General features: G+C 43.8%; 1 protein-coding gene across 1 annotated transcript; it reads left to right on the top strand.

The window, feature by feature from the left end:
* Nucleotides 1-18,995: 18,995 nt before the first annotated feature.
* Nucleotides 18,996-118,152, top strand: LOC122924277 (lipopolysaccharide-binding protein-like). Its single transcript, XM_044275221.1, has 15 exons — nucleotides 18,996-19,098; nucleotides 19,190-19,298; nucleotides 19,373-19,501; nucleotides 20,741-20,896; nucleotides 21,166-21,229; nucleotides 29,259-29,319; nucleotides 50,463-50,554; nucleotides 56,155-56,331; nucleotides 69,160-69,213; nucleotides 76,663-76,830; nucleotides 84,871-84,941; nucleotides 97,964-98,006; nucleotides 98,823-98,886; nucleotides 98,978-99,054; nucleotides 118,058-118,152. The coding sequence occupies exons 1-15, from the start codon at nucleotides 18,999-19,001 to the stop codon at nucleotides 118,136-118,138; spliced, it is 1,446 nt and encodes a 481-aa protein (XP_044131156.1). The 5' UTR covers nucleotides 18,996-18,998; the 3' UTR covers nucleotides 118,139-118,152.
* The last annotated feature ends 10,682 nt before the right edge of the window (nucleotides 118,153-128,834 follow it).

Raw genomic sequence — 128,834 nt, 5'->3', positions numbered from 1 at the left:
GCTGAAACGTCAAGACTGGGCCAAGAAATATCTCAAGACTGATTTTTCTAAGGTTTTATGGACTGATGAAATGAGAGTGAGTCTTGATGGGCCAGATGGATGGGCCCGTGGCTGGATTGGTAAAGGGCAGAGAGCTCCAGTCCGACTCAGACGCCAGCAAGGTGGAGGTGAAGTACTGGTTTGGGCTGGTATCATCAAAGATGAGCTTGTGGGGCCTTTTCGGGTTGAGGATGGAGTCAAGCTCAACTCCCAGTCCTACTGCCAGTTTCTGGAAGACACCTTCTTCAAGCAGTGGTACAGGAAGAAGTCTGCATCCTTCAAGAAAAACATGATTTTCATGCAGGACAATGCTCCATCACACGTGTCCAAGTACTCCACAGCGTGGCTGGCAAGAAAGGGTATAAAAGAAGAAAATCTAATGACATGGCCTCCTTGTTCACCTGATCTGAACCCCATCGAGAACCTGTGGTCCATCATCAAATGTGAGATTTACAAGGAGGGAAAACAGTACACCTCTCTGAACAGTGTCTGGGAGGCTGTGGTTGCTGCTGCACGCAATGTTGATGGTGAACAGATCAAAACACTGACAGAATCCATGGATGGCAGGCTTTTGAGTGTCCTTGCAAAGAAAGGTGGCTATATTGGTCACTGATTTGTTTTTGTTTTGTTTTTGAATGTCAGAAATGTATATTTGTGAATGTTGAGATGTTATATTGGTTTCACTGGTAAAAATAAATAATTGAAATGGGTATATATTTGTTTTTTGTTAAGTTGCCTAATAACTATGCACAGTAATAGTCACCTGCACACACAGATATCCCCCTAAAATAGCTAAAACTAAAAACAAACTAAAAACTACTTCCAAAAATATTCAGCTTTGATATTAATGAGTTTTTGGGGTTCATTGAGAACATGGTTGTTGTTCAATAATAAAATTAATCCTCAAAAATACAACTTGCCTAATAATTCTGCACTCCCTGTATATAGTCTATCTGCAGTCTCTGGAACGTGGCCTGGGGGTGTGCCTTATTGGAGTCTTCACCACTTGACCGGGATTGTTCAATGCACAGACTTTACATCCTTGTACAAACCGAGCGGCTACAATAGAAAATTCTGGCGCAATCCACCCTGCTTTAACCACAATTACCATGGAACCTTTTGATAGGTGAGTGGGCCCGTGGGCCTCCTGAGCCATAGCTGGGTATAGAGGGCGTGGTAGACAAATGTTGTCCTTGTTTCTCCAAATTCCATGTTTATCAGGTTTGGCCCCTTGTTTTGCCCAAAGTTCTTTTTCCTCATGAAGGGCTTGTTCGAGCATTCTTTGAAATGTACTTACTGAAATGTACTCAGTCTCAAGGTTCTCACCGGTGTGCAATCAGCATTTAGTGGCTGGAGATCAGCTTGTTTGGCTGCCTTGTGTGCTCGATCATTGCCTTTTGCTTCCACCGTGGTACATCTTATATGAGCCTTTACCTTAATAATAGCAACCTCCTCTGGTAATAACAGAGAGTTCATAAGTCCAAGTACAGAGTCTTTATTTATAATTTGCTAGCCTGCTTATGTTAGAAAGTTTCTAGCCTGCCATGTGGGTCTATAGTCATGTTCAATACCAAAAGCATACCTTGAGTCCGTGTAGATGTTCACCCTCTTCACCTTGGCCAATTTACACGCCTCAGTGAGTGCCTTCAGGTTCGCCTCTTGCGCTGACATGTGAGGTTGGAGTGGTTCAGCTATCCCTACCTTATGCTGTGTGACCACTGCATATCCAGTGTGGAACCGGCCGTCCTCTCCCATGAACCTGCTTCCATCTAAAAAATATTCAACATCAGGATTATCAAGGGGGTTTTCATGTACATGAATAAATCCTCACGTTTCTTGGGGGTCATGTTCCATCATGTCATTTAGGAGGCTGCCTGTACCTTCCATGCCCCCTTCCCCCATTTCTGAATCTGTGATTGGTAACAAAGTAGCAGGATTCAGAGTAGTACATCTTTTGAAAGAAATGTTAGCGGCATGAGGAGTGCACATTGGAGTCTGAGTTGTCTGGCCATAGAAATATGCTTAGTTTGAACCTGTGTTAATAAGCCCTGTATGTCATGAGGTGTTTGTACAGTCACCGGGTAGTCTAACACAATTTTAGAGGCTTTTTCTATCATTGCCTGCACTGCCGCTACCGCCCTGACACAGGAGGGGGCGTCTCTGGAGACTGGATCTAATCTGGCTGAAAAGTACGCCACTGGCCGCTGGTGGTCACCATGTTTTTGAGTCAGTACAGCCATTTTGTGACCCTGAACAAAACAACTGTTCTTCCACAAATACTGCTCTTCTCTTGGGACTTAGGCACAGGGTAATTTTTAAAATGATAGGCAGAGTAAGAGGCAGGCTGTTCCGCAGGGGTGTTAGGGGTCGGCCAGGTGCACCAGGCCATAGCCTAAGTGGGAAGTTGGAGAAGGCACGTGTGATTACTTCAAAGGACGCACCAGAGTTGGTTGAGTGGCTAATTCAGCCTTCCGGTTCTGCACCCTCCTCATCCTCTGTATCTGCACCCTTCTCACTCTTAGCTGTGTGCACCCCCAAAGACACCACCACCACCATAGCCCGTCCACTCGAGTCAGAGGAATTATTTTCCCATTCATTTCCAGACCTTAGTGATGCGCAGTCATTCTTGACATCAGACGAGGAAGAGGAGGTAGCAATGGCTGCCACCCAGCGGTCTGACGACAGTACCCAGATCAGCCCGAGGAGGGAGGTCACTGCTGTTTCTGCCTACTCCGAGATCTCAAATGTCAGTGGTGGTGAAGGTGACGATGATGACGTGTCGATGGACGTCACGTGGATACCCACAAGAGAGGAAGAGTTCAGAGGGAGAGACAGAGCAGCAGAGAGGAAGGAGGCACATGAGGCAAAAAGCAGACTGCAAATGTTTCTGGAGCGAGCCATCCAACATGCACCGTCACATCTGGCGCTCCCAGGACGCCGGCACATGGCTCCGCAGTGTGGGCTTTTGTAATGTGTCAGCTGCTGACAATAGTGTTGCCATCTGCAGCTTGTGCTGTCAATGTATAAGTCACGGTAAGCCCAACACTCACCTAGGGACGACCGCCTTAAGAAGGCACCTGGCCTCCTATCACTGAGCCCAGTGGGAGCAATGCTGTCAGAACCCACAAAGCCACACTCCTGGCGCCCCACGTCCTGCCTCTTCTCCTTCTCCTTGCTTCTCCAATTTGTCCTCCACTCCACCTGCCGTTGTCGCGTTCATCTGGCAGAAGGCAGGCTTCGGTGGTGACGCCGGATAACCCTCTTGCCCAACGGCTGACCGCTGGCTTGTCGGAACTGCTAGCCCGCCAACTACTGCCATATAAACTGGTGGACTCGGAGGCCTTTAGAAAATTTGTGGCAATTGGCACACCTCAATGGAAGGTCCCCAGAAAGGAAATATTTCTCCCAAAAGGGCATCCCAGAGCTATATGGCCACGTACAGCGGCAAGTGAATATATCTCTGGCACACAGTGTCAGTGCCAAGATTCATCTGACTACAGACACGTGGTCTAGCAAACACGGGCATGGAAGGTACATAACTTTTACTGCCCACTGGTCGAACCTTCTGACGGCTGTCAAGCATGTAACCCGTGGCTTCCATGTGGATTTGGTGTTACCGCCACAGATTGCATGCAGACCTGCTTCTTCTTTTCCTCCTCATACTCCATCCTTCGTCTCCTCCTTGGCTGACTCCTCCTTTTCCACTGCTACCGCCTCTTCCGCTGCGCCTCCCAAGCTCCCCAGAACCTCTTTGACTTGCCAGGTGAGACATTGCCATGCTGTGCTGCGGCTGTTGTGCCTGGAAGCCAAGAGCCACACCGGTCCTGCACTGCTTTCAGCGGTCACAGGCCGATCAGTGGCTAACCCCGCTCAATTTGACAGTTGGTAAAGTGGTGTGCGACAACGGTGTCAATCTGCTGAGCGTGCTGAAACAGGGCAAAATGACACACATGCCGTGCATGGCACACGTCATGAACTTAGTCGTGCAACGATTCGTTGCCAAATTCCCTGGGGTCCAGGATGTCTTGCGGCAGGCCAGGAAAATCTCTGGCCATTTTAAAAGATCTTACACGGCTATGGCTCGCCTTGCTGACGTTCAGTGGCGACACCACCTGCCCATCAGACGTCTGATTTGTGACAGCCTGATGCGCTGGAACTCCACCTTGTATATGCTTGATAGGCTGCTCCAGCAGCAACATGCCCTTAACAGCTACCTGTACAAACTCTGCAGCAGGACAGGTTCTGGAAGATTGGTTTCTTTTTACCGCGCCAGTGGCTGCTCATGCGCGACGCATTCAGACTTCTGCGGCCATTTGATGAGATGACCAAACTGTGTTGGTCACTTCGGATATGAGATCAATCTTGCAGCCAACCCATCGACAGCCACCCTCCGGATCCAGCCTCAGGGAATGCCTAGACTGACAGGTGTACAACTACATCGGGTTAACGGCCGGTGTGGACGCTCTGAGAAGTGCGACCAGAGCTGGCACAATTTGCCATGGAACCCTTGGCTTGCCCCTCGTCGAGTGTCCTGTCCGAAAGGATGTTCAGCGCTGCAAGGGGGATCATGACCGTTAAGCGCACTCGCCTAGCTCACGACAGTGTGGACTACCTCACATTTCTAAAAATTAATGAGGCATGGATCTCGGAGGAATTCAACACCTGTGATGACCACGTGTAATTAAATTTCCTCATGCCAGCCCACACATATTTGCCACCACCCAGAACAAAGAATGGTCCTTGTCTTATGTATATACAGCAGCATAAAAGACCTTTTCTGTCAGGTGAATGCCTAATTTTTGGGGCCTTTACTGGCCTACAGTAAAATGTTTATCAAGTGACCGCCTAATGTACCACCAGCCACATCATCATAAGTTCTTTTCTGTCAGGTAACTGCCTAATTTTTGGGGCCTATACTGGCCTACTGTAACATTTTTAGCCAGTGACCGCCTAATGTTCCTCCAACCACATAATCACAAGTTCTTTTCTGTCAGGTGAATGCCTAATTTTTTGGGCATGTACTCCCGTGGCCTAAAATAAAAAATTTCTAGGCTCCAGCAGGGCACATTTTTGAGAGTTTCACTTTAAGACGCATAAAAATGGCCCCTGATTAAAATACATATTTTTTGTGGGAATTTCTACCAATGATCCCCCTCTGGTATGTCACTGTCCATGTTGTGGGACTATTTGTGCACTTCTAGTAAGTATTTCGTGGCTGCAAATATGACCTTAATGGTTTTTCAGGTTTGCCTGCCATTAAAGTCAATGGGGCCCGCCCCGAACGCGCGGTTTGCGAACAGTTGATCATGAGCGCACGTTTCCGAACCATCCTGGCCGATGTTCGTCCATCACTATCGGGGAGTTCTGAGCTTCCTGAGGCAGGGCGGTCCAAGTATACTGGTTACCCTTAAATGTAAAGGCAAACAGATACTGACAGTCTTTGTGCAGCGGGACACTAAGGAAAGCATTTGCCAGGTCTATCACTGTGAAACACGTAGTTGTGGATGGAACTTGTGACAATAAGGTATGTGGGTTTGGCACTATTGGAGTTTGTAATGCTTTCATCTTGTTAACTTCTCTAAGATCATGAACCATCTTGTAACTGACAGGCTGTCTCTTAACTGGTTTCTTCTTTTTTGGGAACAGCAGGGAATTAGTGGGAGGAATTTGAATTTGACTGGCCACTACAATCACCTGGGCATGACTGAGGGAGTACTGCTTCACTTAAAGGGGCTGACATCCTGGCTTAAAGAGGACTTTTCATGCGATTTTATTAAGGGAGATAAATACATGTACTTGCGGGGTACCCCCCGCTGATGCTGCCACCCTGCTTGATTTTTAAAAATATGCCACCTATGCCCCACCGGATTTCTCCTGCTCAGTATGCTAATACTGAGCATCGGAGCATTGAGGAGGAGACTGAGTCTTTCTCTATGGACGTATCCTTCTCCCCAGGGAGAAAGACTCAATCTACCTTGCACAACTTCTCCTCTCCATCCCTCAGTTTCAACCTCACGAGCTACTTTTATCCATATATCAACCACATATTCACATTAATGATCCTTTATCCAACCACAATGTGTTCTTTTGAAGCTTTCCCAGACTAGCTTCTTTGGAGCCTTCTCCCTAAATCAGGGTGCCACCGTACTAGTACTCCTAGGGTTAAGATTTCCATACTTCATCCCTGCCTTCTCTAATCCGTGCAGCTTATCCCTCCCCTCCTTCTTCTACCCCCTGATCTGGCTCTTGGTCTGCCTCATCTTTCTGTTGTTCCCCTCCCTGTCCCCTTAGTTCTCCTCCCTGTCTTTTTACAGCCATGAATTAGGGAACCAGGTCCAGGGTTTCTGGTTTAGGGGCCGCACCCACGGGTTGCGGAGGGTGACACCATGGACGGTACATAATTGGAGCCATCCGGATTAAGAACCGGGTATAACTGGGTGGGTGGAATCACCAGGGGCGGAAGAGGAGTGTCTTTTCAGCGGGCCGTGTTGGCGTTAATGTTGCTACCCTGTCACGGCCTATGGTGTGTTTTGTGACACTTTTCTTCACTTGGTTGCCCGTGGCAACGTGTGGTATTGTGTGCATGTGGTGGCAGTGTCTCAGCCCTATGGCTGATCCCCAGGACATGGTTGCCATGCATGCCGTTGCCCGCGGCAACAGGTGAAGTGTATGTTTATGTGTGTACTTCCCCTTTAAGTGGCCGTCTTCCCTTGCCTTGTGTTGGAAGGGTTAATTTCCTTCTGTGTGTGTGAACACTGGGTGTGTCTGTTGGGTGTGGCTACTTGGGCCTATAAAGCCTCAGTGAATATCACCAGTCTGAGGGGTACTTCAGCAATGGCTAGCTGTAGCAGCCTCCTGTGTTATTCCATCTGCCAGTGGGGGCCACCCTTGTGGTCATAAGTTCACGTATGATGTTTAGAAGATGTTTGTTTGGTCTTTATTTATTGCAGAATATGGTTTCCTGGGTTCCCGTGTGATGTCTGGTGTGTGCGGTGTCCTTTGTGTTGTTGTGGACAGCAGCACTTAAACGTGGGTTCCAGGTTGTGTGTCTGTGGCAGGTAAGTGTGGAACTAGTCTCACTTGCCATATGTCTGTTCATGCTCCCCTTTCTATGTAGCTTGGCCAGTGAGACTCCTGTTCCTCCGTGTCTAGAAGGAACAGGTCGTCTTACCCTGCTCCTAGTCCAGGGCCACCCTGAGGGCTAGCAGGAATATCAGGTTCCGGAGTAGGAGACAGGGTCAGAATTAGGGATGTGTAGGAGGTGACCTGCTCCCTGATTCCTGTCCTGGCCTGGCATTGACCATCTGCCTTCTGATACCGCACGGCTGAGGGTTTTCCCCATCCTCAGCCATGACATACCCCCACTGATGGGCGGGGAGCCCCACATGCAAATCAAGTCTCTCTTACATCAGCGTTTTGTTGCCCACATTGTCTACAAATCCATCCGGCCGGCCCAACGCCATTGTAGGGTGGTGGTTGCCCTTCTCCTTTCTTATGCACGTATATCTTCAACTTCTCATAATCTCCTTTTGATCTACCATCTGCTGACCATTGGCACATCGTACGGTACCAAGCTTGTGTGGCTCCTAACAATCCTTTATCTCTCAAAATCCCTGGTTTAACTTTCCTCCATAATTCTGGTTCCAAATTGCCGCCTTTATTACAACTTACTATCTCCATCAGTTTCTTACAATTTTTAACAAATTTATAACACCAGCAAATGTTAAAAAGTATAAATCTGAAGGTGTCGGCCCTTTAAAGAGTAATGAGGGGGAAGTCGCAGAGAGCGATGAGGAGAAAGCAAAGCTGTTAAATATTTTTTTCTCCAATGTATTCACTGAGGAAAATAAATTGTCAGATGACATGCAGAATGCAAAAATAAATTCCCCATTAAAAGTGTCCTGTCTGACCCAGGAAGAAGTACATCAGCGACTTGAAAAGATTAAAATAGACAAATCGCCAGGACCGGATGACATACACCCCCGTATCCTAAAGGAATTAAGTAATGTCATAGCCAGACCCTTATTTCTGATATTTGCAGACTCTATACTGACAGGGAATGTCCCACAGGATTGGCGCATGGCATATGTGGTGCCAATATTCAAAAAGGGGCCAAAAACAGACCCTGGAAACTATAGGCCGGTAAGTTTAACATCTGTTGTGGGTAAACTGTTTGAAGGTTTTCTGAGAGATGCTATATTAGAGCATCTCAACAGAAATAAGCAAATAACGCCATATCAGCATGGCTTCATGAGGGATCGGTCATGTCAGACTAATTTAATCAGTTTCTATGAGGAGGTAAGTTCTAGACTTGATAGCGGCGAATCAATGGATGTTGTATATCTGGACTTCTCCAAAGCATTTGACACTATACCACATAAAAGGTTAGTATATAAAATGAGAATGCTCGGACTGGGAGAAAACATCTGTATGTGGGTATGTAACTGGCTGAGTGATAGAAATCAGAGGGTGGTTATTAACGGTACACACTCAGATTGGGTCACTGTCACTAGTGGGGTACCTCAGGGGTCAGTATTGGGCCCTATTCTCTTCAATATATTTATTAATGATCTTGTAGAAGGCTTGCATAGTAAAGTATCAATTTTCGCAGATGACACTAAACTGTGTAAAGTAATTTACACTGATGAGGACAGTATACTACTACAGAGGGATCTGGATAGACTGGAGGCTTGGGCAGATAAGTGGCAGATGGGGTTTAACACTGATAAATGTAAAGTTATGCACATGGGAAGGAAAAATGCAAGTCAACCGTACATACTAAATGGTAAAACATTCGGTAACACTGACATGGAAAAGGATCTAGGAATTTTAATAAACAGCAAACTAAGCTGCAAAAAACAGTGTCAGGCAGCTGCTGCCAAGGCCAACGAGATAATGGGTTGCATCAGAAAGGGCATAGATTCCCGTGATAAGAACATAGTCCTACCACTTTACAAATCGCTAGTCAGACCGCACATGGAGTACTGTGTACAGTTCTGGGCTCCTGTAAACGAGGCAGACAAAGCAGAGCTGGAGAAGGTCCAGAGGAGGGCAACTAAAGTAATAACTGGAATGGGGGAACTACAGTACCCTGAAAGATTATCAAAATTAGGGTTATTCACTTTAGAAAAAAGATGACTGAGGGGAGATCTAATTAATATGTATAAATATATCAAGGGTCAGTACAGAGATCTATCCCATCAGCTATTTAGCCCCAGGACTGTGACTGTGATGAGGGGACATCCTCTGCGTCTGGAGGAAAGAAGGTTTGTACACAAACATAGAAAAGGATTCTTTACGGTAAGAGCAGTGAGAATATGGAACTCTCTGCCTGAGGAGGTGGTGATGGTGAGTACAATAAAGGAATTCAAGAGGGCCATGGACGTATTTCTGGAGCTTAATAATATTACAGGCTATAGCTACTAGAGAGGGGTCTTCCTCTGGATCAACTTGCGGGATAACAGGCCGAACTGGATGGACAAATGTCTTTTTTCGGCCTTATGTACTATGTTACTATGTTACTATGTACTATGTAAATGAGGCAATATGGACAATCACAATACATTAGTAAGAGCCTTGTATTAACTTTCTCTACATTATAAATGCCATTTACTGAAGTGAGACAACCCCTTTAAGATCTCGATGGGAGATACAAAATTATCCTATTATCAAAACGTATAATTGATGTGGAATTATTTTGGATTTTGGAATTATTCCAGAAAAACATATTGTAATTACTGAGCTGAAAAATAAGAGTATAGAAAAAAGTGAAGGAACAAATGGAGATCTATTTATGATGTCTAATCCTTCATAAACTACACATTTCCATACTGTTAAGCAACAGATGGGAGAAAAACATTTGCAAAAAAATTAGTTTTTATTGATACCGATTTTGGGCAATGTTGACAAAACATGGCATGTATGAAAAGCCTGTACCAAATGTTGTGGTATAGTGCTCCGTAGCTTTTACAATTCTCACTATCCATGTGTAATGGTGGATGGTAACGCTAACTCTTGAGTCACATGCAATTAACAGATCTATAGGGCGCTCATACACTGTGCCGCCCAGCCACAAGATCTGCATGTGGTTTACCATGATGTCACGGGGCGCCGACAGCGGGTTCCCCCCATTCACAGCCGTCAGCGCTCTGCGGTTCATACAGAGCAAGGACGTGCGCTACGCCCTCGTCTCCACAGCAACGAGGGACGGGGAGGATCTGGTCGCGCGTGTTCCCTTGGCGCAGTCAGCGTCCTTCGTGTCCATGGCAACTGCGGTAAGCCTGAGCGTCGAGCTGATCACACAGTGCTCGGCTGGATTCAGGAGAATGAGTCATGTGACGCTGGCCACGTCACATGACTCCTCTTCTCCACTATTTAACAGGCAGCCTACTGGCCACAGGTGGTTGCCTGTGAATTCAGTCTCTTCCTGAACTTGTTCTGTGTAACATGCGGATAGATTCCTGGCTCCGTTCCCGACTTCGTCCCCGGATGCGCCCTGCATTTATTGGCTTCTCCTGGTTTGACCGTTGGCGTGGACTTGACTTCTCTTTGATTATCCTTTTGTACTTTAGCAACATCCTGGTTCTGACTCAGCTTGCTGACATATCTGTTGTTTGTCTTGTATGTCCCTCCGCACTTACCCAGGCTAGGGAATGTCGTCCAGTTGTACCTCGTTGCCTAGGACGAGTGGTGCAAGTAGGCAGAGACAGGGGTGTGGGTGGAGACAGTGGTCACAACCCTCTACCCCTCTTTGTGACACATGAATTGCCGGGCCAGTACAAGTGCATCCCAGCAATTAGCAATACTGTGCATGGGGACCCCGCCACCAGACTGCAGTGTGCACTGGCCCCCTCTCTAAAGATCTGAACAATACAATAAACAGTATGTTAGGTGCACATATATCTCACTGAACAGTCTGTAGAAATTATATTCAGTTGCCGACTACAACCACAGCAGTCTTAGGCCTTAATTAGACATCAGTGAGTCATGGACATGTTCTGTCTGTGTTCTCCACCAACAGCACATGTACCCATTGATTTTAATGTGTTTATTCCAACATCCGTGAATTACCACTATCCAGGGTTACACCACGAAGGAGAGCAGAGAGCAGTAAATGGCGGATCTGCAGAGTGGCAACACCATCTGCAGCAGGAGAGGTACACTTATATATTTTTTTTCATCTCTTATCTGAGGTCTGAAGGCTGATGGGGTTCTGATCAGAGGTCTGCTGTGAGTCTGACCTGAGGCTCATAGGGGTTTGTTCTGAGGCTCATGGGGGTCTGATCTGAGACGTAAGGGGGCTGGTTTGTGGTCTGATCTAAGGTCTGATGGAGCTTGGGGGTCTGATTTGGGGATTTTATCTGAGGTCTGATAAAGAATGGGGGTCTGATTAGGATTGGGGGTTTGATCCTGTAAATCTTAGTTGCGTCTTATAATCCTGTGCTTCTTATAGTTCAAGAAATACTGTATTTATGTTAATCGCTGGGACACATGTATTACTAATATTAGAAGACTTTCTTTCATCTAACAGTCTTAGAGTAGAAAGTTTTCCAAGCAGCAAAGGGCCTACAACTTGTAGCAATATTCTTAAAGGGAACCTGTCATCAACTTTATGCTGACCTCACTGAGGGCAGCATAAAATAGTGACCGAAATGCCAATTTCAGCAGTGTGTCACTCATGAGCTAAAAGTTAGAGGCTGCAGAGAATCAGCATCATAATCATTGCAGCCCAGGCCTTGAAAAGAGTCAAATCTACTTGAGAAGAGTTATGGTTATTCATAATCTCCTGCTCTCTCACCCATCTGCTGATGATTGGCAGTTCTCTCCTAGAGAGTAAGGGAGAAAACTAGGTAGAAGACTGTCAGACATCAGCAGGTGGGCAGGAGAGCAGGAATTCATGAATAATCATGACTCTTCCCAGGTGTCCATGACTCTTTTCCAGGCCCAGTCTGCAATGATTGTGATGTTAGTTCTCGCCAACCACTTACATTTAACTTTTAAATGACAGACCGCTGAAATCAACTCACCTGTCTCTTCTTTATGCTACCGTTAGTATGGGCAGCATAAAGTTGAAGACAGTTTTCCTTTAATGCTAAGTGCAGTACTTATATATGATACTACAATATATTATCATAGGATTATAGTAGACTCTACTCTTTTATCATTGATACTTTCCATATAAACTAGTATTTTAGGAGACTGTGTTAGCCGTTTGCAACTAGGCTCCAGATCATTAATATTTTGAACTACTTATATATTTAATTAAGTATAGCAGTTTCTATACAGATCTAGGACTGGTGGAGTTAGGATGATGATCTGTAGTTTCAGAACTTTTCCCTGGATATCCAAATATGATCTTCTTCATCAAATATTTCTAATTTCAGTGTATTGGGATCTAAAAATAGTTGTGTTTATCCTGAATAGAATTCCCTAAAATAAAGGTTTAACAGATCTTTTCTGTTCCTCACAATTATTCCAGGATGTTCTGTCTAGTCAGAACTTTCTATGTGAGATATTGTCCTTAGACCCACCACTTTGATAGCAACCTTACCTTTTCTCTCTTAACAACTACTATGAGAATTTAGAATATGAAGAATTGTTTTGGTTTTAATAAATCAATTACATCCATCCTGGTGTAGTAATCTGTAAGGGTGAAGTTGAGAGGGGCCTTTTAAACCTATCTATTTCCTGTCCCAAGAAGGTCAAAGGGGACCATCCGCCAATGGTGCTGCCATGTGGGACTTGTGGAAATCAAATTACCGGTAAGTCTAAGTCCTTTTTATTGTGGCACAATCCTTTTAAGATAAAGTCCACAAATGAGATGTGACAATTTGCATAGCACCTTTCAGTTACATGTGCCACATGTTGATATCCTGTACCCCATATTGTTTATTATTCAAGGTCAATAAACCAATCAAAAGTCAACAGTTGACGTACAGTAAATAGATAGGTACTAACAATAATGAGGGATATAGCTAACATCATTAAAACCCAGTCATGCCGTCTATGAACACTCTCACGTGTATTTAGAAGATACTTAAGGGCATCACAAGTCAAGTTTAATGGACCCGTGCCTTTATTATGTTCTGACAGAAGACAACACCCATTCTAAGTATCCTGTTTTTCCTATGAGTCACCAGGAATTTATAAAGAATTCCAGGCCTGCATTTAACATGATTATATCACATCTTCTGACGGCTCAAACACTTGTCACAATGTAAAATAAAAACAGATACTATCAGCCATTTCAGCAAGGTTTTTAAGGGTTAGAACAGATTAGGAAAAGGTCTGTTTTTCCCAGAAACAGTGTCACCCTTGTTAGACTATATATGGTACTGCAGGTACCAGACACATCTCATGCACACAAGTGGTGCTGTATCATAGGAAAACACAGATCCTTTTTTCTAAGTTTTGACAACCCCTTTATGTTTCAAACTTTTTATTGAAAAGAAATAGCATGAAGCATATATTATTGTAATGAAAGAGAACAGATAACAAAAAATACATAACCCTTCAACAGGGGTAGAGTAAGGCTAGTTTCACATCTGTGGCAGAGTTACTGCCGGAACAGCCTGCCGCAGTTCTCCAGATCCAGCATTACCAGGTACAGTACTGCCGCCTTACCGCTGTACTTTGGCAGAGTTACTGCCGGAACAGCCTGCCGCAGTTCTCCGGATCCAGCATTACCAGGTACAGTACTGCCGCCTTACCGCTGTACTTTATTGACTATAATGGGGTCTGGCTGAGATCTGTACGCTACTCGGCAAATATGCCAGGAAGCATCTGAGCAAAAAACCACTACACATAACATTTCTTGTGCGGCTGATTCCCTGCATTCTGTGCCGGAGAAGTCGGACAGAGAACACAGCTGCACATGTAAAACTAACTTAAAATGGGCAATACTAAGTGAAACAACATAATGGAAGTGTATCCATGTGCTAGCAAAAGAGTAAAGACTTTAACATTGTCTCTGTGGAAAAGAAAAAGAAGAAAAGGGTAAAAGAAAAAAGGGGAGTGTTCCCTTAACATCCATGCCAGCTGCCACCTCTCTTCTTCCATTTTACTTTCCGTTCTGTTATTTGGCAGTCCATGCCCATGCTTTCTTCTCCCTTAAAGAGCTATCATCCCTGCACCTATGTTTTCATGGCTCCCTTAGGGTGTATTAGGCATCTTCCCCTGTGGAAAAGTGCCTGACCAAAAGTTCCTAGTTGGCTAGTTTCCTGCTAAGGTGCACCACTTCTGTTTTGCCTATACGTGTGCTGACCTCTGTATGTCACTGTGTTTGACCTCTTGCTACATGGTATGACCTCTGCCTATTCCTTATAGTCTCTGTATTTGGTTTAGCCTGAACCCTCAGTGCTTCGAATCAGTGTCTCTTGACACCCTTGGGTCAGCAGTGTACTGAACAGAGACTGTTAAAAGAGTTAGTGGCCTGGTGGTTCCCCAGGCCTTGTATATGGGTTAAAGGGTGAAGACCAGAGAGGCCACTTGCATAACTCCCTTAGGAGTATCCCCAGATTCCGTAAGCGCAGCAGATTCACATACCCTACTGTAATATTCTCTACCATTCTATATTTGAAATCAGCCAAGGCTCAGGTGAAATTAATTTCCAGCTGACTATGTTGGAGCAGAAAGTATTCCTATATTTGCACTGACCTCTGTCTGTCTCTGCATTTGACTTCTTGCTACCTGATCTGATCTCTGCCTGTTACTCATACTAACCCTCTGCTGCCTGTTCTTACCCTTGGACTGACTTTGGATTGCCTGAACTCTGCCTGGCCTAACTTTGGCTTGTCCCTGTCTACGGTGCTTTGCATCAGTGTCTCTTGACCCCTGTGGGTCAGAAAAGGGTTCATGATTGATGACATAGCACCATGACTGAGCTCATGGTGGAGAGCTCCATTGGCACTTATCTTATATGCCACATCCTTGTCAATGCTCTGTGACTGGTTCAAATGAATAGGCATGTGCTGAAACTGAGTTGCCACTCTGGAGAAAGTGCATTGACAAAGGTGGTGCTTTATTTGATTCCTTCATTTTTGTGTGATCTGTTATGGTAGTCCCAGAAGTCAGACACATGCTGCAAACTTCTGCTCTTCACCAAGTCAATTATCTATGATACTTATTCTTGTTATTTATATTAGTAAGTCTTGAAAAGCTGGTATCAGACACTTTATCTTAGTTGCCCACCTCCTATACATAAGCTCACAGAGCCATGGTCAACTCTGTTCTCTACTGTGCATAACTTTTAAGACTTTTAAAGGTTGTAGCAAATAAGAAAACCTGTTCTAGAAACCTTTTAGAAAAATATGGGGCTGTTTATTAAAAGGCAAGGTAGGAAAAGTTAATGCCTCCAGGGACACATATAGAAGACTTTTAACACTATTAAGATTACTAGATGGGGGGAAACAACAATAATATATAATGATACATGTTTTATATATTTATGTTTTGTATGTTTAGTGGCCCTTTAAGGCTACATTTACCAAGTGGGCAATAATCCATGTGTATCAGGTTTAGGCAAAGCATAGCAGGTTTTTCCCTTTGTACACATTCACATATCTCATTGTTCCTTCCTTGATGATAAAAACTCCTTTTAAAATCTCCTTTCAGTTTAATCTCCATGAGAACGTATTTCCGTAAAAAACGAACTGAGTTTCAGTATAAAAGAGAGGGGTGAATCATGCACCTGTCATTGTACAGCATTAAGAGGGCTGAGCAGAGGTGAGTTGTAAAGTAGTACTCAATTCAGTAGCTTGCAGGGGCGGCAATGCAAGCAAACCATTGTCTATTTTAAGTATATTGTGCTAGGTTAGAATCATGTGTGGCTGACAATTACCATTGTTACAATAGACTGGGTATTTACTTTACTTTATACATATAATTGTCAAGTTGGATAGCCATACATGCACCTGCTGGGTCCTCTAAAGTGAGAGGTGAGCTTATTAGCCTGCTACCCTGTTTCTAATAGATTTTATGAATGCAGAATTCCCTAATAAAGCATATCATCTGGGCAAGCTGAACCACTCACCATGCTGCCGTTGCCTGGTGGCTGGGTCCTGCCTGGTCTTTCTTTGTCCAGAAGCAGGCCTGGCCACTTTATTCCTGTGTTCCCCATGGAGGCCGCAGCCTGCGCCTGGTTGCTAGGCCTCTTCCCTTGTTCAGTTGGGCGTGCGAAGACCAATCCTCACTAGCCAGTGGCTGGACACCAGAGGCAAAACTAAGCATTACATGATGCCCATTGTATCAATGGGCTGCTAGTGTACCATGTGAACACGATAGGTCCTGCAGTATTTCATGTAATAGTATGTAGAAAGAGAAAGAGAATGCCTGACTAGTGCCATAGTGGTTGCAAAACTAAATTAGATGAATTGAAGGGGGTAGTCCTATATTGTGCAGAATTCATTAAAGGGGTTCTGCAGTTTGTTTAAACTGATGATCTATCCTCTGAATAGATCATTAGCATCTGATTGGCGGAGGTCCGACACCCGGGACCCCCGCCAATCAGCTGTTTGAGAAATCAATGGCGCTCCAGGAGAGCTGCGGCCTTCTCACTGTTTACCGCGGGCCCAGTGACGTCACGGCTAGTATCAATGGCCTGGACGGGACTAAGCTCTGTTCACTTGAATAAAGCTTAGCCCCGCCCAGGTCAGTGATACTAGTCGTGACGTCACTGGGCCAGCGGTAAACAGTGAGAAGGCCGCGGTGGTGCCGGGTTTCGGACCCCCGCCGATCAGATGCTGATGATCTATCCAGAGAATAGATCATCATTTTAAACAAACTGCAGGTATAATATTTTATGAGTTGTAACAATTTCCATAAGTCTGTAATTTAATGAGGGTGTAATGTGGTGGGACTGACTGAGGATGTTATAGGAAGTGAAGTGGACCGCAGACTATTGGCTGTCTGTTAACTGTAATTAGCTTTTTACACCAAAAAATGCACAGCTTCACCATAAATCACATTTTCAAACTTTTTGCAGCATACGTATCAAAATTTAATATAAAAACCCTTAGCAGATATAACAAAAACCTACATTGCTCCTATAGTTGCTAACCTCATGTACATCTTCCCCATGCTTTTATTTTTTTTCAATTTGGACTCTCTTGACTCTTTCGCCATATAAACAAATCACTCTGGTTGATTTCCATCCTGTATGTAGCACTTCCTGTTCCTAAATCCAATCAAGCCCATGATGCATTCTCCTTTCTTTGCTTCAGCATCGTCTTTAACAATGGCAAGCTATTTTATAGCTCCTGCCATCCAGCTAGTTAGACACTTCCCTTTCACTGCCCCTGTATGGACATGACATTATAAGAAATAAGAAAGAGCTGCATGGACATGGTCATGTAACCACAGCCCAGGACAGAAGATAGGAGAGTAGAAAGGTACAATAAAAAAAAATACAAAATTACACAGACCTTTGCATTTTGATGCAAACTGGAACAACGCTTTAAACAGTCAAATAGGGATAATACTGTTAATGATGATGTTGGTGACTACTGACACAAAAGAAACAACAAACATAACATTTAAATTAACCATCTTGTTTCTTTGGAAAACTACAGTACAATGTTCAAACACATCCAAGTGCCAACACCCTTTTGGAGATAGGAAACAATATATGCCACTGACAATTAAAAAGTATTGTGCCAGCTAGAGAATATTATAGTGTATATTTCCTTATGATTCCAAGTAGGAAACCTAAAAAGGGGGGACTATGTTGTGATACTAGAAGGGAAAGAATCTAATAAAAGTAAATAAAAAGCATAAAAAGGCACCGTGTTTCACAGGGGGTCTCCTTCTTCATAATAGGTAAGACTACTTTCACATCTGCACTTTGTATTTACATTCTTCTGCCCCGTTATAGGAGCAGAACGAAAATAATGAAAGTGACAAATTCGGCACATAGCTGAAGCAAACCGAGCCTACACACCCCATTTACTATAATGGAATCCGTTAGGTTTCCGGTCAGGAGAAGGTTTTTGTAGTGGAGAGAAAAGTCCTGCATGCAAGCGGAAACCTAACGGAGAAGAACGGGCAGAGTGCTGGTTGCAGAGTGCGATTGCATTTTGTGTTTTTGCGTTTGTATCTGTATTTTGCCATAGCAATCTGCACCTGCTAGGGGTTGTGGGGGCTGAATCCCCCATATTTTTTCTTTGTAGTATATATTGGAGGCGTGGCGATCTCCAAGCAGTCATGCACACCTGACCAGTTAGTATGGCTATTATATGGCTTTAATATGGCTATTGAGCTGGCACATATGACTGTAGTTGTCCACTATGTAATGCAGGCTTTCAGATTTGTCTATCCTGACCACCTCGCAAAGACTTGAAATATGGTGGCGGGGGTCTTAATTCGTTATCCCCTACCTTGCAGCAGTGTCTGTAAAGCTTATTGTAGCTGCTCACGCTTTTGTCTGGAACACCGTAGCTTGATGGGTTTTAGCAGCCCTTTGCCATTTCTGTTCCTCTGGAGCAGTTTCCTCACAGTGGAGATGGATTTCTGGTCTCAAGGCCCTAAAGAGAGGGAGCTGATGGACATGCTCTCTCTCTCTCCTCATGAATCTAGCTAGATCTCACCACTTCGGTCAAAGGCAGTGGGGATGGGTCTAGTGGCTCCATTCCCAGTGTCAGTCATATGATATCTGCTGGTGTAACAGTACATGACATGAGTAAAATATTACCATAGCATTATAAACCAATTTGCTAATACTCTATAGATAGATAGATAATCACATTTTTAAATATACATAAGGGACATTCAAGTAAATTATTAAGCAGCCTGTCAGCTACCTAGAATGTCCACGTAAAGAATCGGTTAACCAACAGCAAGGGGTAGAACTCCAGTTCATATGCTGCTAAAGTGCCATAAGCTCCATCATATGGATGCATGAAACAAAAAGCGGTTAGGAAGAATTCCTCAACATATTTACATATAACTTTATTTTCAGAATGAGAATGAACCCAGTGTGGCTGGTCTGGTGGAGTGGTCTCTTTTTGTGTGGAAACTGTAGTCCTGGTGTTGTTATGCGGGTCACTCAGAAATGGTTGGACTACAGTAAGTAACCTCACACATACAGTAAAACAGTTGTCCTGTTTGTAGAAGTGATCCGTGACCATAGCTTAATATTGAAATACTGTGTACCTAGTTTTATCAGAAGGAAAAGAAGTTTTTCGACACATGCTTCAACATGACCATCTTCCAGATATTATTGGGTCTACACATGTGTTTGGCTACGTTGACTATTCAATTACAGGGTAAGGAATAACAAGATAAAGGGCAGCTACTCACAATCTGCATGGTATCAAATTGTTATCCTTTTATCCCATAGAATAACTGTTGAAGAATTTGACACTTCCCATATTGAGGTTCTCCCAACACCGCCAACAGACGTTCATTTAAATGTTGAAGGTGCAATGGCCAAGGTGTTTGGCCAGTGGAGGGTGAAACACTGGTTAATGTAAGTATGGAAAACTATTTTCTAAAGGACTGTAGGTGCAGGGCTAATGTTAATTAATCTTAAATCAAATTAAATCATTTTAAAATGAGTACTGTATATCTATCTTAGTGAGAACTTGCATTTTCATGAAATTACCATTATGGAGCATCTTAGGCTGCTTTCACTTCTGCACAAGCTATTTCCATTCTTCTGCTCCGTTATAGGAGCAGAAGAATGAAAATAACGAAAGTGCCAGATAGAGCACATAACTGACATGAACATAACTGACATTGACTACAATGGGATCCTTTCGGTTTCCATTCGGGTGAACGTTTTTATAGCAAAGAAAAATGTAATTTACGCTAACAAATCTGTGACGGAAGCCTCAAACGGAGCACCCTTATCTGTAGTATTTACTGTATGCTGTTCCTCCTTGAAATGTATGAATGGACAACTGGTTTTTACTATTGACCGTGTTATGAATATGATGAGTCCCAACACTACATTATATCTTCTTTTGAACTGATCAGAGTGCCTACTAATCATACACCCAAAGTATGTGGCATACTATGCAAAATAAGCAGAGATGATATGTCACCTCACATACATAAAACACCAAATATATGAAACCACACATGTTCAAATTCATCTTTTATTTGATCATAGTTAAAAGCTCACAATAAGAAAAAAAAACTTTCAAAAATGGGCAGTATGGGCTCACAATTCAGCCACAAACACCTTCTGGGAAAATAGGTCAGTATGAAATCCACAAAGGCAAATGGAAATGCTACTGTAGATATGAGAGTATCACCACCATCACCCCAGTTTATTCTAGCCCCAAGTAGTCAATACAGCACTGATTGTTAAAAAACATAAAATATCAGAATTGAAGTATCTGCTGTTTCAGACTATCACCAGGCTAGCAGAACACATGTGCATTGTTAAAGGGTAAATACTTGGGGGTAGGAAAGAATACAAATAAACATTGTTGCAGTAAAGGTATGGAGGATACAGACCGGGTAACCCAGGAGATAACCAATATTGTGGACCCTTGGAGTTGGTGCTGGAATTACATTCTGGGCCTTTGACTAGCAATTTGTACAATGTATGTGTGCCCACAAATTAAGCTTTAATATTACATCATACAGATTGATGGCAGGTTCTCTTTAAAATTTTGTGCATACACACTGTACAATAAGTAATTTTTTTACGATCCTCACGTCTTAAAGTTTGTATTCTGTTTGTGTACTCTTATAACAGAAATGACAATGGCAATTTTTCTCTCCGGGTCTCTGGAGTAACATTAAAAGCTCAGTTTACTACTTTGAAAGACTCAGCATCTCGTCCATCTGTGTCTCTTTCTTCCTGCAATTCTGAAGTGAAAAACGCTAAAGTGCACCTGTCTGGAGGAGCCAGGTAGAAAACCAATTATATAGTATTTGAATTTGTCTTCTTAATGTCTCCTGTTCCAAGGAAATGTAAAACTCATATTTCCCATAAGCGGATTTACAAAGATGTATCTAGAAATGCTCCTAAAAACACAAGACGTCATCGGATTAAAATGCATTAATAGAAAACCTGTTGAACAAGGATGAGCTGTCTGCATCCAAAATCTTTCTTACTCAGTTTTATATAAATATCTGATTTAATGTTGATGTTATTTAACCTGTTCTTACATCTTACAGTTGGTTGTACAATCTCTTTACTGGTTATCTGGAAAGGCCCATCAGAGATAACCTGAATAACAAGGTAATATGCACACAATACCTTACAATTAATGGCTTATAGAGACTTCACAAGATAAGAATAATGAATAAAAGCTATTCTGTAAGCTTAGCATAAAAACTAGAAGCATCCAGGGATATCATTAGACAACTTTGTGTCTTAACTTGGCAGCAGGGAGCTATGCCCTGCTGGAACTTTACAAATACTTTTTGTTGTAAACAGGAAAACTTATTGTATTTATTTTCATTGTATTCTCATGCAGAGGTATAACACTCATGCTAGTTACTGCCACACTAGCATAATGGTTACATTCACTTGTTGAGGTACTGTGCCTTGCAAAAGTATTCACCCCCTTGACATTTTTTTCGTATTTTGATTCAATGTTTTGTTAATCTGAATTTTATGTCATGGATCAGAACACAATAGTCTAAGTTGGTGAAGTGAAATGAGAAAAATATATAAATAAAACTATTGTTTAGAAATAGAAAACAGAAAATTGGCATGTGCGTATGTATTCACCGCCTTTGTTAGGCAGCCCATAAAAAACTCTGATGCAACCAATTACCTTCAGAAGTCACATAATTAGTGAAATGATGTCCGTCTGTGTGCAATCTAAGTGTCACATGATCTGTCATTACATATACACACCTTTTTTGAAAGGCCCTAGAGGCTGCAACACCTAAGCAAGAGACATCACTAACTAAACACTGCCATGAAGACCAAGAAACTCTCCAAACAAGTAAGGGACAATGTTGTTGAGAAGTACAAGTCAGGGTTAGGTTATAAAAAAATATCCAAATCTTTGATGATCCCCAGGAGCACCATCAAATCTATCATAACCAAATGGAAAGAACATGGCACAACAGCAAACCTGCCAAGAGACTTCCGCCCACAAAAACTCACGGACCGTGCAAGGAGGGCATTAATCAGAGAGGCAGCACAGAGACCTAAGGTAACCCTGGAAGAGCTGCAGAGTTCCACAGCAGAGACTGGAGTATCTGTACATAGGACGACAATAAGCCGTACACTCCATAGAGTTGGGCTTTATGGCAGAGTGGCCAGAAGAAAGCCATTACTTTTAGCTAAAAACAAAAAGGCACATTGTGAGTTTGCGAAAAGGCATGTGGGAGACTCCCAAAATGTATGGAGGAAGGTGCTCTGGTCTGATGAGACTAAAATTGAACCTTTCGGCCATCAAAGAAAAAGCTATGTCTGGCGCAAGCCCAACACATCACATCACCCAAAGAACACCATCCCCACAGTGAAACATGGTGGTAGCAGTATCATGCTGTGGGGATGTTTTTCAGCAGCCGGGACTGGGAAACTGGTCAGAGTTGAGGCAAAGATGGATGGTGCTAAATACAGGGATATTCTTGAGCAAAACCTGTACCACTCTGTGCGTGATTTGAGGCTAGGACGGAGGTTCACCTTCCAGCAGGACAATGACCCCAAACACACTGCTAAAGCAACACTTGAGTGGTTTAAGGGGAAACATGTAAATGTGTTGGAACGGCCTAGTTCAGGCATGCTGATGCTGGAATGGCCTCCAGCTGTTGCAAAACTGCCACTCCCAACATGCCTGAATAGCCTACAGCTATCAGCCTACAGCATGGCATTGTGGGAGTTGTAGTTTTACAACAGCTGGAGGGCCGCAGGTTGAGCATGCCTGGCTTAGTTAAAGCCCAGATCTCAATGCAATAGAAAAGCTGTGGTCAGACTTAAAGATTGCTGTTCACAAGCGCAAACCATCCAACTTGAAGATGCTGGAGCAGTTTTGCAAATAGGAATGAGCAGAAATCCTAGTGGTAAGATGTGGCAAGCTCATAGAGAGTTATCCAAAGCGACTTGGAGCTGTGATTGCCGCAAAAGGTGGCTCTACAAAGTATTGACTTTAGTGGGGTGAATAGTTATGCACATTTACTTTTTCTGTTATTTTGTCCTATTTGTTGTTTGCTTCACAATAAAAAAAAAACAAAAAAAAAAAACCATCTTTAAAGTTGTGCGCATGTTCTGTAAATTAAATGATGCAAATCCTCAAACAATCCATGTTAATTCCAGGTTGTGAGGCACCAAAAAACAAAACATGTCAAAGGGGTGAATGCTTTTGCAAGGCACTATACAATAAGCTTGGTGGTTTCTGTTATATTTGGGGGCAATACTCCTAAATAGGAGATTAGTAGAATGTTTGCAGTAATTTAAACAGATTCTTGCTTGGCCTTGGAGGACTATCTAACACATCACAAATCTCTCAAGGCTGAGGTCCTCCAGGGTCCAAGTAAATGCTGCCATTCATTTAAGGGGGCCTATACCCTACAGCAGCATTCCTCACTCAGGTGTTATTTGCAAGGCACCAGCCTCTTGTTTGTCAGTGCCCCAACTCTTACAAGGGTCTCTGTAGCCACTAGACTGCTACCTATCACACCAGACCAACTGACAGTTGCATTGACATGGTGTACCACTTTATTTAATTTGGAATAGCTAAACACAAGCTTGAGAGTAACTTCCCTATTTATAGCCCTTTTGCTCTGGGTTTTAGGTGCTGCCATTCTCCAGTTGCAGGAAGAGGGTCATTACAGACACTGGTTGTATTACAGTGAGTCACTCATGTGGCTTCCTTACAACAGTCTTTTAAAATGAACATTCTTTAAAGCTCTCTCAATCTCAAGTGACCATTCTGAGGGCTTCCAACTCCACATGGTGTTATCTCTTACTCCAACCTTTTGTCACGGATGATGTTGCAGATAGCTGGAAGTTATGAATAAACGTCCGAATGGCTTGATCCCAAACTAAGGAGCATATAGGTGACCCCTATAAAACCCCAAGAGCTCACCCTGACTGCTAAGCACATACAAGGGTCTCAAAGGTAGACGATTGCATGCCCATGTACCTAAGACTGTGTCACACCTGAAAACCCTATAATAGTGAGGGGACCCGACCACCGGCTCCCTGCACTTCATATGGAGGGGATCAGGGTCACCTAGAATCAAGCCAGCAAGGAAACACAATACATGAAATTACTTATCTGAACATGCAGCAGCAGAAGCCTCCAGCAGTGAACACTTCAATCCTGGAAGTAGTATAAACCGCAAAGTGAGGCAGTATGGGAGGGAATATAAAGGAAAGAGGATTAGTCTAAATAGGTGCCACCTGGGAGAAGGAAATGAGATGAGAAAATGAAACCAAAACAAAGAACATCATGCAAGAGGTAGAGAAGGACGTCTGTCAGACCTTCTCGCAGAACTGGCGGTGACGCCTTTCTAACGCTTTACTAACACTGTTGTCTCTCAGACATCTCAGGGACCTTATCATACTATACATAAAAGCCCCCGACGTCAATAACTGCTTGTCCTCAGCGCACTAACCTGGCATTGTCAATTGGAATTCAGGTCTGCTCGCCACACAATATTAGAGTAGGTCTCTCTCATGCCATGTGCAGCGACCGGGCCACACATGAGTGTGAGTTGCCCGATGGGTGCATTAGTCATACTCACGGTTTTCTGGAACTCCCTGGGCCAGCATAAAGTGACGGGAAGGGTGCACAGGTTCTTCCCTTAGGGGCTCATTACGGTTCTAGGGTTCTCTTGCCTGATGGTTGTTGAGGTACCCTTGATGACGTTTTACAGTGCAGGGCAGGGTCCCTGTTGTCGTGATGCCAGTGTCACGGCTGGTGTCATGGTCTGCTGTAGTGGACCATGACACTTTTGCCATGCATGCTTGTTGCCGGTGACAACATGTTTTGACACTTCCTCTTTAAGTTTGGTTCTCTTCCCATTTCTGGTGTGTATGGGGTTATGATGTGAGCTAGGTGGAGCTGGGTGTGGCCTCATGGCTCTTATGTGCTGAACTGTGAGCCTGTCTGTGTTTAGTTTGCGTTCAGTTTCTTGAGGAGCTTGTGCTATTCTATCTGCCCAGTCCTTGAGGGCCACCTTATGGGACATCGATGTCTCCAGAGATGTCTTCCTTATGTCTCCTCCATTTTCCCTACCTTACCTGTTATGTTTGGTGTGGATATATTTTCTGGGGTTGTTGTACGTCTAGTTTTTGTTCCGTGTCTGGTCAGTGTTTGGTGTATTCTGTCCGGCATGAATGCTAGATGTTCCCCTGCTTGCCTGTACCTCCGGAAGGGGGTTCCTGGGGTTCCCTGGAGGGGGAACCAAATGTCAGTGCGCAGCTCTGCCGGGGGCCACCATGCATCCTGTCCGCATGGGGGTCCAGGCAGTTACTGGTGTGCTGGATTCTTGTATGAGTTGTTTGTGCTGTGTCTTGTTAGGTGTTAGGGTTCAAGTACTGTTTCATGGGGTCCAGCCATTGTTGTTGCTGCGGCAGGTAAGTGCTTTTTGTACTTGGCTCTTACATGCGGATCCAGTAGCTGTGCACTGTCTGCCATTCCTAGTTGCTAAGTCTGTGTGAGACTGAATCATCCGTGTCATGGATGAACCGGTCGTCTCTTTGCCCAGACCTTACTACCAGGGATCATCAAGGCTAGTGAGCCCTCCTACCATCTGGGTTCGCTCATGCGGTTAGGAGGTCAGGGATAGGATGAGGGTGGCAATAGGAGGTGACCTGCTCCCTTATCCTGGCTTCCATGCCTAGTGGCTTTCTTAATATCTGACATTGTATGGTGGGGGGGTTTCCCCCACTGCCCACCGTGACAGCCAGCACCTTGAGGTGCAAATGTAAGATAGAAAAAATGAGTCCAAGCTAACAGCAAATGATTCTTTATCAGGGCTTCAGGTGCAGACAAATTAGGACAGATCTTAGGCTACTTTCACACTAGCGTTTTAGTTTTCCAGTATTGAGATTCGTCATAGGGTCTCATTGACGGAAAAAAAAATGCTTCAGTTTTGTCCCCATTCATTGTCAATGGGGAGAAAACTGAACTGAACAGAATGGAATGCTGCAAGATGCATTCTGTTCCATTTAGTTGCGTTCCCTATACCGGAGAGCAAACCGCAACATGTAGTTTGCTTTCCGTCCTGGGATGCGGAGTAAGATGTATCCGGCATGACCCCCAATGCAAGTCAATAGGGACAGGTCCAATTTCTCTGCCACAATAGAAAATGGATCTGTCCTCCATTGACTTTCAATGCAGTTCATGACGGATCTGTCTTGGCAATGTTAAAGATAATACAACCGGATCCGTTCATAACGGATGCAGATGGTTGTATTATTAGTAACGGAAGATTTTTTCTGAACTCTGCCAGATTCAGCAAAAATGCTAGTGTGAAAGTAGCCTTACTTGTTATGGACCAGCTGATGTTACACAGAAATGCAATCTCATCAGATGGTACAGTTCTCATAGCTGCACAGATAACCATAGGCCAAACCGGTGTCTCTTTAGCTGTTTTAAGCTATCTTCCTTATCCTGCACTTTACTAACTGATTTGTACACACAAGCAGGGGTGCACCACCAATTAGTCCTAGTTCTTGTAGCCTATCAGAGGCCGGGGTCACCACATTGCTGACAGCAGAATGGAGTTTAGTATTTGAGTTTATTATTTTTATTTGGCAGCATGCTGTTGGGCCACAGAGGGGGGAATTCATTATTTTGTAGCTAGGAGAAACACTATGGGGACATTGGGGTCTCTAAAAAGGAGCATTTTTGTACTGGCACACATTGTAAGGGAGAATTATTTTGCTGACAAACATTATAAGGGGTAATTTTTTTTTGTACTGGTACACTTAATAGGGGTGATAATTACTACTGGGTGCACTATGGGGGCATTATTACTGCTGGGGCAAAATTAAAGACATTATTACTAGACATGAGTGAATTTCCACTTATGAAATTCATTCACACTTTGTTTGGTGGTAAAAGGTGAATTGCATTATGGATTCCGTTACCATGGACCATAACGCAATTCTATGACGGAATGCATAACGGAATGCCTACACTGATTGCTAGGGTGTTAGCTTCACATCTTTGAGCTTGCTCTAACACTGCAAATTCTCCCTCTGACTGGATTGGCTTAGACTCAGACCTACACTAATTTTACTGAACTGCTCACTGACTCTGCACTGTGCTGACTTACTCCTCTACACAGTGAATGGTGACACATGACATGGTGACAATATTATTTTGCACTTTGCAGTATACGTGACTTCTAGGAGCAGGATGCTGCATGTTTCTCTCATTGCGCAATTACAGGCACCAAGTTATTCCAGAGTCTGCTCACTGGGGACTATTAGCTTTGACTTTAACAGATTTTTTTTGTGGTCACTCAACACACACTTAGTATGGGTATGGGTTCTCCAAAAGTATAATAAGTACTAACACGCCCCAAAACTAAAGTCCTGTACATTGCACGTAATAAAGTTCACAAAACAGTCTTGTATTCAACAGCTCGCTAGTCTAATGGCTGCTGTGCTCTTGCAACATGCCTTCCACCTCTTCAGTTGCATGTCACAGGTGCTGCACAGAAGTTTACTTCTTGGGCTCCACCAATATCAATTTTTTTTTAGCAGTTTCCACTGGGACTTTCCTTTTGTCATGTAATTTCTTTGGCAAACTCTCCATACCCCCAGCTTAGTTGCTGTGTCCTTTCCAGGCACTGTTTGCTTAAAGGGGTTATGCAGGTGATCAGGAGCGACGCCGGTGCTGGGGAGCGGGCTAAGAATAACCTATAGGAGGGGTCCAGGCACTAGGGGGGGTTATTTATAGGGGTTGGGTAACCTCTTTAAAGAGTTTTATATGGACTTATATGGTGTTACAGCGCCATCTGGTGGCAACCACTTCAAGCAAAATTGCAATACCCAGGATTGTTTACAAACATAATCAACAGAGAACACAATTTAAATTCCTATTACAACTGGGCCATAGTACGTAAAAATTAAAATCCCATTTTTTTTTTTTTACTTAAGACAATTATCAATTTTAATAGGGTCAATGTGTATATTTCCAGGATGCCTTGTTGTTATCCTATTATAAACAGTCATAGGTTTTAATTGTGATACTTAAGAGGTTTCCGAGTTCAAAATATGAATGTCCTATCCTCAGGAGAGGCCATCAATATGAGATTGTCGGGGTCTCACTCAAAGCACCTACCCTCCCTACCTAGTAGTGTCAGTGCAATGAATTGCAGCTTCCTTCCATTCACTTGCACTTGGTCTCAATATTGTTTACCTCCATGTCATCTACTTAGTAGTGCACTTGAATGGGACAAAGAAGCAATACCCTGCCCTGCAATGAAGAACCCACAGCAAATACAAGAACACCTCGGTCCCTTCAAACAGCTGATCTACAGGGACACTGAGAATTGGACATTCACCAGGTAGGCCTCTTGCACACGAACGTATTTGCATTCCGTTTCCATTCCATTATTTTTGCGTACCGTTTACAGAACCATTCTTTTCAATGGGTCCGCAAAAGAAAAGGAGGTTACTCCGTGTGCATTCCGTTTCCGTATTTCCGTTCCGCAAAAAAATAGAACATGTCCTATTATTGTCTGCATTGCGGACAAGGATAGTACTGTTCTATTAGGAGCCAGCTGTTCCATTCCGCAAAATACTGAATCCACGCGGATGTCATCCGTATTTTTTGCGGATCCGTTTTTTTGCGGACCGCAAATTACATACGGTCGTGTGCAAGAAGGCCTTATATCGGTGGCCTATTCGGAGGATAGGCCATGAATATTCGGAACCTTAAAAATCCCTTGAATATTGCAATTAAAACCTATGAATTTTCGCAATGGGATAACAAGCCTAGACATATGTATCCCCACAGTAGGGCTTGCCTGCTTTGTTATTCCATTGTCATAGGTTTAATTGTGATATTAAAGGTTATGTTTCAATGGGAATCCCTCCCTGACTCTTATGATATATTGTGGTAAAACTAAATATTCATTGTAAGGCCTGTTCCACACTGCCCTTATGAGTTCAGGCAGGCTGTTCTTGCAGTTCAGTGGGGCCTGTGGGTATTCTGGTAACAACTTGCAATGCTTTATCCAGATAGCTCCCACAGCCTGTTCTCTGCCAGAACTAATAATGGCAGTGTGAAACGGGCCTAAGGTGGTCTGTGCTTAATACTAACTATGCTTGTTGGTACGTTTCTCAGCTCTGTCCAAGAGTGAATGAAGCAATTAAAATTCTTCAGAAGGAGTTGGCCACATTTCAAGGTTAGTTTTAAAGACCCTATGACTTGTTAAATTAATCAGCTACATTTTTATATGTGATACCACTAAAATATGCCTATATTAGGTGTTTTTCTGTTGCAGACTGCGGCGCAAAGGTTATTTGCGCTAAAATCTGCGACTTTACCCTGCTCACTCCAAGTCTAAAAAAGTGGACGTGTCATGGGCAGGGAAGGGGATGGGCCGGCATTCATCATTTTCTACGCCTGTTTTAGGTGTAGAAAATGGTCTAAATGTAAGACAACATGGAAGCTGGCTTACATTTAGGCCCCTTTCACACGGGCAAGATTTCCGCACGGGTGCAATGCGTGAGGTGAACGCATTGCACCTGCACTGAATCCGGATTTCTATGGGGCTGTGCAGATGAGCGGTGATTTTCACCGAAGTGATTTTTCATAGAAGTGAATGGGGCTGTGTGAAAATCGCAAGCATCCGTAAGCAAGTGCGGATGCGGTGCAATTTTCACACATGGTTGCTAGGAGACGATCGGGATGGAGACCCGATCATTATTATTTTCCCTTATAACATGGTTATAAGGGAAAATAATAGCACTCTTAATACAGAATGCGAAGTACAATAGGGCTGGAGGGGTTAAAAAATAAATTAAAATAATTTAACTCACCCTAATCCACTTGTTCGCGCAGCCCGGCTTCTCTTCTGTCTTCATCTTTGCTGTGCACAGGAAAAGGACCTGTGGTGACGTCACTGCACTCATCACATGGTCCGTCACATGATCCATCGCCATGGTAAAAAAGATCATGATGGACCATGTGATGAGCGCAGTGACGTCATTAAAGGTTCTATACCTCAAAGAAGAGGAATGCGCGAACAAGTGGATTAAGGTGAGTTAAATTATTATTTATTTTTTTAACCCCTCCAGCCCTATTGTACTATGCATTCTGTATTAAGAATGCTATTATTTTCCCTTATAACCATGTTATAAGGGAAAATAATACAATCTACACAACACCTAACTCAAACCCGAACTTCTGTGAACATGCCGACTTTTCTCACGCGAGTGCAAAACTCATTTTCCCACATTCACCCGCATCTTATCCAGGCCAAAAACATGGTGCCTGTGTGAAAGAGGCCTTAGACTGGCGCTGGATGCGCCGAACTTATGTAGAGGCACTCTGACCAGAGAGCGAAGGGTATGATAAGTCACTCACACACAACATTGATCAGTGCAGTGCTCTTCTGTGGGCATCTTTATCCAGGCATATCAAGAGAACAATAAGTTATACTGTTATCCCAATTCTAAAAGTACTATTATAATGGGGACTACACTTCAGATAACATATTCCCCTGCCTATTTATATAGGAGTTGTATCTGTCTGTGCCAAGTGTTACAGAATCACAATATTATGTATGTATTTTTCAATGGCATAGTATTGATAAATTTAAAATGAAAAAAAAAAAAAGAGCCCAAAATACTAAAAATATGTTTTTGACCTGTATGAATACTGAGTTTAAAAAATACCCCTTTTTGCTGGAAGTGTCCCTTTAAGAGACTGCACACATTGACTAATAACAACAGTATTCTGTATAACCCAGATTATATTTTGCTGCAGAACAAAGAGCATCACTTATTTTGTAGGAGATGAGTGAATTTTTGGCCATTCGATTCAGGCAAATTTCTCAAAATGGCATCAGCCATTTTTCATATCAGAAGACAGGAAAGATAAAGAGAGATGATCACATGCTCCCAGGCAGCGTGTGTGTACATATATACTGGTAGGCATTTGCTGCAAAAAGTTTTGATTTTTTTTTTTTAAGATAAAAAATCTTACAGTACAATTTATTTCTTAAGAGGCTGTTTGCTACCGCCAGCAGTCATGCGTTAACCCATAGCCATATATGTCGCTGTCACATTAAGATTACTAATGCTGGTTTGATGTGTGAGCTAGCTTGAAATTAGCTGCATACAGTCCTAGAAGACACCACAATGTCATCCAGTGGCGTGCTCAGGGTGTTTGGCACCTGGGGCGGGTCATTTCTGTGGCACCCCACCCCCAATACTTGACCACATACCTCTTACATCCAGGGACATCTCCTGTCATGTATACCTTCTCTTTCCTCTTCTCCTCTGTTAGACCACCATGACAAATTCTTTCAGCCACATCTCGTCTCTACAGAGTTTGTTACACAGACACGTTAGATTTCTCAATTTTTCCATCAACCTCCCCATCCTGGTGTCCCCACAGTGTCATCCTGCTGCCACCCCCAATACTGTGCCCGTTGTACCCCCCAATGCCCCAGGTACTATACTGCGAAAAAGAATAGTGGCCCCGGTATACATGATTGTGGTCATTTATCAAACTGGTGTAAACTCTAAAAGAGCTGTGAAATGAAACGTGGAATCTGATTGGTTGCTATGGGCAGCTAAGCCAGTTCTACTTTACACCAGTTTGATAAATTACCCCAAATGTCCCTATAGTGTCTACATCAGCTATAATGTCCCCTAGAGTGCCTCCAGTAATAATAACACCCTATATTGTGCTCTAGGCAATAATCCATGTATAGTGTTCCCAGAAATAATAGAATTGCCCCTACAGTGCCTCCCCAATAGCAATGCCCCTCATGCAGTAATTTCCCCCACACTGCCCCCATACAGTAATTTCCCCCACACTGCCCCATACAGTAATTTCCCCCACACTGCCCCCATACAGTAATTTCCCCCACACTGCCCCCATACAGTAATTTCCCCCACACTGCCCCATATAGTAATTTCCCCCACACTGTCCCATACAGTAATTTCCCCCACACTGCCCCATATAGTAATTTGCCCCATACTGTCCCCATATAGTAATTTGCCCCACACTGCCCCCATACAGTAGTTTCCCTCACACTGCCCCACACAGTAATTTCCCCCACACTGCCCCATATAGTAATTTCCCCCAGACTACCTCCACACAGTAATTGCCCCCACACTGCCCCCATACAGTATTGTCCCCCACACTGCCCCTATACAGTATTGTCCCCCACACTGCCCCCGCACAGTAATAGCCCCCACACTGCCCCCATACAGTAGTATCCCCCACTTTGCCCCTACATAGTAATTGCCCCCACACTGCCCCCCACATTGCTCCATATAGTAATTTGCCCCAACATAGTAATCCCTCCCATAATTGTTGCCCCACATAATAATCCCTCCGATAATTATTTGCCCCCACACAGTATCCCACCATAATATTTTCCCCCACATGTCCTCCTGTGTCCCCCAAAGTTGGCACATAAAAAAAGAAAAAAAAAAGTTAAATATACTTACCTATGTCCAGGCGCTTTCTCGCAGAGGAAAGCGTGCACACTTCACTGTGCTGTTGCGTCCCGGCACAGGCCCGCACGCCGGGATTTCACTACTGCATAGGCCTCAGGCCTACTAGGCGTGAAGCCTATGGTGGTGATCGGCGGTGGGGAAGGCAGGGAACTATGTGCTCCCGTGCCCCGCCCCAGTATGGAGGCGTCAGTGCTCCAGCAATGACCGCTTCCATCTGTATTGATGGAAGCGCTCATTGCTTCTGGACCTGTCACCCCCGTGAGAGCCGGCCCCTGGGGCGGATCACCCCCCACCCCCCCTCCCCCCCGGGCACGCCACTGATGTCATCCACAACTTTTCAGGGCAATTAGAGCACTTTTGATTCTTGTCAGATTTTTTCTGAAACAAATTGAATTGTTCAACCAGTTTGTCCAAAATGAATCCAAATTGAATTTCAAGAAATTTGCTCATCACTACCCACTAATAATTGTATTGTATTCTGTATTCACAAGGCTCTTTACTGTCTGTCTTTGGCCCAATTGTGTATTCTCACAGTGGCTTGTTGAACAGGCCACTCAGCAGGCTTCTGGACAGCCTGTCTCACGCTATCAACTCAGGTCTGACGTACAGCCCACACCAACCCAGTAAAATCTGTCTTTCCCCAGCTCACTGGCATTACGTCATGGAGCCTACACTTGGGTTTTGATACCCAGCACCGCTGGCTTCTTAGGCCTCTTAGTCACTGGTTTCAGCAGACCAGCTTGTCTCATGGAGGCAATGCTTAGACCTTGTTAGACTACACTGCTTAAGCTCTCTGTCTTTTGCCTGTGTACAGCCTGTCTGCTCATCTCACTTGCAGCATATCCTTTCAGTACCAAAAGTTTTCACTCCACAATCTCTTCTTCTAGCACCAATTTTTCCTTATTATCAATTCTCCTACTCACTCTTCTGAGTGTACTGAACCATTGCTTGGCACCACAATACTTGCCAGCATATCAGGGTCAGGTTCAGCATAACTTCCAATTCCCCAATTACCATGTACAACAACTGCCCTTAGATCAGTGCTCTTATTATGCAATTCATCCTGCAAAGTACATGTAATGAGCTCCTGGTGAGTTGTTGCTCCCTGTGGATTGGAAATATAGTTTGAAGAATCAGGCCTGAAGTAAATGTATAACAGTAGTATTGGGACTTGGTGGTGGTTGTCTGAGCCATTGACCCTCACTCTGCAGCAGAGTCTGTAAAGCTGTATTTTGCTGATCCCTCTGCTGTCTGATCACTCTGCTGTCTCGTCTCTCAAGTGTTTTTCTTGAGGCTGGGTTACGTTGTCTTCACAGGATAAGAATACCTGGTTCCTGAGTTTCCCTCACAGGGGAATAAGATATGGTACTGGGGAGTGGGAACTCTGACATGTGCTTCCTCACTCCCCCACTATCCAAACAGGAACTCTCTTCTCCTTTCTGTGTCTCATAGAAACATAGAATGTGTCGGCAGATAAGAACCATTTGGCCCATCTAGTCTGCCCAATATATCTGAATCCTATGAATAGTCCCTGGCCCTATCTTATATGAAGGATAGCCTTATGCCTATCCCATGCATGCTTAAACTCCTTCACTGTATTTGCAGCTACCACTTCTGCAGGAAGGCTATTCCATGCATCCACTACTCTCTCAGTAAAGTAATACTTCCTTATATTACTTTTAAACCTTTGCCCCTCTAATTTAAAACTGTGTCCTCTTGTGGTAGTTTTTTTTCTTTTAAATATGCTCTCCTCCTTTACCGAGTTGATTCCCTTTATGTATTTAAAAGTTTCTATCATATCCCCTCTGTCTCTTCTTTCTTCCAAGCTATACATATTAAGGTCTTTTAACCTTTCCTGGTAAGTTTTATCCTGCAATCCATGTACTAGTTTAGTAGCTCTTCTCTGAACTCTCTCTAGAGTATCTATATCCTTCTGGAGATATGGCCTCCAGTACTGCGCACAATACTCCAAGTGAGGTCTCACCAGTGTTCTGTACAGCGGCATAAGCACTTCACTCTTTCTACTGCTTATACCTCTCCCTATACATCCAAGCATTCTGCTGGCATTTCGTGCTGCTCTATTACATTGTCTTCCCACCTTTAAGTCTTCTGAAATAATTACTCCTAAATCCCTTTCCTCAGATACTGAGGTCAGGACTGTGTCAAATATTCTATATTCTGCCCTTGGGTTTTTACGCCCCAGGTGCATTATCTTGCACTTATCCACATTAAATTTCAGTTGCCAGAGTTCTGACCATTCTTCTAGTTTTCCTAAATCCTTTTCCATTTGGCGTTTCCCTCCAGGAACATCAACCCTGTTACATATCTTTGTGTCATCAGCAAAAAGACAAACCTTACCATCGAGGCCTTTTGCAATATCACTTATGAAGATATTAAACAAAATTGGTCCCAGTACAGATCCCTGTGGAACCCCACTGGTAACATGACCTTGTTTTGAATGTTCTCCATTGACTACAACCCTCTGTTGTCTGTCACTCAGCCACTGCCTAATCCACTCAACAATATGGGAGTCCATGCTCAATGACTGCAGTTTATTGATAAGTCTTCTATGTGGGACAGTGTCAAAAGCCTTACTAAAATCTAGATATGCGATGTCTACTGCACCTCCACCGTCTATTATTTTAGTCACCCAGTCAAAAAAATCTATAAGATTTGTTTGACATGATCTCCCTGAAGTAAACCCATGTTGTTTTTCATCTTGCAATCCATGGGATTTTAGATGTTCCACAATCCTATCCTTTAATAGGGTTTCCATTAATTTGCCTACTATTGATGTCAGACTCACTGGTCTATAGTTGCTCGATTCCTCCCTACTACCTTTCTTGTGAATGGGCACGACATTTGCCAATTTCCAATCTTCCGGGACGACTCCTGTTACTAATGATTGGTTAAATAAATCTGTTAACGGTTTTGCCAGCTCACCACTAAGCTCTTTTAATAATTTTGGGTGTATCTCATCAGGCCCCTGTGACTTATTTGTCTTCACTTTAGACAGCAAACTTAGAACATCTTCCTCTGTAAAGACACATGCATCAAACGATTTATTAGTCATCCTTTCTAGTGGAGGTCCTTCTCCTTCTTTTTCTTTTGTAAAAACTGAACATGAAGTATTCATTAAGGCAGTCGGCTAGCCCTTTATTCTCTTCTACATACCTTCCGTCCTTTGTTTTTAATTTAGTTATTCCTTGTTTTAATTTCCTTTTTTCATTTATATATCTGAAGAATGTCTTATCCCCTTTTTTCATAGACTGAGCTAGTTTTTCTTCTGCCTGCGCTTTAGAAGTTCTTATAACTTGCTTGGCCTCTTTCTGCCTAATCTTGTAGATTTCCTTATCTTCATTGCTCTGGTTTTTTTTATAATTACAAAATGCTAGCTTTTTATTTTTAATGATTTGGGCCACTTCTGCTGAGTACCACAGTGGTCTCTTCCTTTTTTTGCTTTTACTGACAAGTCTAATGCAATTTTCTGTTGCCTTCAATAATGCACCTTTTAAGTAGTCCCATTTCTCCTGGACTCCATGTAATCCGTTCCAGTCTGATAAGGACTCATTTATGACTAATTTCATTTTTGAAAAGTCTGTTTTTCTAAAATCTAAAACTTTTGTTTTTGTGTGGTGGGACTCTTTCACAGTTCTTATATTAAACCACACTGACTGGTGATCACTAGATCCCAAGGTTTCGCCTACAATGACATCATATACCGAATCCCCATTTGTGAATACCAAATCCAAAATGGCCTCCCTCCGGGTTGGCTCCTCAACCATTTGTTGTAGGGATAACCCCAGTAGGGAATTTAGAATATCTGTACTCCTGGTAGAACTTGCTATTTTGGTTTTCCAGTTTATATCTGGAAGATTGAAATCTCCCATAATGATAACTTCTCCTTTCATTGTCATTTTAGCTATTTCTTCAACTAGTAGATCATCTAGTTCTTTAACTTGACCAGGTGGTCTATATATCACACCTACACGAGTTACTGCATGATTAGCAAACTGCAACGTAACCCAAACTGACTCTATGTTGGCCTCACCAACTTGTATTAGGTTAGATTTAATGCTATCTTTCACATACAGGGCCACTCCTCCTCCTTTCTTGCCTTCTCTGTCTCTTCTGTATAAAGAGTACCCTGGTATGGTTATGTCCCAGTCATTTCTTTCATTAAACCATGTCTCCGTAACAGCCACTAAATCTACATTCTCAGATGCCATTATTGACCCAAGTTCATTGATTTTTTTACCTAAACTGCGAGCATTTGTAGACAGGACTCTGAGCTTATCATTTCTTAACCTCTGTGCTTCTGACCTGTTCTGGCATTGTTTCGGGGGGCAATTGGACTCTTTTATTTTCACTCTTTTGCCCCCCCCCCCCTTCCTAGTTTAAATACTCTTTCGCAAATTCTTGGAGTTGTTCACTAAGTACATTTGTTCCTTTGAGAGAAAGATGCAAACCATCTTTTTTGTACAGTTCCTTTCTATTCCAAGTAGAGCTATCATGAGAAACAAAGCCAAATCCTTGCTCTTGACACCATTTACCAAGCCATATGTTGAACTCCTTTATGCGCCTCTGCCTATCATTCTGAACATTATGCACAGGCAGAACTTCAGAAAATGAAATGGTGGATGCAAAATCCTGTACGTCATTACCAAGTGTGATAAAAGATTTTTTCACCTCTGACACTTCATTGCAAGCCAGGTCATTTGTCCCTAGATGGACAAGAACATCCACGTCCCCTTCCTGCTTTGCTTGCTTAACAATATTAATAATACGTCTTCTATCTCTTCTAGCAGTAGCCCCAGGGAGACATCTCACAAAACCATTTTCTTTAAGCTCCACACTTCTTATGATTGAATCTCCCAGCAACAGCTGCTTTCTTTGAGACTTCACTTTGTCTTTTTTGTCCGTGGCTGCAGTCTTATTAGTCTCATTAGGCTGAAATCCCCCCTGGCAGGTAGTAGGACCAACCCACTCGCCAAACATTGCCAATCATTACCTCTTCTGCTGGAATAAATGGCATAGCATCACATTACATAACATAACATTAAACAGTTATAGACACCCCTAAGTCCAGGGTACTGCATACAGACCATATGATTTCTTTTGTGAATGTTTTCCACTACAGTAGGATTTCTTGACCATTATGTGCTAGACATTTCATTTTATCCCCAGGTTATCTTTCCCTCACATCTTAATTTAGATATTCAATTTTGAGGTGGGTCACAGGTTTTTGTCGAGGGTGGGGTAGCATGTCACAATGTGTAACCATTCCATAGCCTTCTAATTTCTTAAACAAGCAGGAACATGTTATCTGGCGTGACTGAAATCACGCCAAGAACATCATGGGGAGAAAACCTTTAGTACAGAACCTATTCTGGAATGCATTGTATTTGATGACTCACTGTGCAGAAGACAATACTCAGTTTAAGTGTTACTTTTAACTGACTACATGGAGATAGAAATTATTTCCCACCCATAGAACAGGTGAGTTTTGTTTATCTTGAAATATCAATACAGCAATGCTTCTGCTGTATTAGATAAATGTGGGAACCTTTAGCTACAGACCTAACTCATACGCATATCTGAATTGTCACCAGATGCTCCATCACTTGAGTACAAGGGGTTTTCCAAGGGTTTGACTCCTCCCAGGACCCCTTCCCTTTAGCCCTCTGAAGAGAAAGTAGTGCTCCGGTGAGTGCTGCAGCCTCTTCCTCGACCCATGACATCATATCCATCTGTCAAATGGCCTTTGATTAAATGACTTATACAAAGTATACAAAGTATAACGCTGTACAGGGTATAGTATGAAAAGACTGCAGCACTCATGGGAGCACAGCAGCCCCTTTAACAGCATATTAGCAGGGGTGTTGGAAGTTGGACCTCCACCAATTAAATATTATCTAACGAACAAGTCGTTAGTATTGAATTCTCTGAAAAAACTGTTTAATATTACAGAACTGCTTCCACTGCCACATTTTACAGAGGTATTAAGAAAGAACAAGAAAGTCACATCAGTCTAATGCCTATTCTTGGAGAACCAATTTTTCTTGGAGAGCAGCTGCTGGACTTCCCACAATCCAGTCTTGTCCTCCTGCACCACTTCCTATAGTCCATGCTTAAGTTGGATGGTCTCCTACACTCCAAGGCACTAGAACTCCCATAAAAATATTGCCTCCTTCAACCCCTTGTTATAAGATTACTACAGAGGCAACCACAGTATCATGTTAGTTCACATCTCTCCTCCTTAATCTTAGTAACAAATCAATCTGGCCAGAATAGGTCCAATAGCCTAACCCACTGTATGACTATATGCCATATACTGTAAGGCTACTTTCACACTAGCGTTTTGGCTTTCCGTTTGTGAGATCCGTTCAGGGCTCTCACAAGTAGTCTAAAATGGATCAGTTTTGCCTTAATGCATTCTGAATGGAAAAGGATCCGCTCAGAATGCATCAGTTTGCTTCCTTTCAGTCACCATTCCACTCCGCCTGACGAAGCGGAGCCAAATGGATCCGTCCTGGCACACAATGTAAGTCAATGGGGACGGATCAATTTTCTCTGACACAATCTGGTGCAATAGAAAACTGATCCATCCCCCATTGACTTTCAGTGGTGTTCAAGATGGATTCGTCATGGCTATAGAAGACATAATACAACCGGATCCGTTCATGATGGATGTATGCAGTTGTATTATTGCAATGGAAGCGGTTTTTTGCAGATCCATGACGAATCCGCAAGAAACGCTAGTGTGAAAGTTGCCTAACTCACTGAGGTTCATTATTCATCACTTTGCCAAGCACTAGAGGTTGAGATCACAGTCACATGATATACAGCGCTCTTGATAGTACAACAGCCTGTAGATTTCTTTCAACTTTCACATCTCCTGCAGCATAACTCAGGGCGGGCCAATAACAACAGTTACCGTCATTGCCAAATGCCGCCATTGCCATAAGTCCCTGTAAGCAAAAGGACCTCACACTTTGTCTATATAAATAAGTTGGAACCCATAACAGTGCATATAATCACATACCCTACCAGAATATATCAATCAACATCACGCGGCACCAATCCTCATCAAAAAGGTGTCTGAATGTTGCACTGGCACTGCATCATGCTTCTAGTTACAAGGCTGGCGTTACTCCCATAGAAATGAATGGAGCATGCTGGGAATTGTAGTTTTACAACAGCTGGAGTGCCGAAGGTTGCTGACCCCTGCCCTTGATGTTATTCAACGTCAAAGCAGCATTCTATCACCAGGGCATCCAGTTCCAAATCAATACTAACATTTAATCAATCAGGAATGCTAACATGCCAGCAACACTACAATTAACAGGTCGCCAAATCGGCAGTTACACCATCACCCAAGTAACAATGCCAGTACACATACGTAGTATACTTACAGTCTCACACTTACTGATATCTTTATATCTATAGAGGAAAAATTAGATCCGCCTTGAAGCTGAATCTCCTCGCGCTTTGTGATAATGAATCAATGTTTCCTAAAATGGCGAAAAAAAATACATACTCACCTCATCCATTTTCGCACAAAGCGGTCGCTGCAGATATGGGAGGGAACATCACACTGACAACAGGAGGGAAGGGAAGAGCCTCTAGGCCTCAATGCTAAGGAAAAGGGAAAGGGTCACCTCCTAAATAACCCTACTTTTTGCCCTGTCTCCTATCCGTATGGACACACTCCGAAGGTAGGAATGCCATACACCGTAACCTCAGACCCTGGAGACCCTAAGGAACCCTATAGATAAAGGCTGAGCTTGAGGTGACCTGCTTCTTCCCAGTTGCAGGAACCAGTGTCTCCCTGAGGCCTAGTAGCAACATACACGGGGAGGGACAACAAGACACAAAGGAGCAAGACACTTAACCTCTGAAGAGATGGATGAGCACGGATTCCAGGGAGGACAACACAACAGCTCTTCCAAAATCCAAATGAATCTATCAACCGCATAGCCAGAAGAGTGAGGTCAGACTATATAGGGGAGGTGTGATGACCACTAAGCTACACCTGAAACAAGAGGTGTGGTCATGAGCAATAATAACTGAAGCAAGTAACCAAAGAGGCTGTTAGATTCCTTCACGTGTAGCCAGTCTCTTTGCTCTCCTGACCTCTGTCACAGGAGGGACTGTGACAGTACCGCCCTTCTGCGGGTGACCTCCGTGCACCAAGGACCAACCTTATCAGGATGAGCTCTGTGAAAGGCTTTCAATAGACGATTAGCATTCACATCGGTCGCTGGAACCCACATCCTCTCCTCCGGTCCGTAACCTCTCCAGTGAATGAGATACTGGAGGGATCTACGGAGAACTCAGGAGTCCACCATTCTGCTGATCTGAAATTCTAAATTACACTCCACCATGACAGGAGCGGGAGGTAAGGAGGACGGCTCAACAGGTTTCTTCAACAATGACTTATGAAATACATTATGAATTTTCGAAGCCTGAGGAAGTTCAAGGCGGAATGCTACAGGGTTAATAATGGCAGTGATTTTATATGGACCAATAAATCTTGGGCCCAACGTCCAAGAAGGTACTTTAAGCTTAATGTTTCTTGTGGACAGCCACACAGAATCACCCACTCTCAAGTCCGGACCATTCATGTGTCCGCTGTCAACCACACATTTATACCTGTTGCCCATCTTTTTCAGGTTATTTTGAATTTTCCACCAAATAGAAGACAAAGAAGAGGAAAATCTTTCCTCCTCAGAAATACCGGAAGACTGAGAACCAGAAAATGTGCCAAACTGTGGATGGAACCCATATGCCCCAAAAAATTTTGACTTATCAGTCGACTCCTGTCTACGGTTATTAATGACAAAAATGAAGACCACTCCTTCTGGTTCTTTGAAACAAAACATCTCAGGTAAGTCTCCAGATTCTGATTAGTGCGCTCATTCTGTCTGTTTGACTGCGGATGAAAAGCTGAAGAAAAGGGCAACTGTACCTCCAGTCAAGCACAGAACGCCTTTCAGAATCTGGAAACAAACTGAGTCCCCCGATCTGACACTGCATCAGAGGGAATGCCATGTAGTTTCACAATGTTATTGACAAACACTTGTGCCAGAGTTTTGGCATTAGGTAGAGCAAGTAATGCTATAAAGTGCACCATCTTACTAAAACAATAAACTACCACCAGAATCACGGTTTTTGCACAAGAATTCGGTAAATCTGTGATAAAATCCATGGACAAACTAGTCCAAGGTCTGGACGGGATGGGCAACAGAAGAAGAGAGTCGGAAGGCCGAGTATGTGCCACCTTAGCACGTGCACAGGTACTACAGGCTGACACATAGTCCTCAACACATTTACGCAACCCCGGCTAACAAAATCTACAAGAGATGAGATCAACAGTGGATTTACTCCCAGGGTGTTCAGCAAGCACTGTACAGTGATGTTCCTTAAATACCTTGTGACGTAATTCAGAAGGAACAAACAACTTCCCAGGAGGGCACGAGTCTGGTGCATCTTCCTGGGCTTCTAACACCTTTGCCTCAAGGTCAGGATTTAGGGCGGATATAACCATCCCTTCAGACAAAATAGGACTAGGATCTTTAGAATTCCCCCAGGAAAGCTGCGTGACAAAGCATCCACCTTGACGTTCTTAACCGCAGCGCGGTAGGTGATGATGAAATTAAATATGGTAAAAAATTGTGTTGAGCGCGAATATTCAAATTGCAAATGTAATCACAAATTTTGCCAGAGAATTCGCTAATATTTAGAATATAGTGCTGTATATTCGTATTCATGAATAGTGTTGATCGCGAATATTCTAATCACGAATTTATGGCAAATATCGGCACTTAGCGACATCCCTAGCAACCAATAGGAAAGTTGCCTACCCCTTAGTGTTAATCACGAACATTTTAATCGCGATTTTTTAACCCGAATATATTACATTGCCGATTTTTGCAATCAAGTAAATAGTGACTGGAGATCACAAATTCTCGAATTTGTGAATTTATGGTGAATATTTGGCCAAAAATTCTCGAAATATCGCAAATTCGAATATTGCCTATGCCACTCATCACTAGTGAAAAAAAAATGACCATCTGGCCTGCCTTGGGTTCAGTCACTTAGCCGACTCCAGGTAAGCCAGATTTTTGTGATTAGTAATTACTGTGATAGGATGAATTGCTTCCAACCAATGACGCCATTCCTCAAAAGCCAACTTAATGCCCAGCAACTCTCTATTACCCACATCATAATTTCTTTCAGCAGCCAAGAGTTTTTTAGAGAAGAAAGCACATGGGCGCCATTTACCAGGTGAAGGACCCTGTGAGAAGACTGCTCCTACCCCCACCTTGGATGCGTCAACTACTACAATGAATGGCTGTGAAATGTCCGGTTGCACAAATATAGGGTCCGAAGCAACACATTCCTTTACCGCTAAAAAGGCTTGTAATGCCGCAGCAGACCAGACAGCGATATCAGAACCCTTTCTAGTCATGTCAGTTGAAGGTTTAACCACAGTCGAATAATTTGAGATGAATTTACGGTAGTGGTTGGTGAACCCCAAAAACCGCATAAGCGCTTTCATATTTTCAGGTCAATCCCAGTCCAACACAGCACGGACCTTCTCGGGATCCATACGAAAACCTGAAGATGAGAGTAAGTAACCTAGGAATTGCACCTCCTGAACAGCAAATACACACTTTTCCATCTTAGCATACAACTTATTCTCTCTTAGGATCTGTAACACCTGTTTCACGTGATCCTGATGAGTCTCCATGTCAGGAGAATAAATTAGTATGTCGTCCGAATATACAACAACAAACTTCCCCACCAGATGATGAAAGATGTCATTAACAAAGTGTTGAAAAACTGCAGGAGCATTGGTTAACCCAAAAGGCATGACCAGATTCTCAAAATGACCCTCAGGGGTATTAAAAGCCATCCCCCTCCTTGATCCTTACCAAATTATATGCCCCGCATAGATCCAATTTAGAGAACACTTTGGCACCAATAATCTGATTAAACAAATCTGGAATAAAAGGAAGGGGATAGAGATCATGGACAGTAATACGGTTGAGCTCACAGAAGTCCAGACATGGTCTAAGAGTACCATCCTTTTTTTTTTGCAAAGAAAAACCCAGCAGCAACTAGGGATTTGAATGGTCTGATATATCCCTTCTCCAAACTCTCGGTGAGCATTCTTGCATGGCCTTTCTTTCAGGTTCCAAAAGATTATATAACCGAGATTTGGGCAGTTTAGCTCCAGGAATAAGATTGATGGGACAATCATACTCCCGATGCGGAGGTAACTCCTGGCTACCACTTTCAGAAAATACATCAGAAAATTCGATGATCGGGTTATATTTGCTTAACCATGGTAAGCCCAAAACCACCGGAGCAGGCAGATCCTCTAAGACAAAATATGAAATGGCTTCCTGATGAAAATCACCCACTCTTAAATGGATGTCATTCACCACCTGTGACAAGCATTTCTGGGTAAGAGGTGCTGAATGAATTGCAAAGACAGAAATACTTTTCTCTAATTCACTAGTAGTCAACCCATGAATACGAATGAACTGTTCATCAGTCAGGTTAACCCCTGCCCAACTGTTGATTAAATACCTCAATTTCCACAGTTTTGGACTCTAGCGCCACCTCGGCAGACAAGAGAAATTGGGTACTACCAGTAAATGACAAAAGTACGTTTTCTTGCTCCCCACCCACACCACCAATAGTAATTTGTGGATTAAACTTTTTTTTTGTTTTCACCTTGACGCTGAATGTATGGACAAATATTCACAAAATGTCCTTCTTTCCACAACAAAAACAGACTCACTTAATATGACCAACTCTCTTGCCAGCAGTTCTAGGAGTAGCTCCCCCTAGCTGCATAGGCTCGTCGCAAGGTGTAACCACAGGTGACTTCCTACAATAAGTGTCAAAGGAAGCTGCCACATTATTAGACAGTACAGCCTGAGGGTAGAGATAGCCTTGCGGTTTGCCCGGCAGTCGTTTCGCGCCAAACTTTGCTTGTTCGTGGTTCGCCGAACAGGCGGACATATGGCGATGTCCGCCGGCGCCATATTCTTTTACATTGTGAAGAACTTTGACCCATGACACATCCATCAAGTGGTATAGGACAGCAAATTGAGAGACACCCAAAAAAGTGAAAAAAGTTGGCTACAGTAAAATTGTTATTCACTGAACGCATAATGTACAGTACCTCGAGCCACATGATCACAATTTCTTTTATGTCAGGTGAATGCCTCATTTTTCTAGGCATATTTTAGAGAACAGGGCACATTTCAGAGAATTTCCCTTTAAGATGCATAAAAATGTCCCCTGATTTTTTTTCTCCCAGGCTGTGAGCTGTGCACTGCGATTGGCCAGCGCTGCAGCCTAGGAGAAGGAGACACCCACAGGACAAGGGAAGACCCGCCTACTATAACTTAAGGAGCAAAGGTACCGGATCCTATAACGGGAGAACAGAGCGGCGCCCGGGGATAATAGTAAGTGCAGTGAGATCCCCGGGCGCCGCTCTATATGGCAGCATACTCAGTTCGCATAGTTTATACAAGTGAAAGGTCCTCTTTAAAGTATAATTTACATGACTCCCTGAACCGAACAAAATTGTCACTACGCCCGTAAAATCTGTCCGGGAGAGCCGTTCAGAGCAGGCCTGGTACCCACCAATGGAACCAGCCGCCTGTGGTCTCTGGATCTGCAAGAAGGTCAGCTACTGTACCTCCAAAGACAGACCCTGCACCACCTTGATTGAAGATAACGCCCGAAATCTAGCATGCGGTGATGTATGGCGTTTCGTGTGGTGTCTTCAAACAAGGTGGCTGCGGCAGCCTCTACGCCAGGCATGGCCAACCTGTGGCTCTCCAGCTGTTGTAAAACTACAATTCCCACCATGCCCTGCTGTAGGCTGATAGCTGTTGGCAGTCCGGGCATGCTGGGAGTTGTAGTTTTGCAACATCTGGAGAGCCTCAGGTTGGCCATCCCTGCTCTACGCGATCAAAGGAATAAGGTGAGTATTTATTATTTTTTACCAGATTAACCCCTGAAAGCCCTCAATGTTAATCTCAGATGCCGCGATCAGAGATGAACGCGACATCTAATGGTCCAATGACCGGGGCAGCGCGATCGCTCTTCACCGTCATTGTGCTCATTACATACAAAGAAATGCTCTTCGTGACAAAGTAATTCATCACAAAGCAAATTTCTTTGTGAAGTTCGGCAAAGTAGTCGGATCGAATTTTTGATAACTTCGTTCAACACTAATTGATATTATTAAATATTCTGCATTAGAAAAGAAGTGTCACTTCCAACTGAGCTATTGTTATTCATCACCCAATATCTACAGTAGTTATAACAAACAATCTACCATCAACCATACCAGGAGGTGAACCATCTTTCCATACTTACAAGTTCCAGTGCCAAGGTTCAACAACGCAAAAAAAAAACTAAACAAAAATCACTGAAATAAAAAGTAATACATTATAATCCAAATGTAATCCCTTAGGAGCTAGTGTGTCCAATTTCCTAATCCATGACAGATCCTTCTTCTTCAACAATGTCTGTCAATCCCCCCATTATGGAGGTACGCAATCTACCTTTGGGCATTTATATTGCAGCGTACTGTGTCCTGCTTCTACAAAAAGGTACTGGTTTATTGATTTCTTTCTCATCCGAATCGCCAATTTATGTTGCCTTTCCCACAGTCAGTCTTATTAACAATGATGTGTGATGTACGAATGTACATACTGTATGTATCTGTGTGTATGTGACCTTTTATACATACAAGTCAAAATAATACTGTACTATACTGTATAATGCTAAAGTTTACATAGCACCAACATACTCATACATACAGCGCTTTACTATTGGGGTAGACACAAGCAAAATGACAAATGATCGAAACAAACAAACAATGAGATAAAGGTAGAGTTCCTTGCTCATGATAGCATGCAATCAAGATACAACAGGGGTAGTGACCTAATGGGTACATGGAGCTAATTTTGTTCAGAGGAGTAAAGCTACCTGAACCCGTCACCCAGCCACACAATACACAATAGGGTGTGTTTACTCATTTTCTGCATTCTGTTGTGATAGTATCACAATCTTTTTTGCATTTATTAGGTACTTTCAGCTCTGATGTTGCAATAGTGTGTTTGCATTTATAGACAGCACTTTTATGAGGTCACAATAGTGTTAAAGGCTTTGTTTTATTGTGATAATGTCACATTAGTATGTGTTCATTTTACTGTTGCTATCTATTGTGATGATATTATAATGTGTACATTTATAGGGTGTATTCTACTACAATGCACTCACAATAATGTGTGTTTATTAGAGATGAGCAAACTTCTTGAAATTTGTTTCATGTCCCATTCGTCAAAAAACAAAAAAAATAATGAATTCAATTTCTGTATGAATCGATTCTACATGAATCAAATATGTTACAGTTGGCCTGAAAATTGGTATATGACACTCTGAGGTCTCCTAGGCCTCAGATTTGTAAAAAATCTTTTCATTATGTTTTTTTTTTCTTTACAATTTTTAACTCTCCTCCTCCCCCATTTTAAGGTCTTAACCTTAATGACAGCAATAGCAAACAATGTCAGAATTACACTGACATACATAGCCATGGGTAAACACATTGTAGACAGTGTTAACAAATGGGAGGCTCACTTATTAAGACCGGTCTTAATAAGCCCTTTAGCTGGTGGTGGATCCACCAAAGTTATGTAGAGGCGTCGGTGTATCCACCGCCACTCTAAATGGAAGACAGCTTCCTTACTGGCTTAAATCTAGACCATTTTCTATGCCTAAAACAGGTGTAGAAAATGATGAATGAAACAGGCCTCATAGCAGGGTGGATAAAAATCTATGATTTTCTTTTAAAAATCAAAAAAATCAGATTTTTTTTAATTTAAATCAGATTTTTTTTATATAAAATGCTTTTTGAGGAAAATATATTACCATCTAAAGGTTATTCCATCATGAAATAAAGATTCGTTTTTTAATTATGTAGAATAAGGCTGTACGTGGACTCCCATATTGTTGAATGGATTAGGCAGTGGCTGAGGGACAGACAACAAAGGGTTGTAGTCAATGGAGTATATTCAGACCATGGTCCTGTTACCAGTGGGGTACCTCAGGGATCTGTTCTGGGACCCATATTGTTTAACCATTTCAACCCCCCTAGCTGAAACCCCCTTAATGACCAGGCCACTTTTTACACTTCTGCACTACACTACTTTCACCGTTTATTGCTCGGTCATGCAACTTACCACCCAAATGAATTTTACCTCCTTTTCTTCTCACTAATAGAGCTTTCATTTGGTGGTATTTCATTGCTGCTGACATTTTTACTTTTTTTTTGTTATTAATCGAAATTTAACAATTTTTTTGCTAAAAAATGACATTTTTCACTTTCAGTTGTAAAATTTTGCAAAAAAACTACATCAATTTTGCTTAATTTATTGTTCTACATGTCTTTGATAAAAAAAAATGTTTGGGTAAGAAAATAAATGGTTTGGGTAAAAGTTATAGCGTTTAAAAACTATGGTACAAAAATGTGAATTTCCGCTTTTTGAAACAGCTCTGACTTTCTGAGCACCTGTCATGTTTCCTGAGGCTCTACAAAGCCCAGACAGTACAAACACCCCACAAATGACCCCATTTCGGAAAGTAGACACCCTAAGGTATTCACTGATGGGCATAGTGAGTTCATAGAACTTTTTATTTTTTGTCACAAGTTTCCGCTAACTTGGGACAAAAATTTCAATCTTTTATGGACTCAATATGCCCCTCACGGAATACCTTGGGGTGTCTTCTTTCCGAAATGGGGTCACATGTGGGGTATTTATACTGCCCCGGCATTTTAGGGGCCCGAAAGCGTGAGAAGGAGTCTGGAATATAAATGTCTAAAAAATTTTACGCATTTGGATTCCGTGAGGGTTATGGTGAGTTCATGTGAGATTTTATTTTTTGACACAAGTTAGTGGAATATGAGACTTTGTAAGAAAAATAAAATAAAAATAAAATATCTATTTCCGCTAACTTGTGCCAAAAACAATGTCTGAATGGAGGCTTACAGGGGGGGTGATCAATGACAGGGGGGTGATCAGGGAGTCTATATAGGTGATCACCCCCCTGTCATTGATCACCCCCCTGTAAGGCTCCATTCAGACGTCCGTATGTGTTTTGCGGATCCGATCCATGTATCCGTGGATCCATAAAAAACATACGGACGTCTGAATGGAGCCTTACAGGGGGGTGATCAATGACAGGGCGGTGATCAATGACAGGGGGGTGATCAGGGAATCTATATGGGTGATCACCCCCCTGTCATTGATCACCCCCTGTAAGGCTCCATTCAGACGTCCGTATGTGTTTTGCGGATCCGATCCATGTATTCGTGGATCCGTAAAAAACATACAGACATCTGAATGGAGCCTTACAGGGGGGTAATCATTGACAGGGGGTGATCAATGACAGGTGGATGATCAGGGAATCTATATGGGTGATCGCCCGTCTGTCATTGATCACCGCCTTGTAAGGCTCCATTCAGACGTCCGTATGTGTTTTGCGGATCCGATCCATGTATCCGTGGATCCGTAAAAAACATACGGACGTCTGAATGGAGCCTTACAGGGGGGTGATCAATGACAGGGGGGTGATCAATGACAGGGGGGTGATCAGGGAATCTATATGGGTGATCACCCCCCTGTCATTGATCACTTCCCTGTAAGGCTCCATTCAGACGTCCGTATGTGTTTTGCGGATCTGATCCATGTATCCGTGGATCTGTAAAAATCATACGGACGTCTGAATGGAGCCTTACAGGGGGGTGATCAATGACAGCCTTACAGATTCCCTGATCACCCCCCTGTCATTGATCACCCCCCTGTCATTGATTTGGCAAAGACAACTTTTCCCATTTTTTTATACAAAGTTGGCATTTGACCAAGATATTTCTCTCACCCAGCATGGGTATATGTAAAATGACACCCCAAAACATATTCCCCAACTTCTCCTGAGTACGGCGATACCAGATGTGTGACACTTTTTTGCAGCCTAGGTGGGCAAAGGGGCCCACATTCCAAAGAGCACCTTTAGGATTTCACAGACCATTTTTTACAGATTTTGATTTCAAAGTACTTCTCACACATTTGGGCCCCTAAATTGCCAGGGCAGTATAACTACGTGCCACAAGTGACCCAATTTTAGAAAGAAGACACCCCAAGGTATTCCGTGAGGGGCATGGCGAGTTCCTAGAATTTTTTATTTTTTGTCACAAGTTAGTGGAATATGAGACTTTGTAAGAAAAAAAAAACAAACATAATTTTCCGCTAACTTGTGACAAAAAATAAAAAATTCTAGGAACTTGCCATGCCCCTCAAGGAATACCTTGGGATGTCTTCTTTCCAAAATGGGGTCACTTGTGGGGTAATTATACTGCCAACCAATCAGATACTGATTACCTATCCTCAGAATAGGTCATCAGTTTCAAAATCTTGGAAAACCTCTTTAAGTGAACATATTTTCTTAATAAAGTATAATACAAAAACATACTCACTCACAATAAAATATTAAATGACAGCTACACATTCATCTGTTAGACATAATATAATTAAAGGTATTCATCCAAAGGCCTCATTTTTACTGCAATATTGCAGCATTTAAAGGATCACACTAGTGGCCTGATGAAACATGGAGATCAAAATCAGTTGCCATCACTATAATCATTGGAGAAGTTTAAAGCTGTGTGGCTGTCCTGTCTCATAAGATTTGATGCAAAATACTGGTGCACAGTAAGCCATCTAATAGGGGATCTATAAACAAATTCTTTGTTTTGCAGTTACTGCAGATCTTGATGTTAATCATGAAATTGACTATTCTCTCATAAATCCTCCACGAGTGCAAAAAACATATATTGAGCTGGATCTAAAGGTAAGGAGTCACATTTTAAAGACAGTAACATTATATGTATATGCTGAGTTTTCAAACCAAGTAATATTATTAGAAATGGCTTCCAAAGGTACCGGCTTGGCTGTAATCCTAAATTATGTCTTAAAGGCTGAACATTGACTTAGTGTCAAACAATTTCAGACAGCACTCCAATTTTTATAATGCTTAATTGGTTTTTATTGGCCGGACATGGTGTTACACAAAACAACGTTTTGGGCACATAGGATGCCCTTCGTCAGGCTGATGTACAAAAACGAAAAAGTAGGTACATGTAAATATACGATAATTGAAGAAACATGATTAACAGCAGTTTACATGATTAGTAGAAAACATATCGATGTGACGGATCAAATCATGGATCCACGGAATACATCGATGTGGATTAATGGATTTTACCGGTAGGTATTTATCCGTATTTCATCGGTATGTATTTATCAATAAATGTCATCAGTAATTTAAATTTTTATCAATGATTCCATCAATAATTCCATCAATAATTTTATCCATAATGTCATCAATAATTTCATCAATAATTCTCATCAGTTAATCTCATCAATACCTCTATCACATAATACATCTAGTTGACAGAGTAAAGAGCGACCACCAGGGGGCACTGTGGTGCTGAAACATAATTTACAAAACAATAGTGGAGGGACAGAGCTTTGCACCTCAACTATGGTTTTGTAAATTATGTTTCAGCACCACAGTGCCCCCTGGTGGTCGCTCTTTACTCTGTCAGCTAGATGTATTATGTGATAGAGGTATTGATGAGATTTATTGATGAAATTATTGATCAAATCATTTATGAAATTATTGATGAAATTATGGATGGAATCATTGATAAAAATAACAATTATTGATGACATTTATTGATAAATACATACCGATGAAATACGGATAAATACCTACCGGTGAAATCCATTAATCCATCTATGTATTCCGTGGATCCATAATTTGATCCGTTACATCGATATGTTTTCTACCAATCATGTAAACTGTTGTTAATCATGTTTCTTCAATTATCATATATTTACATGTACCTACTTTTCGTTTTTGCACATCAGCCTGACGAAGGGCATCCTATGTGCCCGAAACGTTGCTTTGTGTACCACAGCCCAAAAAAAAACAATTAGGCCCCATGCACACGGCCGTGTTTCACAGCCGTGTGCGGGCCGTGGAACCGCGGCCTGGATCCCTCCTGAGAGCAGGAGCGCACGGCGTCACTGATTGCTATGACGCCGTGCGCTCCCTGCTGCCGCCGCAATACAGTAATACACTGGTATGATCTATACAAGTGTATTACTGTACTGTGCCGGCAGCAGGGAGCGCACGGCGTCATAGCAACCAGTGACGCCGTGCGCTCCTGCTCTCAGGAGGGATCCAGGCCGCGGTTCCACGGCCCGCACACGGCTGTGAAACACGGCCGTGTGCATGGGGCCTTAAGCATTATAAAAATTGGAGTGCTGTCTGAAATAGTTTGACACAAATTGAGTTCCAGGAGGTGGAGCCAGAAACAAACCCCTGACGAGCACCCACACCAGCCAGATTTGACAGAGTGCTGTGATCACCTAGGATTTTCGTATGAACATTGACTTAGGGTGCTGCCACACATTCAGGCATTTTGATGCAGTTTTTGAAGCCAAAATCAGGTGTGGATCATAACGGGGAAGAAAGTATCAACCCTTAGAGGACCCGGTGATTTTCCAATTTTGCGTTTTCATTTTTTCTTCCTGCCTTCTCAGTAGCTATAACTTTTTTTTTTCTATTCACATAGCCATAGGAGGGATCATTTTCTGCAGGACAACTTGTACTTTCTGACACTGCCATTTAATATTCCATATGATGTAGTGGGAAGCTGCAAAGAAAATTCCAAATGGGGTGATAGTGGTAAAAAACAAAAAACAATTCAACCACTGTTGGGGTTTTGCATTTACAGCACTCTCTTCGCAGTAAAACTGACCTGTTACCTTAAATCTTCAAGTCATTATGATTACAGCAATATCACATTTGTATACAGTAGTTTTTATTATGTTATAATGCTGAAAAAAACCGAGAAAAGATTAAAAATTTTTGTATTGCCACATTATAACCTCTAGACCTTTTTTATATTTAAAGGGGTTGTCCAGCCATTTATATTGATGACCTACCATCAGGATAGGTCATCAATTTCTGATCGTCAGGGGTCCGTCACCCCTGTCGATAAGCTGTTTGAAAAAGAGAGAGCACTCCATGCGAACGCTGCTTCCTGTTCATTAAAGGGAGTCTGTCACCTCCATATGGCCATATACAGTGCTTACATGGCTATGTAGCGCACCTATACAGGATTGTAACGGTACCTTTGTCTTTGTCTTTAGACTTGCACCAGCAGGAAAAACAAAGTTTAATTCATATACAAATGAGCACTCGCAAGTGCCCAGGGGCGGCGTTCAGTGTGTAGGTGCCCTTCCTTCTTTTCACTTTACTCCTCCCCAGCCTCTTCCTTTGCCCGCCCTCCAAGTCTCTTGCCTCATCGATAGGGCAAAGGCAGAGACTGGGGAGGAGTAAAGTGAAAAGAAGGCAGAGCAGCCTGGGCACCTACACACTGAACGCCGCCCCTGGGCACTTGCGAGTGCTCATTTGCATATGAATTAAACTTCATTTTTCCTGCTTGTGCAAGTCTATAGAAAAGAACAAAGGTACCGTTAGAATCTCATATAGGTGTGCTACAGAGCCATGTAAGCACTGGATATGGCCATATGGAGGTGACAGTCTCCCTTTAAGCTGTACTTCATCTCGGAAGTGGAGTGTAAGATAAGTACTTGCTCCATTACAGTGAATAGAGCGAGTGCTTGTAATTACACTACAGTGGCGCTCAGCAAGAGACGGTACATTGTGTAATTACAAGCAAACAGCTGTCGACAGACACCCGGCACCCCCTCCGATCAGATATTGATAACCTATACTGACGATAAGTCAACAATATAAATGGCCAGACAACCCATCTAAATCTATGGAGCTGTGTCGAGGTTTATTTGTAGTTTTTGTACTTTTCATTGATAGCATTTTGGGGTGTGTAAGATCATTTTTTATTCAATTTTTGGGGGGAGGTCAAGTGATGAAAAAAATGACAAATTGGCTATTATGAATTTTTTTCCCCTTATGCCCTTCGCTGTTTTATAATAGAGCAGTTTTCAGATGCGGCAATGTCTATGATGTTTTTATTTTTATATTAGGGAAAGGGGGGTAATTTGAACTTTCAGATTTTTTATATTGTTAAAAGCTTTTTTTTATTTTTTATTTAGCCTAGGTGACTATAACTAGATTGCAAATTGCATTCTGTGATGGATATTTATCCATCACAGAACACAGCATTCAGTCACCTGCCACCCGCAGGCCTGTATTGGAATATACCAGTAATAGGCATCGGAGCCTCAAGCAGGCTCCAGACTATCACAGAAACATAACAACTTCCTCGATCTCAGCCTGGGGAGGCTGTTACAGGCAAGGGAGCATGGGGGCCTGCATTTTCACTGCTCAGATGTTGTGATCACACTGAGGGGTTAAATGATTGTGATTGGCTTTCTGGCTGATCGCAGACATTAGCCCAGGGCCTCTGTTGTTTCAAGCAGCAGAAATGTGGCGGACATGGCGCCCGCTGCTCTTGCGAATGGGCACCATCCTTAACACCTTGATGACCTCCACAGAAGTCATCACTTTAAAGGACATATGTCAGCAGATTTGTACCTATGAAAATGTCTGCCTGTGCGCTTGGCAGCTGAAGGCACCTGTGTTGGTGCCATGTTCATATGTGCCCGCATTGCTGAGGAAAATTAAGTTATAATACATGAAAATGAGCCTTTAGGAGCAACAGATCATTCCATTTCCTGCTATCACACTGCCCTCTACGGGCAAGAAAGCAAATTACCATATGTGTTAATCACTAGTACTTCATGCCAGAGTAATGCACATGGCATTGCTTGGATGAAGAAAATTAGTGCTGATGGTAGTAGCTCACACCAATAAGCTGATGTCATTGCATTAATACAAATTTCTATCTCCTAAACTTTAATTTGAAAATATATTTTGTAAAAATAGAATGAAAAAAAAAACCATCCAATATTCTCTCTTTAAGGCCTCTTGCACACGAACGTGTGCGCCCCGTGGTCGTGCTGTGGCCCTCAAAATGCAGGCAACAATGCACGAGCACAGTCCGCGGGGCAGCCGCAGCGGATCGCGGACCCATTCACTTTAGAGGGTCCGCTATCCGTCCATTCCGCAAAAAGATAGGACATGTTCTATCTTTTTGCGGAACGGAAGTATGGGACGAAACCCCACGTAATCATTCTGTAGTGCTTCCGTAGGGTTCCGCTCCGTGCTTCCATTCCGCACCATTTCGCATCTGCGGATTCACTTCAATGGGTCCGCACGAAACGGCACCCACGGAACGGCACCAGTGTATTGCGGATCCGCAAATGCGGTCAGGATTAAGGCAGCGGGGCGCACGCGTTCGTGTGCATGAGGCCTTAAGGGAATCTGTCACCAGTTTTCTGAGGGTAGCATTAACTGCTGATAGAGACCTTGATTGATACACATGGTCATTTACTTTTCATTTAGCCCAGTAGTATTTTAAAAACTCAACTGAGTAGCTCCAGTGCCACATAAAAGCTGGAGTCCTGGTATTCATAAGCTGCGACCCCAGCCGATAATTGACAGCTTTATTCCTATACCCCTGAGCACAGTAATCAACATCTGATCAGTGGCGATCTGACACCCGGCATTCCCACTGATCAGATATTTGAAGTGATCGCGGTGCCCCATTGAACAATGCAGCCTGCTCACAGGATGCCAATGACCGCGCAGTACATTGTACAATGGCTGTGCTTGGTATTGAGCTCAGGCCCGTTCTCTTGAATGGAACTGAGCCGTGGCCAAGCCATGTGACCGAAGAACATGACGTCACTGGTCTGGGAGGAGGTTTCAGCGCCCACCGGCCTCTTCAAATAGCTGATCGGTGGGGTTGCCGGGAGTTGGACCCCCACTGATCAGACACTGATCAATAAGAAATTCTCGGAAAATCCCTTTAAGGCTGTGTCAATGTGTTGGCAATGTGTGCAATATGTTTTTTTGTTGTGGTTTTGCAATTGAAATAAAAAAATAAAAAAATCACACCCTGCCTGTGATCCAGCCATGACATATGTACTGAGCCTAAAGGAATTGTACAGTATTTGAAAAGCATAGCTTTTTTCCCTAAAACATTGCCTCTCCTCTCTACGGGTTGTTTGTGGTATTGCAGCCCAGCTCTATTCAAATTAATGGGGCTGATCTACGATACCAGGAAAAACCTACGTCCATGAATAAAAAAATATGACTGTGGTTACAATTTGGTCTTCCTGCCTATATTTTCACATGATGTAATCAGATGTGCATTTTCACATACCCTGTGCAGAATGCTCCAGAGCCTATTGACATGATGCCAGAAAAATCATCTTAGCCTGAGTTCCCATATATACTGTATGACTGTCCTTGATAGATGAACCGATCCCATCGTTTTCATACAATCTGATTTGCTGCCATTGAAGTTAATTATTTTATTTTATCCACAGGGAACTATACACCATTCTGGAACACAGGAGCAGCAAGAAGCTTATGTTCCCTCCATTATCCTACCTGACACCATTCAGTCAATGATTTTGGTAGGATTGCCTGAGCATTTTTTCAACACTTTAGGAAAAACATATTTCATGTCAGATATTCTAATGCTGACACTTACCGAGGAGCAGGTAAGAACAGAATATATATAATATATAAATATAGTACCTAGTGAATGTCTCCCATTTTAATTAAGTGGTTGTCCGGGCTATAGATATCAACGACCTATTCACAGGATAAGTCATCAGTATGAGATCAGTCGGTGTGTGTCCAATATCCAACACCCCTACCAATCAGCTGTCTGGCAGTCACGGCGCCCAGGAGCGGACTGGGAACTTAAAGAGGCCCTGGAAAACAACCTAAAGTGGCCCCATGTTGTAGGTGGGCTCAAATTAACTGAAGGCGGGGCAACATAAGTAGGCAAGGACAACAGAAGTATGTGAGGCCAGCAATACTGTAGTGCAGAAAATACCACAGAGCAGCACAAAATACTGCCTCCCCACTGCAGTATTCAACTGTATTGCCGTCTTTGCGGTCCAAGCCAGGTATATAAGTACCTGATAATCCTGGCATTAATTATTGATGAGAGTATCATATTGTTTAGTACCTGGCTGGTGGCCATGAACAGGGCTCTCTGGACATCAGTACACAGGGAAATTTCTCTGTAGGGGCTATGGCCAGTCAGCCCATGGCTGCTTCAGACATTATACAGAAACAGGTATAATGTATATAAGGATGAGGGGGCACACTCATAAGAAAAACACTTATAGGATGATGTAAACTAGATTTAATAGACAATAAAAGCAAACCCCTAAAATACACATAAAACATACATCAAAAATTATGATAAATTTTGGATATGCGATATGCAGCAATCAAATGCAATAGATGGAAACAGAATAACGCCAATGTCCCACTGGTAGATATAACAATTGCTGTCGTGTTGTTAGTACACGATATGGTGGTAATGTGACCTATAGTATTCCATTTGGGAATTTGTGGCGTCAAACTTGTTGATAATAAGTGTCCCTCACTATAGATGTAGCACTCTAGCCCCTTTGGGGTGATGTTATAGAGCCCGCACCGTGCTATGTCTCAGGACAATGTTCCAACTGGAGATTAGGTATCTCAGCGTTAAAGTCCTGTGCCTTTGAATACGTATGGCACTCCGTTCACTTAAGATGTTAATAGTGACCCGGATCAGATGTCAAAGTCCAGTGTATAGGTTATACAGAGATGCGTGTATACCCTCCAAGTTACTTACTGGTTCTTCGCCGCTGTGTCTTTCTATTCTTACCCCTTCTTGCTGCGTAACTGCAGCGCTGATCTCCCAGGTAGCCGTACACGGCCGTGGCGTCCCACGTGACCTGGTCTCTGGGGTTCTGGGTAGACGCTTGTATGTGACGTCACTAGTATGCGGCAGTAACTTTGGTAATGGAGGTCAATCACTTTCATTTTAAGATCACTGATGTTTTTCGATCTTTGTTGGTGTCCAGCTTCTTTTGTATGTTGTTAGGAATCCACGCTCACTCTGATATGCCAGACGCGTTTCAAGGTATTACACCTCTTCCTCAGTGGCCACCGAGTGAGTGGATTCTCACTCCTTATATATCCTATTGTTCCACCCACCAATTAGTTGTGCCTATTCTAATACATGGGGTGGATTTGATCGCCGTTTTTCTTCCATAAAATAAATGACATTCACTGTTACAAATATAATAAAAATATAAATAACAATATTCCCATATATCTTAAAACATGCTCGAGATGATCTGTAGGTAACCTATATGGTCAGGACTTAATTTTTACCAAAACGGCATTGGAACCGCATCAATGTGAATTATGTCACATGCGGTTTTTGCATTTTTGTATCTAGCAAGATCCAATAGATCCTATCTAGGTCAATAAACTCAAAAACGCATATATTTATATAATTATTTAATGCGTTTTTGTGTTTCTTTGCTCTTGTTTCCTTGATGTACTCATTTTTGAAGGGTAGTCACTAGGGAAGGCTGTCTGGTGGGGAGGGGGGACCGCAGCCGCCATAATTGGCAAAACCGCGGTGTCCCATCCCCACCAAACAGCCCCCCCCCACTCACAGGAATCCGAATACTTCCATCTCCGCATTCAGCCCCTTTGGGACGATGGTATCATATTCAAAAATTCTGCGGGATTCCTGTCTCGACATGTGTGCAATGTGGTTTCCTCCCCTCCACATTTTTTTGACCCTTTCTATAGCTGTAAATTTGAGGCTGGTTGGGTCACAATTGTGCTGGATCTTGAAATGTTTCGACAGGGAATGTGTTTCTAGACCCTTCTTTATATTTGCCACATGTTCAGCTACCCTTTTTTTGAGTGTCCTTTTTGTTCTCCCTATGTATTGCTTCCTACATCCACATTCCAGCAGGTATATCACATCTGTGGAATCGCAGGTCAGAACTTCTTGTATTTCTATACTGAAAGAATTTACTGTAGATGTTACCCTAGTTGTTTTCTTAGGGAAGCTGGTGATTTTGCAATTAGTGCATCTTCCACATTTAAAGAATCCATTGATTGTCAACCAGTTCTTTCTTTGATTTTGTTGTTGTTGATTATCCATTTTAATTTTTACAGTTGGGGCTACTTTACCTGCTAAGTTATTGGCCCTTGTGTAGGTTATTTTTGGTGCATCACTTAATAGTGGGCCAATTAATTTATCATTTAGTAGGTGTTCCCAATGTTTTCGGATGCTTCTTTCTATCATTTTATATTGGGAACTAAATGGAAGAATGATTCGTATTTTTTCATCCTGTGGTTGTGATGGGCCTACCTCAAAGAAACTTTTCCGTTCCATCTTTTTTACTTTCTCTAGTGCTTTCTCTATAGTCTGGATTGAGTAGTCTCTTTCTACAAATTGTTGTTTCAAGCCAGCGGCCTCTTCATCAAATTTGCTATCCATCGTGCAGTTTCGCTTCAGTCTGCGAAACTGACTGGTTGGTATATTCATCAGCCATCGTGGAAGATGGCAACTAGCAAATCTGATGAAGCTATTTTTGGCCACTGGCTTGAAAAAGGTATTGCATTGTAGCTGATTGTCTTTGATCCATATTTCCAAATCCAGAAATTCAACTTTCTCTTTACTAGTAGTTGGACTGAATATTAGATTGTTGTCATTTTTATTTATATCACTGAGAAAGGAGTTGAGGGATTCAGTTGTATTGCACCAGATGAACAGGATATCATCAATGTATCGCCGCCACAGCACCAGATCTGTCCCCAGCCTGGGCAGAATGACCTCCCTCTCCCACTGAGCCAAAAAAAGATTGGCATAGCTGGGGGCGAATCTGGTGCCCATGGCGGTACCGGTACACTGTAGGTAGAACTCCTGCTCAAATGCAAAGTAATTGTGAGTAAGGATGTATCTTACTCCATCCAGTAGGAACCCTAATTGTTCCACAGAGAGTTCTCCTCCTGCCAGCTGCTCATGTAGTGCTTGAATCCCCCTAGTGTGTTCAATGACTGTATAGAGAGATCCAACATCGAGTGTCCCCAAGATCCACCCATCTGTCCAAGTGACTTCTTCCAACGTTTTGATGATGTCTGTGGTGTCACGAATATAGGATGGCACTTTTTTGACATAAGGTTGAAGCCATTGATCTATGTACTTGGACAGATTACATGATATAGATTGAATGCCCGACACAATCGGGCGGCCTGGCGGTGTTTCCAGGCTTTTGTGGACCTTGGGGACACAATAAAACATCGGAACCCTCCTCTCAGTGTCCAGAATAAACTTGGATTCCTGGTCAGAAAGGAAATCAGCTTCTACCCCCCTTACACAGTAATTTTTGAGAATATTATAATATTCTTGTGTTGGGTCTCCTTTTAGTTTTTGATAGGTATTGCTAGATCTTAATTGTCTATAGCACTCTTCTATGTAGTCTACTTTGTTTAGTATTACTACAGCCCCACCTTTATCTGCGGGCCTAATGACAATATCATTTGCTTCCTGTAGGGATTTAATGGCTTTCATTTCTTCTTTGTTTAGATTTGAATTTATCCTGCGACTTTTTATTCTTCTTATATCTCGTTCCACATTATTCTTGAACGTAGCCATTTCGTTGCTGATCTCCTGCCTGGGATATTTCTTTGATCTCATCTTAAGATCTGTATGTGGGTATTTCTTTGTACTGCTACCCATATCTGTCTCTCTATTGATTGGGTTTTTAAGGAAGTATTTTTTAAGACATAGACGTCTAATAAATTTTTCAACACCTATGTATGTGGCAAATTTATCCATAGGGTTAGTGGGAGCGAATTTTAGACCTTTATTGAGAAGTAGCACTTGGGTTTCCGTAAGTGTAGTGTCACTAATATTTATTATGTTGGTAATTGGCATTTTTATCTCTTTTGTTTTCGTCTTTTGTGCATGTCGTCCCCTCCGTACTCTTCGTTGTGATTGTATTTTTGTGACCTGTTCAGTGTTGGTGTGTATTGATGTGCTGTGTCTTGGTGATATCTGTGTTCCTGTCTGTGTGTTTGATAATATCCTCTGTTTTGTGTATGTTCCCTCGGACGATCCCTCAAATTGTAATCGTGAGCATAGTTTTGTGTTGTATGTGTGTGTTTCTTTGTTTCTTGTCTTGTTGGAGTGGGAGTCCGTATCTTCCGTATTCGTGCATTGTGGTGTGGGGGTGTAAAATCTAAAAAATGTGGTGTTGCCAGTGTCTCATATCTGTTTGTAGTTTTAACATTCTCTATTTGTACCTGTGTGTTAGTGTGTTCACCTTCCCTATGTCTGTGAACTTCTGTGGTTCCTTTCTTTTCTATATAGTGTAATTTTTTAGATTTTTTACTTATTATATCTCTTTCTAATGTGTCTAAGTTCTTACAGATTCTCTCGTGCCACCTCTGAGCCTCCTCACTATCTGGAAACATTTCCATTTCCTTTTTTATGGTATCTATTTGTCCTGACATTTCTTCTGTCATTTTTGTCCTTCTTTTAATAACCATATGAACAAGGGCTTCTGATTGGATTTTGAGGAACCCATCCCATTCTTTTTTAAAGTCGTCATTCACCAAATCAGATGCGGGTATTTTGGTGAGTGTTAGGCCCCTCGGGATGAAGCCCTTGTCTAAATATTGCGTCAATGATCTAATTTCCCACTTATTGCGCAATTGGCGTTGTAGAATCCTCTCAAGAGCTTTAAAAGTATCATCCATTGATCTCGTTGTTTGTATTGATGCCTCACCCTCCATATTGAAGGTGAATGCATCAATTTTTTTATACTTGGTATCTAAGTGTTCCCAAATGTCCATCTCAAATTAAGAGGAGCTCAACTGTTGAGGGTATTGAAATAAATACAGTAAAAAGAGTACAGCGGCTCACTATTAATTTGTATGGAAAGGTGCTCACCCTCAGGTCCTACCCTCAGGACCAAAGAAAGTGGTATAATGTATATAGGGATGAGGGGGCACACTCATAAGAAAAAAACTTATAGGATGATGTAAACTAGATTTAATAGACAATAAAAGCAAACCCCTAAAATACACATAAAACATACATAAAAAATTATGATACATTTTGGATATGCGATATGCAGCAATCAAATGCAATAGATGGCAACAGAATAACGCCAATGTCCCACTGGTAGATATAACAATTGCTGTCGTGTTGTTAGTACACGATATGGTGGTAATGTGACCTATAGTATTCCATTTGGGAATTTGTGGCGTCAAACTTGTTGATAATAAGTGTCCCTCACTATAGATGTAGCACTCTAGCCCCTTTGGGGTGATGTTATAGAGCCCGCACCGTGCTATGTCTCAGGACAATGTTCCAACTGGAGATTAGGTATCTCAGCGTTAAAGTCCTGTGCCTTTGAATACGTATGGCACTCCGTTCACTTAAGATGTTAATAGTGACCCGGATCAGATGTCAAAGTCCAGTGTATAGGTTATACAGAGATGCGTGTATACCCTCCAAGTTACTTACTGGTTCTTCGCCGCTGTGTCTTTTTATTCTTACCCCTTCTTGCTGCGTAACTGCAGCGCTGATCTCCCAGGTAGCCGTACACGGCCGTGGCGTCCCACGTGACCTGGTCTCTGGGGTTCCGGGTAGACGCTTGTATGTGACGTCACTAGTATGCGGCAGTCACTTTGGTAATGGAGGTCAATCACTTTCGTTTTAAGATCACTGATGTTTTTCGATCTTTGTTGGTGTCCAGCTTCTTTTATATGTTGTTAGGAATCCACGCTCACTCTGATATGCCAGACGCGTTTCAAGGTATTACACCTCTTCCTCAGTGGCCACCGAGTGAGTGGATTCTCACTCCTTATATATCCTATTGTTCCACCCACCAATTAGTTGTGCCTATTCTAATACATGGGGTGGATTTGATCGCCGTTTTTCTTCCATAAAATAAATGACATTCACAGTTACAAATATAATAAAAATATAAATAACAATATTCCCATATATCTTAAAACATGCTCGAGATGATCTGTAGGTAACCTATATGGTCAGGACTTAATTTTTACCAAAACGGCATTGGAACCGCATCAATGTGAATTATGTCACATGCGGTTTTTGCATTTTTGTATCTAGCAAGATCCAATAGATCCTATCTAGGTCAATAAACTCAAAAACGCATATATTTATATTATTATTTAATGCGTTTTTGTGTTTCTTTGCTCTTGTTTCCTTGATGTACTTTTGTTTCTCTTATACAGAAACAAAAAATATAAATAAATTGAGGATGCTCACCATCTTATTGGAGCCTAGCTGACTGGCCACCCCCAGTTCCCAAAAGTGACCAAATGTCTAAAAAATGGCTGGCTCACAATATTCTGCAAGTATTTTTACTCACACATATAAATAAAAAACATTTAATCACACAATATACACATAAATCATAAATCCCCAATTAAAATAAATTAATAAGTTAACAGAACTGGTGTCACCGCCAGTTCTGTAAGAAGATCTGGCAGACGTTTTTCTCTACCTCTTGTATGATGTTCTTTGTTTTGGTTTCACTTTCTCATCTCCTTTCCTTCTACCAGGTGTCACTTATTTCGACTAATCGTCTTCCTTTATAATCCCTCCCATACTGCCTCACTTTGCTGTTCACTGCTGGAGGCTGCTTCTGCTGTTTGTACAGATAAGTCTTTTACTTTATTGTGTTTCCTTGCTGGCTTGATTCTAGGTGACCCTGACTCCGTCCGTATTTAGTGCAGGGAGGCGGTGGTCGTGTCCCCTCACTATTATGGGATTTTCAGGTGTCACACAGTATTAGGTACGCGGGCATGCAATCGTCTACCATACAGACCCTTGCATGTGCAGAGCAGTCAAGGAGAGCTCTTAGGGTTTTATAGGGCTCACCTATAAGCTCCTTAGTTTGGAATCAAGCCAGTCGCTTGTTTATTTATATGTTCCAGCTATCTGCTAACTTCATCCATGACATTATAAACCGCCATAACCGTCTTAAGCATGGATCCGGTTTCAGCCTTGATTGACCGCATGCAAGGTCTTTCGCTGGAGGTAGCAGATCTCAGTAAAACTGTGTCTCAGTTTCAGGTGACCGGTTCTGCTGGCGTTCATGGAGTTTGTTCCGAACCTAAGATCTCGCTCCCGGATACGTTCTCTGGGTGTAGTGAGAATTTTGTTTGCTTTAGAGAGGCTTGCAAACTCCATTTTCGCCTACTTCCCCATTCCTCTGGTGATGAGGAGCAGAGGGTGGGGATCATCATCTCGCTGCTCAGGGATAACGCTCAGTCTTGACCTTACCGCTGCCGGTGGGGGCACGGCCCCTCCAATCGGTGGATGAATTTTTTGTAGCCCTGGGGCAGATATATGATGATCCGGATCGTATTGCTCTGGCTGAATCTAAACTGCGTCTTTTATACCAGGGTAAACAGTCCGCAGAGATATATTGTTCTGAATTTCGGAGATGGGCAGCTGATACTGGTTGGAATGATGCTGCACTCCAAAGTAAATTTTGCCATGGTCTGTCAGAAAGATTGAAAGATGCATTCGCTTTTCATGAGAGACCAGCGTCGTTAGAGTCAGCCATGATTCTAGCTGTTCATATTGACAGGCGTCTTAGAGAGAGAGAGGAGACTACTTTTTCCCGTCATATTCAGTCCAAGGACAGTGGGGCTGTCTCATTCAGTGCGCAGGGGTCTCAGTCTGTCTCAATCCCCTCTGAGGAGGAGGCCATGCAGCTGGGTTTGCTTGCCTCTGATAGTAGAGGATTCAACTCAAAGAGGAGGGTTTGTTTCTGTTGTGGGGGTATAAATCATTTGGCTAAGGTTTGCCCCTCTAGGAGATTCATGGCGTTTTCTGAAGGTAATTTAAAAAAAAAAAAATCTAAATACTTTCCATTTGGTACTATTGGCAAGGTTGATGCGGAAATTGAAGGTTTTCCATTTGCTTGTAGTTCCTGTTTTCTCCTACCTGCCAGGGTGGCGCTAGACAGCAAGAACATTGTTTGTGAGATTTTTGTAGATAGTGGAGCAGCTGTCAATCTCATTGATAATCAATTTGCAACAACGCATGGTTTCCAGGTATGCACTTTGGAAAAGGATATACCTGTTTTTGCTATTGATTCCGCTCCACTTTCTCAAAGATCGTTAAAGGGCATAGTTCACAATATCCGTTTGACTGTGGGTGACGCTCATGTTGAGGATATGTCATGTTTCGTCCTAAGCAGATTACCTACTCCTCTAGTATTGGGGCTACCCTGGCTCACTAAACATAACCCCACCATTGATTGGCAAGCAAGGCAAATAAATGGTTGGAGTGAGTTTTGCAGAGAGAATTGCCTCACAGCGTCTTTTTCAGAGGTTTCTACCAAGACTGTGCCATCTTTTCTCTCTGAATTTCCGGATGTGTTTTCCGAGAGTGGTGTCCAGCAGTTGCCCCCTCACTGGCAGTACGACTGCCCTATTAATCTCATCCCAGGCGCAAAGCTGCCAAAATCACGACTATACAATCTCTCCCAACCTGAAAGAGTCGCTATGCGTACTTATATCTCTGAGAGCCTGAGAAAGGGACACATCTGACCCTTGAAGTCACCTGTTGCCGCTGTTATTTTTTTTTGTTAAGAAAAAGATGCTTCTTTAAGACCTTGTCTGGATTTCAGGGAGCTGAACCGTATCACGATTTGTGATCCATATCCACTTCCTATGATCCCGGACCTGTTTAACCAGATTGTTCAATACCCTTGAGGGTCATTTCGAGAATTTGGTTATGCCCTTTGGTTTGATAAATGTTCCGGCCGTCTTCCAACATTTTGTGAACAGCATTTTTTATCATTTAATGGGGACATTTGTACTGGTGTATCTAGATGACATTTAAATTTTTTCTCCTGATTTCAAGACTCATTGGGACCACCTATGTCAGGTCTTGCTGATTCTGTGGGAGAATAAATTATACGCTAAACTGGAAAAATGTGTGTTTGTGGTTCCGGAGATTCAGTTTCTTGGTTTTCTTCTCTCCGCTTCTGGTTTTCGGATGGACCCTAAAAAGGTGCGCGCTGTGCTTGATTGGGAGCTTCCTGAAAATCAGAAGGCGCTGATGCGGTTTTTGGGTTTTGCTAATTATTACAGAAAGTTCACTTTGAATCAAGCCACTCACTGATGACTAAAAATGGGGTGGATTTTTCCTCGCGGTCGGTAGATGCGCTTAAAGCCTTTTCTAGTATTAAAGAGAGTTTTGCTTCCGCTCCCATTTTGGTACAACCTGATGTCTCTCTACCTTTTATTGTTGAGGTGGATGCTTCTGAGGTGGGTGTGGGTGCGGTCTTATCTCATGGTCCCTCTCCTGCCAAATGACGACCGTGTGCCTTTCTCTCAAGGAAACTATACTCTGCAGAGAGAAATTACAATGTGGGAGATAGGGAGTTGTTGGCCATCAAATTAGCTTTTGAGGAATGGCGCCATTGGTTAGCGGGAGCCAGACACCCTATTACCGTGTTTACCGACCATAAGAATCTGGCCTACTTGAAATCGGCCAAGTGTCTAAACCCGAGACAGGCCAGATGGTCTTTGTTCTTTTCTAGGTTTAATTTTGTTGTTACGTTCCGCCCTGGGGTTAAAAATGTGAAGACGGATACCATGTCACGTTGTTTTCCGGGAGGGGGGAACTTTGAAGACCCGGGTCCCATTTTGGCTGAAGGGGTGGTCATCTCTGCTCTTTATCCTGATTTGGAGGCAGAGGTTCAGGCAGCCCAGGCAGAGGCTCCTGATCTTTAACCTCCTGGGAGGTTGTTTGTGCCTCTCGCTTTACGACACAAGGTTTTTAAGGAGCACCACGATACTTTCCTTGCTGGGCACGCAATTTGCTTCCAGATTCTGGAAGACCCTCTGTTCTCGCTTGGGTTTTGGTTGTCATTCTCTTCTGCTTTTCACCCGCAGTCGAATGGTCAGACCGAACGCGTCAATCAGAATCTGGAGACATATCTGCGCTGTTTTGAGGGGGAGAATCAGGAGGATTGGTATTCTTTTTTGTCCCTTGCCGAGTTTGCATTAAATAACCGTCGCCAGGAGTCCTCTGATAAGTCACCATTTTTTGGTGCATATGGGTTTCATTCGCAGTTTGGGACATTCTCTGGAGAGGGGTCTTCTGGTTTACCTGATGAGGAGAGATTTTCCTCGTTTTATCATTTATTTGGCAAAAGATTCAGGGTAATCTGAAGAGGATGAGTGAGAGATATAAGCGTGTGGCGGATAACAGACGTGTGCCTGGTCCGGACCTGAATGTTGGTGATCTGGTGTGGTTGCCTACAAAGAATATCAAACTGAAGGTTCCCTCCTGGATGTTGGGTCCTAAGTTTATTGGGCCTTACAAGATCTTGTTCCTCATCAATCCCGTTGCCTTCCGTCTTGATCTTCCTCAGACTTGGAAGATCCATAATTTTTTTACAAGTCCCTATTAAAACCTTATGTTCAACCCACTGTACCCTCCTCTTTGCCGCCTCCTCCGATTATTGTTGATGGTAATCTTGAATTTCAGGTCTCTAGGATTGTGGATTCTCACATTTTCTGTGGTTCTCTTCAGTACCTCGTTCATTGGGAGGGTTATGGTCCTGAGGAGAGGATGTGGGTCCCAGTGGCAGACATTAAGGCCACTCGTCTCACCAGGGCTTTCCATAGGTCTCATCCTGAGAAGGTGGGCTCTGAGTGTCCAGAGTCCACCAGTGAGAAGATCTGGCAGACGTTTTTCTCTACCTCTTGTATGACGTTCTTTGTTTTGGTTTCACTTTCTCATCTCCTTTCCTTCTGCCAGGTGTCACTTATTTCGACTAATCGTCTTCCTTTATAATCCCTACCATACTGCCTCACTTTGCGGTTTATACTACTTCCTGGATGAGGTGTTCACTGCTGGAGGCTGCTTCTGCTGTTTTTACAGATAAGTCTTTTACTTTATTGTGTTTCCTTGCTGGCATTATTCTAGGTGACCCTGACTCCGTCTGTATTTAGTGCAGGGAGCCGGTGATCGTGTCCCCTCACTATTATAGGGTTTTCAGGTGTCACACAATATTAGGTATGCGGGCATGCAATTGTCTACCATACAGACCCTTGCATGTGCATAGCAGTCAGGGAGAGCTCTTAGGGTTTATAGGGCTCACCTATAAGCTCCTTAGTTTTGGATCAAGCCAGTCGCTCGTTTATTTATATGTTCCAGCTGTCTGCTAACTTTATCCGTGACAACTGGTCTTCTTATAATGCGGAGCTAACGCATCAAAATTAGAAAATAAAAAATAAATCAAAAAGTGTGATTATTCACTTGTGTTTGAGCGTGTGGTTCAAGGTTTGGTGATTTACTTTCAAATAGTTAAATCATCTAATGTAGACAGACAAGGTAACATCCATATCTGTTATTGCTGTCTATTCAAATCAATGTGATTTATCGCTGTTAGTGCACGTTCATGATAATGCTATTAAGATTGTGCTATTAGTCACAATCGGCTTTTCAATGGTTAGAATAATCCAAATTTGCAGATTATAATATATGGCAGTTAGTGTTCACATGTTACTCACAGCCTCCTGCAGCTTATCAGCTGACTTTCGCTCTAGTCTCTTAGCGCAAATGTCCGCTGTATCACTCACAACCTCCTGCGGATTACACACTGATTCCGTTCTAATCTCGCAGCGCGGGTCTCCGCTGTATCTCTCTCGGCTGTGTCTTTCCCAGCGCATGTGTTCTGAGGTTCCCGGAACGCCGACTTCGATTGGTAATGATGTTCGTGTTCACCTTGTCTACTATATGTTCTCATACACACTGCCCCTTCACAGCCGCCACCAGACACGTTGCGGGAAACATATGTACCTTCCTCAGTGGTATAAAATTCCAAATAAAAATGAAATGCAAAACGGGGATCATTTTAAACCAATTCAAGGCTTAATTGAGGCAATTTAGTAATGCTTCTCTCCGGAGAACTCTAGAACAGGAGTAGGAGCATTACAGGAACGCCCCCTCCTGGCAGGATGCAGGACCAGCCCACTCTTCCCAAGAGGGTAGGAACAGGGTGATTAACCCTGTTCTTACCAACCTTTGTCACATCTTCTTAGCTCGTAGTGATAACCATGAAACAAACAGTGAATTACAATGCATAACAATAAACAATTTGCAGTACCCCTGCTCTGGAGGGACTGGCCACAGAAAGGGGCATAGCTTTGGTGCAACAAGAGCAATGGTAATTCCCTGATTGCACCAAAGGGCTAATTTGCATATTGAGAAAAAGTCTCATAACTCAAGGACAAAACCTCAGATTAACAAAAAAAAATGCAGATAACAAATTTTAGCCAGTGACTTTTGTCATCATTAGATGGAGGGGGCTCAAAAATGATAAGACATTTTGGAATAGCTGAAATAGTTATTCCATTGTGATTCCTATTGCTGCTGTCACTACCAGAATTTATTTAAGGGACCTTCTATTAAGCTACTGTAAGAGATCTAATTGATTTTATTTCTGCAGTATCCGCATGCATTCTGGCTGAGAACAGGTGACTATGGTGCCATCATTCCCAAGGTAAGTCATTTCCTAGCTGTATCTCATTTCTCACCAACAAAAATCTGTCTTTACATTCGATGGTCTGTGAACTTAAAGGGGTTGTCCTAAAAAAACAGTTATTAATTATCCAAAAGATAGGTGATAAATGTCATCTTGGTGGGGGTCCTACCATGGGGACCCCCACTGAACGTGAGGTGACATTATTATTATCAAGGAGGCACTTAGGGGGAATTAATGCATATTAAGACGGCATTGTTACTTATTAAGGGGCACAAAAGGGCATTATTACTTTTCATGGTGCACTCAGTGGGCATTATTACCTTTAAAGGGGCACACTGGGGCATTATTTATGTGTCAGATGACAGGGGGTCTAAGGGTGGATGCAAGGAAGTGAAACCTGAAAATGTTACAAACTTAGACCTCTTGCACACGACCGTATGGATTTTGTGGTCCATGGATGGCATTACCTATTTTGCGGAACGGAACAGCTGGCTGCTAATAGAACAGTACTATGCTTGGCCGTAATGCGGACAATAATAGGACATGGAAAAAAAATACATTAATGTGCAAGAGGCCTCAGAAGAAGAAAGTCATGGCAGGAAGAAGTAGTCATCGTGGTCTGGGCCTGATGGAAAAGACAGGAAATATAAGTGTGTGTATACACACAATAAAGTCAATGGATACATGAATGTGTGAGAAAGAGGCCTAAAGTTAAATATAAAGGTCTTGAGATCTTGTATCTGATAGACTGGTATGGCCAGCAAAACTATAAGTTAAAAACCTCAATTTCTTCAGCACTTGTCAAACCAACAGAAACCATGATGTTCCTTTAGTGTCCCCTAGTCAGGCATAGGATTCAGCCAGTTCCCTCAGATTCTCCAGATCCTGTTGTTAAAATTACAGCGACAGCTGGAGATGAGCGCTTCCATTCGATAGTTTAGCTCCGTAGGCTTTCTAAAAAGTTGGGTGGTATATGTGTGTCTGTGTAGTGTATATATGGTGTATTTATGCAGGACCGTCTTTAATATTGATAGGACCCTGGGCAAAAATTTACTTGGTCCCCCTGGATCCCGCCTTTCCACACCCTAGCATGCAATCACGCCCTCCACCACAACCCACACACAAAACAAATCCACACACCTGGTAGAGTACAGTGATTGACTGTAAATACTTCCAGTTCTCAAGACTCCAGCGGCTCAGGATCAGTGCTCTGGGCAGCTGGGCTTAGGCTGGAAGTGGGCACCGCTCTGCAGGAAGGAGACCTGGGCTCGGCTCACCCTAGTGTTACAGTGCACCCCGCAGTATGCAGTATAACACCTTATAGTATACAGCACCCACAGTATACAGTAGAGCAGTATAGCCCTCCACAATATACAGCTCCCCACAGTATACATTAAAGCAGTATAGCACCCCACAGTATACAGTAGAGCAGTATAGCATTCCACAATATACAGCTCCCTACAGTATACAGCACCCCAAACTATACATAATACAACAACTCACAGTATACAGAATCCCAAACTATACAGAAAACAACACCTCACAGTATACAGCACCCCACAGTATACAGCACCCTAGGTATACAGTAAAGCAGTATAGCACCCCACAGTATACAGCACCCCACAGTATACAGTAGAGCAGTATAGCACACCACAGTATACAGCCCCCCACAGTATACAGAACCCCATAGTATACAGTAGAGCAGTATAACACCCAGTATACAGCACCCCACAGTATACAGCACCCCATAGTATACAGTAGAGCAGTATAGCACTCCACAATATACAGCCCCCCACAGTATACAGCACCCCTGTCACGGCTGAGGATGGGGAAAACCCTCAGCCGTGCGGTGCCAGGTGATGGTAAGGGCGCTACTTGGCCAGAACCACAGAATTAGAGAGCAGGTCACCTCCTAGCGCTTCCCTAATCTGACCCTGACTCCTAGCTGCATGGGCCGCCCTTAAAGGTAGGAGGGCCCATACTCAGGAACCTCGGATCCCTACTGACCCTCCGTCGTTCCCTGAGCTAGGAGCTGGGAAGACAGCCCGTTCCTCCGGGACACGGAGAAACAGGAGTCTAAAGTGGCCAGGCTACAAGGGGAACAGAAACAACTTATGGCAGTGACAGACAAATGCAACCAACACAACACTCACCTGCCACAGACAACAAAACCTGGAACCCAAGTTAACCCTTCCTACATCAGGCAGGGTAGTGAAGCCACACAAAGGGAAAAGCACACAAACACACTCACCTGTTACCGCTGGCAATGGCATGCGTGGCAACCGTGTCCTGAAGAACAACCAGCAGGCCGAGACACTGCCACCACATGCACACAACACCAGACGTTGCCGCGGACAACCGCAAGTGAAGGGAGGTGTCTAAGTGCATACAAACATGACCTCGTGCACAACAAACAGACAAAGGAAGTGCACACAAACACACGTTGCCAAGGGCAACCGCATGCATGCCTGTTGTCCGCGGCAACCGCACCTGAGGCAAACCACTAAGTGCCCCCAGCTGCGGTTGACGCAACACCAAACCGTGGGCAACTGCATGCGGCTCCCAAGGAGTCACGACCATGACCAAGGGTCGTGACACTCCCTCCCCTCAAAGCCCCCCAACCGAAAAGGGAAGCTGGTGGGACCAAACAACAGGGAGGGGGGGAGGGGCAATGCCTGATAACCACCAGTGTCTCCCTCCAGAACTGCCGCCAACAAACCTGGACCGACACAATGGTCCCAGGTCGTCAGCCACCAAAACAGACTGGAGGAAAGAACAACTGGAGGCACTGCCAGACAGGTACCCGTATCCTCCTCCAGAACTGCCGCCAACATACCTGGACCGACACCTCAGTCCCAGGCAGCCAGCCACCAAAGCAGTCTGGAGGAGTGACACTGGACACTGCGTCCAACTCAGGAAAATGTTCCTACTCCAGGTCGCTGCCAGCAGACACTCCCCAACCAGCACACCTGCCGGAACACCAAAGGAATGCTGTCAGCAGATGACCAGAGATAGTAACCCTGAGAGGGACGAGGGGTCACCAACACGGACACGGTTAGCAAGGTGGCGGGGAAAAGCCACCAACCGTGCCGTTAACGGTGAACCCCATAACGTTCTCCCTCCGGAGAACGCGCATGCACCCCATCAGCCTATGGCGATGCATGCTTCACCCTCTTTCGAGGGAGGCCAGGGGAGGAGCCATTCTGGTCATACTGTCACGGCTGAGGATGGGGAAAACCCTGAGCCGTGCGGTGCCAGGTGATGGTAAGGGCGCTACTTGACCAGAACCACAGAATTAGGGAGCAGGTCACCTCCTAGCACTTCCCTAATCTGACCCTGACTCCTAGCTGCATGGGCCGCCCTTAAAGGTAGGAGGGCCCATACTCAGGAACCTCGGATCCCTACTGACCCTCCGTCGTTCCCTGAGCTAGGAGCTGGATTGATAGCCCGTTCCTCCTGGACACGGAGAAACAGGAGTCTAAAGTGGCCAAGCTACAAGGGGAACAGAAACAACTTATGGCAGTGACAGACAAATGCAACCAAACACACGTTGCCAAGGGCAACCGCACGCATGCCTGTTGTCCGCGGCAACCGCACCTGAGGCAAACCACTAAGTGCCCCCAGCTGCGTTTGACACAACACCAAACCGCGGGGAACTGCATGCGGCTCCCAAGGAGTCACGACCATGACCAAGGGTCGTGACAACCCCATAGTATACAGTAGAGCAGTATAACACCCAGTATACAGCACCTCACAGTATAGAGCACCCCATAGTATACAGTAGAGCAGTATAGCACCCCACAGTATATAGCACCCCACAGTATACAGAACGCCACAGTATACAGTAGCTTACAGTATATTAGTATAACAGCCCCTGTCACCTTTTCCTGATGTAATCTTCACACAAAAAAGCTCCACAAGTCTGGCAAACTTCTCCTGCAGCAACACTCCTGGTAGACAGGACCTTTTATGACATCATAGCCATGTGACAAGTAATATTGCTAGGTCCTTAAGAGAATCACAGGTCTCATAGTTCGCTGCCTGGGGTGTCGGCAGGCAGGCATGGCAGCACCCCCCTGTGTAGCTGACAGCCTGAAATCCACGGCTCCAGCCCCAAATGTTTTGACCTAACGACGCCCCTGGTGTGTTGCACATACAGGTATATGGTGTATGTATATGTAAACATGTGTTGTGACACTGCGTGTCCACCGTTTAGTAGGAAACCTTTTAAAAATTTTAATCCCACTCCTGAGGTTAGTAAGCCGCATTCTTTGTATTATGGATCCAGGACTGCATCATAGCTTCTGTGAAATAAGATGTGTTTTTACCTCCCTTTGTGCTGGAAATGTACTGCTACAAATTGGAATACCTTGCTTATTCTGGCCACCAGAGGGTGCCATATCATCAGCAAAACTTGCATCAATAATTATAGCAAGTAGAGCAGGATCAGTCTTGGCCTTTGACAACTAAAACACAATAGGGTGAATTTATCATGAGGGGAATATTTGAAGTCAGTTTTGCTTGAGTCTGTGTTGGAGTACTTTGTGCCACATTTATGAAATGTCACAAGTTCTTTGATAAATTTGGCTTGTCCTTCAACCTAACACTTAGGTTGTCTAGAAAAGCTGCCACAGTTTTCCTACTCCACCTTCCTCCTGGGGTGAGATTGCTACTATTTTGCAACTTTTTTAAAGCGTCGCAGTGATAAATCTGGAGTGAAATTCATAAACCTAGCTAACCACTCCCACTTTTCCACCCATATTACAAAACTGGAGCTAGTGGTGTAAAAATGCAAAAAGTTGAAAAATTTTGCATGTAAAAAGTCACACGTTTTTGCCCAAGCGAGTGCAAAAAAGTCGCAAAAGCCCTATTCTGCGACTTTTTGACTCCAGAATTCTGTAGTGAAGATATGATAAATCAGGACCAATCTATGTGGAAAAATGTATACTGTATAGATAAGATGGGAAAAAGGAAACAAAAAAGAGAAAAAAAATCACAATATAAACAGATTCAGCTAAACATACAGAAACAGCATAAGGTATGATGATGAAGTGAAATTTTACAACTGCTCCAAGACAATAGGGCCCATTGGACCAAAAAGGATTAGAATTTATACAAGGTGATACGTGGCATATGATACTGTATGTACAGAACATATATAGAATATCAACACTGGATTTGAGGAAACGACCTTTATATATTATCACTAGTGCTGAGCGAATAAAAGTTAACGAAGTAGACTTCGATCTGAATTTCAGAAAAAAACTTGATTAGTCACGAAGCAGAGTTTCCTCATGCTTTGTGGTAACAAATCACCTAGGTTTTAGAGGAGGACAATAGGAAAAAAAAAATTTTTCATTAGAACTCAGGTCAGACCAGCAATCAGACCCCCAATGTTAATAAGACCCCAACAAGACCTCAGATCAGACCCCCAATAAAAGCCCCATGCCTCTAATCAGCCCCCTTTGCCTCATATCAACCCCAGCAGCCCCCATTGCCTCTCATATTAGCCCCCAGCAGTCCCCATTGCCTCATATCAGCCCCCATTGCCTCTCATGTTAGCCCCCATTGCCTCAGATCAGCTCCCAGCAGCCCCATTTTGTCTCAGATTAGCCCTCAGCAGCCCCATATTGACCCAGATCAGCCTCCAGTATCTCCATATTGCCACCAGATCAGTCCCCAGCATCTCCATATTGCCACCAGATCAGTCCCCAGCATCTCCATATTGCCACCAGATCAGTCCCCAGCATCTCCATATTGCCCCCTAATCAGTCCCGAGCATCTTCATATTGCCCCCAGCATCACCATATTGCCCCCAGCATCAGTCCCCAGCACTCCATATTGCCGCCTGCATCACTATATTGCCCAAGCATCATTTTCCAGCATCTCCATATTGCCCCCAGTATCTCCATATTGCCACCAGATCAGTCCCCAGCATCTAGATATTGCCCCCAGCATCTTCATATTGCCCCCAGATCAGTCCCCAGCATCTCCATATTGCCCCCAGCATCACCATATTGCCCCCAGCATCAGTGCCCAGCATCTCCATATTGCCTCATGTTTTATAAAATGAAAAAAACACTTCCTCTCCTGCTCCTGGACACCGCCACTCCTCACCTACATTGTGATCCTCTTCATCCTGCTGTCGGCTGTGCTGTGAAGGCTGCACACAGAATGAGATTACAGAGCGCACTCATGCTGTGCGCAGCCTTTACAGCGACAGCCAAGGACCAGGAAGCGGTGAGTACAGAGCCTTCACCGCTTCCTGGTCCTCCGGTACTAATGAGCACATCCATAATGGAAGCACTCATTAGTATTCCCCCCCATAAGATGCAGGGGCATTTTTCCCCTTTTGGGGGAAAAAGAAGTGTCTAAGGGTACTTTCACACTTGCGTTGTTGGATTCCGGCAGCCAGATCCGGAAATCCGTGTGCAAACGGATAGCATTTGTAGACGGATCCGGATGCAGATCCGTCTCGCAAATGCATTGCAATACCGGATCCGTCTCTCCGCTTTTCATCCAGAAAAACAGATCTGGTATTAATTTTTTTCACATTTTTAAAGGTCTGCGAATGCATTAGGATAAAACTGATCAGTTTTTTTCCAGTATTGAGCCCCTAGGACGGAACTCAATACCGGAAAACTTTAATGCTAGTGTGAAAGTACCCTTATGGGGTGAAGAATACGGTACACACTCACCTCATCCATTTGCTCGCGGAGAGGCCACCGTGGTCACCTTGACTGAAGAAAATACGCCAAATGGATGAGGTATGTATTTTTTTGGGTTTTAACCCCTAATTAATCCCTGAAAGGCCTCAATGTTAGGGCTCATGCACACAAACTTATTTTCTCTCGTTGTCTGTTTTTTTTTTCCAGACCATATGAGAAACCATTAATTTCAATGGGTCCGCCCTAAAAAACGGAAGTTATTCCTTTTACGTATGTCCATTCTGCAAATGTATAGAACATTTCCCATTACTGTCCGCATTACCGACAAGGATAGGACTGTTCTATTAGGGGACAGCTGTTCCGTTCCGCAAAATACGGAATGCACACAGACGTTATTTGTATTTTTTGCAGATCCGTTTTTTGGGGACTGCTAAATACATATGGTCGTGTGCATGAGCCCTTACTGTCAGCGTTGAACGTGGCATCTGAGGGGTTCAATCACAGGGAGCAGCGTATTTGCCGTTCCCAGTCATTGTACCCGCTACATACAAAGGAATGCGATTCGTGATTAAGTAATTTGTAACAAATTGAATTTCTTTGTGAACTTCGGCGAAGCAAATTGAATTTTGGATATCTTTCGCTCATCTCTAATTATCACATAATACAGCAGTTTTCATCTGTTTTATTATAGTATTTAGTATATTTACGTGTGGGATAATGAATAGTATACTGTTTATTCAGAACGTTTTTCTAAGTGTTTCATTAATGGAGCAGAATGTTTGTCATTTCTCTGTTACAGATGAAGAAATATTACCCCAGATCCGAGGCTGTAATTTTTACCATGAAGGCCACCAAGCCTCCTGTGGTTCTCCTGACATCTCAGCTCACAATGCAGTTAGATGGGATTCTGGAAGCGCTAGTTGTCCTGCCGTATATGCTCAAAGAGCAAATCTTTGCGGTCAGTGTGGTAAGTAATGAGAGACACCGCCAGATTCTATTACTACATTGACGTAAATGAAAATAAAAACTACTAAATGTGTTCCCCACTATATCTTTGTGTGCACAAACCATCAGTAAGTTTATACGGGACCTGTAACACCTCCTGACTGTAGATATTTGTATCCTCGATGAAATAACAATTCTGGTGCATCTTTTTCCCCCCCAGAATTCTGTGGTGTGCCACTCCTCTTTTGTTCCTCCTAGAAAGGTATGAATACATTGACACCTGTGCGTTGCCATTCCACTTGTCACTATGGTGTGGACTGGACAGTGTCAGTGTGTAGGGTCACTCACGACCCATTGACTAGTGGGAAGTTGTCAGTTTATTTATACATTTCCAAGAAGAATAACAAAGGAACAACACACTCCACACTGTTCACTTTCACTGATACAGACACGTCTGGAGAGCTGACAGGTCATCTTTGAACATATTGTACAACTTTGGACAACTCTCCAGACTTGGGGGAGATGATTAAATTCCAGGAATGTAAAAAAAAAAAAAAAAACACAAAAAATTAAAAAGCATGTGGAGGGACTTTGAATAGTAGGAAGGATTTTTGGATGGGATTATGTTTTAGTTTCCTAACGCTTTACAATGAAGCAGAGCTCAGTTTATTTGGCTCCAGTCATTATGAGTTGTTGTGTATGATGCAGCCAGACCTTCTACACAAGGGGTATCATGAGGTATACCTTGCCTAAAAAGATGAGGCTGCCTTGTATACAGTAGTGCGGTGCCTGCCTCTTAAAGGCTCATGAGGGTTACTGTGACATGTACCTCCTGCTCCCCATTTGACTGGCTACAATCTGGCTTCCGACCCCACCACTCGACTGAGACTGCCCTTACCAAAGTCACCAATGACATACTAACAGCCAAAACCCAAAAAACATTACTCTGTCCTCCTTCTCCTTGACCTGTCCACTGCCTTTGACACTGTCGACCACTCCCTGGGATAAAAGGCCATGCCTACTTATAATAATATAAAAATATTAATAAAAGCACTGAAACCAATCGCTTTTGTATGGAATAAAGTTTTTTCATAAATTGGCCACGGCCTTTATTAATTTAATAAGTAACATTCATAACTCAATATAAACATATTTAATTAAACTTTTATAAAAACAATAAACGAGCTCAGCCATAAGCTGAAGCTCAAAATTAAGATTTATAAACAACTCATACCCCACCAGCCTGCAGCCTATAAAGGCACTACAGGCCCAACCCCACTAAAACTTAGTTCAACCATGGCTTGCAAGTCCAAATTAAATATATCCAAGCCAATATCAGATAAATGTATAGCATCAGAAAAATTAAGGCCGGGCACACCACCTTCCAAATCAATATGCCTAAAAGTAAAACCCCATAACATAGGAAGGAATTTTGACATTAATCTATTAATCCTACGACTAATTCTCTCCAAGTGCTTCATGGCAGGCGATCTAAGCCAAATTAGACAGGGAATAATCTCAGAAAAAGCACTCCTAGCATTTTGAAAAAGACGCTGTATTGACATTAAACCAGATTTCATCTAAAAAACTAACTCCATCGTAACTAACTTGCCAATATCAATACCCCCAAGATGTACAATAATTAAATCCGGATCCGGATAAATAGCTGACATTATAAGAATTTCATTCCAAAGGTCACACCATCTCATGCCTCTTATGCCATTCCAATAAATTTGCACTGCTGCTGAAGACATAAAGTAAGTCTGTATGATCGAACACTGGCTCTGAGCTTTGCCCAGTTGATAAGAGTGACCAATGATCCATACCACTTTACCTAGAATAAATGAAATCATAAATCAATTAAATCCGGACAGATATAAGAACTTGAAGTATAACAGCTAGAAGACCAAAGACCGATCCCTTGAATTGAGGACTCGTCAAGACCAAGACGAAACGCCTCAGTTGCAACCCCAATACGAAAAGAATGAGAAGAAAAATTGCGATCACTTAAACCCCAAAAACTAAATACCATGTGAAAAAACAGCACAAAACTGAAACTGAGTCAATGGGGAACCATCCATATCAACCAAAAAAATTACAGAACCATGGGGGCGGATAGACAAATAACGTAAACAAAAACGAACTGGACACACTGCACTTGAAGGGATGCAACCAATATAAATCGAGCAGCCTCTACCTTCCTGATCAGTCTTAGAACGGCTAATGAACAATTTAACACAATCCAATAAACCTGTCAATTGCAACTGAGACCGTGGAAGGAGCTCGCTAATAAGCAAAGAACATAAGAACATAAGCCGCGGAAAATAAACATTCTTCGTAATCCGATGAACAAACTGAACTATTTGCTACCACCAAAGACAACAATATATCAGGACTAATAGGACAACGCCCGTCCACAACACAGTTACCCTTCTTATACCCTTTCAACAGATGCTTAATAATGAAGATCTCACAAAAAGACTTATCGCCCAACAATTTCATGAACAACAAAACCCCTGCAGGAGTCCGACATACAGTAGAATAAGCTAAATGCTTCTGAAATAGCGATAAACAGAAAGCCACAGCAGACTTCTCTGAGAATATTAAAGGAGACAATGATAAATTGGACACAAAACTACACCATTTAGACCAAGCGCTTACATAACTTGACCATGTTGATGACTGCCGTAATAGTCGCATAATCATGACCATATCACATTGCAAAGATGAACTGGGCACTGCACCCCCCTCCTGCCCCACATAAGGAACCAACTGACGAAATATGCGAAACTGAAAGCGAGATAACACATCAGCAACCTCGTTCGTTCTCCCTGGAATATGAACTGCTCTAAGCAAGATATTCCAACTTAAGCATAGTAAAACTAAATGTCGTAACAAATTAATCACCATACTAGACTTAGATGACAGACAATTTACAGCAAAAACGACACTCTTATTATCTGTGTGAAGAATTAATTTCCTATTTCTAAACCGAGATTCCCAGAGTGTAATGGACACAACAACTGGGAACAGATCCAACAACACCAATTTTTTTTTTAACTATACCCCTGACCTATATACCCACAACTGTGGCCAACGCTCAGCACACCATTTACCCTGAAAAAATGCACCAAAGCCGACTGAACCCAAAGCATCCGTAAAAAGCTGAAGATCCTCAGCACAAACAAAATCAGTCTGCCAAATCAGACGACCATTAAAGCTCTGAAAAAATCCTAACCAAACCAATAAATCATCCTGAACCTCCCTTGAAACCCGGACATGAAGAGCAGGATTCCGAAATCCAACAATATGTAAAGATAAATGACGAGAAAAAATATGGGCTAATGGCATAACCTTAGAAAAGAACACTAATAACCCCAACAGAGACTGAATTTCCTTGACTGTCGCTCTTGACTTACGAAACAACACTGAGATTGCAGAAATAGCTTTTAATATTTTTTCAGACGGTAGTCTGAATTCACCAGCACCCGTATCAATCACTAATCCTAAGTACTCCAAGCATGTACAAGGAAATACCGTTTTGTCTAAAGCCAGAGGAATCCTGAACTCAGCACATACCTTCATAAAACAATCAAGTAGACGAGCACAAGCTGGAGATGCACTGGGGCCAATAAATAAATAAAAAAAAAATCATCCAGATAATGCGTTAATGAACCCATAGGCATACGAACCGCAACTTCCCACTCCAAAAAAACATGAAAATGCCTCAAAATTAAAACAGGACAATGAGCAGCCCATGTGTAAACACTAATCAAAAAAGAAAAAAAAATGATAAAAATCTAGAGAATTAAAACCCATTGGATGAAGCGGCAACAAACGAAAAGTAGACTTTATATACGCCTTAGCCAATAAAGAACCCAACCCAAAATCCTTAATCAAGCTAATTGCATAATCAAAAGAAGAATAGGATACTGACGCTAAACTCTTATCAATCTCGTCATTCATAGACAAACCAAAAGAAAAGGACAGGTGGTGAATAAGCCTGAAGGATTTAGGCTCCTTCTAAGGAACAACCCCTAACGGAGATATATGAAAATGCTCAAACAGGGGGGAAACAAAAGGGCCAGCTACTCTACCTAAAGACAACTCATTAACAACTTTATCTACATCAACATCAGGAAACTGATACACAAACAACAAATTCTTAACTACAAAACAACCTGAACCTAAAAAAACCTGGTACTACAAAACCGTTTCGAAAATCCAGCCATCTGCTGATTTGGATAGCGCCTTAGCCAAGGCAGCATGATCGACAACCTTACCGGACTCCAAGCTTTTTCCCAGCAATTCCTTAGAGGAGGGGGGCCCAGAGATGCTAGCTTTTTTAAAGCAGTGGGACATTGGGTGCCCTCCTCCACAAAAGGAACATTCATGTTTGTATTTACATGTAGCAGGCCACCGACATTGTGTATAAATAAATGCAAAACAAGTGCCCTTTCTTAATAGGCCTAAACTTTGACCAGTGGTTGGTCTATGTGCTGGAGAGGAATGCGGAGGCAACATCAAATTTTACCAAAGGCCAACATCCTTAACTCCCCAGCGCACAGACGGCTACACCACAAGTTTCTGACGGAAACCCTCATCATAATAAAACCATCCTAAACCGGAATTTTTTTTGTAAGCTTCCAACACAATTTCCAGATTCAGGCTTACGTTCACCTAAAATGCTAGCAAAAATTCAAAAAGCATGTAGCCAGTTACTATGGGTTTGAATGGTCATCCAAACCCAACTTTTCATCTCCTTTTCCAGTCGCAAAACTAAATCCTTTGAAGCCGGCAAAAGGGACAAAATGTCAATGAATTCATTAATATATATTTTTTTCTTTTACTGATGCAGCTGAATGAAAACCTAGCAAAGACAAAGTACATGTCACTGCTTCCTTGTACCAAGATTCTGAGACACCCTTAGCCCTGAGGGGTAGAACTCGGATAGTCTAAGTCCCCGAACCGACCAATCCCTGTTCACCCGGACCCGCTGGACGCCATGCCGCAGATACTTCAATCGGCCGCGGAAACATAGCAGAACCAGCAGAACTGGTGACAGGGAGAGAGGAAGATGCCGGCGGCGAAACCACAGGTCTGCCTTGTAAAGCATTTAAAACCTGTGACAGCAAAGGTACAAGCGATGATAGAGCTGGCAACTCGCCCTGCTGTAATGTCGCCAACTCACAGTCGCAGAAGACGAACCAGCCAGTGATACAGTTGATAAAGGATCCACCGCCCAACAGCTGCCGACTGACTTGAGGATGGAATTCTTGAGCAGACATCCGAAAACACATGAGCAGCATCCACAGCATAGATTGGCGCAGGGGCTAGGGACAAAGGAACAACATGCATAGCATCATTATTCACCCTTACCCCCCGCAGAAGATCTTTCACCGGACCTGACGACTGCACCAAAGACCAAGGCTTCTCCTAAATAAACGTGCTAGTTTTACGAAAGGTAGGTAAGCAGGGAAATAACCAAACACAGGGAAAACAAACAGAACAATAGACTAGGCCCAAAAGCTTGGGAGAAAAGGGACACCTCCTAGCAATCCCTAAGGCTTTCCCTATACTGCTGTGCACATGTGCATACCCTTAAGGTGGATATACACATGCCCTCGTGCCTAAGTCTATATACCCTGGGAAAACCCTGAGCAGTAGGGAAAGGGGAAGAGGCAACCTGCTTCTTCAAACAGGAGGAAGCAAGCGTCTCCCTAGAGGCCTAGATAAAAGACACCAAGGGAAGAAACAGAGAAGACTTATCTTGAGCTGAGCTGGAGCAGACGATTCACAACACATCCAAAGCCCACAGGAATGAACTATAACCCGCACAGGCCACTGGGAGAAGGAGGAATAAATAGCCTTGCTAACAATCAACCCAGTACACCTGAGGGAAGGTGGATCCAGCTCAAACCCAAACCAAAACAAAGAGAAGAATCAGACATGTGCAGCCAGCCTGGCAGATCTTCCACATTCACAGGCTTCCCACATTCACAGGGCAAGGCGTGACACCTAGCAGCTAAAGGGTTAAAATTAAAACCAGATGCTGCACCTCGATCATCTAGCATTAAAACCTCCTCTGGCTGCTGTTTCACCTCCAGACCACCAGAGGGCGCTAAAGAGACACCTTGAGACGACAATGCCAGCACAGGAACTACAGCAGCTTCCAGATCCTGGGTTATGGGAAGAGGACCAGGGACCAACAGTCTCCACTGGTAAGTCAGATGACACAACCTGTCCACGCACCAGCTCTTGGCAAGCCACTTCCCGTCGTCCTCTAACATCCAGGGGCCTGTAAGAATAAGTCCCACGCCGCTCCAATGATCGCACCTGCCTAGGTGGGAGAAGGAGAAAAAACCCGGTGCCATCTCTTCTGACGCGATGAGCGCCACTCACTTAACGTAGGTGCCGTAGACCTCGTTTCCCCGGTCTCCGTTACAGGCAGCGCTGGACCCGATGCAGACAGCTCCCACAGACAGGACTCCAGCAATACATCTTCCGCAGCACACGCTCTTCTTCTCAGCTCCGCGATGAGGACATCCATCAGGACGACGGCAGCAATGATCTTCTTTTCTTCAAGATGAGGTAACAACCCAGCTTCTGTCAAAACCCACATATTTCTACCCTCTGGCCCAAATGCCCTAACCAATGACAGCCCTGTCACCAGGAAGAAAGAAACAAATAACAAAACAACACTGTCATTGATCAAACCATGATTAATAAAATAAAGGTTGCCACACCAGTGTAGAAATGCCAAAGCGGTGGCAACCCCAATCAAATTCCTTTTGCTATCCCAGGCAATCTGCCCGGAGATGGCAACACAGTTTTGGCAGGAATATCTCCCGCCAAAAACTAACAAGGAGACAACAAAGGGATGACCTTAATCCCATGGGGGTCCCTCCTTAGTGTCCGGGACCCCACCATTCTATTACAAACGCTCTCATCTCTTGGCATCACTGACCTGGCCCTCTCCTGGATCACATCATACCTCACAGACTGGACGTTTAGCGTCTCCCACTCACACCACCTCCTCATCTCATTCCCTCTCTGTTGGTGTCCCGCAAGGCTCTGTCCTAGGACCCCTGCTCTTCTCTATTTATGCTTTTGGCCAGGGATATCTCATAGAGTCCCATGGCTTTCAGTATCTCTCTTATGCTGATGATACACAAATCTACCTCTCTGGTCCACACATCACCACCTTACTATCCAGAATCCCAGAGTGCCTATCTTCCATATCATCCTTCTTCTTTTCTCGCTTTCTAAAACTTAACATGGATAAAACAGAATTTATCATCTTTCCCCCATCTTGCTCAACCCCCCCAACAGACCTATCTATCACGATCAAAGGCTGCACACTCTCCCCGGTCAACCAAGTCCGCTGCCTTGGAGTGACCTTGGATTCTACCCTCTCTTTCAGACCACACATCCAAGCCCTTTCCACCACCTGCCGCCTCCAACTCAAAAACATCTTCACATCTGCGCTTTCCTCAACTTGCTACCCCAACATATCAGACTCTCACCGACAGTTGCATCCTTCAAAAGAAACCTAAAAACCCACCCCTTCAGACAAGCCTACAACCAGTGACCCTGCTGCTTCTATACCGCCATGACCAGTTTCATCCTCACCTACTGTGTCCTTCTCCCATACCATGTAGATTGTAAGCTCTCACGGGCAGGGCCCTCTCTCCTTCTGTACCAGTTTGTAACTCATCTTGTTTATGCTTAGTGCAATTGTCTGTATTATGTATGTATACCCCTTTTCATATGTACAATCTAAGACAGGCGTAGAAAATGGTAAATGAGATGGGCCACCCATGCCACGTACACTTTTTTATACCTGGTGTGAGCGGGAAAAGTCTCAGATTGTGGTGCCAAGGACCTTTGCGCTGCAATCTGCTCCACAAAAACACCTAATATAGATGTATTTCTGTTTAATAAATGACCCCCTATATCTATTGCCTGTAGATAAAAAAAACACCACAAAAATATTAGATGTACAGTCTGCAGATCTGATGTTTTGTTCACATTACAACCTGGTAATGTTTTTTTCTTACAGCAAGCTACTTTCATCGCTGACATGGTGCGTCTGTCGAACATCAAATTGAAGGTTTCATTTTTTATGCAAAGGTAAGTCATATGTTCTTAAAGGGGTTTTCCGGGACCCGCGCCGATCAGCTGATTGAAAAGTAAGCGGCTCTCCTGTGAGTGCCACGGCCTTCTCCGTGCTCACCAAGCACGGCGGCTGTGGTTGGTATCGTGAATGGGTCTGAGCTGTGATACCAATTACAGACGCTATACAATGTACGGCGCTGTGCCCAGTAAGCAAGGAGAAAACCGCGTTACTCACAGGAGTGCCGATGTCTTCTCAAACAGCTGATCCGAAGGGGTCCCGGATGTCCAGAGGATAGGTCATCAGTATCAAAATCCAGGAAAACCCCTTTAAAGTAAACTAAAAGAGACTGAAAGCTAATGTGCTTTTTAGAGATGAGCGAATCGAAGCTAACAAAGTCGAATTCGTTCCCGAATTTCAGGAAAAATTTGATTCTGAACAAATGTGAATTTCCTTGCGCTTTGTGGTAACAAATGTAAATTTTTCCTAACATGGCGGCTACAATGGCAGCTACAACGGTGGCTACACGTGTGAGGACATGGGGCAAGGAACTCTGGGAAGGCGGGATGACCCATAATGCCATGCATGCAGCCAATCAGCAGCCAGCCCTGTGATGTCACAGCACTATAAATATGTCCTCCATCTTAGATTCTGCCATTCAACATCGTACTTTGTTCAGGTACAGACGTGTATACAGACGTTAGGGAGAGTGAAAGAAAACCTCATTGTGAAGAAAAAAATCATTTTTTATAAGTGCACGATACGGATAGGGAGGAATCATTTCACAGCACCTTAGTGCAGGGACAGATGTTGCAGGGGTTAGGGAGAGTCATACAGAAAACATCATTGGGAAAAAAATACGATTTACAAGTGCAGGGAAAGATTATTTGGGGATCCAAATAGCCATTATACAGCTCTGTCATTCCAGCAATTTGTTGTAGGGGTGAACTTGTTATGTTGAAAAGCCTTTAGTGGCTTATATCTGTGGAAAAAGAGAAATATATATACTCTGTTCACTTCTGCAGCTATATAGTAAAAGCGTTTAGTGCCCTATTATAGTACAATACGAGAAAAATAGACACTGTTCATATGTGGTGTTATTTGCGGTAAAAACATTTATTGCCAGTTCAGTATAATACGAGAAAAATAGAAGCTGTTCACATTTAGTGTTATTTGCACTAAAAGTGTTTCTTGTCATACTTCTAGAGAAAAAGAGAAAAATACACGCCGTTCACATTTGGTGTTATTTGCAGTAAACATTTATTGTCAGTTCAGTACAATATGAGAAAAATAGACGCTGTTCACATTTGGTGTTGTTTGCGGTAAAAACATTTATTGTCTGTTCAGTACAATACGAGAAAAATAGATGCTATTCACATTTGGTGTTATTTGCGCTAAAAGCGTTTCTTGTCATACTAGAGAAAAATACACGCCGTTAACATTTGGTGTTATTTGCGCAGAAATAATTTAGTGGCCTATTTCAGTACAATACGAGAAATATATACTCAGTTCATGTTTGCTGGTATTTGCACAGAAATAATTTAGTGGCCTATTTCAGTACAAAAATAAAAATATATTTGTTGCTTTTAGGGGTGTTTTAATTTGTTTAGTTCAGCTACAAGTATGTCAGGCAGAAAAGTGCCAGGCCATGCACAGAGGAGTGGCAGAGGCCTGAATGTTTCTGGCGCAAGCATAGGTCGCAGCAAAGTAAGGGGACTTGGCAGCATGAGTCACAGCGAGAGGCCTTAGCTCCCGGTGTCCTTTAGCGGTCGTGTCTTGACCAGCAACCCAGCGGTTCTTGATTGGTTAACTCGGTCATCCATGTCCTCCCAAGTGACATCAGACACCCCCAGCCAACAGTCGGTGGGTTCGTCAGACACAACCCTTAGTTGGCATGGCCCGGGAGCAGGCCCTGTGCCCTCACCTGTCCTCAATTTGCCTCTGTCCTTTTCTGTTCCCTCACCGCGAGAAGTATCATATGCTGTAGACTCGGCTCCACTCTTTAGCAAGGAAGAGCTACTAGAGGACAGTCAGCAGCTACTGCTCAGCCAAGATCTGGAGGAGATATCCGCCGCTTCCTCCGCTAGGCGGGCAAGTAGTGATGAGGAGAGTGGTGCGGGAGCTTTTGTTGCGAGTGGTCAGGCTCCTGACCCAGAGACCATTGAGGAGGACATCCGTGATGTGCAGACACTACTCGATGAAGCCAATCGCACTTGGTAGCCGGGTGAAGAAGAGGCTTCGTCATCATCAGGAGAAGAGGGTGACAGCTTGCCCGTGATTCAGCGGCGGAGCCAGCAAGTTGCTAGCATGGCCGGGAGTCAGTAGGGTGGCAGCAGTCAGAGATCAGGAGCCAAACGGGCACAAGGTAGAACACCCGCTTTGCAGCAACCTACCTGCCCAGAAAGGAGTGGTGCAGGGGTTTATTGTGGCAGCGGCGGTAGCAGTCAGTCAGTGAGTAGTGTTTGGAGGGAAAGCCAGGTACTCGGCGGTGTGGCAGTTTTTTGTGAAGCCGCCAGAGGAGATCAACATGGCCATATGTAAACTATGTGGGCAGAAGGTGAAGCGTGGGCAGGGTGCCAATGTTGGCATCTCGGCCCTGCGTCAACATATGCAGAGTCACCATAAAGTGGCCTGGGAGAACTGTGGCTCTGATGTGGTGGTCCAGCCTGCCGCAGCTACCGCTGCAGAACCTCCTCTTCCTTCACCATGTCCTCAGCCTCCACTGCAGGGACAAGTCACAGTGCCCCTCCAGGATACCACATTTGCAGGGCTCAGCTGTGACACGCTGTTCTGCCTTGGCGAAAGAGTCACACAGGGGAGGAACTTCTCCGTGCTTTGCATCAAGAAATCGAATCCTGGTTTTCTCCACGACAACTCAAAATCGGAACCATGCTGACAATGGGAAGAACATAGTGTCAGTGCTGCTTCAAGGAAGCCTGAGCCATGCGCCCTGCATGGCACATGTGTTCAATATGGTTGTCAAGCGGTTTCTGACCAGGAAACATTGCATGCACTTCAGCCACTCGTACACTGCAAAACACACCCTCCTTGAGCTGCAGCAGCAGAACGGCAACCCCCAACATAGGCTGATATGCTGCGTTTCCACCCGTTGGAATTTCACCCTCCATATGTTGGACTGACTATACGAACAGAGAAAGGCCATCAACGATTTTTTGATGATGCAAGTGGATAGGGGTACTCCACTGTATAACTTCGATGTCGTCTAGTGGCAGCTCCTGCGTAACACCTGCCGTTTGCTCAGGCCCTTTGAGGAGGCCACGTTATTTGTCAGTCACCAGGACTATGGAATGAACAACGTCATTCCACTGCTTCATGTCCTGGAACAGATGCTAGCAACAATGGCTGGTCAGGGAACAGGAGATGTGGTGCCTCAATCTCATGGCCACATAAGCCCTGTGGGGGCTGAACTGGAAGAGGAGGGGGAGGAGGACATTGAAGCACAGGCAATGTGCAGCCAAATGGGTGGTTTTTCTACTCAGCTGACAAGACAGGCGGAGCAGGAGCAGCCAGAGGAGCTACAGGGTAATGAGGAAGACGAGACAGAGGCACCCTGGCAGTATGCAGTGGAGATGGAGGCAGGGAGTCCCTCCGAGTCACTTGCACAAATGGCACGATGCATGCTAACTTGCTTGCGTAGTGACAGCCAAATTCTCACCATTTGGCAGAGGGATGACTTCTGGCTCTCCACCTTGTTGGACCCTTGCTATCGGTCCAGAATGGGGGCCATTTTTTACACCCACCGAGAGGGAGGACAAACTGAACTACTATAGAAACATCCTATGCAGCAGCTAGACATAGAGCAGAACCTGAACCAGCAGATGGTGACATACTTGGACAGCACCCTGCTACCCCACATTGAAGATCCGCTGGACTACTGGGTAGCCAAACTGGATTTGTGGCCGCAACTGGCAGAGTTCACCCTGGAAAAGCTGTCCTGCCTGGCCAGTAGTGTGGCATCAGAGCGGTTGTTTAATGTGGCAGGGGCCGTAGTTTCCCCAAGGAGAACTCACCTGTCCACCCAAAATGTGGAGAGACTGACCATTGTCAAGATGAATTAGGCGTGGATCAGCCAGGATTTCCAACCACCAATTCCTAATACATCAGACTAGATAATCCATAGTGCCACACCAACACTTTGATACAAGAGACTGGTTTCTTCTGACTACCTGCCTCAGCTTCTACTTTGATGCTGCAACCCGCCTGATGCCACACATCTGATGCCAAGTGCTCCTTATTTCACCAGCCTTCATCAGCTGGTATTGGTATTGCCACCCACTGCCCTGTGGCAGGCGCAGCACTATGAAGTGCCTTTTGCGCTGTGGCATTAGAAGAATTTTGATATCTCTAACTTTTTAGTCCAACCAAACTGTTTATTACACTGTAATTCTTCTAGCTCCGTTCTATGGAAACAGTAGGATTAAAGAGCACAACAAATGCTTGAAATAACTTCTTTATTAACTTCTACTTTTCTTCATATATAACACTGCAGCAGATAGTCCATGTACAAAACATGTGTTGGATAAAGTATCACAAAAAGGCAGTATGCATAATATGGTGGTTCATCTGTTCAATCTTGTCATTCAACATAAAATGGTGGATATATTTCTCTCTTCCGTATCTGTACTCTCACTTTAAGTTATTTAAGTACTTTATGATCTCTCTGAGAGGTATATCTGAGGTTTAACCAATAGTTTGACTTGCTCTACTTGGTTTGTAGTTTGCTCTATACAATTGCTTTGAGCAGTTTGTTCTAAATAATTGCTTTGAGCAGTTTGCAGACTGCAGTTTGCAGATTGGTGGAACTTTAAGTAAACACATAACTGGTTCAATATACAGTTCTAATTAGTACATTAACAACAGGAACATTATATAACTGTTCTAAATACCTATTTTGTCATCTTGCTTCCATAAAACTCAACTCTGACTGGAATTGTGTGTCTGTTCAGCTCCTCTCTCTGGTAAATAATGATTCCAGCTAGGGGATTCCCTACACAGGCTCAGTGTGAGGCTGGCTATGATTGGTCAAGGCTCCTGCTCAGTAACAACAGTTTAACTCTATGCTTTCTGTTGTGTCTGCTGTGTCATCGAGCTTACCATACATTCATATAATGAATCTTAAAGGCATATTATCTATTCTGCTTCTGTGAACACAATATATAATTGTTACATGACATGCAAAAACATGAAGTCACAGTAAATAACTCTGCTTTTGTCTTTAACATATAACCATATGAACTGTATTAAGGTTATTGGCAGGTCTAGCTGTATTAACATATAAGCCGTATTAGCAACCTATGACAGGTCTTAGCTGGCCAGCTACACGTCCCACTCTGTTACCAGGTCATTTTTTGGTCTCCTGATGCAGCTGCTGCTGCAATCTCCACCCTATGTCACCTTGCCAATTTGTGGTATACTCCTGATGCTGCTCCTGCCATCTCCACACTATGTCACCGTGCCACTCTCTGGTCTCCGGATGCTGCTGCCATATCCACACTATGTCACCTTGCCACTCTGTGGTCTCCGGATTTTGCCCCCATATCCACACTATGTCACCTTGCCACTCTGTGGTCTCTGGATGCTGCCACCATATCCACCCTATGTCACCTTGCCACTCTGTCTACTCATGCTGCTGCCATCTTTAAACTATATCACCTTGCCACTCTGTGGTCTCCTCATGCTGCTGCCACCTCCAGACTCGGTCATTGTGCAACTCTGTGGCCTACTCATGCTGCTCCCACCTCCAGACTCTGCCATTGTGCCACTCTGTGGCCTACTCATGCTGCTGCCACCTCCAGACTCGGCCATTGTGCCACTCTGTGGCCTACTCATGCAGCTGCCACCTCCAGACTCAGTCATTGTGCCACTCTGTGGCCTACTTATGTGCTCACATACACCACTGGTCAGTAGGACCAAAAGAAATCCCTGTAGGGGTCTACTAATTTTGAAAATTAAAACATACACTTTATTAAGTCTTTGTAAAAAGGGGTTATAGATGCCCCAATGTACCACACATTTAAAACTATCAGACGATAGTACTGGTTTGTGTAGAAATTATTATTACCTTTTCTCTCAATTTGAAAGAGAGAGATATGATTGTGCAGGTTGGTGGTATACAGTTTGACACACACTTGGGGTATAGCCCTAATTCTAGGTGTCCTAGGACCTGGGCCCAGGTCCCGACTGCTAATCCCTGTTAAATCCACTGTGTGTCACTCTTCACTGAAGGCCACAATGCACCACACCACTCAGAACATACTAATTTATAACCCTATTGCTGGGTGAAGTTTACACAGTAACAACCGTCTGTCTAAAAAGAGCGCCTAACACTAGTCCCCACCCGACATGTTTCGCCGCGATGCGGCTTCGTCAGGGGTTTGGGGTATTAGCACGGGCGCGCTGAAGAAACACAGGCTATATGCACTCAGTTACGCCCCCATTTGTTCGTGGCGGCTGGCCTATTGGTCGCGGTCGCGAGGGGAAATTTCTTGATTTTGTTGAGCTACTCAATACGAATGATATCGGTATGCATTTTACGTTTGAAATTAATCCGACTCAAATACATTTCTTGGACCTTAAAATACAAAAGGATGAGTCTGGACAGATTCAAACCGATATCTATCGTAAACCTACCTCAACAAATAGTTTTTTGCATTTCTCGAGCTGGCATCCAACTGCACTTAAAAATGGGATACCATTTGGACAATATTTACGCGCCAGGAGAAATTGCTCAACAGATGAATTGTTTAAGATCCAAGCAGACGATTTATATAATTGGTTCCGCGATAGGGGGTACCCTCGTAAGGCCCTTAAAAGGGCTTTTAATCGAGCTAAGGCTCTGAAAAGGGAATCCCTTATCTCAGGTGGGGTTGCCCCCCCTGTGACCTCCCAGAGCAGCAAGACTATCCGATGTATAGAGACTTTCGATGGCTATCATCATCTGATGACAAATATTCTGAGGAAATATTGGAAAATTCTTACAAATGATTCAGATCTACGCCAGGTACTTCCACCTTATCCTAGTGTCACTTTTAGACGTGGTCCAAGTTTGAAGGATCAATTGGTACATAGTTTCCTCCCCAAAATTGGGCAGGAAAATAGAATGTGGTTGAGATCTAGAGTGACTGGCTCTTATCCGTGTGGTGGTTGTACTTTCTGTGGGTTTTTACCCAAAATCAAAAATGAAATTTGGGACTGGTTTAATTGTAAAAGCAGTGGAATAGTTTACATAGCCTCTTGCCGTGCCTGAAATTATATGTCGGCAAGACGGTTCAGGAACTGAGGAGACGGATATAGGGGCATATTAGTGCAATCAACACAAAAAAAGATACTTCTTTGTATAGACATGTCTCGTATGTCCATAATGGCCGTATAGATGTACTTAAATTCTGGGGGCTCTTTCAAGCTAAATTGGGCCCTAGGTCTGGTAATCTAGATGCCAGATTACTAAGAGAAGAAGCCAAATGGATATACAGACTGTCAAGTAAGACCCCATCTGGACTTAATGAAGGCTTCTCCTTTTCCGCCTTCTTATAAAAACACTTTGCCAGACAAATATATATTTGGGTGGAATCTGGATTATCCTAAAACTGCCATTTATGTGAGGATTTAATTTAAATAAAATAAAATATATACATAAAGGTATAAGATGACCCCAATTTCCCCCCCTTTTTTTGAACTGAAGAGTTAATATAGGCATAGATGCCTTGGTTTAATGGAGAATGGAGTCTATTATTATCTGACAAATGTATTTTATAATTGCTTTAATTAGCTAGCTGCACACAAAGTGTGAACTGCTGTTGTCAGTAAAAAATATGTATCGCTCTGCCTTGCTTCTTGTCAACTGTATCTGACAACTAACTAATACCCATTTGTATGTGTCCAGGTTTTCATCATAAAAATGTATCCAGTAGATGGCTATTGACTATGCGATTGTATCCATTTGGATATCCACTCCCACCTCCGTGATAAGGAGGAGGTGGAGTGATGACGTCGAACATGACGACATCAGACGGCGCCGATGACTGGATTGGGTAAGGGACGCCTGGTGATGAGGTCATCATCAGGCGCCTGTGCATGTGATGCAGTGGACACGCCCCTCGCGACCGCGACCAATGGGCCAGCCGCCACGAACAAATGGGGGCGTGACTTAGTGCATATAGCCTGTGATGAGGTCATCACCAGGCGTCCGTGCATGTGATACAGTGGACACGCCCCTCGCGGCCGCGACCAATGGGCCAGCCGCCACGAACAAACGGGGGCGTAACCTAGTGCATATAGCCTGTGTTTCTTCAGCAGGGCGGCGCTAATACCCCAAACCCCTGACGAAGCCGCATCGCGGCGAAACATGTCGGGTGGGGACTAGTGTTAGGTGCTCTTTTTAGACAGACGGTTGTAACTGTGTAAACTTCACCCAGCAATAGGGTTATAAATTAGTATGTTCTGAGTGGTGTGGTGCATTGTGGCCATCAGTGAAGAGTGACACACAGTTGATTTAACAGGGATTAGCAGTCGGGACCTGGGCCCAGGTCCTAGGACACCTAGAATTAGGGCTATACCCCAAGTGTGTGTCAAACTGTATACCACCAACCTGCACAATCATATCTCTCTCTTTCAAATTGAGAGAAAAAGTAATAATAATTTCTACACAAACCAGTACTATCGCCTGATAGTTTTAAATGTGTGGTACATTGGGGCATCTATAACCCCTTTTTACAAAGACTTAATAAAGTGTATGTTTTCATTTTCAAAATTAGTAGACCCCTACAGGGATTTCTTTTGGTCCTACTGACCAGTGGTGTATGTGAGGTTTACCTCCCGAGGGTCTTTACTAGGGCCCATTTCTTGGTATCTACTTATGTGCTGCCACCTCCATACTTGGTAGTTGTGCCACTCTGTGGCTTATTCATGCTGCTGCTACCTCCAGACCCGGTCATTGTGCCACCCTGTGGCCTAATCATGCTGCTGCCACCTCCAGACTCTGTCGTTGTGCCACTCTGTGGCCTACTCATGCTGCTGCCACCTCCAGACTCTGTCTTTGTGCCACTTGGTGGCCTCCTCATTCTGCTGCCAACTCCAGACCCCGTCATTGGGCCACTCTGTGGTCTCCTTATGCTGCTTCCACCTCACCACTATGTCATAGGACCACTCTGTGGACTTCTCATGCTGTCCCCCCCTGCCCACTTCATGACTAGGCCACTATTTTGTCTTTGGGCCTTGCTGACATCATGATTTATAGGATTTATTAGACCTTTCTTCTGATCTGTCAGAAGGAAGGAAAAATGAGACGCACAACGGATCCTGTCTGTGTAGCAGCTGTAAGGCCTGTATGGTCCCATCAGAATTGGCTTATGATTTGGTAGCCAAAAGCAGGAGTAGGTACAAAACACAGAAGACATGCAAATATTCTATTCCAAGTGGTGTTGAGATGAAGAAAGCATGCTAAGAAAACAATTCCTCTCCACCTGGAGACGAATCCTGTCAAGATTACTGCAAGTGCGGTATTGGCTGCTCATCGACCAAGATACTTCTGGGGAAAACCTGTCTGGCATGAACAGGCCTCCAGTAGCTACAGACAATGAGAAGACAAAGCTTCAAGGTAGCTTGGAGCCCGAAAGAGTCGCAAAATTAGTCAAGATTTAAAGGGAACCTGTCATGTGGATATTTGATTATAATCCAACTAATTATATACAAATTAACTACTAAAAAGTACCTTAGATGTATTCCCTTACTGGTGTGACAGATTACCTCATAATATACACACAAAGATGCCGCATGCTAATGAGCTGATTCGAGTCCAGTGTGATGTCATTGAGTCGAGCGTATATTTAATTCAGAGCTATAGCCACTCCCCTGCCCGCCTGCTGCTGATTTATATGGAAACAAACTGTCATTCAGCAGCAGGTGGGCGGGGAGAGTCAGGAGCTCATGAATATTCATGACTCATCATTATGAGCTGGAGATTTTCAATACAAGATGTTGGCAGATTGACTGGGTCAATTAAAGAAAGTGACCCAGCATTTTGCTAAAAGAATCAGTCACTTATTTATGTTGCCCTTAGTTAGGACACCATAAAACTGGTGACAGGTTCCCTTTAAACCAACCAACCAACCATGCCCTGATCTCTTCGTCCAGTAAAAATATCACGGGTTCCCAGTGATCATGGAAATGAAAAGGAGCGCATCCTGTGGTGCACAGAGGTGGAGAGGGTCTTCAGATTCCCCCTGCACTATACAAATGTCTCAGAAATGAACCACTGCTCCCGACAGCAGCTGCTTGGAAGGTCATGGAGCGTCCCGGTCATCCAGCATCTATTCGCCCTGCTGAAAGATTATTTTGAAAGTGTGTAGAAGCCACACATGACCCTCACGCTGCAGATTTATCATGGAGCCACCGGATTTTACAATATTACATTATTATTTTGTGCTTTGGCAATACTGATGGATTATTGAGCAAATGCTGCCTGAGTGAAGGCGGATACTCCACACAGGATTAATTTTTTGTGGGTTATTGTTCTGACGGATCAGAGGAAGGGCAAAATAATTAGTGACGTCAACACAAATTTACTGCTGACACCCTCTGCACTCTGTCGTGGGGGCTTTACTTGTATAAGCGTTTAATAAAACAGGTTCTGTAGACATCTATGTGGAATCAGCTGACGAGGGTGTAAAAGGAGTGCGCTTCTTCTTTACACTAACATTGACCTGTAAGGCTGAGTTAATACTTGAGTTATTTGGTCGGTTTTGGCCCCGTGACTGCCCAAATATGTGAAGTGTGCAGTGACGCCTGTCATCTGCATGTCATACTGACTGACAGTATTTTTTCACTACCAGCGCACACTCCCTATGCGTGTTACTGCAAGGCACAGTGTTCTACACCCATATAAAGGCTCTATGCAGCCCGGAAATAGCCGTTTATATTGCGATTCGTCGCATATTAATTTGGATCAAAGCAAATTTTTCGCTTATCTCTAGTGCTTTTAGAAAACTGCATAAATGTCAATTCCCTAATCCAAGTGTAATGGAAACAGCAAGCTGCGCTGCTGGGGATGCCATATATATTTTTTATTGCGTTCTATATTACATACATACAATTTTGGGGGTATTTGGGATGCTCTTACAGATAGATAGAAATGTAACATTTATTTTAGAGATCCTCAGCTCTCATGAGCGTAAAGCCTGGGTTACATTTTTTTTTTTTTTTTGGTGCTAGTGGTTGATCTTGTGCAGTCTACAGGATTAGACTGCGGCTAGAGACCTCTGCAGTGCAGAGGTAGCAGTCGCTACCAGGCCCAGGAGCCTGATGGGGCCCAAAGACTCTTGTGCCACATAAGAAGACACCGGTATTATATAACGTGCATGCAGGGCCCAGATTTTGCACTAGGGCCCAGAATGTTCAAGTTCGTCTTCTGGCTGGAGGGAAGGGGTTAGGTCAAGAATTTTGCATGGGGGTGGGGGGCCATGTTTCAATTTCTTTGCCTCAGGCAGCAGGAAGGCTATGTGCTCCCCTGCCCCTACCATAAAGCACTGAGGAAAGGGGGCCCTAAGCTGTCCACACACGATCAATACGTTGTAGATTGGCCACCATAGATTTGTGTGTGTTGCAGATATATGGCGACAATAACAGTAAGGCAGTTAATACAGTTCTATACTGAAGATAATGGTATGATAAAAATAAAAAAAAGAGGCAGATGCAACCAGCACAAAACTAAAATGTTTTTAAAGTGCAACTGCACCAGGGATACAGACTAATTATTCACTGTCAGTGCTGGCCATGCTGATCAGTGTCAATATAGCAGGAGGGCAGAGCAAATATATACATAGTACATATGTTAATTTGTAGAAATATATAGGAACCCGCATGGAGGGAAAAATAATTAACCCCAGCCGTCTTCACAGTGAGTGCTGCTCTGTACTGTGTAGGCGAACATGCATTAGAAATGCTTATTTATGCTAAGGGACATTTCAGGGCAAGTTTTCTCATATAAATTAGGGATAAATTAATGTTTCATCTGAAGTCGATTTGCATAAAACTTTGTTTCAATACTGTACGGAGTGAGCGCTCCGTACATTATTAGGCTACATTCACACGACCGTATATGTTTTGCAGTCTGCAAATTGTTGATCGGCAGAAAAAAAAAAAAAAACAGATGACGTTCCGTATTGCATATTTTTTTTGTGGGAGGATCAATTGTAACAGTGCCTATCCTTGTCCACAAAACGGACAAGAATAGAACATATTCTATTTATTTTTTTGCGGGGCTACGGAGTGGACATACAGATGCGGATAGCCACAGGGAGCCATGTCTCTGGGCTCTAGTGACTTACTTACTGGGGGTGAGAGAAGTCGTTGCTGCAGCTCACGCTCAGACAGCACAATGCTGCTGTCTGAGCGTGAGCTACTGAAATGGTGGACATCTCTGTGTCCGTCCAGGCCCTGCGCCGGACCGAGGACAGGGATCCTGAAAACCGGACTGTCCGGCCTAAAACCAGATGTCTGTCCACCCTATTTGTACTGTGTCTTTAACTTGCTGCCCTCTGCACAGCTCCACCTCTCTGAATTCAGCAGATTCTAGACACTTTCTAGATATGTAGATACTCAATTTCTGCTGTTTCTCAGTCCAGGAAGCCTTACAGATTTTCCCTCTACTTTAGTTAAGTCCGTGTGGTGTGCACTCCTAGCACTTCCCCAGCTGTCTCCTGAACTTTGGTTCAACTTTGCTTATGCAGCACCTAGACACTCTGGCAAGCTTTCTTGTAGGGCAAGTGCAGCTTCTCTAGGTGTTACACAAGAAAAAAAATCACTGCATCGATAAACAACTGCAACATAAACTGAACTTCTGTATGGATTTTAAATCTGCAAAATGTCAATTTATTATGTGGATTTCTGACACTGATTCCATAGTTTCCAATGCAGAGGATGAATTCCATGTCAAATCCCCTGCAAAATCTGCACCCAGCCGTTATGCTTCACTGTGGCCTTTCAGTCTTATGCTGCATACCTTTTTTTATTTTTCATTCAGTTTTCATTTCCGAGACTTCAGAAGTTCTGTCGGCCATGTTGATGTAAGTATACAGGACAACTATGAATGAGGATACTACTGTAACACTTATCTCACTCCCCTTTTCTAAAATTCGCATCTTTCCATTGATTGATCTTGATGGACTTATATGTTTTTCAACCACCTTAACTAAGTAACTATGTAATTTGAACCCTCTGAAGTTAAACAATGAGGGGCATATTTATTAAGACCGGCATTTTAGACGCTGGTCTTAATAAGGCCTCAGCACTGGCGGTGAATCCACCGAAGTTATGAAGAGGCGCAAGCCCCTCCATAACTTCGGTGCATCCAGTGCCAGTTCTAAATGTAAGACAGCTTCCAAGCTGTCTTACATTTAGACTATTTTCTACACCTGATCCCAGCGTAAAAAATTGTAAATCAGACGGGCCTCCTGGCCCGTCCCCTTCCCCACCCACAATTTTAGACCTGGCATGAGCGGGGAAAAGTTGCAGATAATTGAAGAACGGTTCATCTATTTGCGCCTGAAATATGCCTAATTTAGGTGTATTTCAGATTAGTAAATGACCCCCTGAATGTTTCCATTCACTGACAGCAAGCAATTAATAATTAAGCTCCTTTAAACTTATTTACCTTTTACAAGCCACCAAACCTCCAGCAGGTGCAATGCATGGATTCCTCTTTTCACATTTTTGAATAATTCATAAATTCGGTAGTATTAATATATGGTTATATTTTATTAGTCTCATTTTGCAATTATATACTGTACATAAGTGTCATCCAGTTGTGGAAATCAAAGGACTCTATATTAACAGTGTGTTACTTACATTACACTCTTACTACATTATTACTCTATGCGCAGCTTTCAGATTTGGAGCATTCACTAGGACCCATGCTACAAGACTCTGTAGTTCGTGCAATCAACAGTAAGTCATCCCTACCTGCCGCTATCTCTTTATACTCTTGTGTGCCTTCAGTAAGGTGGTAGTAACCTCATATACTGCTTTTGCTGTCCAGGAGGATTGAGCAGTGGTATCTCCATGCCTTCACTTGGTAATATAACTCTACAGGAATCAGCAACATCAATCATTCCGGTAAGATCCCATGTGCTATGGTCTGGATATAGTGTACGGATACAGAAGAATCTCTACTTTTTTAATTTAAACAGGTGGAGTAACACTTGGAGGAACTGTCAGCTGTGCATTCTCCATGAAATAACTACTGGAGCCCTTTTTTTTGTAGAAAAACCGCAAGTGTTATCCACTTCCTCTGTTATTCTTCTTAGAAATGTATGAATAAATTGTCAAATTGTCAACCCCTGTCAATTTATTCATAAATTTCTAAGAAGCATAATAGAGGAATGTGACAATTAGCGTTTCAGATTGTCATGTAATGGGATGTAGCATTGGATAAACAGACACAGCACATTGGTAAACAGGTACAGAAGATCTTCTTTTGACAGGTTCTCTTTAAATTACAGGTTTATCAAAAAAAAAAAAAAGCCAAAAACAAGGGTGTAGACATTCATGGCATATCTACAAATGCTATAAATGCCTGATAGGTGGGGTCCAGTCCTATTTGCTCGGTTGTTTCAGTAGATAAAGTTGAATGAAGAGAAAAGTTGATATGAATGGACACCTTTACAGTCGAAATCTGGCATCATTAACCCCTTTGCTACCCTAAACCACCTAATAAACCATTTTGCATTCTAGACCACCACTGATAATAAAATTAACTTCTTGATAATCCAAAACTAGCAGGAAAATAAGGTACTGACCCTAAACCCCCTTAGATTCCCAAGGACATTACCATTAAAGGGGTTGTCCGGCCATATTTATTAATTACCTGTCCTCAGGATAGGTCATCAATATCTGATCTACGGGGGGCCAACACCGGGCACCAGATCTTTGAAGAGGAGGTGGTGCTCCACTGCTTCCTGTTCATTATATTACGCGTCCTCTCCTGTGAAGCGGCAGTGTAGTGTAATTACAAGTACTCGCAATTACAAGACCACAACCCTAAAATCGCAAAGATTCCGGCAATGTTGGATTTTTTTTTATTATGGGGCCACAGTCCTGGCCTACTATGAGTCGCACTGTGATACCTTTCATTTCTATGGCTGCACTGCTACACTATGATCCTTGGTTGCGCAATAGATGTCACACCCAAAATTGACTTGTAGCCCAAGCTTTAGGGCTCATGCACCCGGCCGTTGCCTGGCCATGTCCGTATTACGGCCCGCTAACAGCGGGTCCGCAACATGCGGGCACCGGCCGTGTGCACTCGGCATCAAGAATGAGGACCCATTCACATGAATGGGTACGCAATCCGGAAGGTCCTGTGCAGAACGTACGCACAGAACCCCACAGAAGTCCTACGGAGTGCTTCCACGGGGTTTCTCTCCGAGGCTCCGCACTGCAAAAAATAGAACATGCTCAAGTTGACTGGGTCTAGATCCATCTGTGGAATCCGCACGGATGTTGCCCGTGCATTGGGGACTGCAAATTGCGACCAACGGCCGCATGCTGTGGATTTTTTACGCTGAAATGGACTGGTGTCCGTGGTGACATTTCTGCTGGGATTGCAGAAGGTCTACCACTACTTTAAACTTTTGTGTTGCAAAGGTTGAAATCCAAAGGTAACATCCGCAGCAAGACCTGACATGCAGAGCTGTGGGTTTTCTCCACAGCACGTTGATGAGATTTCTAAAATCTCAACCACTTTGCTTGTATTGTAAATGCTGTGGATTTTCCATACAAAATTCACTGTGGAGGATCCGCAGTATTTACCCCACCTGTAAACCCACCCAACAATGACAGGGCTTCAGCACCTGCAATCTGAAACATTGAATAAGGACTGTATGACGCAAACACATCAAAATCTAATTTCTATTCTTCACACCTGTAAGATCCCTCCACCCAAAATCAGGTAAGTGGCGTTTTATATTGTTTATGAAATTATTACTCACAGGTGTCACCCTGGATCCTGCAGCAGTAAAACTGAGAAGGAACTGGATCTCACACATCATCGTAACACCTTGTTCTGTCTCCATACACGTTTACACAGTGTGCAGTCTGACATTCAGCATAAGCCATCCCTGTTTTCCAAATAAGAGGACTGTTCTTTGTAGTCTATACTGTTGGTCGAGCACCAAAGTACTCGTATGCTCTGGTGCTCGAGTAGAACACTTCCTGATGCTCGGGTGCTCTACAGAGCAGCCGAGCACAATGCAAGTCCACGAGCATTAAACCAGGCACCCCCTGCTCTGAAGAGGGGAGGGTGTCCGGACTATAGTTCGGCTTAGGAGTCCCTGCTCTGACTCCATATATAGCTATGTCCATATATGGAGTCAGTGCTTGGGGACACCCAGTGTATTTAAATATAGTTTAGCCTCTATTTCTGAAATTAGTAGCAGAAGTCTCATATTTTTATTATTATTCTTTTTTTTATTAACTGGCCATGCAGCTCTATAGTTTAGTGGTTAAGGTTCTTGGCTGTAATGTAATTTCAGAAATGCAGGCTAAATTAGATTTAAATACACTGACTCGAGCATACGCGATATTCGGCCAAGCATAGCGATGCTCGAGCCGAACTGGTGGTCAGCCGAGCATGCTCGCCCAACACTAGTAGTCTAACTTGTTTATTTGTCAACAGGTTGTACGCTCTGTGCGATGCGCATGAGTGAGAGATTGTACAAGTGTGTGGTAAAACTACAAGAATACAAATAACATGTATAAGTATTAAGTGTAGAATAGCATGTACTATAACATTTGCATTAACAGAGAAGGCACATGGTAAAATGTCTGCCTATACATAAGATTGCATGGCTAGCTAACATTAATAACAACTCCCCGAGACCCTGAGTAACAATTACAACTAGCTGAACAGCTCTACATAACATAATGGGCCAGATTTATCATTAGCTCAGGTCAGAATAATGGAGTGAAAAAGTCCCCAGAAAAGTCCCAAACGCTAAAACTGCGCACAAATTTGCTCTGCACTATGCTCGCCAGTTTTCTGAAAGTGGGCGTGTTTTCTTATGTACAAACTGGATACCAAAAACGTTGGGACACTATACAAATCGTGAATAAAAACTGAATGCAATGATGTGGTGGTGCCAACTTCTAATATTTTATTCAGAATAGACATAAATCACGGAACAAAAGTTTAAACTGAGAAAATTTACCATTTTCATCACTGTGTGGCATATCCCCTTCTTCTTACAACACTCAACAGACGTCTGGGGACCGAGGAGACCAGTTTCTCAAGTTTAGAAATAGGAATGCTCTCCCATTCTTGTCTAATACAGGCCTCTAACTGTTCAATCATCTTGGGCCTTCTTTGTTGCACCTTCCTCTTTATAAAGCACCAAATGTTCTCTATAGGTGAAAGATCTGGACTGCAGACTGGCCATTTCAGTACCCAGATCCTTCTCCTACGCAGCCATGATGTTGTGATTGATGCAGAATGTGGTCTGGCATTATCTTGTTGAAAAATGCAGGGTCTTCCCTGAAAGAGATGACGTCTGGATGGGAGCATATGTTGTTCTAGAACCTGAATATATTTTTCTGCATTGATGGTGCCTTTTCAGACATGCAAGCTGCCCATGCCACATGCACTCATGCAACCCCATACCATCAGAGATGCAGGCTTCTGAACTGAGCGTTGATAACAACTTGGGTTGTCCTTGTCCTCTTTGGTCCGGATGACATGGCATCCCAGATTTCCAAAAAGAACTTCGAATCGTGACTCGTCTGACCACAGAACAGTCTTCCATTTTGCCACACTCCATTTTAAATGATGCATATGAGGAGATAAATGCGAGGCGGCACTGCCTTCACTGAAATGGCCTTCAGTAATAAGAAACCATAAATGTGATACAATGTACTCTGCTGCGTGGTGCTCAGCGACACAGAAGTTGAGATAATGATGCGCGATGAGGAGAGAAGAAGTAAAATAGTCGCGGCACTCACCGGAGTAGGCAAAATGTGGCTGCTTTATTGGAGCTTCCTTAGAAGAAATAGCATAGTGGATCCAGGGGCGGACACGCTGTTGCAAGCGGCGACGGGCGTTTCGCGCGTGAGATCGCGCTTCCTCGGGCCGCTGTGTACGTTATTGCGCTGACTCGCACTTTAAGCAGGCGGACCCAGGGCGGCCGGTGCCATCAGCCACAGCTATGCGTCACTGGATTAGTGACGTAAGTAAAAACATGTGAGCAGCGGGTACAAATGTAAATACTGGAGACAAACTGATAACTATAAATACGACACAAATTATGTAGGGATATCCATAACATTATGTAGCAATATCCATGACATTAAATTCATGGCTGCAAATTCATATACAAGTGGAGGGGGAAAGAAAAAGATTTAGATACAGCGATACTGGTACAAATATGATTGACTAAACTGAGCTACGCGTGCAGATGACACAAAGGCTGCATATGCCGTGGAGTGTGGATACCAGATGCCGCATTATAAACCATTCGCCCCTCTGTTTGAAACGCATCCAAATTACAGAAACACTGACATGTCGTTCTTGTCATTCATACCTGCTGCACCCATTGCTCCAGTCTGCATTATCCCCCTTGCCTCCCTCCGCAGGAGCAGGCGATGCCGGTCACCTCCCCTGGGGATGGGACAGACATGTTCGACCCCCGCAAAGGAGAGACAACGTGGATAAGCATCGTGGGCGGTGCGGATGTGGTCAATAAGACGTGGACTACCTCTGCCTGACCGTATAGAACCGACATGTTCACGGATGCGCTCAAACAGGGGGCGAATAGTTTTGCCTATATAAAAGCGTTTACAGGGGCAAAAAACGACATATACCACGTAAGATGTACGGCAGTTGATGAATTCACGTACAGTGTGTTTGACCCCCTCTATCTGTAAATCTTTGGTGCAAGCATTTAGTGCACAAAATTTTAAATGATCCCTGGCCCAGTGAAAACGCCTGAACTTGTGGATCTTGCTTAGAAATGGCTTCTTCTTTGCACTGTAGAGTTTCAGCTGGCAACGGCGGATGGCACGGTGGATTGTGTTCACTGACAATGGTTTCTGGAAGTATTCCTGAGCCCATTCTGTGATTTCCTTTACAGTAGCATTCCTGTTTGTGGTGCAGTGTCGTTTAAGGGCCCGGAGATCACAGGCATCCAGGATGGTTTTACGGCCTTGACCCTTACGCACAGAGATTGTTCCAGATTCTCTGAATCTTCAGATGATTTTATGCACAGTTGATGATGATAGATGCAAAGTCTTTGCAATTTTTTGCTGGGTAACACCTTTCTGATATTGCTCCACTATCTTTCTGCGCAACATTGTGGGAATTGGTGATCCTCTACCCATCTTGGCTTCTGAGAGACACTGCCCCTCTGAGAAGCTCTTTTTATACCCAATCATGTTGCCAATTGACCTAATTAATGTTCCAGCTCTCGGTTATGCTCAAATTTACTTTTTCCAGCCTCTTATTGCTACTTGTCCCAACTTTTTGGGGATTTGTTGACACCGTGAAAATTTAAATCAACGTATTTTTTCTTTAAAATGATACATTTACTCAGATTAAACGTTTGATCTGTCATCCACGTTCTATTACAAATAAAATATTGACATTTGCCATCTCCACATCATTGCATTCAGTTTTTATTCACAATTTGTTTAGTGTCCCAACTTTTTGGGAATCCGGTTTGTAAATGAATCTCTAGACAGATTTACTATTGGGACTATTTAAAAAGTCGCAAAAAAGTTGCAATTTCACTCTAGTGAGGACCATGCTTATCTTATGAGACTTTTTAATAGAACATGCGACTTTTTCATAAAAAAACGTGCAACTTTTTCGTAAAGCTGCTTACTGACGGATAAACTGCTACCGTCAAACCACATTTATTACAGTCTTAAAGGGCTGATCATAAATCTGACTTGGCTAAAACTGACTTTAGCCATATGTTAAAGTGGAGTGAGCTGTCAGAGTCATGATAAATCTGGCCCATTGTCCCTGAAACAAAGGTTGATCTCTCACCAGATGTAATTTTACAAGGATGGTGGAGTTTGAGAAGGAGATATGCAAAAGGACAGCTCTGAACTGTGTCCTGGAGACTAGAGACGTCTCTTTCCCAGAATACTTTGCACTCCCACAATGCAGTGCTCCACCCACAATGCAGTAGTATTCTAACAGGAAAAACAAAGTGTAATACAACTTAACACCACTAGATGCTAGTGCTATAACCACACTAAACACTTCAGAAATACCAAGGCTGAGGCAGACGTGATCTGTAATGACTCTTGTACCCTGCTGGGCAGAACACACCTCATAGCTGTGAAACAATACAGTTTTCAACTTCTCTTCACCACTAAGAAGACGACTAAACAGGGGCATAGCTGTGGGGGTGCAGAAGTAGACACCAGTGTTATAAATGGCATGAGGTAGGTGGGGACATTGATAAAGGGGTTTTCTGAGATAACAGTATTGATGGCCTATGCTTAGAATGGGCCATCAATATTGAAATAGTGGAGGTCCGATGCATGGCACTGCCACCAAATAGCTGTTTGAAGATGTCATGTGGGCAACAGCTGCAGCTTCTTGCGGAGGAGTTATTTGGGACAGGCCATCAATATAAAAATCTTGGAAAATCTCTTGAAATTGATCCCTACCCAGTGACCCTGTTCACTCAGGGTGGGTTCACACTAGCGTTAGGGATTCCGTTATTGCTTTCCGTTATAACATGGTTATAACGGAAAATAACGGAATCCATAAGATGGAAGGATGGATCCGTTCTTCTGCCCATAGACTTGTATTATGGCGGAATGTAAAACGGAAGCCTTTAAAAGCCATTCCGTTTACTTTCCGTCCTAATAGAAGTCTATGGGAATCAAAACGGATCTGTCTGGGTCCTGTTATGCAAGACGGACAAGTCAACCAGGACTTTGTTTTCCGTCTTGCATAATGGGACCCAGACGGATCCGTTATGCTTTCCCATAGACTTCTATTAGGACGGAAAGCAAACGTAATGCTTTTTAAAGGCATTTAGTCTGGGCATTTCGTTATTTTACGTTACAACCATGCTATAACGGAAAGCCATAACGGAATCGATAACGCTAGTGTGAACCCATCCTTAGTAATGGCTGTTCTGGCTAATGCAGCTTGGTCCCGATCCCATCCTAGAGCACCACAGATATCACTGTAAACTCTTTCACTGCTCTAGAACACAAGGGAGATAAAGTATTAAATCCTAAATTATTGTACACCACCAGAAATACATATGTTATTAACCACTAAACCACTGTAGGTAACCAGAGAAATAAGGTATTAAAGAGTCTAGATCTCCAGGAAGATAAACTATTAACCCCTAAATAACTCAACACTACACACACCAGGAAAGTGGCTTTAGCCTCTAAACCACTCAAGACCCCCCAGGGAGATAAATTACTAGACACCCCCAGGGAAATAAGATCTTAATCTCTAAACCAACAGGCATATAAAGTATTACCCTCTCAATCACTCTAACACTAACCTTGAAACCATCCTATCTGACATTGCCTTATTGCCGCTCAATGTTGAATACATACCGGATTCCAAAAAAGTTGGGACACTATACAAATCGTGAATAAATACTGAATGCAATGATGTGGAGGTGCCAACTTCTAATATTTTATTCAGAATAGAACATAAATCACGGAACAAAAGTTTAAACTGAGAAAATGTACCATTTTAAGGGAAAAATATGTTGAATCAGAATTTGATGGTATCAACAAATCCCCAAAAAGTTGGGACAAGGCCATTTTCACCACTGTGTGGCATCTCCCCTTCTTCTTACAACACTCAACAGACGTCTGGGGACCGAGGAGACCAGTTTCTCAAGTTTAGAAATTGGAATGCTCTCCCATTCTTGTCTAATACAGGCCTCTAACTGTTCAATCGTCTTGGGCCTTCTTTGTTGCACCTTCCTCTTTATGATGCGCCAAATGTTCTCTATAGGTGAAAGATCTGGACTGCAGACTGGCCATTTCAGTACCCGGATCCTTCTCCTACGCAGCCATGATGTTGTGATTGATGCAGAATGTGGTCTGGCATTATCTTGTTGAAAAATGCAGGGTCTTCCCTGAAAGAGATGACGTCTGGATGGGAGCATATGTTGTTCTAGAACCTGAATATATTTTTCTGCATTGATGGTGCCTTTCCAGACATGCAAGCTGCCCATGCCACACGCACTCATGCAACCCTATACCATCAGAGATGCAGGCTTCTGAACTGAGCGTTGATAACAACTTGGGTTGTCCTTGTCCTCTTTGGTCCGGATGACATGGCGTCCCAGATTTCCAAAAAGAACTTCGAATCGTGACTCGTCTGACCACAGAACAGTCTTCCATTTAGCCACACTCCATTGTAAATGATCCCTGGCCCAGTGAAAACGCCTGAGCTTGTGGATCTTGCTTAGAAATGGCTTCTTCTTTGCACTGTAGAGTTTCAGCTTGCAACGGCGGATGGCACGGTGGATTGTGTTCACTGACAATGGTTTCTGGAAGTATTCCTGAGCCCATTCTGTGATTTCCTTTACAGTAGCATTCCTGTTTGTGGTGCAGTGTCGCCTGGAGATCACGGGCATCCAGTATGGTTTTACGGCCTTGACCCTTACGCACAGAGATTGTTCCAGATTCTCTGAATCTTCGGATGATGTTATGCACAGTTGATGATGATAGATGCAAAGTCTTTGCAATTTTTCGCTGGGTAACACCTTTCTGATATTGCTCCACTATCTTTCTGCGCAACATTGTGGGAATTGGTGATCCTCTACCCATCTTGGCTTCTGAGAGACACGGCCACTCTGAGAAGCTCTTTTTATACCCAATCATGTTGCCAATTGACCAAATTAGTGTTAATTGGTCTTCCAGCTATTCGTTATGCTCAAATTTACTTTTTCCAGCCTCTTATTGCTACTTGTCCCAACTTTTTTGGGATTTGTTGACACTGTGAAATTTTGAATCAACATATTTTTCCTTTAAAATGATACATTTACTCGGATTAAACGTTTGATCTGTCATCTACGTTCTATTACAAATAAAATATTGACATTTGCCATGTCCACATCATTGCATTCAGTTTTTATTCACGATTTGTATAGTGTCCCAACTTTTTTGGAATCCGGTTTGTAAAAAAAAAAACATTTAAATACATATATTTCTACCGTGCTAGTCAATAAAAAAAAGATGAAAAAATATTGAGATTCTTTAGTGGTTCATACCTTTTAATGGCTAATGAAAAGATGATGACAACATTGCAAGCTTTCGAGGATACTTGGGCATCTTCATCAGGCGTCTCTTAATACAGTATCTGAAGAGTCACATATTTATACACCAAAGTACATAGGAAGAGGGAACATTTCCAAAGTCTAAGGCCCCTTGCAGATGAGCATGTCCGGATGCGTTCATGGAAAACTGTGCGATTTTGCAAACAAAGCCATTCAGTTTTGTTTGTGATCGCATTCAGTTGTTCAGTTTTTATTGCGCGTGTGCAATGTGATTTACTGCGTTTTGCACGCGCATGATAAAAAACGGAATGTTTACAAACAACATCTCTTAGCAACCATCCGTGAAAATCGCAGCCCCATTCACTTTTATTGGGCCAGCATTGAGTGGAAATCGCAGAATATAGAACATGCTGCGATTTTCACGCAACGCAAAAGTGATGTGTGAAAACCACCGCTCAAGTACACAGACTCGTTTACATAATTGGTTCCGGATTCCAGGTTCGCATCACGCATTGCACATGCGCAGAATTCTTGCTCGTGTGAAAGGAGCCTAAAAGTTCCACTACAGATTCGGTCCTAATTCCTTTATCTTTCATTTAAAGCTCACAGACGTTTAATCCACCCTCGGTGGAATATTGTAATATAAAGATTCTACATCCATGGATACAGTAGTTCCCTCTGGTAGGGGTCCTATTGCAGACAGTTCATTCAGTAGGTCAGTTGTGTCCAGCAGGTAGCTGGCTGTATCTCTCACCAGGGGTTTAAGGACACCTTCCACTGCATTAAATTATTGGTCTCCTTGGACTTCCAAGTTTGTGAATCTTGGTAAGCATGTACAGTAAAATTTCCTTTTACATCTCTTAAGGATTGTGGACCTCTTGAGTTCATCGCATTCATGAATAGTGATAAACGACAGAGGCTATATTCGAATTTGCGATATTTCACACATTTTTTGTAGAATAATCGTCGTATATTCGCGAATTCAAGATTATTTTATTGAATGCGAAAAATTGCCAATGTAAAAATCACATAATGCGAATTTGTAACGCAAAATACAGGCGTGGCTAACTGTGGCTACATTTTTCAAGCTGTTAGAAGTTTCATGAGTTTTTCCTGAGACTAGAGAAAATGGTTGGCACGGCAGAACATTGTGAGTGCTCCAATATACGGCAGAGGGCTCTAATATATTCGCGATTGCGCTAGTCGGCAGTGATTATAATATTTTTTCATGCAGCCTCAAATTTTTGCAGGTCTGACTACAGATTTTTGATTGGTGCATAAAGTATTGTTGTGAACTTGACATTGCTTCCTTCTCATTGGCCCACAAGCAAGAAGCAGAGAGTAATCATGTGTTCAGATCGAAAAAAATGGCGAATATTTGATAAAACGAATATATAGCACTATATTCAAAAAATTCGCGAATTCTCGAAGTGGCAATAGTTGCGATAAAAATTTGCTATTTGAATATTCGCGCTCAACACTATTCACTAACTGGACATTAATTAGAGGACAATAAAACTTTCACAATTCTTAGCTATAATCCTCATGTATAATTGCTCCAACAGTTTACTGTTACAACTGTTTATTTACTCCTCCACTCACACTGATCTGCTTTACATCACTGGTCTCATCTACCTCATTATTCCTATGTAGTGATGGCCTTGCAGTTCGCTCGGCGGTCGTCTGCAGCGAACTTTGCTCGTTCTCGGTTCGCCGAACAGGCGAATATATGGCGATGTCCGCCGGTGCCATATTCTTTTGCATTGTGCAGAACTTTGACCCATTAAACATCCATCAGGTGGGACAGGACAGCCAATTGAGACGTTTCAGCACATGGACACACCCCCTACCCTATAAATAAACTTGATCTGGAAGCCATTTTACATTCTGTGTTTTGCCAGTGTAGGGAGTGGTTGCTGTGTGGAGAAGGGACAGACTGTTAGGGACACCAAACGCTAGCTAATAGGGCCACAAAAGTCCTTTTAAGGACTGGTATAGGTGTGACATACTGAGGGGTGTGTTATACTTATAATATACTTTCTAACATAGAAAGTATATTATACAGTGGGATGCGAAAGTTTGGGCAACCTTGTTAATCGTCATGATTTTCCTGTATAAATCATTGGTTGTTACGATAAAAAATGTCAGTTAAATATATCATATAGGAGACACACACTGTGATATTTGAGAAGTAAAATAAAGTTTATTGGATTTACAGAAAGTGTGCTATAATTGTTTAAACAAAATTAGGCAGGTGCATAAATTTGGGCACCACAAAAAAGAAATGAAATCAATATTTAGTAGATCCTCCTTTTGCAGAAATGACAGCCTCTAAACGCCTCCTGTAGGTTCCAATGAGAGTCTGGATTCTGGCTGAAGGTATTTTGGACCATTCCTCTTTACAAAACATCTTTAGTTCATTTAGGTTTGATGGCTTCCGAGCATGGACAGCTCTCTTTAAGTCACACCACAGATTTTCAATTATATTCAGGTCTGGGGACTGAGATGGCCTTTCCAGAATGTTGTACTTGTTCCTCTGCATAGATGCCTTAGTGGATTTTGAGCAGTGTTTAGGGTCATTGTCTTGTTGAAAGATCCAGCCCCGGCGCAGCTTCAGCTTTGTTACTGATTCCTGGACATTGGTCTCCAGAATCTGGTGATACTGAGTGGAATCCATGCGTCCCTCAACTTTGACATGATTCCCAGTCCCTGCACTGGCCACACAGCCCCACAGCATGATCGAACCACCACCATATTTTACTGTAGGTAGCAGGTGTTTTTCTTGGAATGCTGTGTTCTTTTTCCTCCATGCATAACGCCCCTTGTTATGGCCAAATAACTCAATTTTAGTTTCATCAGTCCACAGCACCTTATTCCAAAATGAAGCTGGCTTGTCCAAATGTGCTTTAGCCCACCTCAAGCAGCACTTTTTGTGCTGTGGGCGGAGAAAAGGCTTCCTCTGCATCACTCTCGCATACAGCATCTCCTTGTGTAAAGTGCGCCGAATGGTTGAACGATGCACAGTGACTCCATCTGCAGCAAGATGATGTTGGGTTTATGGTGCTGGTCTGTGGGTTGACTCTGACTGTTCTCACCATTTGTCGCTTCTGCCTATCCGAGATTTTTCTTTGTTTGCCACTTCGAGCCTTAACTTGAACTGAGCCTGTGGTCTTCCATTTCCTCAATATGTTCCTAACTGTGGAAACAGACAGCTGAAATCTCTGAGACAGCTTTCTGTATGCTTCCCCTAAACCTGATGGTGAACAATCTTTGTCTTCAGGTCATTTGAGAGTTGTTTTGAGACCCCCATGTTGCTACTCTTCAGAGAAAATTAAAAGAGGAGGGAAACTTACAATTGACCCCCTTAAATACTCTTCCTCATAATTGGATTCACCTGTGTATGTAGGTCAGGGGTCACTGAGCTTTCCAAGCCAATTTGAGTTCCAATAATTAGTTCTAAAGGTTTTGGAATCAATAAAATGACAACAGTGCCCACATTTATGCACATGCCTAATTTTGTTTAAATAATTATAGCACACTTTCTGTAAATCCAATAAACTTCATTTCACTTCTCAAATATCACTGTGTGTGTCTCCTATATGATATATTTAACTGACATTTTTTATCGTAACAACCAACGATTTATACAGGAAAACCATGACGATTAACAAGGTTGCCCAAACTTTCGCATCCCACTGTAGTGCATTTGTACTGTGCAGCAGTTGTGTGAGGTTCTGCTGCGATACTGCAGCTAGATAGAGGGACAAACACTATTGGAATAACTAATTGCAACTGGTGTGATATAACTGTTGCCCCCCAAAAAAAACTGATTGAGGGGTGTGATATACCTATAATATACCTTATAACATAGAAAATATATTATAGTGCATTTGTATTGTGCAGCAGTTGTGTGCGGTTCTGCTGAGATACCACAGCTATATAGAGTGACAAACGCTATTGGAATAACTAATTGCAACTGGTGTGATGTACCTGTTGCCCCCCAAAAAACTGATTAAGGGGTGCAATATACCTGCTTCCACAAAATACTGATTGAGGGGTGTGATATACCTGCTTCCACCAAATATTAAATGAGGCCTGCGATACACCGGCTTCCACCAAATATTGATTAAGGGGGTTGATATACCAGCTTCCAGCAAATATTGATTGAGGCCTGCGATACACCTACTTCCACAAATACTGCTCTTCTATAGGGACTTTGTCAAAGGGTCATTTTGAAAATGACAGGCAGAGGAAGGGGCAGGCCATTCCGCAGTTGTGGTAGGGGTCGGGCAGGTGCACCAGGCTGCAGCCTAAGTGGGAAGTTGGAGAAGGTGCGTGAGATTACATCAAAGGATACACCAGAGTTGGTTGAGTGGCTCACTCAGCCTTCCGCTTCTGTACCCTCCTCATTCTCTGTATCTGCACCCTCCTCACTCTCTGCTGTGTGCACCCACAAATACACCACCACCACCATAGCCCCTCCACTCAAGTCAGAAGAATTGATTTCCCATCCATTCCCAGACCTTACCGATGCGCATCCATTCTTGGCATTGGATCAGGAAGAGGAGGCAGCAACGGCCGCCAGCCAGCGGTCTGACGACAGTACCCAGATTAGCCAAAGGACGGAGGTCCCCGCTGTTGCTGCCTACTCCTAAATCTCTAATGTCAGTGGTGGTGAAGAAGACGATGATGACGTGTTGATGGACGTCACATGGGTGCCCACAAGAAAGGAAGAGGAGGGGAGTTCAGAGGGAGAGACAGAGCAGTGGATAGGGGGTAGAAGGAGAAGAAACAGGAAGAACTTTTAGTGCACAGGAGGCAAAAAGCAGACTGCAAATGTATCTGGAGCAAGCCATCCACCATGTACGGTCACATTTGGCGCTCCCAGAACGCCGGCACATGGCTGTGCAGTGTGGGCTTTTTTTAACATGTCAGCTGCTGACAATAGTGTTGCAATCTGCAGCCTGTGCTGTCAACGCATACGTCGCGTTAAGCCCAACACTCACCTAGGGATAAGCGCCTTAAGAAGGCACCTATCCTCCCATCACCGAGCCCAGTGGGAGCAACACCATCAGAACCCACAAAGTCACACTCCCGGTGCTCCACGTCCTGCCTCTTCTCCTTCTCCTCTCTCCTCTCATTTGTCCTCCACTCCACCTTCCACTGTGCCATCATCGCATTCATCTGGCAAAAGGCAGGATTCCGTGGCCCAAATGTTCAAACGTAAAAAGTTGATGACGCCGGATAACCCTCTTGCTCAGTGGCTGATCGCTGGCTTGTCGGAACTGCTAGCCCGCCAACAACTGGTGGACTCGGAGGCATTTAGAAAATTTGTGGCCATTGGCACACCGCAGTGGAAGGTCTCCCAGAAGGGCATTCCAGAGCTATATGGCCATGTTCAGCGGCAAGTTAATGTATCTCCGGCACACAGTGTCGGTGCCAAGATACATCTGACCACAGACACGTGGTCTAGCAAACACGGGCAGGGAAGGTACATAACTTTTACTGCCCACTGGGTGAACCTTCTGACGGCTTTCAAGCATGTAACCCATGGCACCCGTGTGGATTTGGTGTTATCGCCATGGACTGCTTGCAGGCCTGCCTCTTCTTCTCCTCCTCCTACTCCATCCTCTGTCACCTCCTCGGCTGACTCCTCCTGTTCTACTGCTACCGCCTCTTCCGCTGCGCCCCCCCAAGCTCCACAGAACCTATTTGACTTGCCAGGTAAGACGTTGCCATGCTGTGCTGTGGCTGTTGTGCCTGGAAGCCAAGAGCCACACTGATCCTACACTGGTTTCAGCTCTGTGGTGACAGACCGATCAGTGGCTAACCCTGCTCAATTTGACAGTTGGTAAAGTGGTATGCGACAACGGTGCCAATCTGCTGAGTGCACTGAAACAGGGCAAAATGACACATGTGCCGTGCATGGCACACATCCTGAACTTAGTCGTGCAGCGATTCGTTGCCAAATACCCCAGCGTCCAGGAAATTTTAGAAGATCTTACACAGCCATGGCTCGCCTTGCTGATGTTCAGTGGTGACACCACCTGCCCGTCAGACGTCTGATTTGTGACAGTCCGACACACTGGAACTCCACCTTGTATATGCTTAATAGGCTGCATGTGCTGTTAATGACTACCTGTACGAACTCTGCAGCAGGACAGGTTCTGGGGAGCTTGGTTTCTTTTCACCGCGCCAGTGGCTGCTCATGCACGACGCATGCAGACTTCTGCAGTCATTTGATGAGATCACCAAACTGGTCAGTCGCAGCCAGGGCGCCATCAGTGACATCGTACCTTACGCCTTCTTTCTGGAGCTTGCATTGCGTTGTGTCATTATTCAAGCCAGAGCAGGAGCTGGAAGATGAGGAAGTCGCAATGCTGAATGAATTCCCAGGGGGGCTACTCCATCTGAGACAAGTCAGCAGGAGTCTGAAGAGGAGTCAGAGGAGGATGGTGGCTGGGGGGAGGAGAAGGAGCAAGAAGAGCAGGCTTTAAACTTTTCCTGGTGTTGTCTGTGGCTGGGGGGAGGAGACCGAGGGCGACATTCTCCTGGGCAATGAGCAGGAGCCAGGGCGCTTCCAATTTAGTGCAAATGGGTGGCTTTCATGCTTCAGTGTTTTGAAGAGGGACACACGTATGTATAAAAAGTATAAAGGGCAAAGACCAGTACTGGGTGGCTACTTACTTAGACCCCTGGTACAAACACAAAATGGCAGACATGTTACCAGCATCACAGAGGGCTGTCAGAATGCAGCACTTCCAGGCCTTGCTACGAGATGCTGCATTCTGCTGTTGTGGGTGCTGGCAGAGGAATTTCCACCCACAGAGAAACAGGTGCGGGTACCAATCCTACTACGCATGCAAGAAGAGGGCGGTGTAAAGATGTGTTGGTCACTACAAATATGAGATCATTCTTGCAGCCAACCCATTGACAGCCGGCCTCCAGATCCAGCCTCATGGAACGCCTAGACCAACAGGTGTCCGACTACATCGGGTTAACTGTTGATGTGGTCACTCTGAGAAGCAACGAACCCATGGACTACTGAGTATGCAGGCTTGACCTGTGGCCAGAGCTGGCACAATTTGCTATGGAACTTCTGGCTTGCCCCTCGTCGAGTGTCCTGTCCGAAAGGACGTCCAGTGCTGCAGGGGGGATCGTGACCGATGAGCGCACTCGCCTAGCTCACGACAGTATGAACTACCTCACATTTCTAAACATTAATGAGGCATGGATCTCGGAGGAATTCAACACCTGTGACGACTACATTTAATTGAATTTCCTCATGCCAGCCTACACATATCAGCCACCACCCAGAACAAACCATGGTCCCTGTCCTATGTAAATACAGTGGAAAAAATGGCCTTAAGCCCTTTTCTGTACGGTGAATGCCTAATGTTTGGGGCCTGTACTCCACTAGCCTGCAGTAAAATTGTTATCCATTGACTGTCTAATATCTTTTCTGTACGGTGAATGCATAATGTTTAGAGCCTATAATCTAACTGGCCAACAGTAAAATTGTCATACCCCTAATGTATCTCCAACCACATAATCACTTGTTCTTTTCTGTACGGTGAATGCCTAATGTTTGGGGTCTGTACTACACTGGCCTGCAGTAAAAATTTTATCCAATTACCGTCTAATATACCTCCAGCCACATAATCACTTGATCTTTTCTGTACGGTGAATGCATAATGTTTGGAGCCTGTACTCCACTGGCCTGCAGTAAAATTGATATCCAATGACCGTCTAATATACCTCCAACCACATAATCACTTGATCTTTTCTGTCCGGTGAATGCATAATGTTTAGTGCCTATACTCCACTGGTCTGCAGTAAAATTGATATCCAATGACCATCTAATATACCTCCAGGAACATAATCACTTGATCTTTTCTGTCCGGTGAATGCATAATGTTTGGTGCCTGTATTCCACTGGCCTGCATTAAAATTGATATCCAATGACCGTTTAAAATATATCCAGCCACATAATCACTTTATCTTTTCTGTACGGTGAATGCATAAAAATTGGTGCCTGTACTCCACTGGCCTGCAGTAAAATTGATATCCAATGACCGTCTAATATACCTCCAGCCACATAATCACTTGATCTTTTCTGTACGGTGAATGCATCATTTTTGGGGCCTGTAGTCTAACTGGCCAACAGTAAAATTGTTATACGGTGACCGCATAATGTACCTCCAGCCACATAATCACTTCATCTATTCTGTCCGGTGAATGCATAATGTTTGGTGCCTGTACTCCACTGGCCTGCAGTAAAATTGATATCCAATGACCGTCTAATATACCTCCAGCCACATAATCACTTGATCTTTTCTGTTCGGCCAATGGATAATGTTTGGTGCCTGTACTCCACTGGCCTGCAGTAAAATTGATATCCAATAACCGTCTAAAATACCTCCAGCCACATAATCACTTGATCTTTTCTGTTCGGTGAATGCATAATGTTTGGTGCCTGTACTCCACTGGCCTGCAGCAAATTGATATCCAATGACCGTCTTATATACCTCCAGCCATATAATCACTTTATCTTTTCTGTACGGTAGATGAAAAAATTTTGGGGCCTGTACTCCACTGGCCTGCAGTAAAATTGATATCCAATGACCGTCTGATATACCTTCAGCCACATAATCACAATTTCTTTTATGTCAGGTGAATGCCTAATTTTTAGGGCCCTTACTCCAATGGCCAGCAGGGCACATTTTTGATAATTTCCCTTTAAGAAGCATAAAAATGGCCCCTGATTAAAATACTTTTTTATTTTTATTTTTTGTAATTGATCCCATCTAGTATGTCACTGTTCATTTTTTGAGACTATTTGTGCACTTCTAGTAAGTATTTGGTGGCTGAAAATATGACCTGAAGGTTTTCACATTTGATTGCGTTTGCAAATCGTCTCGGCCGATGTTCATCCATCACTATTCCTATGTACTTTGATGTATAAATATGTGACTCTTCAGATACCTTCTTAAAAGACACCTGATGAAGAGGACCAAGTATCCTCGAAAGCTTGCAATTTTGTCATCATCTTTTCATTTAGCTGTTAAAAGGTATAAACCACTCAGGAATCTCAATCTTTTTTCATCGCTAAATGTTGTTCATTTTTGTAAGGAAAACCAGCTTCTTTTCTGTCGGGCTGTGCTATATGGCCTATAGCAGTGATGGTGAACCTTTTAGAGACTCAGTGCCCAAACTGCAACCCAAAACCGACTTATTTATCGCAAAGTGCTAAAACGGCTATTTAACCTCAATACTACAGTCCAATATAGTATATCTTCCATGTATTTTATAATTTAGCTATAATAGCCTGCCTGCATTCAATGTGCTCCCTGTGCTGTTCATAATGCGCCCTGCTCTGATGAATGGCAGGAAAAGGCATATCGGTACACTATAGACTTTTTCCAGGGTGCAGGTGCCCACAGAGAAGGCCACCCGTGCCATAGGTTTGCCACCTGGGAACTCAAAGTGGCCCTATGTTGTAGGGGTTCCTACTTGACAGAAGGCGGGCCAACACAAGTAGGCGGGGTAAGCAATACCATAATGCAAAGTGCCGACCCATCAGAATTATATAGCACAATATATTGCCCCAAAAGCTATCCCTCTGTGGTGGCCATCAATAGAGGTCATTTTCTGTCTTTCTCCTCCTCCAGTAGCAGATGGAGGTGAGATGTGGGCCACACAGTTGAATTCAGGAGGTCTTAGGCAGGCCCCTGGGCATCAGCCCACCGGGAAATTTCCCTGTAAGCTCTGTGGCCAATCCGCCCTTGCTATTATCTATCAATTAGGAGGTATTAATTACCACAAGGGTACTAATCACTGTTGTTTCATTTCAGGGATGCCTATTGATGTCGATGGATATGTATTACATACCCTGGAAAGAATTAATGGTCATTCTGCCTGAACATGTGTCATGAGTCATGACGTGTTCCATACTTCCACCTTCTATATGTTTCACTGAGTGTTTCATTTTAATAAACTCTTGTCAATGAATTGGAATGGAATTTTTTTTCATAGAACAACCTGTGACAAAGCCAATTTATTAGAGAACATCTTTACATATTTTAAATGCGCCTTAGGACATCATTGAAAAGAAAGCCACCAGCCATCAACTCTGGCAATTACAAACCGGATTCCCAAAAAGTTGGGACACTATACAAATCGTGAATAAAAACTGAATGCAATGATGTGGAGGTGCCAACTTCTAATATTTTATTCAGAATAGAACATAAATCACGGAACAAAAGTTTAAACTGAGAAAATGTACCATTTTAAGGGAAAAATATGTTGAATCAGAATTTCATGGTATCAACAAATCCCCAAAAAGTTGGGACAAGGCCATTTTCACCACTGTGTGGCATCTCCTCTTCTTCTTACAACACTCAACAGACGTCTGGGGACCTAGGAGACCAGTTTCTCAAGTTTAGAAATAGGAATGCTCTCCCATTCTTGTCTAATACAGGCCTCTAACTGTTCAATCGTCTTGGGCCTTCTTTGTTGCACCTTCCTCTTTATGATGCACCAAATGTTCTCTATAGGTGAAAGATCTGGACTGCAGACTGGCCATTTCAGTACCCGGATCCCTCTCCTACGCAGCCATGATGTTGTGATTGATGTAGAATGTGGTCTGGCACTATCTTGTTGAAAAATGCAGGGTCTTCCCTGAAAGAGATGACGTCTGGATGGGAGCATATGTTGTTCTAGAACCTGAATATATTTTTCTGCATTGATGGTGCCTTTCCAGACATGCAAAGCTGCCCATGCCACACGCACTCATGCAACCCCATACCATCAGAGATGCAGGCTTCTGAACTGAGCGTTGATAACAACTTGGGTTGTCCTTGTCCTCTTTGGTCCGGATGACTTGGCGTCCCAGATTTCCAAAAAGAACTTTGAATCGTGACTCGTCTGACCACAGAACAGTCTTCCATTTTGCCACACTCCATTTTAAATGATCCCTGGCCCAGTGAAAACGCCTGAGCTTGTGGATCTTGCTTAGAAATGGCTTCTTCTTTGCACTGTAGAGTTTCAGCTGGCAACGGCGGATGGCACGGTGGATTGTGTTCGCTGACAATGGTTTCTGGAAGTATTCCTGAGCCCATTCTGTGATTTCCTTTACAGTAGCATTCCTGTTTGTGGTGCAGTGTCGTTTAAGGGCCCAGAGATCACGGTCATCCAGTATGGTTTTACAGCCTTGACCCTTACGCACAGAGATTGTTCCAGATTCTCTGAATCTTCGGATGATGTTATGCACAGTTGATGATGATAGATGCAAAGTCTTTGCAATTTTTCACTGGGTAACACCTTTCTGATATTGCTCCACTATCTTTCTGCGCAATATTGTGGGAATTGGTGATCCTCTACCCATCTTGGCTTCTGAGAGACACTGCCACTCTGAGAAGCTCTTTTTATACCCAATCATGTTCCAATTGACCTAATTAGTGTTAATTGGTCTTCCAACTCTTCGTTATGCTCAAATTTACTTTTTCCAGCCTCTTATTGCTACTTGTCCCAACTTTTTGGGGATTTGTTGACACCGTGAAAATTTGAATCAACTTATTTTTTCTTTAAAATGATACATTTACTCGGATTAAACGTTTGATCTGTCATCTACGTTCTATTACAAATAAAATATGGACATTTGCCATTTCCACATCATTGCATTCAGTTTTTATTCACTCATTTGTTTAGTGTCCCAACTTTTTTGGAATCCGGTTTGTATCTTAGAAGTGTTGAAAAAATGCAAAAATGTACCTGCTAAAGATTCACCAGATGATTGCGAAACCTTCTCCCTGGCTGTGACGCTCTCCGCTGTGATTGGATCACGGCACAGCCAGGGAGAAGGAGGCGCCCATTGAGAAACCCTGGCGTCTCCTCCTCCCTGTAACGATGCTCAGTATTAACATACTGAGCGGCGTAGGATCAATATTTAAAAAAAAAAAAAAAACATTCAGGGTGGCAGCATCAGAGGGGGGTACCCAGCAAGTAAAGGTATTTATCTACAGTAGAATACAAAAAAATGTTAAAGTCCCTCTTTAAGCCCAATTCTTTTTTAGTGATCTTGTGGAGGGAACCGAGTGTAAAGTATTACTGTTTGCTGATACAACACTGCAGGGTACTTACAACTTGATTTTATTGTTACAGAAAGACCTAGATAAGCTGACAGCATGGGAAAATACATGGCAGATGAATTTTTAAGGGGTTGTCCAACAAAAAATATTCTACAGTTTTCAAACCAGCAACTGGATCTAAATACTTTTGCAATTGCATGCAATTAAAAACTTAGCATAGCCACTGAGTTATTCAATACAATGTATCTGTATAGCGCTGTCACCGCCAGACATCTGAGAAGCTCTGACAGACGTTCTTCAGAACCTCCTGCTTGAGGTTCTTTTGTTTTGCTTTCGTTTTGTCATCTTGTTTCCCTCTCTCAGCTGTCATCTAGTTGCACTGATTGCATCCCTTTAAATCCCCTCCCATACTGCATCACTTTGCGGTTTATACAACTTCCTGGAGTGTGTGCATGCTGGCTGCTACAACTGATGCTTCTACAGATAAGTCTGTTCATTTGTTTGTGTTTTCCTGTTTGCTTGATCCTAGGTGACCCTGACTCCCTCCGTATTAAGTGTAGGAAGCCGGTGGTCGTGTCCCCTCACTATTATAGGGTGTTCAGGTGTCATACAGTCGAGGAACGAGGGTATGCAATTTTCTACCATTGAGATTTTTGCATAGGCTGAGCAGTAAGGGAGAGAGCTAGGGCTGTTACAGGGCTTACCCTTTGGTTCCTTAGTTTTGGATCAAGTCAGTCGGATCTTCATTTGTGTCTTCTATTTTTCTGTGACACCATCCGTGACAAGTGCCTCCTGAGCTCTGATAGGGAGAGAGCTTCAGCAGAATGGACACACACCCTGAGATGCAGCAGAAAGGACACTGCCCTTAAGTTGCCAGTTTGATATAAATCTAGCAGAGCAATGAATAGGGAGATCTCTGGATTCATGTGATGTACAGGGCTGGTTCTAGCTCAGTTAGAAAGAGATTATCATGTACTATATGGTGTTTTCAATTTTTTACATTAACTATGGTATAACCCCTTTAATGTTGATAAATGCAAAGTAATGCACCTGGACAACAGTAATCGTATGGCTGCATTCACATTAAACAGAATAAAACTGGGGACGGCAAACACAAAAACGAATCTGGTATTTTGGTTACAAGTATGCGAAGCAGCAGTACTCAAATAAGATTTTAGAAAGTATAAAACGACAGATAAAAACCTGTGATACCAATGTAATATTACCCCTTTATAAATCCCTTGTAAGGCCACATCTTGACTATGGAATTGTGTTTTGGGCTTCAGATTCTAAAAAGGCATTAACCACTACAGGATCGCTGCACGCAGGATCGCGTCCTGTCGGCGGCCCTGTTATTCCGCCGATGCGTCCTCTCGCGAGACGCGAGATTTCGGGCAGAGCCGGCCCTCACATGCGCAGTGCGGGCCGGGAATCGTTAAAGGAGTATTTTGTCACCAGCCTGCCAGCCAATGTACAGTGCTGGCAGGTTGGTGACTTTTAAAAAATCAAATCAGAAGCCATATAACACCTTATATTTATAAATATAAGGTGTTAAATGGCTTGTGTGCTCCTTTGCTGGTCTTTTTCGTCGGTTGGTCCCAGCAGAGGAGCACACATCACAGTGAGTACACACCAAACACTACACTTAGCCCCAGATCACCCCCCATCACCCCAATTAACCCCTTGATCACCCCTGTCAATTAGAGTTGAGCGAACACCTGGATGTTCGGGTTCGAGAAGTTCGGCCGAACATCCCGGAAATGTTCGGGTTCGGGATCCGAACCCGATCCGAACTTCGTCCCGAACCCGAACCCCATTGAAGTCAATGGGGACCCGAACTTTTCGGCACTAAAAAGGCTGTAAAACAGCCCAGGAAAGAGCTAGAGGGCTGCAAAAGGCAGCAACATGTAGGTAAATCCCCTGCAAACAAATGTGGATAGGGAAATGAATTAAAATAAAAATTAAATAAATAAAAATTAACCAAAATCAATTGGAGAGAGGTTCCATAGCAGAGAATCTGGCTTCCCGTCACCCACCACTGGAACAGTCCATTCTCAGATATTTAGGCCCCGGCACCCAGGCAGAGGAGAGAGGTCCCGTAACAGAGAATCTGGCTTCATGTCAGCAGAGAATTAGTCTGCATGTCATAGCAGAGAATGAGGCTTCACGTCAGCCACCACTGCAACAGTCCATTGGCATATATTTAGGCCCAGCACACACACAGGCAGAGGAGAGAGGTCCCGTAACAGACAATCTGGCTTCATGTCAGCAGAGAATTAGTCTGCATGTCATAGCAGAGAATCAGGCTTCACGTCACCCACCACTGCAACAGTCCATTGGCATATATTTAGGCCCAGCACCCAGGCAGAGGAGGGAGGTCCCGTAACAGAGAATCTGTCTTCATGTCAGCAGAGAATTAGTCTGCATGTCATAGCAGAGAATGAGGCTTCACGTCAGCCACCACTGCAACAGTCCATTGGCATATATTTAGGCCCAGCACACACACAGGCAGAGGAGAGAGGTCCCGTAACAGACAATCTGGCTTCATGTCAGCAGAGAATCAGTCTGCATGTCATAGCAGAGAATGAGGCTTCACGTCAGCCACCACTGCAACAGTCCATTGGCATATATTTAGGCCCAGCACACACACAGGCAGAGGAGAGAGGTCCCGTAACAGAGAATCTGGCTTCATGTCAGCAGAGAATTAGTCTGCATGTCATAGCAGAGAATGAGGCTTCACGTCACCCACCACTGTAAGAGTCAATTTTCATAAATTTAGGCCCAGAACCCAGGCAGAGGAGAAAGGTCCCGTAACAGAGAATCTGGCTTCATGTCAGCAGAGAATCAGTCTTCATATCATAGCAGAGAATCAGGCTTCACGTCACCCACCACTGTAAGAGTCAATTTTCATAAATTTAGGCCCAGAACCCAGGCAGAGGAGAAAGGTCCCGTAACAGAGAATCTGGCTTCATGTCAGCAGAGAATCAGTCTTCATATCATAGCAGAGAATCAGGCTTCACGTCACCCACCACTGTAAGAGTCAATTTTCATAAATTTAGGCCCAGAACCCAGGCAGAGGAGAAAGGTCCCGTAACAGACAATCTGGCTTCATGTCAGCAGAGAATCAGTCTTCATATCATAGCAGAGAATCAGGCTTCACGTCACCCACCACTGTAAGAGTCAATTTTCATAAATTTAGGCCCAGAACCCAGGTAGAGGAGAAAGGTCCCGTAACAGACAATCTGGCTTCATGACAGCAGAGAATCAGTCTGCATGTCATAGCAGAGAATCAGGCTTCACGTCACCCACCACTGCAACAGTCCATTGGCATATATTCAGGCCCAGCACCCAGGCAGAGGAGAGAGGTCCCGTAACAGAGGATCTGGCTTCATGTCAGCAGAGAATCAGTCTGCATGTCATAGCAGAGAATCAGGCTTCACGTCACCCACCACTGCAACAGTCCATTGGCATATATTCAGGCCCAGCACCCAGGCAGAGGAGAGAGGTCCCGTAAAAGAGGATCTGGCTTCATGTCAGCAGAGAATCAGTCTGCATGTCATAGCAGAGAATCAGGCTTCACGTCAGCCACCACTGCAACAGTCCATTGTCATAAATTTAGGCCCAGCACCCAGGCAGAGGAGAGAGGTCCCGTAACAGAGGATCTGGCTTCATGTCAGCAGAGAATCAGTCTGCATGTCATAGCAGAGAATCAGGCTTCACGTCAGCCACCACTGCAACAGTCCATTGTCATAAATTTAGGCCCAGCACCCAGGCAGAGAAGAGAGGTCCCGTAACAGACAATCTGGCTTCATGTCAGCAGAGAATTAGTCTGCATGTCATAGCAGAGAATCAGGCTTCACGTCACCCACCACTGCAACAGTCCATTGGCATATATTCAGGCCCAGCACCCAGGCAGAGGAGAGAGGTCCCGTAAAAGAGGATCTGGCTTCATGTCAGCAGAGAATCAGTCTGCATGTCATAGCAGAGAATCAGGCTTCACGTCAGCCACCACTGCAACAGTCCATTGTCATAAATTTAGGCCCAGCACCCAGGCAGAGGAGAGAGGTCCCGTAACAGAGGATCTGGCTTCATGTCAGCAGAGAATCAGTCTGCATGTCATAGCAGAGAATCAGGCTTCACGTCAGCCACCACTGCAACAGTCCATTGTCATAAATTTAGGCCCAGCACCCAGGCAGAGGAGAGAGGTCCCGTAACAGAGGATCTGGCTTCATGTCAGCAGAGAATCAGTCTGCATGTCATAGCAGAGAATCAGGCTTCACGTCAGCCACCACTGCAACAGTCCATTGTCATAAATTTAGGCCCAGCACCCAGGCAGAGAAGAGAGGTCCCGTAACAGACAATCTGGCTTCATGTCAGCAGAGAATTAGTCTGCATGTCATAGCAGAGAATCAGGCTTCATGTCAGCCACCACTGCAACAGTCCATTGGCATATATTTAGGCCTAGCACACAGGCAGAGGAGAGGTTCATTCAACTTTGGGTAGCATCGCAATATAATGGTAAAATGAAAATAAAAATAGGATTGAATGAGGAAGTGCCCTGGAGTCCAATAATATATGGTTATGGGGAGGTAGTTAATGTCTAATCTGGACAAGGGACGGACAGGTCCTGTGGGATCCATGCCTGGTTCATTTTTATGAACGTCAGCTTGTCCACATTGGCTGTAGACAGGCGGCTGCGTTTGTCTGTAATGACGCCCCCTGCCGTGCTGAATACACGTTCAGACAAAACGCTGGCTGCCGGGCAGGCCAGCACCTCCAAGGCATAAAAGGCTAGCTCTGGCCACGTGGACAATTTAGAGACCCAGAAGTTGAATGGGGCCGAACCATCAGTCAGTACGTGGAGGGGTGTGCACACGTACTGTTCCACCATGTTAGTGAAATGTTGCCTCCTGCTAACACGTTGCGTATCAGGTGGTGGTGCAGTTAGCTGTGGCGTGTTGACAAAAGTTTTCCACATCTCTGCCATGCTAACCCTGCCCTCAGAGGAGCTGGCCGTGACACAGCTGCCTTGGCGACCTCTTGCTCCTCCTCTGCCTTGGCCTTGGGCTTCCACTTGTTCCCCTGTGACATTTGGGAATGCTCTCAGTAGCGCGTCTACCAACGTGCGCTTGTACTCGCGCATCTTCCTATCACGCTCCAGTGCAGGAAGTAAGGTGGGCACATTGTCTTTGTAGCGTGGATCCAGCAGGGTGGCAACCCAGTAGTCCGCACAGGTTAAAATGTGGGCAACTCTGCTGTCGTTGCGCAGGCACTGCAGCATGTAGTCGCTCATGTGTGCCAGGCTGCCCAGGGGTAAGGACAAGCTGTCCTCTGTGGGAGGCGTATCGTCATCGTCCTGCCTTTCCCCCCAGCCACGCACCAGTGATGGACCCGAGCTGCGTTGGGTGCCACCCCGCTGTGACCATGCTTCATCCTCATCCTCCTCCACCTCCTCCTCATCCTCGTCCTCCTCGTCCTCCAGTAGTGGGCCCTGGCTGGCCACATTTGTACCTGGCCTCTGCTGTTGCCAAAAACCTCCCTCTGAGTCACTTCGAAGAGACTGGCCTGAAAGTGCTAAAAATGACCCCTCTTCCTCCTCCTCCTCCTCCTCCTCCTGGGCCACCTCCTCTTCCATCATCGCCCTAAGTGTTTTCTCAAGGAGACATAGAAGTGGTATTGTAACGCTGATAACGGTGTCATCGCCACTGGCCATGTTGGTGGAGTACTCGAAACAGCGCAACAGGGCACACAGGTCTCGCATGGAGGCCCAGTCATTGGTGGTGAAGTGGTGCTGTTCTGTAGTGCGACTGACCCGTGCGTGCTGCAGCTGAAACTCCACTATGGCCTGCTGCTGCTCGCACAGTCTGTCCAGCATGTGCAAGGTGGAGTTCCACCTGGTGGGCACGTCGCATATGAGGCGGTGAGCGGGAAGGCCGAAGTTACGCTGTAGCGCAGACAGGCGAGCAGCGGCAGGATGTGAACGCCGGAAGCGCGAACAGACGGCCCGCACTTTATGCAGCAGCTCTGACATGTCGGGGTAGTTGTGAATGAACTTCTGCACCACCAAATTCAGCACATGCGCCAAGCAAGGGATGTGCGTCAAATTGGCTAGTCCCAGAGCTGCAACGAGATTTCGCCCATTATCACACACCACCAGGCCGGGCTTGAGGCTCACCGGCAGCAACCACTCGTCGGTCTGTTGTTCAATACCCCGCCACAACTCCTGTGCGGTGTGGGGCCTGTCCCCCAAACATATGAGTTTCAGAATGGCCTGCTGACGTTTACCCCGGGCTGTGCTGAAGTTGGTGGTGAAGGTGTGTGGCTGACTGGATGAGCAGGTGGAAGAAGAGGAGGAGGAAGCCGAGAAGGAGGAGGTGGCAACAGGAGGCAAAGAATGTTGCCCTGCGATCCTTGGCGGCGGCAGGACGTGCGCCAAACAGCTCTCCGCCTGGGGCCCAGCTGCCACTACATTTACCCAGTGTGCAGTTAGGGAGATATAGCGTCCCTGGCCGTGCTTACTGGTCCACGTATCTGTGGTTAGGTGGACCTTGCTACAGATGGCGTTGCGCAGTGCACACTTGATTTTATCGGATACTTGGTTGTGCAGGGAAGGCACGGCTCTCTTGGAGAAGTAGTGCCGGCTGGGAACAACATACTGTGGGACAGCAAGCGACATGAGCTGTTTGAAGCTGTCTGTGTCCACCAGCCTAAATGACAGCATTTCATAGGCCAGTAGTTTAGAAATGCTGGCATTCAGGGCCAGGGATCGAGGGTGGCTAGGTGGGAATTTACGCTTTCTATCAAATGTTTGTGAGATGGAGAGCTGAACGCTGGCGTGTGACATGGTTGAGACGCTTGGTGACGGAGGTGGTGGTGGTGGTGTTGGTGGTACATCCCCTGTTTGCTGGGCGGCAGGTGCCAACGTTCCTCCAGAGGCGGAGGAAGAGGCCGAGGCGGCAGCAGCAGAATAGGCCGAGGCGGCAGCAGCAGAAGAGGTAGCAGGGGGAGCCTGAGTGACTTCCTTGGTTTTAAGGTGTTTACTCCACTGCAGTTCATGCTTTGCATGCAGGTGCCTGGTCATGCAGGTTGTGCTCAGGTTCAGAACGTTAATGCCTCGCTTCAGGCTCTGATGGCACAGCGTGCAAACCACTCGGGTCTTGTCGTCAGCACATTGTTTGAAGAAGTGCCATGCCAGGGAACTCCTTGAAGCTGCCTTTGGGGTGCTCGGTCCCAGATGGCGGCGGTCAGTAGCAGGCGGAGTCTCTTGGCGGCGGGTGTTCTGCTTTTGCCCACTGCTCCCTCTTTTGCTACGCTGTTGGCTCGGTCTCACCACTGCCTCTTCCTCCGAACTGTGAAAGTCAGTGGCACGACCTTCATTCCATGTGGGGTCTAGGACCTCATCGTCCCCTGCATCGTCTTCCACCCAGTCTTGATCCCTGACCTCCTGTTCAGTCTGCACACTGCAGAAAGACGCAGCAGTTGGCACCTGTGTTTCGTCATCATCAGAGACATGCTGAGGTGGTATTCCCATGTCCTCATCATCAGGAAACATAAGTGGTTGTGCGTCAGTGCATTCTATGTCTTTCACCGCTGGGGAAGGGCTAGGTGGATGCCCTTGGGAAACCCTGCCAGCGGAGTCTTCAAACAGCATAAGAGACTGCTGCATAACTTGAGGCTGAGACAGTTTCCCTGGTATGCATGGGGGTGATGTGACAGACTGATGGGGTTGGTTTTCAGGCGCCATCTGTGCGCTTTCTGCAGAAGACTGGGTGGGAGATAATGTGAACGTGCTGGATCCACTGTCGGCCACCCAATTGACTAATGCCTGTACCTGCTCAGGCCTTACCATCCTTAGAACGGCATTGGGCCCCACCATATATCGCTGTAAATTCTGGCGGCTACTGGGACCTGAGGTAGTTGGTACACTAGGACGTGTGGATGTGGCAGAACGGCCACGTCCTCTCCCAGCACCAGAGGGTCCACTAACACCACCACGACCATGTCCACGTCCGCGTCCCTTACTAGATGTTTTTCTCATTGTTATGGTTCACCACAACAACAAATATATTATTTGGCCCAATGTATTGTATTCAAATTCAGCGGGATATAAATTTGAGGCCTAGTATTTAGGCGCTGGGTGACCGGTATGGATTTAGTGACAGAATTAGACTTGGAAATGCACAGAAGCGTGTGTGTGAAGTTATTCTGAATGACCCAATGTGCACCTTCAATATTATATACCCTTTTAGGGATAGATTTCAAATAGCTCTGATATAGCAGAAACCACTAAATTATGAAATTGCTAAATTGGGAATTGTACTTCAACCCAGAACAAAAAATGTGCTTTGACGGACACTAAATATCTTGCCCAGCAACAACAGTACAGCGGTGGGTAACGAGAGATTTAGAGGGATTTAAATTTGAGGCCTAGTATTTAGGCGCTGGGTCACCGGTATGGATTTAGTGACAGAATTAGACTTGGAAATGCACAGAAGCGTGTGTGTGAAGTTATTCTGAATGACCCTATGTGCACCTTCAATAT

This window comes from Bufo gargarizans, unplaced genomic scaffold (genome assembly GCF_014858855.1).
Source record: "Bufo gargarizans isolate SCDJY-AF-19 unplaced genomic scaffold, ASM1485885v1 original_scaffold_979_pilon, whole genome shotgun sequence".
Taxonomy (NCBI): domain Eukaryota; kingdom Metazoa; phylum Chordata; class Amphibia; order Anura; family Bufonidae; genus Bufo; species Bufo gargarizans.
Note: the sequence above shows the minus strand (reverse complement) of the source record. Positions and strands in the feature narration are given on the sequence as shown.

Coding starts and splice junctions, on each gene's coding strand:
- LOC122924277 (XM_044275221.1), top strand. CDS start 18,999: ATGAACCCAGTGTGGCTGGTCTGGTGGAGTGGTCTCTTTTTGTGTGGA. Junction 21,230..29,258: donor GAGATAACCTGAATAACAAG/GTAATATGCACA, acceptor TACGTTTCTCAG/CTCTGTCCAAGAGTGAATGA. Junction 50,555..56,154: donor ATATTGAGCTGGATCTAAAG/GTAAGGAGTCAC, acceptor TTTTATCCACAG/GGAACTATACACCATTCTGG.